Source organism: Papio anubis, chromosome 2, assembly GCF_008728515.1.
Source record: "Papio anubis isolate 15944 chromosome 2, Panubis1.0, whole genome shotgun sequence".
Taxonomy (NCBI): domain Eukaryota; kingdom Metazoa; phylum Chordata; class Mammalia; order Primates; family Cercopithecidae; genus Papio; species Papio anubis.
Window position 1 is genome coordinate 35,541,468 of NC_044977.1, and position 136,474 is coordinate 35,677,941.

General features: G+C 37.7%; 1 long non-coding RNA gene and 1 pseudogene across 7 annotated transcripts; both read right to left on the bottom strand.

Annotated features, from left to right (window-relative positions):
- Positions 1-31,983: 31,983 nt before the first annotated feature.
- Positions 31,984-39,465, bottom strand: LOC101015063 (annotated as a pseudogene).
- Positions 39,466-49,968: 10,503 nt separating this feature from the next.
- Positions 49,969-117,217, bottom strand: LOC116273724. Of its 7 annotated transcripts, none has more exons than XR_004182055.1 (9): positions 113,730-117,217; positions 102,694-102,823; positions 98,423-98,610; positions 74,798-75,243; positions 74,407-74,474; positions 71,000-71,100; positions 66,175-66,304; positions 65,190-65,244; positions 49,969-54,601 (listed from the first exon to the last, which is right to left on the bottom strand). It is a non-coding gene; the product is annotated as an uncharacterized LOC116273724 (long non-coding RNA). The 7 variants fall into 7 exon arrangements; XR_004182061.1 differs by having other exon boundaries at positions 98,423-98,544; positions 113,730-117,216; XR_004182057.1 differs by lacking the exon at positions 71,000-71,100 and having other exon boundaries at positions 113,730-117,216.
- Positions 117,218-136,474: the final 19,257 nt, after the last annotated feature.

Consider the following 136,474-nt stretch of genomic DNA (forward strand, 5'->3'; position numbering starts at 1 on the left):
TAACCAGTTCTATGCCCCAGCTTTCTCAAAATCAAAATGATATGAGAACTATGGAGACAAAGGTTTATATCAGAGACAACAAAGCTACCTGAGGACCCTTTCTGTTTCTCAGGGGACAAAGCTCCTGAGGACCCTCCTATATTAGAGTAGTGTGTTGGCCAGCAGTCAGCATGGGGAAAGGAACCAACAGATCAAAGTATCCAAAACAAGAGTCTCCAAAGATTTTATCTACTGCCATGTAGGAAGGGCCACGTAAGTGCCTAGAAATAACCGATGCTTCCATGTAGGGCAGTAATTATGCTTCTTGGCAAGGAGCATTATACAGACTCATTGCAAGGGTTCTGGGCACCAAAAGTCTTGCTTATGAATTTCCTTTATTTCAGATTGTGCAGCTTTTAAAAAAACGTCTAAACTTGCACTGCAGGAACTAGGGATTTTCTATTTCCATCAATTTAGGGGTTTTTGACGGGCAGTGGTGACCACACTCTACCATACATTTAAAGAAGTCAATTCTTTTGTGACTGTATAATCTTCTGGGCATTGACCAAAAGAAAATAAATAGAAAATTGTCTTTGAAAGAAAGTGATATATGTAAACATATAATAACAATAAAACATGAGAAAGTGACACAATAAAAATATGAACAAATTGTTTTGGTGGAACAGAGAAAAGGGAACTAACTCTCCCTGGGGAAAGTTTTAAGTTGGAAGATAAATGCCAGAACAAATTGGAAAGTCATGCAAACAGAAGTTAAAACATTTAGATCATTGTACAAATAAAACAAAACAGAAAACAAAAACTAAAAATTTCTGAACTGAGACATTTAATGTGGGGGAAGAACTCAGAGTTCACGAAAAAGACTTTCTGTGCCAAGTAACTCATGAAGAACACTGAGGGTAAAGAGTCATTGTTACTGAGTTTGGAGTCACTTGGCATTGCCTCTTTTTCCCCAGATCTTTTTCTATGTTTTATGCTCTATGGGATCAACTTTGAGTGGTGCTTTGTTTACATGTTAGCTTCGGATAGCATTGATCCAAGCAGACACCAACACAGAATTATAGAGGGAGCCACACTGAGTCAGCACTGGGAAGCAAGGACCAACAAAGGCACAACGGAAGTCATCATGCGCAGGAAGTATATGGGCATAGGTGTGTGGTGAAATATATCAACATGGCGCATCAATGCCTGGGGACAGTATGGACACAGAGAAGGTGGGTATATGCACAGAGAAGACAGAGGAAAAGGGACCAGTGTGAAAATGAATGGAAGAGAGACAAACTGAAGTGCAGATGCTAAGTTACAGAATACAGAAGGAGAAAGAGCAATAAACAGAATTCAAGAAGTAGATGTTAGCAGAGGCTCAAAAACAGAGAAAGAGGTAAAGGATACCAGGCAGAGATTAACAGATTACTCACAATGCCAGCTCAGTAGAGTAGAACTTCACTGTTTGCCCTTGAGTTTCACAAGACTGTCCATTCAGTATATTCTACGGAATGCCATGCCCTAGAAATATTTTTTCAGGCAAAGAAAAAACTGCTATCTTTCCTTCTACCTCACCTTTCCAATGTGAGGCTTCAGCAATACTCCTCTGTATCTTGAAAGTATATACATAATAAGTAACCTATTATGATCATTCCAATATATTTTAAGAATTTCATGATTTTCTGACAAGGAAATTGAGAATTGTAGAGGAAAATACTTAGCCAATTATTTAAAGGCAACAAGCCAAATGGTAAGACAGGCACATTAATTATACTCCTGTGATCAAGCAATGATCCCTATTAAAATAGCCAAGAGCTGGGCAGGCAGTATCCGTGGCTACATTTAGCTAATAGCCCATTTCTACTTTACATTTCCAGCCCAGTCTCTAAAGCCAACAAGCAATGTAACAGTAGCAGCAGCAGGACTCCTGAAAGCTGCCACAGCATACTGCCGTGGTCAAACCTAAGAGTCCTTTCTGGTCTTTGAAGACCTGCCACCAGGGAGGTGGAGACCAAGCAGCATGCCTTCTTGCTAACAAGAAGAAACTTACTCCAGTATAAAGAGAGAGGGACAACAGAAAAATAACATTTTCCCCTTCTTATTGCGATTTCTGTAGTCACCTCCTCTCCCAAGCCCTTATTGGGAAAGTGTGTCTGCTTTCTCCAAATATTATAAAGTCATAGTCTTCCAGTTATATGAACCTATCTACAAGGGCAGTTTGGCCTCAGATCCTATGTACAGTGAAAGCTAATCAAATAGAAAAGAAAAATACGCCCATTGACATAAAGAAAAAAATGACATTCCTTCATTTGGTCATTAGATTTATGATAACATATATGCTAATTCTTCCAGATGAGTGGTTTTACTCTGGGCGAGTAAAACAGACCCAAGAGATCTCTGAAAAAAATCACATCCCATGGTGAAACTAAAGCTTACAGCCAAACAAAACCTTAATCTCAAGGAGGTAGGAAGAGAGGCATACATAAGAGAGGAAGCAACAGGAAAAAGAAAGTAGGGTCCATCCTAGGATACTTCCTGGGTACAAGAGGGGGATTCAGGGCCTTCCTGCAGAGCTCATCGTCCTCATCCACCTGAGCAGAGGGAGATCTAAGAGCAAGGCTATGTGGCACCACATCCCTGACTAGTAATTTTCTAGACATTGCTGAAGTTCTTACAATGGTCAAAACATCACAACTTTACTAGGCAACCCATTTCAGTGCTGGACATCTTCAGATACCAGGAAAGATGATCACAAGACCTGATTCAGGAAGTTCTACCTTCTCTCTGTCACTCCGCTAATCTTTCTGCCGCAGCAGACCTCACCTGTACTTTATATTCTTCTTCCTTTGGCCCAAGCCCTTTGTATTATTCTTGGTTTCACTTTTTTAAGTGCACTCCTGCTGGACTTTTGCTGTCCTTGACTCTTTTTCCAGGTGCCTGACATTCTTTTTATATTCATTTTTGATGCTCTTCTTGCTATCTTCAGTGTGGTTCTATTAAAAAACTGAGTTTTTGGGTTCTCCCTGTGCAGCCACTTTAGTTTCCAACTAGATCCCTATTTTCCTTCTTTTCTAATTGTGAATTGCATTTGGAATTATATTTATTTTTCAAATGTTCCAACTTTTTGAGCTACAGAATAGCATTTTATTAGAGTGTTTATTGTGGAAGCAAGGATAACATTATATCACAGTGAAAAGATACACTATAGATCCTGAGGTGCACAGAGGGAGTGGATTGATGGCCAAATGAGTACTACAATAGACATCCCCTTCTAGGTACCCCTTCAGGAGAGTTATTGCATAAAACAGGAGAACAACGGCACCACATGAGAAGCGGATGCGGAGCTGGGCCCACTCACTGGCTAAGTGGTTTGTTTCTGCTGACCAGGCTTTCAAGATGAGTGATTCTAATTATTGCTCAACAAAAATGACAAATCTCAATGAGTCACGGATATCTGGGTGGCTTTAGAGTACTTAAAATCACAGATGTCAAATTCACAAATGTTAAAAACCAACAGCAGGGATGAAAACACAAATGTTTATGGGAGCCAGGCAGGAAATGAGTAACTCAAGATGGATGCAAGACAATAGAGAGTTGTGAAGACTACATTTAATTGGGACGAGATAATTATCACTAGCAGAGCAAACATTGATATAGCACCTATTTTGTACCAGGCCTGGTTTGAGGAGATTTAGAGATATTTATTTATTTAATCCACACAAAAAAAGTATGACACAGTTCCCTTATTATCCTCTAATTTAAAAGTAGAAAAACTGAAACACAATGAATTCAAACTATGAGCATATCCCTCATATAAATGAGGCATCTACTACTCAAGTCCAACTAACTGTTGCCATTAAGATCAGGGATCCAATGTTGTCAAATCTTCTGATTTTACAGAGAAGCTAGGAATTCAAATTTGTGTTTTAAATCTTAGTTTAAGATTATGACTTGTAATCTTTAAATACATTAGCCATATGTAGTCAAACATTTCCTATACTAAGCCCAGGACACTAGTTTGTGTTTCTGGTATACAGTTCACTTTTATAGGGATCTTCCACAAGAATATCTTTGCAGTTAACACTTTCTGCATATCCTTTCTGGAAAACTCAGGAATAACAAGATAAAGGGTTCCTTAGGGATAAAAAAACAAATTAATGGAATTTCTGGCCCATAAGTCCTTTGAGTAGATGCACACACCCCACTGTTGCTATATGTGACCACAGTTTCTGAATTCCAGAATGGCAGAAAAAAACTATGTGTAGAGCAGGTAAAAGTAAATCAATAGATTAAAAGCATCCTCTACAACTAAGCTTTTCAAATTCCTTTCTGAATCACCTACAACCCAAGTCATTACAACCATCTCTACCTTCTTTCCCTCCTCTGATCAACTCCCAAATAAGTGGTGCTGAAGCCACAGAACTGCATTTGAAGGTACCTACAGTTCCAGTCCACTCAATTACCACACACCAAAAAACTCTCCAACTATCCCAGGATTACAGTTACACTCCAAAAACCCCTTCTGGATATCTCCACATTTCCAGAGAAGTGATTATTCCTCTTAGAAAGAGCATACAATGCAAGCACAGAAAAGGTCATAGAGTTCAGATCCTTTCTTTTAAGGTTAAGATAATTAAGGCTTAGTAAGATAAAGCAATTTGTGGAAGGGTTTATTCTACCAAGCAATCTGTGAGCCTCATTCCAGTGTTCTATCAGTTGACTAGTTGGTTTACTATTTTGGACACTTCAAAGAGAATTTTAGTGTACCACAAAGGCAAATAAATGCAAAATCCAGGTAGTTTTTAGTTTATTGACTCAATGCTTTTCTCCAATAGTGATTTCCTCCTTTTTTTTTTCTCCTGACTAACCACTACAGATTATTCAAAGACAAACCGCTGCTCCTTCCATGAAGCCTTGCAAGACACTCTTTCTTCACATTATGTTCAACTGAGATGTATTTCCTTTGTGCATTCTACACCTACTTTTATCATCTGTCTCATCATACTGTACTACAATGACCCTCTAGCTGTTGGCTCTGGTCCCCTCAACTCCTGCCTTTTAAAGACAATGAATGGACCTTCTTATTGTAACCTAGGGCCCAGCAAGTTACTGACAGATACATAGCAAGCTGTCATAAAAAAAAAAAAAAAGTTAGTTTAATGAATAAATGAGTACATCACTCTCTGTCCTATTTGGAAGACAGAAGAGACAGCTGATATCTCTAACAAGATGCAGAATATCTGAGACTGAACACTGCCACATAGGAAAGAAAGGTAAAAGTAATCAATAGATTAAAGAAGGTCACTTCCTAAGTGACCTTATTCTTTGAGGGTTGTAGAAAGTGACTCTCTGTTCCCAGACAATTTCTTTCTATGATGATAGACTCTCAATGGAAGTGCAATTGTTTTACCAAGAGTGGCTCATCAAACATCTGCAATACTCATTGTTTTTTATAGATAATCTCTTTTGTTTGGAGGTGAACTCTGGTACAAGAGGCGTAAGAGGAAAGAGAGAAAAAAAGAATTTCCTGGGTTTGACCCTTGTATAGGGTAGGCCCTTGTACTGGGCTTACTTGCCTGCTAAGAATTAGTTATTCTGACAGGGGGTCAGAAACTTGTAATATGTTTGACCAATAGTGTTTTGAGGCATTTTGTGCATGCTTTATTTTCTTATTTCTCTTTTGTTTTTCTCTAGGTTCTTTAGCAAAGTTTACTTTCTAAACTTCACCTGGTTTCAGCTTTATAAAGGGCAAAGAGAATAATTTCCCTAATACTTGTGTCATAAAGAAAGGGAGAGCAGCAGCACCAAAAGAAATAAAAATAAAAGAACCTCAAGGCCTGTATACCTATCCTTTGAAAACCAAGAAAAGACAGGTTAAAGAATATAGAAACAAGATGTATCACATACCTCCTCAATATGTTTTGTATTTGGTACTTTCTTTAAGTCTTCATGCTCACAACCTCAATTCAGAACCTTATCTTTTCCAATTTGAGTCATTTCATTATCTCCTCACTGGTCTCCCAGACTCCACGTCTCACCTGCATTTTCTAATCCATTCACCATGCTTTGGAATGATCTCGCTGAAAAATTATTTTACCGCTGACCAAGTTAAGCTTCAGCAGCATTGTCTTACTTAAAATACTTAATGTTAAAACAGCAACTCAAACACTATCAAAACAATCTTTTAACATTTTCTATGAGGCCAATATTACCCTGATATCAAAATCAGGCAAATATATCACAAGAAATGAAAGCACAGATCAATATCCCTTATAAATATAGATGCAAACATCACCTGTAACAAAATATTACTAGCCAACTGAGTCCAACAACATGTAAACAGGATTATACACCACAATATGGGTTTACCCCAGAAGAAAGGTTGCTTCCACATATAAAAAGCAATCAATACAGCACATGAATCAAATAATGGACAAAAACCATAAAGGCAAAGAGAATAATTTCCCTAATACTTGTGTCATAAAGAAAGGGAGAGCAGCAGCACCAAAAGAAATAAAAATAAAAGAACCTCAAGGACCTATATATCTATCCTTTGAAAGCCAAGAAAAGACAGGTTAAAGAAGATAGGAATAAGATGTGTCATATACCTCCTCAATATGTTTTGTACTTAGTACTTTCTTTAAGTCTTCACGCACAGTAGAGCATGTCTATTATCTCAATAGACAACAAAAAAGCATGTGTCAAAGTTCAACAACTTTGCATAATAAAAACACTTAAACTAGGAATAGAAGAGAACTTTAACTTGATAAAGGACACCTATGAAACACTCACAGCTAATATCATACCTGATGGTGAAAGACTGAATGTCTTACTCTAATATAAGGAAGACAGGGTTACGCACTCTTGCTACTCCTATTCAACATTGTATTGGAGATTTTAGCTAGGGAAACTAGGCATGAAAAGGAAGAGGCATCCAGATTGGAAAGAAAGAAGTTAAACCATGTTTTTAGATGACATGTTCTTATATATAGAACATTCTAAGGAATCCATCAAAAACTATATAAGATAAATATGTAAAAATTAAGTGTATATTCATACACTAGCAATGAGAAATCTGAAAAGAAATAAGAGAACCAGTTTTGAAATGGCATCAAAAAATAAAATACTTGGGAATAAATTTAACAAAAGAAGTACAGGACTTCTACACTGAAAACTACACAACATTGTGAAAAAAATTAAAGAAAAACTAAATATATGTGTAGATAGCCAATGGATCAAAAGACTTGATATTGTTAAAATGGCAATAAAGTTTCCAAACTGATCCACAGATTCAACATAATACCAATAAAAATTCAGCTGTCTTTTATGCATAAATTGACACATGGATCCTAAAATTCATATTGAAATGCAAGTAACAATTTTTAAAATGAACAATTAGAGGACTCACACTTCCAATTTCAAAACTTACTGTAAAGTTATAATAAACAAGACAATGTGCTATTGAAATAATGTGAGATATATAGATCAATGGAATTGAATTCAGATTTCATATTAGAAAGCCTTTAATTTATGGCCAAATGATTTTTTAATAAGGGTGCAAAGATCATTCAATAGCAGAAGAATAGCCTTCAACAAATAGTATTGGAACAACTGAATATCTAATTACAAAAGAATGAAGTTGAAACCCTACCTCGTTCCATCTACAAAATCAATTCAAAATGAGTGAAAGACCTAAATGTAAAATCTAAAACTACTCAGAAGAAAACATAGGAGTAACTCTTTGTGACCTTGGGTTAGGCAATGATTTCATGGATATGACACTTAAAGTACAAATGGTAAAAGAAAAAACAGATAAATTGGACTTCATCAGAATTTAAGTCTTTTCTGTTTCAAAGGACACCCTCAAGAAAGCAAAAGATCAACTCATGAAATGGGAGAAAATATTTGTAAATTCATACATCTGATAAGGGACTTGCATCCAGAATAAGTAATTATTCTACAACTCTGGAATTAAAATGACATATAAGCCAGGCATGGTGGCTCACGCCTGTAATCCCAGCACTTTGGGAGGTCAAGGTGGACAGAACGCGTGAGCTCAGGAATTTAAGAGCATCCTGGGCAATATAGAAAAACCCCATCTCTATAAAAAATACAAAATTAACTGGGTATGTGGTGGCTCACACCTGTAGTCCCAGCTACTTGGTAGACTGAGGTGGGAGGATTGTCTGAGCTCAGGGAGGTCAAGGCTGCAGTGAGCCATGATCACATCACTGCACTCCAGCCACTGCAGCCTGCGTGACAGAGTGAGACTTTGCCTCAAAAAAAAAAAAAAAAAAAAAAAAAAAAAGACATATAACTCCATTAAAAATTTTGTTATGGACCAAATTGTGTACCCCCCAATTTTATATTCGGAAGCCTTAATGTCTTATGTCATTTTATTTGGAGATATGTAGCATAATTAGATAATTAAGGGTAAATGATCTCACAAGGGTGGAGTCCTAATCCAATATGGTTTCCTTACAGGAAGAGTTTTGAGGTGCATGCACAGAGGCTAAATGAGGGCCCGTGGTGACACACAGTTATCCACAAGCCAAAGAGAAAGGTCTCAGGAGAAACAAAACCTGCCAACACCTCAATCTTGGACTTCCAGCATCCAGAACAGTGAGAAGATAAATTTCTGTTATTTAAGCCACCCAGTCTGTGTTTTTTTATGATGTATCTCGCTGACTAACACAAATGAATTTGAATAAACATACAAATGACATACAAATGACCAATAAGTATGTAAAAATCTCAAGATCAGTAATCAGGGGAGCACAAATCACAACCACAATAAAATACCACTTCACACTCACTGGGATGGTTGAAATAAAAAATAGACACTAACGTGTGTTTCTAAAAATATGGAGAAATTGGAACCCTCATGTATTGCTGGTGGAAACATAAAATAGTGCAGCCTCTTTGAAAACCAGTGTGGCAGTTCCTCAAAAATTAAACATAAAGTTATCCATAAAACCTAGTAATTCCTCTTCTAGCTATATACCCAAAAGAAATATAAACATAGGCTCACACAAAACTTGTACACAGATGTTCATAATAGCAGAATTCATAATAACCAAAAAGCCAAACTCAAATATCCAGCAATTGATAAAATTTAAAAGATGTAGTACATCCATAAAATGTAATATTATTCAGCCATAAAAGAAATGAAGTGCTGATACATGCTACAACATGGATGAACCTTGAAAACATTATGTTGAGTAAAAGAAGCTAGTCACAAAATCTCATATATTGTGAAATTCCATTTACATAAAACATAGTGAATATGTTCCATACAGATAGAAGTAGATTGGTGATGGCTAGGGGATGGGGAGGGGGTAAATGATTGGCAACTATTAATGGGTACAGAGTGTTTTGGGGGGGAATAATAAAAATATTCTGAAATCACATTATGGTGACCATTGCATAACTCTGTGAGTACAGTAAAAACCACTGAATGAGCACTGAAGATTAATTATTAATAAATCGCAATTTACTTTTAAAAGATGAAGCATCTCCCTTTTGCATGCAGAGTTAAGTCCAGGCTTCTTACTTGGATCTCTTCCTCACCACTTCGATATTCTCATCTATTTTCTTTTAATAGAAGGTACTCCTTTTCTTATCTTCCTGGAAGTTCATGCTCGTTCTTTCATACCAAGCTCAGGGGTCAATTCCTGTCGACTTCCCCAATCAGCACTTTTGATTATTCTCCAATTTGTGCGCCTGGTGTATATTTCACATATTTCTGAGCACTTACGTTATTTCTAAGAATACTAGGAAATGTTACCCGTGGTAGTAAAACAAATATTGGGATTAAAAAAAGTGTATTTGAAGTCCACCATTTAAAAACTAATGACGTGTTTAAAACGAAATGAAATGCCACAGTGTTTGGCATTTATTGATGGTGGCTACAGATGATCATTTCATGATACAATGGTACCTTACCTCCATAATAAGAACAGGGAGAATGAGCTTTAATGGAGGGATTGGACACAAATTTGTCAGAGACTACTTGATTTTATGAAAACATCATACACTCCATGGAGAAAGTGCATATGCCACTGAGCAGAGAGAACTGTGTATATGCTGAAAGAAGTGCTGGAAAGCTAGGACACAAAACACTGGCAAATGACATGTATTTTCAAAAGATTTGTTCCATCACTCTCTTTTGGTTCCTGCAGATGCTGATGGAACAACTCCTGATCACATGTTGCTCTGCCATAACCTTAAGTTCAAATAAATGGGTATTTCTATGCTTCCATATCATACAAAATTTAATGCACTTCTTTAGTGTTGCATTAAGCTTGCTGCATCTTTCAGGAAAAGAATGTACACTACATACATTTTTGACATGACAGCTGATAATGTAAAACTCATTGCTTTTGTGTCACTGCATTTTTATATTTATATGTCATTTTTTCCCAATTTTAGGTAAATGATGACGGATAACATATTAACACATATTTCAACTGACTTAAATGAAAATCTTTCAAGATATAAATAATAAAGTCTTCATGAGTGGTTGGGTATATGGAAAATAAGGTTTTGATTAATATAGGAGAAATCAAAATTAAGAATAGTAATGACCTTAATTTTTCTTGTTTTTATTTTAAAATAAGAATTTGATAATTGTTTTTTATACCAACTATTAAAAAGAATGGATATAAGGAAACTCAATTACTCCTTCTCTTCACAAGTCATTTCGGCAGTGGGAATATAACTAAGCCATGACAGGGACATTGTGAATTCTGTATACTAGGCCCAAAGGCAGGTACAATTTATAAGGTCTGATAATGTCAAGGTAAGCACTATGATGATAACACATTTATATTGAACTTGCAAGTTAAGAAGTCATTTTCACATACATTACCTCATTTCATTCTCATAACATTCTCTGGAGTAATGAAGTGAGGTTTTATCCCCACTCTACAGGTGAAAAAGCTAAAACCAGAGAGATTAGATAAATTTTACAAGATTAAAAACTCACTCACAGAACCGGAACTCAAGTTTCCTCACTCTTTCCTTGGAGCTTTTTTTAGTTTTTCTTTTCCATTGTTAAGCTGCAGAACTGTGTAAAATGGAAGGGACGCCAAACTGCTCAGAACATTAGGATTGAAAAACAAAACCTAGAGATTACATTCAGGTACAGGATATAGAGTCCCTGTGATTCATTAGGCTCTGTGCTGGGTGCTAGGAAAACCACAAAAATATGCTTTTAGATTTTCTTATACAACTTAATATGTGTTATGACAGAAGTAAGGAGGCCGTGGACTCAATGACAAGTGGCATTAACATATACAGAATATTCAAAGAGTAGTTAAGAAACAAAAGATAAGCCAATGAAATATGTGTAGAAAGACTATTTTTGTGCAAGACAGAGAGAGATAAAGTACCTTACACCTAACCCCTTTGTGGAAGGACAGAATTTCCATTCCTGACCTACCACTACAAAAAGAACTGTAAAATTTAAACTCTATTGACGTTCTACCTACTAACAACGTATGACTTTGTTTTTCATGGTCTACTATTAAACTTGCTTCTTTTTAATTCGAACTCTGCTTTCTTGGACTTTTGAGTTTTATAATATTGCTACACTTTCTATGACATATTAGAAGCTATTATTTATTTAAATTTACCATTTTAAGTTTAAAAGATACTGTCTTAGTCTGCAAGGGTTGTCATAACAAAATACCACAGACAGGATGGCTTAAACAACAGAAATTTATTTTCTCATAGTTCTGGAGGCTAGAAGTCCATGGTCAAGAGTCCAGCAAATTCAGCGGCTGGTGGTGGTGCTTTTCCTGGTTTGAAAAAGCTAGGTAGCTTTTCTCTTTGTCCTCACATGGTCTTTCCTTGGTTCATGCATTGAGGGAGAGAGGGAGGGATGACAGAGTGCATGGGAGAGCACACTCTGGTGTCTCCTCTTATAAGGATACTAATCCTGTCAGATCAAGGCCCCACCCTTATAACCTCTTTTAACCTTAATTATTTCCTTAGAGGCCCCATCTCCAAATACAGCCACCCTGGGAGTTAGGGCTTCAAGACATGGATTTTGGTGGGACACAAACATTCAGCTCATAACACACATTTCCTCTTAAAATATTAAATCTTGGAGAGAAAGTATATGTACATCTACTTCTGTTCTTCAAATTTTAAAGCCTTTTATCTTATTTCAGATTTATCATCTTTCCAAGTAGAAGTCCCAAGATTTATCATCATCCCAAGTCCTTTTCATCAATTCAGCATCCCATCTCTAGACTTAGAGTTTTTTAAAGTCAACTTCATTAAGATACAATTTGCATATAATAAAATGCATCTATTTTAAGTGTCTAGTCATGAATGTCATCAAATACAACAACCACCACAATCAAGAAATAGAACACTTCTATGACCCAGAAAATTCCTTGTGCCCTTTAATGTGAATTACCACACTCATGGTACCAGAGAGCCATTGATCTGCTTTCGCTATGAATGAGATATGCCTACTCTAAGTTATCCCACAAATGAAATAATACAGTATGTGCTTTTCTACCCAACCTCTTTCATGAAATGTTTTTGAGATTGACCCACATTGGTGTGTACATCAGTAGCTCCATCCATTTCGTTACTGCATAGTAGTGTTCCATTGTTTGTGTGCATATGTGTACCATTAACTTATCTATTGACATCTTCATAAATGTTGAATTGTTTCCAGCTTTGTGCCATTACAAATAAGGCTACTCTGTGTATAAATCTGTGCGAATGTTTGTATATAAATCTTTGTGTGGACATATGTTTTCATTCTCTTGGGTAAACATCTAGGAGTAGAATTGCTAAGTTGCATTGTAAATGTATCCACAAATTTATAAGAAACTAGCACATTGTTTTTGCAAGTTGGTTGTAGCATTTTATATTCCCACTAACATCAATTTGAGTTCCAATTGCTACATTCCCCACAGCACTTGTTACTGCCACTCTTAAAATTTTTGGCCATGCTAATGTATGTGTAGTGGTTTCAATTTGCGTTTCCTGATGGCAAATGATATTAAACATTTCACATGTTTAAAGATTCACATATCTTCTTCTGTGAAATATCTGTGGAACTCATTCTTAATATATATTATGCACATTTAATTTATGTAAATATTTTCTGCCACTCTGTGGCTTGACTCTAATTTTTTATTAAAAGCAGGAATTTTTAATTTTGGTTATGTCCAATTATCACTCTTTTGGTTCATGCTGTCATGCCCTAAGAAGTCTTTGTACACTGTCATGTCATGAAGATTTTCTTTTATATTTTAGTAGTGTTACAGATTTATGTGTTCTAGAAGTTTTATGGGTTTGTCTTTATATTTAGATCCCTGATCAATTTGTATTATTTTTTGTATATTGTCTGAGGTGAGAATCAATTTTATTTCCAAATGAATATCCAGTTTTTCCAGCACAATCTGTTTAGAAGTGTCCTTTCTTCAAGTGAACTGCTTCACCATCTTTGTGGAAAATCTATTGAGCATATATATGTGAGTCTATTTCTAGTCTTCTAATCTGTATATTTAGCTGCACACAATACCACACAGTGTTAATTACTGTTGCTTGATCTTAAGTTTTTTATTGAAATCAAAAAGGAAAGCCCTGTCACTGTGTCTCTTTTTTTTAAGACTTTTTCCCAGTTTAATTAGGGTTTTTAAAAAACCATGTCTACATGTTGAATTTTTTCAGATTATTTTTCTGTAACTATTATAAAAATGTGTTTTTCTAATTTATTTAGTTTATAGGGTGAATTACATTGATGGATTTTTCAAATGCTAAACAAATTTGCATTCCTGAGATAAACTCTCTCTGGTCATCAAGTATATTATACTTGCATATGTGACATTTTCTGCATCTGCAATCATGAGAAATATTGTCATGTAATTATTTTCTTATAATATGATGATGGTGTCAGAAAAGTGTTCTCTATTTTCTGAATTTTATTTTGGAATTGGCATTATTTCTTTCTTAAATTTTTGGTAGAATGTACCAGCAAATCCATTTGGATTTGTGTTTTCTGTATGGGAAGGTTTTTAACTATAAATTCAATTTATGTAAAAGACATATCTTGATTTAGTTCATTTATTCTTGAGTGAGTTTTCACAGCTTGTATCTTACATGGAATTTGTCTACTTCATCTAAAATGTAGAATTTTTGGCATAAATTTGTTCATATTATTCCCTTGTTATTGTTTTACTCTCTAAAGAATCCAAGTGATATTCCTTCACTCATTCTCAATACTGGTGGTTTTGCTTCAGTCTGACTCAAAGTTAATTAATTTTTTTTTTTTTTTTCAGATGGAGTCTCGCTCTGTCGCCCAGGCTGGAGTGCAGTGGCACAATCTGGGCTCACTGCAAGCTCTGTCTCCCAGGTTCACACCATTCTCCTGCCTCAGCCTCCCAAGTAGCTGGGACTACAGGAGCCCACCACCACGCCCGGCTAATTTTTTGTATTTTCAGTAGAGACAGGGTTTCACTATGTTAGCCAGGATGGTCTCGATCTCCTGACCTCATGATCTGCCTGCCTCAGCCTCCTAGAGTGCTGGGATTACCGTGTCTGGCCTCAAAGTTTATTAATTTTTAAATAGTTTCAAGGAATAAGCTTTTGGTCTCATTGATTTTCAACTGTCTTCCATTTTATTTATTTCTTTATCGTTTATTATTGTCTTCCTTCTGCTTGCTTTGGGCTTAATTTGTTCTCTTTTTTCTTGTACCTAAAGGTGGAGCTTTAGATGACTGATTTAAAACATTTCTTCTAATACAAATATTTCATACTCTAAGTACCTCAATAAATTCTCTTTACTTGCCTTTCACACATTTTTTCGTTCAGAGACAGTCTCTCTTTGTCACTCAGGCTGGAATGCAGTGGTGTTATCACTGCTCACTGCAATCTCCAACTCCTGGGCTCAAGCAGTCCTCCACCTCAACCTCCCAAGCTACTGGTGTACACCACCACTCCTGGCTAATTTTTTTTTTTTTTAGAGATGGGGTCTTGCTATGTTGCCCAGATTCTAGATCTCAAGTGATCCTCTTACCTTGGCCTTCCAAAGTTCTGGGATTAGAGGAGTCAGCCACCATGATCCACCCCATTCACACATTTCTATTTGCTGTTTTAATTTTTATTTCTTTAAAATTAGTTTCTAATTCGCCTTAAGGTTTATTGTATAACCCACAGATTATTTAGAAAACGATTGCTTAATTTCCAAGTATTTGAGAATTTTCTAGGTACCTTCCTGTTGTCGAATGTTATGGTCCAGAAATATGTCTTGTATAATGTGAAGCCTTTTAAATTTGTTCAGATTTGTTTTACGGCCTCAAATATGATTTATCTTGGCAAATGTTCCAGGTGCACATGAAAACATTGTGATTCTGCTACTGTTATTCCATAAATGTCATTTAGTTCAAATTGGTTGACAGTGTTGTCCTGGTCTTTCACATCCTTATTGATTTTCTGTCTACATGCTCTATCGTTGTGAATTTATACATTTCTTCTTTCAGTTCTATCAGTTTTCCCCTGAAGCATTTTGAAGCATGGTTGCTTATACATACACATTTAGAATCGTTTTTATGAATTAATTACTTTATTATTGTGGAGTGTCCATTTTTATCCCTGGTAATATTTCTTGTTCCAAAGTGCACTTTGTTTTTTATTAATACAGCCACTCCACCCTCTTTTCATTAGGGTTTCCATGGTATATATTTTTTCATCTTTTTACTTTTAACCTAATCATGGCTGTATATTTAAAGCAGATTCTTTGCATACAACCTATAATAGTGTCTTGCTTTTTTATTGGAGTTTTTAAACCATTTTCATTTAATGTAATTATTGATATGTTGTATTTGAATCTATAATCTTTCTGTTTTCCACTTGTTCCATCTACTCCTCCTTTCTTTATTCCTCTTTCATTGCCTTCTTTTGGATCAATTATGTATTCTTTTTATAGCATATTATCTCCTCTATTGACTTATCTTTTGACCAACCTGCAGAAATATGATGGACACCCAACCAAAAGTTGTTTCAGATGTCAAGACTAACAGTGGCACACAGACACCAAAAAGGTAAGAAAAGATTATTATTCATATTTAAGGCTATCTGCAGAGAGCAGGGAAGCTCCCCCAGAAAGTCTGAAAGTGGCATTAAAGAGCAGAGAAAGGAGATTAGCTTGGAGTTTTTGTGGTGGTTAGGTGGTGGTGTTGGGGTAATGGTTCCTGCACAGTGGGCAGGGCTTGTGTGGTTTGAACTTCGCAAAGTGCCAAAGGAAGGAGCACCTAGAATTTCTTATTAGCTTGCCCAAAGGTGGGCAGAAGAGGAAGATGAGGGAATGAGGCTTAAAATCTGTCAACAAATATTTTAAAATGGAGTTAGATGCTTTATTTCAGCTTAACTTCTCTGTTAACCTTTTGTGGTTGCTCTAAGATTTACATAACACTTCTTTTATTTATCATAATCTACTTTCAAATACTATGATAACATTTCATGTATAGAGTAAGAAACTTAAAACAATATAACTCCATTTCCTCTCCTCCAGACTTTATATTATTGCTGTCATTCAATTCATTTCTACATCATAGAAGCCTCAGAATACATTGTTACTATTTTTATTTAGACATTCATCTTTTAAAGTTCTTACAAACTAAGGAACATTTTCTTTTGTTTATTATCAGCTTTACAATTTCCAGGGCTCTTCTATTTTTGTACAGATTCAGCTTTCCATCTCGTATCATACTTTTTCTGTATAAAGAAATTTCTCTAATATTTCTTGGTGCACAGGTCTGCTGACAATAAATTTTCACTTTTTTTTTGTTTTTACTCTAAACATATTTTTATTTAACATTATTTTTTAAACATGTATTCTCTGGGGCCAGGCACAGTGACTAACGCCTGTAATCTCAACACTTTGAGAGGCCAAGGTAGGAGGAGCCTGGGCAACATGGCAAGACCCTGCCTCTACAAAAAATTTAAAAATTGGCCAGGCACAGTGGCACACACCTGTAGTCCCAGCTACTGATGTGGGTGAGGTGGGAGGATCGCCGCAGCCCAGTCTGCAGTGAGCTGTGATCATGCCACTGCATTCCAGCCTGGGCAACAGAGTGAAACCTCAACTCAAAAAAAAAAAATTTTTTTTCCCTCTGGACATAGAACTCTATTGATCAGTTTTTTCCTTTTGGTACTTCTATTATACCTCTCCATTGTCTTTTGGTTTGCATATTTGTTATGAGAAGTGTGTTGAAATTCTTGTCTTTGTTCCTCTGAATGCACTGTTAGTGGCTTCTCTGCCTGTCTTTAAGATTTCTCTTTATGTTTCATTCTCATTATTTTTACTGTGATGAGTCTAGGTGTAGGGGTGTGTGTGTGTGTGTGTGAGAGAGAGAGAGAGAGAGAGAGAGAGAGAAAGAAAGATTTGTTGTTGTATTTATCCTTATTGGTATTCACTGAGCCCCTTCATCTGTAATATATTGCGTTTCATTATTTTGGGAAAATTCTCAGCCATTATTATTTTCTCCTTCTTTACTCTTTCTCTCCTCTCTGTGGAAATCAGATCACATGAACATTAGACCATTTGATATTATCTAATTCTTGGATAATCTATTCTTTCTTTTCACATTTTTTTCTGTTTATGCTTCACTTCAGATAATTTTAGTTGTCCTATTTTTAAGTTTACCAGTTACTTTATCTTCTGTGTCAACTCTTTTGATAAACTTCTGTAATAAAGAATGTTGGGCCAGGAGCAGTGGCTCACACCTGTAATCCCAGCACCTTGGGAAGCTGAGGCAGGTGGATTGCTTGAGCCCAGGAGTGCAAGACCAGCCTGGGCAAAAGAAAAATTAATAATTAATCAGGCATGGTGGTACTTGCCTGTAGTCCCAGGTACTCGGGAGGCTGAGGTAGGAAGATCATCTGAGCCTGGGAGGCCAAGGCTGCAATGAGCCATGATCACATCACTGTACTCCAGTGTGAGTGACAGAGAGAGACCCCCATCTCGAAAACAAAAACAAAAACAACATACTCTATTTTTTTGATGTTTGATTGTTGACAACTTTTGAGCTTCATACCTTCCTTTTCCTTCTGCCCCACATCTGTGCAGGCTGAGAGGAAAGCACAAGCGCTCTTTCCTTCGGTGCTGATGGGAGGTTCATGTATAACACACAAAGCACAGCCCAAGGGCAGAAACCATCACGTTGCTCCTGCCACTTATCCAACATAAAATAAACTTATTGTTACAAAGTAAAAACTACTATAAAATAAAATCCATCAGGAAAACTTACTCACCATAAATCCTTCTCATTGTGTAAGTAATAAACATTTTATGCTCTCTTTGCATGTGCATCGTATCATCATCAGTCAGGACATCCAAACAAAATTTTGGATAGAGATCCATGGGCCTCTAATACTAATCCTTTTTATCTGATTTTTTTTTTTTTTATTTCAAGCATCTTATTTAACTCCTTTTAGTACTTTCTGTCTCTCTGCTGAAATTCCCCATCATGCATGTTGCTTACCTTTTCTACTATATCTTTTAATATATTAGTTATAGTTATTTAAGTTGCTATATAATAACAGAAACATCTGAGCCATCTCTGAGTCTGGTTCTGTTGATTGCCTTATGTATTGACAGTTGTGTTTATTTCATAATTTGAATGGCATCCATGACATGTAGGAGAAAAACAGACTGCGTAAATTAGTATTTAACCTGGAAATGGGCGTGTCTCTTTTTTGTCAGGCATTTAGTCTGGGGTTAATCAGGCACTGGGCTGAACTTTCAATTCTTTCTCATTGTTGGAGACACCTTCAGTAAAACACAGACTTCAAATTCCTCCAACAAAGAGTGATATTACTTAGTGCTTAATGTGGGATCTAAGGTGCTCAAGGGTTTTTCTCAGTGTTCCTGCTTCATATCAACTTTTGGTAGTCCCAGTTCACCTGAACAACACAGGGGTCTCTTTCAAAGCCCTTGCTTCAACCCCAGAATTAGAAACCTATTGCTCATTACTCAGTATTGGGCTTGTATTAAAGGCAGGATTTTTTTTCTCCATTATCAGAGTCCAGACTATGTCTTAGGCAGGCTTTGTTTGCCTGGGACTATGATGTCAAACTTTCTCTGCTATCTTCATGCAAACTCTAATTTGTATCTTTAAGAGTGTGTTCTATTGATCCCCCTGTGGTATCAGTGTAGAATCATGTGGCTAGGAAATTTTGTTCCTATGCCTCCTTCACAAGCAGTGTCTCTTTACCTGAGTCCAGGGTGAAAGAATTTTCTACCCTCCCCCAGAGCAGGCAGTCTTGTCATTTACACTCCCCACCAGAAACAGTGGATCTTTACCTGGTCCCTTGGAGAAGGGCAGTTTTCTGCTCCTCACCAAGCAGCCTTTGCTTCATAAAAGAGAAAGGTCCAGGCAAATGGGTGGGTTTTATACATAAAGGATCTCTCTCTGCTCACCTGCCTTGCTCCCAGTGTTTTCCATGAGAATCCAGTGCAGGCCCATGGGAAAGAGCTTGTAAATGTGTATAGACTTCTCTTGTATCTGTGGCTTTCAGTTAATCGAAATTATCATTCTAGCCCAGATTTGACCTTTAATTTTTTTTATTTCAGCATCTTTTTTCTAAATGGTGTGTATGTCCTTTTTTCACCCCCCAATTGTCTGTTTGATTACAGTGTGAGGGCAAGTCTGAAATCAGTTTCTCTGGCATGGCACAGACAGGTGTTTCTTCAATTTGCTATTAATTTTTAAATGTACATAGAGTAATGTGGCATTGACTGATTAATATGGTGAGATGGAACGTCCTTATTAAAAGTCATTCTTTTCTAGATTATACCCAGAACACTTTTGAAATCACTGCCAGATTTAGAAAATCATGAAAATTTCTTCAAGAAACTGTAGTTCGTATTTTACTTTTTAAAGCTAGAATTTATTTCAAATTCTTCACGAAATGGAATGATCCAAAAGGGGTTAAACTGTGACTTTCTTACAATGGGTAAGGAGAAAAAAAAAAAACTTCAAAAATCACTTGTAAAGTCTCCCTTTGAAGGATAAAGCATCTTTGACTCTCTGACAATGGCCACCTTCAGAACCATTGCTATGTTTTGAATGTTTTTCCTCTCCAAAACTCAGGTTGAAACTTAATCTTCAACATGGCAGTAGTGAGATGTAGGGCCTTTAAGAGATGACGAAGTGGTGTGAGGGCTCTGCCCTCATGAATGGATTAATCAGTTCATGGATTAATGGGTTAATGAATTAATGGGTTACCTTAGAGTGGGCTGGTAGCTTTATAAAACGTGGAAGATAGACCTGAGCTAGCATACTCAATCCTTTCACCATGTGATGCCCTATCCCACTTCAAGACTCTCCAGAGTTCCTCCCCGCAAGAAGGACCTCACCAAACGCAGCCACTCAACCTTGGACTTCTCAGCCTATATAACTATAAGAAACACATTTGTTTTCTTTACAAATTATTAGTTTCAGGTATTTTATTATAAGCAACAGCAAAAGGACTAAGACAACCATAGAGTCATTAAGAATAGCCTCACTGAGGACGGTTAAATAACCGTGCCATCAAGTGGAAAATTGATATAAAATCACTTAATTTGAAATATTTAGAAAGAAAAGCATTCTGATCCACTGGTAAGGAACAGAAAGGGAATTCCAGCACCAGGCAATCCCTGGAATATAACTTTAAGCTGAGTGCTAAGGCTGAAGCCTCAGACCCTCAAGCATGGGACTCCCTATTCTGAGCATTGGATAAGTATAGCCAGACAGCCTTCATCTGTGCCTCGATTTAGCAGCAAGAACCCACAATAGATATAAATTAACCGGACTCCAATTCTCTTTCCACAGGAGAATGCTACGCAAATCCCTCTGTGGGACTGTGTAACTAAATTATAACAGTAAGTCTTGTGATTTTTCAGGAAGTCTTGATTTGCTGCTAATAACAGAAGTAGAGGCTCCAGTGGTTAATTCAAAATATTAAAATTATATGGCCATATTTGTGTACCACAACTACAGCACATATCATATTACCTATAGACTTGAGTAGTTTTAATGAGGATGTCATAAGGAAAGAGTTTCTCTAGTGTATTTTTATCTACTTAAAAAAAAAATCACCTGACCGCAGTGGCTCATGCCTGTAATCCCAGCACTTTGGGAGACCAAGGCAGGATGATTGCTTAAAACCAGGAGTTTGAGACATGCCTGGGCAGCATGGCAAGTTAATACAAAAAAATTAGCTGGGCATGATGGTGCAGGCCTGTAGTCCCAGCTGTGGGAGGCTGAAGCAGGAGGACCTCTTAAGGTCAAGAGTTCGAGGCTGCAGTGAGCTAGGGTCATGCCATGGCAATCCAGCCTCAGTGACAGAGTTAGACCTTGCCTCAAAAAAAAAAAAAAAAAAAAATCATTCAGTTAACACACAAATTCTATACTATCTTTAGTAGTTCACTACAGAAAGTTATTAAGAGCTAGCTTTCTGAAATATCTAACTTTCTAAAGTAAAAAATATATATAATTACATGCAGTACAATGATGCTTATCATGGTATTCTATTTTTTAATTTCTGTGGTTATTTTAGCAATGGGTCTGTCTGTACTCCCCGCTCATTTTTTCTTTAAAAACGCTGCTAAAACTTAATGCTCAGATCCCTGTCAACTTTAGTGAGAAAAAGCTACCTAGCGTGGATAGATTTTCTCACATTTCACTTGTGTGTAAATGACTTCATTGAGCATCACAGTTTTTAAAAGATGAATGGAAAAAGGGATTCAATGATGTTTTGTATAATCTTAATTTGGCAAAAGAGTGTTGCAAAAATGGCACAGAACAGTAATACTGTTTTAAAATAAGGCTCTGATCAATAAAATTAGCATCAGTATATTAGATACTCAGAAGAAAAATGTAAATCAGATTTCCAGCATTTACCCTGTTTCAACTCTGTGCGTATTATTTTCAAATGTTTGTCTCCTGTCTCGATATCTTCCCTGAGTTTCAAATTTATATGTTCATATGCCTACTTGGTATGAGTACTTAGGTATCTAACAGAGACCCTGAATTTAACGTGTCCAAAATGAAACTCTCAGTTTCTACTCCTGCTCACACTAACTCAATTGGTTTCTCCAACAGTCTCCTCTATGGCCCCTACTTGCCCAAGCTAAAAATCTAAGAGTAATCTCTCAACTTTATAGCGGACACAATTTAACATAAAACTATTCTCTGCATCATGCTTGGCACTCAGTTGCCTCATTGTTAACCCTAAAAATGTTTTTTAAATCCAATTTGAATTCTTTATTGAATTGGGTAACAACAGAGTGAGTCCTCTTCTAATAACGAGGAGATGATTTCCCATTTTCAAGACCACAGTCAGGTTTAAAGGCTCTTGTCCCCCATTAATTCTATTAAACTCCCTTAGCTAAGTCAAGGCATTACTTTAGTAGCACAAACTTGGTAGCTTAAACAATAGAAATTTACTATTTCACAATTGTATAGCCCAGAAGTCTAAAATAAGTTTTACTCGGCCAAAATCCACATGTCAGCAAGGCCACCCTCTCTTCAGATCCTCTAGCAGGAAACCTGTTTCTTGCCTCCTCCAGCTTCTGGGAGTTGCAGGTGCTCTTTGGCCTGTAAACGCTTCACATTTGGAGTGAATGCTTCACTGTAGTCTCTGCCTCTATTGTTACCATTGCTTTCCCCTCATCTGTCTGTGTCAAATCTCCCACTGGATGGAAGTGTTTCTTTATGCCCTTTTATAAGGATACTTGTGATTGCATCTAGTGCCCACTCAGATAATCCAAAACAATCTCTGCATCTCAAAATCCTTACTTTAATCACACCCACAAAATGCCATATAATGTAACACTTATCTGTTCCAGGTATTAGAATGTGGACATCTTCAGCCTACCAAAATCACAAGTATGTATTTCAGACAATGACTTTAAATGTATCACTGATTGGATGAAGAGACATAGGATCTGATTACAAATCCAACTCCAGTCATTTATTTGCACATCTAGAAGTTGAACTGATGCCATCTTCTCCTAAATAGTAAATAAGAATAAAATCCTTACAATTTTTTTCCCAACCTGTCATCACTATTTATTACTACCTACAAGACAGTTACAAATAATTAGTGGCTATATTAATACCTACAAATAATTTATTCCTTCTGGATTATTCCAAAACTTGGATTATTCCAAGACTTGTCAGCTGCTTGTCACTGAAGGCATGCATTTGACAGTTTCACCCAATGAGTTAAAAATCATATTTGTCTTTTCAAAGGAATGTCTCACAGTTGATCTTTTTTGTTGACTTGTACTCCAGATATGGTTTCTTATACCACCTTTCTTTTATGATATTCAGGGAACTATAGTGATTTATTTTTATTTCTAGTCATTTTGTGACCAGATTTTTCAGATGCCCATATTTGAAAGACAACAGTTGAAAAGAGTCTCTTTTTAAGACCTGATCATTAGGTTTAATGTCATGGATTGAGAAAGTTCAGTTTAGTGAGAAGATCCCAAAATTTGTAATTATAGAACCAGGATTTCTGTTCCGACTCTGCCATTCCCTCAGCTCAAGGCCTTTATCTGCAAAATGGGAGTTGTTATAATAAAACCCACAAAACAAAGTTGTTAATACAATTAAAGTAAATAAGTATATTTTTGGAACTGTAAAATACCATTCAAGTTATAATTACGGCCATCTGAGATGCTCCTCATAGATTTTTTGAAACAGGGTGTTATTTCAAATGTCTCTGTTTATTAATTTATACTTAATCATTCATTTAACATCTACAGAGTAGCTACTAGATATCAGATGCTTTTCTTTGCACTAGGGTAACACAATAATGAATAAAGCAACTAAGTCATTGCCTTAATGGCACCTATATTCTAGTACAGACCATTAAGTGCTAAAGTCCTATCTTTAGAGGCTATTGCTAAGAAACTTACCCTTTCAGATGTCTGTTCTATTCTGGTTTATGGGGAAGTCCTACATGCACTCATTTGTTTAATTCACTCAACAAATCATTGTGCATCTACAATGTGTCAGGATTGTTATAAATGCATTTATCGAAATGACATTCCCTTAAATGGTTTAATCCAGCAGGTGAAACAATAAACTGGCGATGATACCAGAAAGAGAACAGAAAGAGTCCAGCATTCTATAGGAGCTCCTCAAGACAGCATCCAGCCCAAGGCAGGAAGTCTTGTCTTCTCAGAGTTAATAACATCTAAGCTGAGTCTTAATAACTAACAAGATTTGTGAGGGAGAGGTCAGAGAGACATTAGGGCAGATAACTATCAAGATCAGCAGTTAATGTGGGCTTCGGGGCAGTCCCAGGTGAGAACACTGTGGCTTGTGTCTATCAATTGCAGGGCATTCAAATAATATCTGCTACAAATTTTAAAAGGATCCTCTTGCCCATCCTCCCTGACAATAAAAAGTACAATTGTCCCCTCAGTATCCACGGGGTTCCAGGACCCCTGCAGATACCAAATCTGTGGATGCTCATCTTATGTCAAATATATTTGCGTAAAATCTATGCCATTTTCCCATATACTTCAAATTATCTCTAGATTGCTTATAATACCTAATACAATGCCTACACTTCACTTCATTTGCTTGGATTCAAAGTAGTTCTTCACGCACGGCAAATTCAAATTTTGGTTTTTGGAAATTTGTGGAATTTTAAAAAATATTTTTGATACCCAGTTGGTTGAATCCACAGATGCAGAACCCATATCTACAGAGGGCTGACTGTGCTTAGTGGTCTCTTTTTTACATTCCATATTATCAGTATTTGATCACTGTTTGTTGGCATGCTAAGGAAATGCCCTCTTTATATTCTAATTGGAGCACTGAATGAGGAGTAAAAAAAAAAATCTCAATTGGCTAGGTTGGAAAGGCCTTTTTGAAACTATCTTTGCTTGGTAAGATCAGGCAAGTTTTTCACTACAGAACTGGCTTTGACATTTGTCTTGATACATGCTTCTAAGTAACTGGCCTATAGTTTCTTATAATTCCCTTGACTAATAATAGAAACCTAACTAGGGAAGAGCTAAGAATGCTGATGGAGACTAAATAGATTCAGCCATGAGTTTTGGCAGCCATAGGGACTAGGCCTCAAACTGGCTAATTCTGATGCTGTTGGCTGATCAGGTATTTTTTATTTCCAATTTAGCCACTTCATCCTATTACTTGGAAAGCTGCTGACTGGGCTTGTATCCTTGGTGCTATTAATTGAGCTGAATATTTATTTGGGTAAAATATTAATACTACTTTTGTATCTTTGCCCCAAACTTATTTTTGAATACTTTGAAAAAACGATTGGATGATTCTTCAACTTAAACTAGACATACCTTTCATGCTGCAAAAAGCCAGACATTGTTGTAAAATTGTCTGTACAGTGACTAAATTTCTATATAACCAAAGTTTATTTTGCATTATGTCTGGGTTTTATGTTATATGGTGGTCTTCCAAATTAAATATTTTTTTTATGATGGTGTGTGGTTCTATCGCCCTTTCATGAGCAGTTTATGTTGTATTGAGAATTCTCGAGAGTGTGGTGTTGGTAGAAATCTGACAGTTTTATTGCCTTGCTCACAAAGAGGGCATTATCTCCTTTTTTATGGGAATATGGGTGGTGATTACCCACTGGCTTGCTGTCTGAATGTAAAACATGCCTTTATTATGACTTCTGCCTTTTGTGAAGGTGTCATCTTTTGATTCAAACTCGAAGGGCTGGACCAAGGTAGTTAAACTTGACAATGAATTTTTGAATAAATTACTAACCACATAAAGTATTCAATGATGGAGGTGGTTCTACAACAGGACACCCCCCTTTTTTTCTCTGTGGAGATGACTGTTATCCCTTCATTTGAAGTATTAAAAATGGCCTTGGTTGTTTGGGTGATTTATCGTGAAAAGAATTGGTTCTTAGTGTTCCTTCCATTACCTCTCCTCTATCATCCACTGGCTCGACACATCACATTTTACTGGTAAAATTTTCCCCATCCAGACTTACCCTGAAATCACTCTAATTGGGTTTCTTTTTCAACTGAGTGCCTTATTTTCCCAAGGGGATTTAAAATTTTCCTCCTATTGACATAGCGCACCAAGAACTATGGTGCCAGAGCACAGGGCTCTTAGCACAATTTTTTAAAATGTAGAACGTATTTGTACTGGGGAGACAGAGAGCTACAAAACCCTATAGGTAGTTCTAGCATTTGGAGGAAACAAATCCTTTGGCAAAAACCATCTGATGAAATGCCAACACTGAAAAGCTCTATTTCCACCAAGTAAAATTTAGCATAGTGCCAGTAATAAGGGCACTGACGCAAGAATCAGCTATGCCATGGTAGAACAAAACGGAACAAGAGCAACATAAGATATGTAGAGGTGGGTTTAAGCTAGAAGACAGTGCTTTTAGCCCCACTAGTTAATGGTTATCACCTGTTCCCCTCTGAGGAGAAACTGGAAATTTATATCAGCTCTTACCATATGTCCTTTAGTTTTTTGTATATGGGTATGTTCATTTCCATTTGATGCTGTCATAAATTACCACAAGCTGGATTGCTTAAAACAACATAACTTTGTTGTGGAACAGCTCTGGAGATTGAAAGTCCATGGCTTTGTTCCTTCTAGAAACTGTGGGAAGGACTCTCCTTCCTGTTCAATTGCAGCTTCTGGAGGCTGCCCACATTCCCCCAACCTCTGTTTCACTCTCCACATCTTCCTGTCTGATTACGACTCTCCTGGGTCTCTCTTATAAGAATGCTTGAGATTACACTGGGTACACCCAGATAGTGCAGGATAATTTCCCCATCTCAAGGTGCTTAACGTAGTCACATCTGCAAAGTGCCTTTTCCATGTAAGGTAACAAACTCACAGGTTCCAAGGATTCAGATGTAGACATCTTTGAGGGGCTGTTATTCAGCCTAACATGGGGTTAAACTCTCAGCAGTTCTTTTCACCAATTGAGTGTTAGGAATAGTCCACAAATCCTTCATGTCCTCTTTATAGTTTAGTGTGTCTCTACCTGACTCAGACTCATCTGTGGCACCCAGGAGTCAAATCTGAGTAAGCAACATCCTACACAAAATTGTCTAAGGGGGATTTTGTTTTATATATAACCCATGTGAGCTATGTAGTACACAATATATTCCTTCATTCAAGTCACTAGTATAAATTTCGAACTGGATAATGTCAAAGACACAGCCATTTCCTAGTCAAATGAAGACTTCCCTCCTTAAATATTGAATAGCAACTGTTAGACTACAGCTTATTAATTCACTTACTAATCTATGAAGTGTTTTACCATTATACTCTAAATAACATCAAAAAATTATCAAACCCTTCGCTGAAATCAAGAGGTGCTAAGGCAATTACTCTTTTCTGAATTACCACCAGTCAATCATTATTTTAAAGTGATATGAAATCAATATGGCTTCACTAGTTCTTGGTGAATGTATATTGATTGCTAGTGATCATCGCATTCTTTTCCAAAGGTTCACAAGCCTTCTATTTAAAAAATCCAATCCCAAATGCTGATAAGAATTAAAATTGTTTAGTTCACATTTTCTGGCATTACCATCATCTCCCTTAAAGGACTGAAAATATAATCTGTAAGTCTTGTGTTTTCCTGCACCTTTCTTAGAAGCCATAAACCTACAATTTCTTCTTATTCTACATAGTTAAAATAATCATTTTTGTCATCCTTTTTTTTTCTCTATAGCTTACCTCATTCGCCTCACTTGTGCTTTAATCTTCTTGGTGTTTTTCTCATATTCCTGTCACATTTTTATATTTTTCTTTCATTATATGTCGCTCTTTATATCTTTTGTAAAAGTCTTTTATGAACCTGGACTTAGAATGAAATACCTATGCAACCACATTATTTTCTTTAGATGTCTTTCTTTTGCCCTTCTCATTGAACTATTAAAAATGTTTGTACAGTCAGATATATACTTACAGAACTTTCCACCCTTCATCATCTATTTCCCTTCTAGAGTCTCAGGGAAAGTTTTTAGCAACTGACTGCCAAAGTCTATGGCACAAGAATAAACAAACCAGCATTCCCTTTCTTTATATTAGACATTTACTGTTTCCTTAATAATCAGTTTTTCCTTCTTAGTTAAAATCGAGTCCAGGATGGTATTTGCATATGGGGAAATGTTACAAGAAAGAAGGAAACCAACACATTGATTCCAACTATGTGAAATGAATACATATAAATTAACAGCCATTAGAAGATCATTTGGAGAAAGTAAATAGTTGTATCTTCAATAGCAGTTTGAGGTATCAAGAAATCAAGATATTAAAACTGCGACTAAGTAACTAAGTAGTCCTTATTATATTTACATACGTACACAGAGACAACTTTATCCAATTGAAGTCTACTTCAGTGTCATCATTAGCTCAGCCAGATGTAATAGCTGAATCCCTGAGACTCATGTAAAGCAGACTAAGATTAAAGGAAAGGAAAAAGATAATTCATGTGCTATTTTTAGTCTCATCAATATATATCCAGAAATATCAAATATTTTAATTGGGGGTTTTATGAGCTCCTACATTTCTCAAAATGCAACTAAAACTAATCTGCACCTAGCATTTTTGTTAAATATGCATTTTTCTCATCCTCACAAAAGCTTATTCCAATTACAAGAACTAAAGCCTGAAGCCTGACACTCTAAAGGAATCCTAAATTTTAAGAACTATGGCGGGTTGGGCATGGTGACTCAGGCCTGTAATCCCAACATTTTGGGAGGCTGAGGCAGGCGGATCACCCGAGGTCAGGAGTTCGAGACCAGCTTGGCCAACATGGTGAAACCCAGTCTCCACTAAAAATACAAAAATTAGCCGGGCATTGTGGTGCGCCCCTATAGACCTAGCTACTCAGGAGGTTGAGGCAGGAGAATCACTTGAACCTGGGAGGCGGAGGCTGCAGTGAGCCAAGATAGCGCCATTGCACTCCAGGCTGGGTGACAAGAGCAAGACTCCATCTCAGAAAAAAAAAAAAAAAAGAAGAAGAAGAACTATAGCATTCTTATGAAATACTTTAAGAGATCCATGAATCCCCAAATCCTGAATTTATGAGAGTTTTTCTGGGAAAAGCATTCATGGCTGTCATGAGATTCTTCATGGGTTCATGACTCCCAAAAAGTCAATGGAACCAGAAATTTTAAATGGTTCTCCCATGAACATACTTTCCCACCATTGATATAGACAATACAGTAAGTTTTGAATCATCCAACATGCTTTGGTTTATTTGGTTAAAAACTAAACCCCTCTTCTTAACTTTTCTTGAATAGCTAGCTAGCTTTTTAATAGCTAGCTTTCAATGTATACTTAGCAAACAATTCTTTTTTAATTTTTGGCTCAAATAAGATTTATTCATGGAATAAGCTATCTGAAAGAGCTAATTGCCACACCAATTGATCAAATTCACAATTTTATTTGACATTAGCAGGCCTGGGATTTTCTATAATGTAAGCCCTGGGATGTTTAATAATGTAAGATGTGAGTTGTGCCTATAGTCTTTTTACAGCAGATCTAAAAATGTTTCCTTGATAGGTATCTTCAAATATAAAAGTCACCCAGAAAAATCAGTCATACTCTATACAGAAACTAGGCAGTAACTTTTGTCACTGAGGACATCAGAAGAGTTTGTATCTTAAGAATGGCAATTCTTAGATGGCAGATGTCTTTGGTACAACCATATCTATAGCAAAGGGAACAATCAAGTTCTATTCTAAGCTACATTGAGATTGTGGACTTTAAACTTGATCATTGTGCTGTAATGGGAGTAACTCTGCAGCTGGGTGAGAGGACATATTTTGCATTTGAAAACCAGAGAACAGATGGTGATAGACTGAAAAAATTGAACCACAATATTTTACAGTTCTTACCATTAAGTGATAGTTTATTTTCCCCTACCCCTTGGATCTTAGTAGTCTAATAATCTGCTTTGACTGACAGAATGTAGCCAATTCTGGAGTCTGGGCCACAGTTTCCAGATTTATCACCTCTTGGAACACTACTGCTGCCATGTAAAAAAGCAGCTAAACTACTGAATAAGAGGTAACATGGAGAGATAGAGAGAGACCAGGTCAACGGCCAGCATTAAGGACCAAGACATGTAAATAAGGCCATCTTAGACTCTCGATCCATGACTAAGAGGGAGCAGGACTACAACCATATGAATGGTCTCTGGCAAGACCAACAGAAGAATTACTCAGTTGATTGCAGTCAACACAGAAAATCATGAGAAATACTAAATTATTACCACTGTAAGACACTAAATGTTGGAGTGTTTTATTATATAGCAATAAGTAATGCATGTTGAAACTTGGCCAGAGATTTTATAGAAGTAGGAATAAAGACATAGAAATCACTAGACTATATTTTGTAGATAACATCTTATTGTGGTAGACAAGAAGATGTGCTACCTAGACCTCCTTCAAGGAATGACTTGCTTGCCCAGCTATGGAGAATGCAGCTAACACACAGCCTCAACTGTTAGCTCCTTTAGGTTTTATATCTCGGGTGCCAAGAATTGCCTCTCCCAAGATCGTGCCATATTTAGTGACTAAGTGAGGTGAGGATAGAGAGTCCCAGCAATTTCAGTCCAAATGGTGACATGCTTATGTGCAATTCTTGCTCAAGAGCTCTCCACTAGGTTGGTCAAGCCTTCTTAATAAATTAATAGAAATGGTTGTGCTAGGGACAGTTTCCTTGGGGTTGTAGGTTACAATGGGAAGCATTAGCCCATGTAAATAAGCTGTCCTAGGCAATCTTCTAGGTTCATTCTGATGAAGATTCCCATCATTATGTTTCCTGAAGACTGTTACTGTCAGTTATGGGGAAGTAATGAGCTATGTCTGTTATCAGTAGTGACTCTACCATGTTCCTGATGGTCAAGCTAAGTCTGTGCTCACCACTTACCTAGCCTCTCTGGACTTTTTAACTTCTTATAAAAGTACAGGATAGACATAACAAATCAGACCCTGTCTTGACACTTCCATTGATTTGTTTTAAAAACTAGGTTAGTTCATCTTATTATTATAATGATATTAAACTACATACCCAATGTTTTTCAAATAATGTAATGTTCACAATGACTCATCAAGATGAATATAATATCCCAGGTTAAAAAAAAAAAAGCTGAAGTTTAGTTACTCAAGGTCATATAGGTAGTAAATGGATGATTTAATCCTAAATCTTGATGACTCTTAAGTTCATGTTTTTTCTGCGGGTTCACCGTCTCTTATGGAGCTAAGCATTGATTGAAATAGAATGGAATAAAACACAACTGTTTGAAGGGTCATGGTCTAAATTCCTACCATGCATAATTTTGTTTGATGTAACTAAGTAAGAAACAGAGTATGCCAGAAATTAAAGGGAAAAAAAAGAAATAATTAAAATAATCAACTCCACGGAGGAAGAAGGAAGGAGTGGTGACCACATAAAAGGCTGGATAGAAGCCCAGGAAGTCATAAAATTTGAAGAGAATGAACATGAGGTTCTCAAAACTCCGACATGTAAGAATTTGCCTCCACCTCCTGAAACTTCAAAGAGGTTAATTTTAAGAATAAGAATTTTAAAAATAAGAAGTATGATTTTCACAGTATTGAGTGGATTTAAAGAATTCATTATCCCATAGAGATAGTACTCGCTAAAAACACAAAGGGTTATAAGAAATTTGTAAATTGGCCGGGCGCGGTGGCTCAAGCCTGTAATCCCAGCACTTTGGGAGGCCGAGGCGGGCGGATCACAAGGTCAGGAGATCGAGACCATCCTGGCTAACACGGTGAAACCCCGTCTCTACTAAAAACACAAAAAACTAGCCGGGCGAGGTGGCGGGCGCCTGTAGTCCCAGCTACTCCGGAGGCTGAGGCAGGAGAATGGCGTAAACCCAGGAGGCGGAGCTTGCAGTGAGCCGAGATCGCGCCATTGCACTCCAGCCTGGGGGACAGAGCAAGACTCCGTCTCAAAAAAAAAAATTTGTAAATTGTTTCATCAGCACCAGACCCTTAATGGTTTGGTAAGAAAACCAAGAAAATTTGGGATTGGGGTGGAAAGAATAACCCATGATGCTGAGATCCCAAAGCCCTTCTGTGGTCCTCTGCCAGGCGCAGAGTTCTAGGTGGGCTCTCATCCTACCCTAGTTTAACACTTCTTATATGCATTTGCTTGCTTCTCAGAGAAAGAAGATGCTGTGCTGGCAAAATCTGTCTATACAAGGCTTTGGATTCAGTTTCCCAAAACTGAACATAATCCACCTTATTTCTCCCTTAACGACAAAGCTTGTGTCTTTGTCTTGAGGTCACCTGAATGGTGTGGAGTGGGGTAGTGGTATGCCAGGGGCAGCTGAGCCCCTTGTCTCCTGGAGCAGATTTGCTGTAAACCCAGAGGTGCCTCTTACTTGGGCCTAACCCCCAGATTTCTTGAATACAAACCTCATCTCTGCCCCTAAATTGTTCCTGTGGTAAAGAGGGTTAAATTTTTCATTTCCCTCTATCATCGGTAGTTCAATACATTTTTACTCTCTCTTCATCTCCTGCCCGTTCCCTCTAGGGCTAAAGGCTTGAAGTTTAAGTCTCTCTTGAAGAAACGGCCATGCTTCATTTAATCCTGCTGCAGCCAGACTGCTGTGGATGTCATGCTTCTGATGAGACATTAAATCAAGGTAAACATTAATCCCCCAGGCTGGAGCATCTATGAAGAGAAGAAAAATGTGTCTTCACCTCATAGGAAACACTGCAGCCAATCTAGGCCCTCTATGTTGCCTCCAGACCTCACACACTTGGAGTTAATTAGAAAACTCTCCCTCTGGAATATATTATAAGCTGTGTTTAATTTGGTGGAGAAAATATTCTCACAAATCTTGCTGAATAAAAATGCTTCTGAGGAGTAAAAAATAAGAAAACATAAATAAATTTGTGCATCAAAGCAAAGTACTTCTGCTGTCAACAAAGGAGGCAAATATAATCTATATTTCTGCATGACCTAGGTGCAATACATTAAGATGCAGATTACATGAGCAATAATGTAATCCAGTTAAATCACCCCAAAAGAGCAAAGTAATTTGAGAAAAGGTCAAGAAGGCACCAGCTCAGTATCTCCATTTCAGATTATATGCCCCTAAATGTTTTCTTTTTTTTCATTTTTCAGACTTAAATCTAATTCACCTGAAATTTTGATGTTAGGTAAGGATATAATTTCATTTTCTTTTAAACTAATTTTACCAACAAAATTTATTGCATAATTCTTTTTTTAAACACATATATAAAACATATATGTTACCTGCATCTAGGCTGTTCTCGTTGATCCCTGCATCAGGACCACACTGATTTGATTATTGTAGGTTACTTTATGTTTTAATATCTTACAGGACCAGTGTTTTTATTCCTATTAGTTTTTAAAATATTCATGTTATTCTTTCCCATATATTATTCCAGTTACAAATTCACTTTGTTAAGTTCAAGCAAATAAATCACAATGAGGTTTCCATTGAAATTAAATTAACTTGGGGAGGAATTGACATACCCTTTAGAAATACATCTACACTAGGCAGTCCTTTCTTAAAATGTTTCTCATTCAACATATGTGAAGGACTCCATCTATATAAGTCAAAACTCATTGGTTACCAGTAACAGAAACTCAATTTAAATGATCTTTAAAAGAGGGAAGCACTGTGTACAAGAATTAACTCCAAATTGATCATGATTCTACATGTGAAATCTAAAACTATAAAGAAAAAAATTCTAACTCTATGTCCTTGAATTTAGTAAAGATTTTTTAGACAGACAGGATACAAAAACCAAAACCTATAAAATAAGATAAATAGGACTTCAAAATTAAAAACTTCTGCTCTTTGAAAGACACTGCTAAGAAAATGAAAAGACAAGTCACGGACTAAGAGCAAATATTTGCAAAACATAAATTTTATAAAAGACTTGTGTCCAGAATATGTAAAGTATTCTCACAATGTAATAATGGGAAAGAAAACACACAATAAAAAACTAGCAAAAGATTTGATCAGACACATCAGTAAAGATATGTGGATGGCAAATAAGCATATGAAAAGATGTTTAACACCACTTTTCACTGAAACCAAAATAAGATATCATTGCATACCTATTAGAATTATTCATTTTTTAAAAACACGAAACCACCAAATACTGGTGAGAAAGAAGAGCAATGGGAATTACTGCTGGCAGAAATGCAAAACGGTACAGCCACTTTGGGATACAGTTTGGAAGTTTCTTATAACATTAAAAGTATGTTAACTGTATAACCCAGCAATCCTACTCTTAGATATTTACCCAAGGGAAATGGAAATGTGATCACACAAAAATCTGTATGCAATTATTTACTGTGGTTTTCTTCATAACTACCAAAATCTGGAAACAATACAAATGCCCATGAACTGGTGAATGCATAAACACACTGTGGTATAGCCACGCAATGAAATATGACTTAGCAATAAAAAGGAACAAAATACTGATACTAGTAACAACACAGATAGATCTCAGATGCATTATGCTAAGTGATAAAAGTGATATACTCCAAAGGGTATATACTTTGTGTTTCCATTTACAGGACATTCAGTAAAAGGCAAAATTACAGGAACAGAAAAACAGATTAGTGTTTGCCAGTGTATAGAGCAGGAGAAGGGGATAAATAACAGAGGGGCATGAGGGAACTTTCTGGGATGACAGAAGTAACCCATGTCTTGATTAAGGTAGTAGTTACTCAACCTTTATGCACTGATCAAAATTCACAGGACTAGTCACCTTAATGGAGTAAATTTTACTGCATGTAAATAGATCTCAAAAAAAAAAAAAAAAAAAAAAAACCCATCCTACAAGGGGCAGAGGTATATATTGGCTCATCTGTTTGAAAACTTTGGGTATTTTCTGGTTTCAGGCACATCTGAGGCCGAGTGCATAAACACATTCTTAGTCACGTGTTCTACTCTTGCCCTTTTATCCTTCATGTTGGCTTATTCTTTCCAGGTAATGGTGTCCATCATTACTTCCTGCTTGCAATGAGCTCTACAGTTCATAAACTCAGAAAAAGATCCTCTCTTTCTTCATGCAACAATAGCAGTTTCCCTCAAAGGGCATTGATAAACCCTGCTTAGATCTCATACCTCCCTCTACACAATCAATATCCGGGCCCTGGAGAAAGAGATACTCTGACTGGACACCTTGAGTCTTTTGCCCACGCCAGTGGCAGGAGGGACGGCCACATCGGAATCACTTGGTGCAGCAGAGAAGCAAATTCCAAAAGGAAGGAGAGCCAAGCAGACAAAATAACAGATGTCCTGACATCCTCATTCTTGATTACTGCATATCATGGTCTGTCTGCTGCTCTTGTTGCTCAACAATACCCAGCCAGGGCTCTTCCTTCAAGCTGTGTTCCAAGGAATCTTTACAGCATGTTTTCCAGATTTCCATCTTGCAATTTTACGCTTTCACTTAAATATAGCAGCTTCTATGGATACTTCTCTTAACCTCCTGTTTTTTCCACAGGAGCCCAACCCAGTGTGTTTGGGGTGAATCCACTCTCCCATGCTGAGAGACTGGAATGCATTTGACTCTTCAGTGGATGATTTCATCTGCCTCTTTGGTGATACTAGTCCTAGGAAGTAACACTGCTGCCCACATTTGCCTGGTTCTTAGTTGACTCCCTCAGCAGGTGCCCTGACACAGCAGCAAGAGGACAGGACAAACAAGGGAGCTGGACTGACTTGAATTATTAATCTCTACTTACCAGCCTAACCCATGTGCAATGTTGCTATAGCTCTCATTGAATTGCAGAGACTGATCACACTGTCTGAATTTTTTAGTCCCCTCAGGAAGCAAACACTTGTATTTTTTAGATGAATCCTAAGAACCTATCTAGTAAACAGTTTAATTTTACAAATAAAATAACAGAAGCCCTGAGAGCTTTTGGCCCAAGAGCTGAAACTAAAACCTTAGCCTCTTATCTACTTACTGGTGCCCTTGACACTGTTTTCTGATGCTTCTCTTTTTCTCAGATTTCCTTCTGGTTAGTGATTTGTCTATAAATATTTCTACCACTAATGAGTATAAGTGTTTTTGGAATGCAAGTAAGTCAAGGTCACCATCTATTTGGTAGTAGATTGTTGTCAGAGACTATAGAGAGCTTAGTGAGGTTTGGATTCAGAAAGGTTCAAATTTGAGTCCTGGTTTCAAAAGTATTAGCTGGGTGACCTTGGCAACTTACTCAGAATTTCCTCACCTATTAAATGTGGATAATAATAGTATCTCTTTCAGAGGGATATTGTGCAGAATAAATCAGATTTCAAAAACATTTAGCAAAATAGCTAGTAGTCTTTACTCAGCAAAGACAGCTAGTAGTCTTGTCTTAGCTGTTTTATTAGGTTGCCTCTTTGGTCTATACTTTTGCAGTCGTCAAAAGAAAGGATTTAGGAAAGGAAACCAGAACAGAGAACTTTGCAAACAGAAGAACCAGCAGTATTGAAAGAGGGATTTCATTTAATGCTGCTTAAGAAAATATATATATTTTTTTTATGAAAATACCCCATATCGCTGTAAAGGACTTTAAGAACAAGGAAAGGAGGATGGTAGTTTCAGGATAATAAAAGCAACCTTCGAGATTTTGCAAGCTAATGTTGAAATTTGCATCAGTATCTTGATCTCTTAAAACGCTGTGTGGAAAGGAGGTTGAGTTAGATTTGGGGCAGCAAAAGGATAGGGTAGAACAGGAAAGACTAATTAAAATGAGACTGTAGTAGAAGGAATATAAATATACTTAGATAAGGTAAGAAATAGGAATTGTGAAAGCATCCTGGGTTCAGGCAGGGAAAGGATCAAGTTTAGGAGATCAGCTGGGCAGTTGATATAGTTCAAGACAATGGAGGATCCAGTTGCAATAACAAGTAGTAAGGATCAGGAAATACTTTAAGAATCTGAATCCCACTCTAAGGAGATGCGACAATAAGACATTGGATCATAAATGGGAATTACTGGCAAGGGGCTTATCTTCTAAGAAATGAATTCACCATTGCCACTGAGGCAAGGATTTCACACATTTCCTGTACAGGACTAGGACTGAAGCCAGAGTACTGCAAAGTATACAGCAGGACCGTGCGGGGAGATTTTAGGCCAGAATGAGGAAACAGCACCCTGTTTGTGAAGGAGGCTCTTCACAGTATTTACAGGCTTTCACAATCTATATAACTTGAAACATACATAAAAAAAAAAAAGGGAAACATGAATGCAGAATTTACAGAGGTATTTTGGTACATGTGCCCAGAGGCATTTAAAAATCCAGCCTTGGTTTTCAAAATCAAGAAAATAAACAGAATACATTAAAGATAAAGATGGTATCATATTGAAAACCTAGCTGATATATTTGTAATTTTTTTCAAGATTACTCTAATGCCCCTTAGTTGCAGGTTTCATCAAATAGGAAGTATATTTTCAAGTAACTTCAGTTATTCTATGGAATTTAGAGCTAGAAAGTTCTACAGTCAAATACTGTGGAAATTTCAAATTTGTAAGGATGAAAAAGTCTTCTGAAAGGGATGTCTTGGTTTCTTGATACAGCAGAGCATCCATGTGGCGGGCAGGGAGTGGGGAGTAGGGTAGAAGCATGTAGACAATGTTAGGGTGTGGGAACAACTAAAGGAATATTGAGGGACCAAGTTTAATCAGTAAGGCCCATCAGTAGTTACAGAAATCATCTAGTGGTTTCCTAACTGTGATTTATACAGATCCCCAAAACTCTGGAGTCCAAGAAAGCTTAGTCAGAAGCCTCTATATTCATTTCAACCAAAGTGACTCTGCATTTCTTCTCTCTCTCTTTTTTTTTTTTAAATTTAGCACCGTTTATTGAGCAATCTCAGCTGTTGTTGTAGCTGCTCTGTGTCAGCCTGTTCTTAAAACATAAAATGCTCTTTTAATTATCTTGTCCAGGACAGAAGGATCTTCCAGGTAGCACACCAACAGCACAAGAGACTCTAATGACACCAGCTTCAAGGATAGTGCCATCCGGAGAGGGAGAGGGTCATGGCACTTTCAACCACACCTTCCAGAGGCTTTGAAAAGGAGCCCTTCGGGGCCCAGTCTGCCTGGCATTTTGATGCTGTCAGTGTGAGTTTTGTATTTCACAATGGTGTTGGGAGATAGGTTAAGCACTCGCCAAAGTGTATTCCAGATTTGGGCTGTGGTTGCTTGGTCACTGGCAGTCTTTTCCATATTGAAATAATGTCCTCTTGAAAGTGAAGAGAGACCACAGCCCCACACATCTCCTCCCCAACCATGAACTGTTCCCCTATCATGGCCAAATGAGATTCTCCCAGCAATGGGAGATCAAGCCCTCGGCAGCCAAATAATCCTCTTGTCACCATTTTTATTTGCATTATCCTCCCACGTGGGTTTAATTCCTTCTTTGAAGAGATGGAAGTCACTGTGGCCTGTCAGATCCTTTGGACATATCATGTGGCTATAAAACCTCCAGAACTGCTCCACAGAGGCAAAGGCACCAATCTGTTTGATAATTCTGTTCATAACTCTGTGAGCTGGTGGGACAGCCAGAGGTTCTCCTGGAGTACCAGAAAGTGTAGTTGTACTGGAGGGGATGCTCTGCCTGTCCAGGGACAACAGCCTTCCTCTTGTTACTGCTCTTATTCTTGTCCCATTCTGTTTTTTTTCTTTCTCAGTATCTTTCTGTGTGCTGCTTTCTTCATTCTGATCATGGTCCTCATTGTCATCATCTTTCAAAGCATCAAACTTGTTGTTCATCCTCTTGCCACTACTATCGCCACTGCCTCACTTCTGCTTTTCCTACAGGCTATAAATTGAGTTTCCATAGAACATTCTGTTTGAGACAAAGGACTCCAATATTTATGTCAGAAAAACCGAAAAGGATATTGAAATGGACAAAAATAGACTACTTGCCATTCTGTAAAGCACCTCTTTCCATTTATTTCATTCAGAGAAGTCCACACCTTTTATTGCCTTTAAGGTATTTTACAACTCTGTAAGTAATGCAAATGATTCTTGCCCATAGAAAAGCAAATGATTTTTACTTCTGGTAAAATGTTGCCTAATGGATATTGACCAGTTTGCATGTGTCCGTAAACTTACTTCTTATTACCTAGATATGTGTGGTGTTTAAATCATTTTGGGAACTGGTTGTCACATCTTACTGATTTTCTCATTTATTAATTAGTTAAATAAAAGCCTTTTCCAAAAGAATGAAACCGCACACTTATCTCTTGCTATATACAAAGAATGGTGTAGAGACTTAAATCTAAGACCTCAAACTATTAAACTACTAAAAGTAAACACTGGGGAAACTCTCTAGGATATTGCAGTGGGCAAAGATTTCTTGAGTAATACCCTATGATCACAGGCAACCAATGCAAAAGTGGACAAATGGGATCACATCAAGTTAAAAAGCTTCTGCACAGCAAATGAAACAATCAAAGTGAAGAGACAATCTACAGAATGGGGGAAATGGAAGTAAAGAGAAAAGTCACAGAATGGGAGAAAATATTTGCAAACTACCCATCTGACAAGGGATTAATAGCCAGAATATATAAGGACCTCAAACAACTCTATAGGAAAAACAACTAATAATCTGATTTAAAGGGGGCAAAAGACTTGAATAGACATTTGTCAAAAGAAGACAAACAAATGGCAAACAGGTACATGAAAATGTGTTCCATATCAGTGTTCATCAGAGAAATGCAAATTAAAACTACAATGAAGTATCATCTCACTCAAGTTAAAACGGTTTTTATCCAAAAGTCAGGCAATGACAAATGCTGGCGAGGATGTGGAGAAAAGTGAACACTTGTACATTGTTGGTGGGAATATAAATTAATACAGCCACTATGGAGAACAGTTTGGAGGTTCTACAGAAAATTATAAATAGAACTACTATAAGACCCAGCAATCTCACTCCTAGGTATGTACCCAAAAGAAAGAAAATCAGTATATCAAAGAGATATCTGCACTCCCACATTTATTGAAGGACTACTCACAATAGCCAAGATTTAGAAGCAATCTAAATGTCTATCAACAGATGAATGTCTAAAGAAAACGTGGTACATATGCACAATGGAGTACTATTTAGCCATCAAAAAGAATGAGATCCTGTCATTTGCAACAACCTGGATGAAACTGCAGGTCACTATGTTAAGTGAAATAAACCAGGCATAGAAAGACAAACGTTGCATGTTCTCATTTATTTGTGGTAGCTAAAAGTTAAAATAATTGAACTCATGGAGACAACAGGTAGAAAGATGGTTACCAGAGGCTGGGAAGGGTAGTGGGGGTGGGGAGATAGTGGGGATGCTTAATGGGTACAAAAAAATAGAAAGAGTGAATAAGACCTAGTATTTGCTGGCACAACAGGATGACTACAGTCAAAAATAATTTAATTGTCCATTTAAAAATAATTATAAGTGTATAACTGGATTATTTATAACACAAAAGATAAACACTTGAGGGGATGAATACCCCATTTACCCTGATGTGCTTATTATGTATTACATGCCTGTATCAAAATACCTTATGTACCCCATAAATATATACAACTACTAGGTACCAACAAAAATTAAAAATTAAAGCCTGCCTCACAGCCCTTAGAACCAACCCTGCTGACTCTGTGATCTTGAATATCTATAGCCTTCAGAACTATGAGACAATAAATTTCTGCTGTTTATACCTCCCAGTTTGTGGTACTTTGTTACAGCAGCCTTATGAAACAAATATAATTCTGAGGCAGTTGCAGTTGTCCTCAAGGAGATGGGCCCATGTCTGTGTATCAGGTAAGATGGCTCTCTCTGCTAAGAGCCTAAATATTGAAGAGAATTAGGGGTTACAGGGCCAGCATGGAATCAGTAGCTAGACAGCAACGGCCAATTAGTGTCAATTCAATGGAAAAGAAAGGAGGATAATCAGATATTTTATTACGTATATCCAAAGCACATTAAAATAATAAGAGGGTTGCCAACTGCTTCTAGGGTTCAGAATTATATTTCTGACAGTGGGAGGTCATTCAAGGTGGAATATGAGATAAGCCCTAAAAATCAGGCTCATCCAGCAGCCTTGTTCTCTTTAAGTCTAAAATGCTGTCAATAATGTGAGTTCCTGAAGTTTGAATGGTAATTCTCTGTGTACAAGAAAACAAAATTAAAATGCATGTTTTTTTTTAACTGTTCACTCTGAAAATGTGATCAAGTTTAGCTAAGTTTTCACGTGTAATGAAGAGTTACCATGTTTGCTCTCACAGAACCAATGTCCTTTATACACCCATATATGAGTCCTCCTCACACACCTTTCAAACAGAAAGAAGAGACAATGGAATTATTGAAATTATAGATTTTTTAAAAAATCAAGCGTGTATAAAAGTCCATGACATACAAAGAGCATACAATGATTTCTAAAGCTAGAAAATATTAAAAATAAGACAGGAAGACTTCAGATTGAAGCAATGAAAAATGTATTCAATCATCAAAAGTGTATGTATCGAGAAAGTACAAGAACCCTTTTATACATGTGAATAAAATGAATTGGGAAATGTTCCATCAGATTGTTAGCCAGATTGACTACACTGAACTATTATATTGTTATGTGAAAACTTCACACCATCCCTCTGGTCATCCCAGAATCTTGCTTTCCCATAGCAGTTCTCTACTATCAATAAGATGTGGCTACAACTGCCTTACATCAACCATGGTTAGTAGCACTGTGAAGGCAGCCATAAGGAGCATGCTATTCTGCCTTGTAAGTGAATATGAGGTGACTTTCTTGACTGTCCATTGCCATAACTGTGATTGCCAAATCTGTGTCACAATTCTACTATGTGGCATTCTTTTTTCCTTAAAAAAAAAAAAAAGAAGACACTCTAATGTTAACATCCTTTATCCATAGCTGAATAAATAATTGAGGTAGATATGTCTTTTGAAGGCAGGGGGACAAGTTTCTTCTCGGTATCTTTAAACATTCATAGTCCTACCCCCATCTTTAAAAAAATAATTAAACATATTTACTTGCCCATTTCTACCTCCTTTATCTTCCCTTATTCTTACTACTCAGTCAATAATGTTGTCAAAAGAGCATGAGACTGGGAATCAAAAACTCTAGATATAAGTCCAAACTCTTAAATTTTCTTGCTATTTGGAAGGCAAGTCTAAGAAAATTCTTTAACATTTTAGCATTCTTGCCTATGAAATGGAATGATTATCATCAACCCTGACTACCATACAAAGTTATTATGATAGGAGATTGCCAGAAAAAATACCTGATTGGACTTCAGTTAGAAAAACAAATGTATGATTGAGACATTAAATGTTTTACAATCCTGCCTGAGAGGAGTCTGTGAACAGGAGATAGGTGAACTGAATCTATCTAAAAGGATCAGAAGCAGTCCAGGTAAGATTATAATGAGCAGAAAGTGCTGTCAGATTTTGAAATGTTAACATTTATGAGAATAAGATTGTGAGAATAAGATTGTAAGAATAAGATTATCTGAGGATAGTTTGAGGAGCATGCCATTTGCTCAGAACAAATAAAAGCTTTTGCCTATGCCCCTGTCCCTTTCTATTTCCCCAAGTCTCTCCTATTGAGCCAAACTCTATAGCTCTCTCTGATAATTTCAGACAAAACGACCTCACCTTTTCCCAACTGCCCAGAGCACAAACAACCTTATATAGTCCCCTAATTAACAGGTAATCGCATACTGTCTTGATTTCTATGCATTTTTATGTGTTAATGTTCAACGGCTTCTTAGTTAAAGGTGATTTATTCAAATCCATAGAGATAGGCACAGTGTTAGACATGTTAAGTGTTATTTCATCCATCTGCCTTTGCAGCTTATCCTACAATCCTTTCAGATTTACGCTCTTTCCTAAAGGTAGTCTTGTATTTTCTAAGAAAAGTCAATTTCCAGCCAGGCACAGTGGCTCACACCTGTAATCCCAGCACTTTGGGAGCCCAAGGTGGGCAGATCACAAGGTCAGGAGTTCGAGACCAGACTGACCAACATGGTGAAACACCATCTCTACTAAAAATACAAAAATTAGCCAGGCATGGTGGCATGTGCCTGTAATCCCAGCTACTCAGGAGGCTGAGGCAAGAGAATCGCTTGAACCCAGGAGGTGGAGGTTACAGTGAACCGAGATTGTGCCATTGCACTCCAGCCTGGGCAACAGATTGAGACTCTGTCTTTAAAAAAAAAAAAAAAAAAAAAAAAGTCAGTTTTCTAAAATTTTCTTCTGAATGTTACTAAATTATTTTCAAAGGTATGCCTGTCTTTTCTTTTAAGACTTCAAAGTATTGTCATTTCCTTTGTGCTGAATATTCCTTCAGAGTCACCATGTTGCCTCCCACTTCCTGTACTTAAGCACTGGCTGAATCCTCTTCTCAAATATACAACTGATTTGGCTTGATGTCTGCAACTGTTTTACTTGGATTTCTATGAACTTCTACTGTGCTAAAATGGCCCATTCCCGGCTTTCTGACACTCTGAACAGATGGAATTCATATATACTATAGCCAGCACTCTACTCACACTGCCTCTTTTCTCAACCACACTTCACTTGTAGAGACTACACGTACAATTCCCATTCCCACCGCCTCATTACTTCCACCTTCTTTTCTTGTGTTACAAGTTTTTAACCAGGTATAAGTGGAAGCTGAACAACGAGAACACATGGACACAGGGAGAGAAACAATACACACTGGGGCCTGTATGGGGTGGGGTGCGGAGGGAGAGCATTAGGAAAAATAGCTCATGCATGCTGGGCTTAATACCTAGGTGATGGGTTGATAGGTTCAGGAAACTACCATGACACACGTTTACCTCCTTAACAAACCTGCACATCCTGCACATGTACCCCAGAACTTAAAAATAAAAATTAGCACTTTGGGAGGCCGAGGCGGGTAGATCACGAGGTCAGGAGATCGAGACCATCCTGGCTAACATGGTGAAACCCCGTCTCTACTAAAAATACAAAAAACTAGCCGGGCGTGGTGGCGGGCGCCTGTAGTCCCAGCTACTCGGAGGCTGAGGCAGGAGAATGGCGTGAACCTGGGAGGCGGAGCTTGCAGTGAGCCGAGATCGCGCCACTGCACTCCAGCCTGGGTGACACAGCGCGAGACTCCGTCTCAAAAAAAAATAAAAATAAAAATAAAAATAAAAATTAGAAAAAAAGAGAGAAGTCTTCACAACAATGTGAATATACTTAACGCTACTAAAATGTACACTTAAAAGTGTTTGAGATGGTAAATTTACGTGTTTTAAATGACAATTTTTAAAAAAAATATTTTTCAAAAAGAGACTGGTATTGATTGGGAAAAAGGAAAGAGAAAAGAGAAGACAGAATGATGGCTACCATAAAAAAGCAACAAATAGGTGTTGAAGGGGTCACCCAATTTTTTATCTGAAACAGAGCTAGCTTTTATGAATCAAGGGACAGACCATGAGAACTGAAAGTAAAGAAAAGGAAGATCTTCCTGGCCGGGCACGGTGGCTCATGCCTGTAATCCCAGCACTTTGGGAGGCCGAGGCGGGCAGATCACGAGGTCAGGAGATCGAGACCATCCTGGCTGACATGGTGAAACCCCGTCTCTACTAAAAATACAAAAAAATTAGCCGGGCATGGTGGCGGGCGCCTGTAGTCCCAGCTACTTGGGAGGCTGAGGCAGGAGAATGGAGTGAACCCGGGAGGTGGACCTTGCAGTGAGCTGAGATCGCGCCACTGCACTCCAGCCTGGGCGACAGAGCGAGACTCCGTCTCAAAAAAAAAAAAGAAAAAATAAAAAAAAAGAGAAAGAACTGGGTATATATGTAAAATGGTATACAAGCATTCAATCTAGATGACCAAACTCCAACCATTCCAAAAGGACCTTCAAAATGCTTTGTCAGCCATGTGCCTTGTCCTTATAGGGATGCATTAAAGCTAAAACTGTCTACATCTCAATGATTTGGGCCTATTCAGTCATTGACCTTTAGTTTTTTTTGTATTGGCAGTGACATTAAGGATTCTTCAAGATATTCACTTGAGGCTACCTGTGTTATTAGAAACCATCACAGTCAGAAAATTAGAATTCATTATCAGGAAGATAATGTGCTTGCTACTATGATATATGGGACTATATTTATCCTGTACAGTGTAACATATCTGTTTCATCAGTGCAGGAACAGGATGATCTTTCATCCGGATGAAATAGCCTTGAAAGCTTCGTCACCGCAGTGCAGCAAGAAGCTACTAAAATGGTTCTTCCTAGCCTCTTTCTGCTGATTAAAAAAAAAAAAAAAAAAAAAAAAAAAAAAAAGACCGCACCACCTCCCAAGGGCTTCAATGCAGTTGCTATGGCAACACTATATCTGAGTCAGAACTATTAACAATCACCATGGCAACAAGTGTCTCACTTGCCATTTCCAGAAACTCATTGCGTTTGGACTAGAATCATCACACCATGAAAAAAGAGGTGGAGTTTTCCTCTCACTAGGAAACAGAAATACTTTCTCGAAATAACTTATCCCAAAAATGTTCTAAATAAAATTAAATTAAAGGACTTCTAAAGGAATCATGCTGTCATAAGTTGATTAATCCTTTTTCCTGAAATATTAAGTTTGATGAAAAAAATGACACAATGTTAATTGATATGGTAGATTTATTTTTTCCCAATATGATAAAATCTTTGGTATGAATAACATTATCTCCTATTTTATAAATTCCAATAACTGTATGTTTTATCTGTCTTGCCTGGCCCTTTTTTTTCCTCTGCTTAATTTTCCTTCTTTCACTCTGTCAGACACCGTCCTGAATATTTAGCAGAATGGAATTCTTTAGAGATTTGCGAATCACACTTGTCAAGTTAGATGCAACGAAAAGCATCACACATATTTCTGGAATTGTACTAATAATGGGGTGTGTGGTGCTCTGTGGGAAGTAGTCATGGTGGAGCTTGAGGGCCCGTTTTATTTCCCTTCTTCCTTAAATACAAGATGGTAGAAATGGACAGTGTCGATTTTCATCCAGATTGTGACTTCCCCAAAGGACTGTACACTGGAGCAGAATTAAGACACTGCACCACCAGTCTCTAAGACCTACCGGCTCATCTTTGCTCTTGTGTCATCCTCCCTCCCTAGATGTTCCAAAGCACCTCTGCACCCCTTGATTCTAGCGCCCTCATCATACCATGTCTTGTCACACAGTGACATTTTCTTGTGATTTTTCTCCTGGATCAGAGTTTCTAGGACCAAGTAAGTTTGCCTAATAGTTTTCAGAATAGGTTCTCACATGCATTGACAATAAAAAGGTGCAAAAAGAAAACAAACCTTCATGGAACAAAAGCCAAATTAAATCAAACTACAGATTTATCTCTTTTTCTTTTCTTAGTATCTTGTTAGTGAAAACCAAGATTCTGTGTTCTTTAATGTCCTTTCTTCTGCCAGAGCTCACCCCTAGCAGCATGAAGGCAGGCTCCAGAACAAGCAAACTTCAGTGCAGAGAACACCACTTCAGCAGTAATGGGAAAAGGGAAACATAGATGACCTTTCATTTCACTGTGAACCTAGGTTATTGGACTCTTCCTGTTTAGTATTTATTTCAAATAGAAGTAGGTGATGGGGAGAAGTGGACACAAGTAATGTGTCTCACTGATCCAGTGTAAAAAGAAGTCCTTACAGAAAGGCTCTCCAACTTGCTATTGACAGACAAAAATGATTCCAATGTCAGGATGGTATTATACAGAGATCTGGGGGCTCTCCTGTAGGCCAAGGCAAACAGTCATTCAGAAAAAAAGAAAACATGGGAGGGGTCTCATTTTATAAAGAAGCCAAGTCTGAGTCTCCCACAGTGCTGCCCTGTCCCTGAACTACCCAAGAAAATGTGAACTACATTTTCTCCAGAAGCTGGAAGTGACATTGAAATGCTCACATGTACAAAGTTTTCTCTGAAATTCTATAATTTATCTACAAGCTGCTTACTTGTTGACTTTTCAGTAAATGTTTTTCCATGTCTTGAATGAAATCAAACGGATGGATTTCATTTTTCCAGAGGTCCCTCTGGGGAGAAGAAAAACTGGGGGCTTCATGACATGATGTGGATACTCCAGGTAAAGTGTATACCTACTTAGTAACCAGTGTAAAGCACTTCAGCTGAGACCCTCATGCTCTGATGGGCATTTGCCATGGCTATTTGTGTACCAAACTGTAAGTAAATAGCAGCAGCATTAGGTTTGGATTCAAATCCTTCTCCCTCCCTTTACTAGCTGTGAGACAATAAGTAAGTGACTTGATCACACTGTACCACATATTTTCATCTGTGAGATATCACTAACAATAATACTTAGTTCATAGACTTATTTTGATGATTACATCAACTAGTATATATGAAGCACCTAGAACAGTGCCTGACACTCAAAAAACACTATTATTACATTACTGTTGGATTCAATTTGGCTATACGCTTCTTACTTGCAACTCAGAGAAATATAAAAATTTTTTTGTTTTAATGATTGCGTGTTAATTTTATATGTTCATCTCTTCACTCATTTGGCAAACATTTAACTCTGAAAAGCAGAGACAAGGCATAGTCCTTGCCTTGTAGCAGTTATAATTTACTAATGTTAAAAGGACTAGCAAAGAAGGGAAAGCATTGCAAATGATATTTCAGTTTGAAAACCAAAAAAGGGATTTTTCTCAAATGGGTTCAGTGACCAGGCATTTATTTTCTAGCGTGATCTGCTCTCCTTCTCTACCACCACTTTTAATAGGTAAATATACCCAGAGGCTTTTGTATTCCATTTGTGAAGCAATAGTATAGATTGTCCCAATACTGCCATTAAAATTGCCCAGTATAAAGTGTGTGTTACTCTTGGCTATAAAAATAAAAGTTCCCTATAGACTGGAACTCGGCAAACATTGTTTGATTAAGTTGGGCTTTTTATTTTATGCTCAGAGGAAGGCAACATGCCCTAGTGAATCAAGCTGTTTTGAAGCTGGATGAGACTTCCCATTCCAACTCTGACTTTAAGAGATATATGTGGAAGTTTCGTTGGTTTCTCCCCATTTGAAAACAAAGGAGAGTAGTTTGTCTCCTATATTTTATTATGATGAAGGTAGTAAAAGGTTTAAATGTTATCATGAACCCTACCTTTTTCATTTTTTGCTTTCATTTTATTTTTTATTTCCAACTTTGATTTTAAGTGCATGTGCAGGGTGTGCAGGTTTGTTATATAGAAAAATGTGTGTTATGATGGTATGCTGCACAGATCATCCCATCACCTAGGTATTAAGCCCAGCATCCATTAGCTATTCTTCCTGATCCTCTCCTTCCTCCCACACCCCTGACAGTTCCCAGTGTGTGTTGCTCCCCCTCATGTGTCCATGTGTTTGCATCATTTAGCTCCCACTTTTAAGTGAGAATATGCTGTGTTTGGTTTGCTGTTTCTGCATTAGTTTGCTGAGGATAATGGCCTCCAGCTCCATGTTCCCGCAAAGAACATGATCTCCTTCCTTTTTATGGCTGCATAATATTCCATGGTGTATTTGTACCACATTTTTTTAATCCAGTCTGTCATTGATGGGCATTTAGGTTGATACCATGTATTTGCTATTGTGAATAGTGCTGCAATGAACCATACATGTGCATGTGTCTTTATAATAGAATGATATATATTTCTTTGCATATATACCTAGTAATGGGATTTCTGGGTCAAATGGTATTTCTGTCTCTAGGTCTTTGAGAAATCACCACACTGTCTTCCACAATGATTGAACTAATATATACTTCCACTAACAGGGTGAAGGCTTTCCTTGTTCTCCACAACCTTGCCAGCATCTGGAATTTTTTGACTTTTTAATAATTGCCGTTCTGACTTGTGTGACATGGTATCTCACACTGGTTTTATTTCTCTAATGATCAGTAATGTTGAGCTTTTCTCATATATTTCTTGGCCATATGTATGTCTTCTTTTGAGAAATGTCTGTTCATGTCCTTTGTCCACTTTTTAATGTTTTTTTCTTGTAAATGCATTTAAGTTCCTTATAGATGTTGGATATTAGACCTTTGTCAGATGCATAGATTGCAAAAACTTTCTCCCATTCTATATGTTGTCTGTTTACTCTGTTGATAGTTTCTTTTGCTGTGCAGAAGCTTTTTAGTTTAATTAGATCCCATTTGTCAACTTTTACTTTTGTTGCATTTGCTTTCAGCATCTTCATCATGAAATCTTTGCCATGCCTATGTCCTGAATGGTACTGCCTGGATTTCCTTCCAGTGTTTTTACAGTTTTGGGTTTTAAATTTAAGTCTTTGATCTACCTTGAGTTAATTTTTGTATACAGTGTCAGGGAGGGGTCCAGTTTCAGTTTTCTGTGAATGGCTAGCCAGTTCTCCTAGCATCATTTATTAAACAAGGAATCTTTCCCCATTGCTTTTGTCAGGTTTGTTGAAAATCAGATGGTTGTAGGTGTACAGTCTTATTTCTGGGTTCTCTATTCTGAATCCTAATTCTTTCTCATGCTGTCTCAGAATGTTAACCTGGAAAAATACCGGTTTTACTGCTTTCTTATTCCACAGAATAAAAGCAAGCAAATATAATTAATTTAGCTGATTTAGCCACGTGCAGATAGATCTAGTAAATATCAGAGATTAGACTTTTCAGCAAGTGGCCCTTCTAAAAGGATTCAGACATGCTTGGCCACAAGAAAGAACAAGTGAATAGAGAGGAGTGCTCTTCTCCTGAGCTCCAGTTCAAACATTTTGTTTTGTTATTTGTATATCACTATCAATTTTTCACAAATTTCCTCCTCACGGCAATTTACAACTTTAGGAAGGAAATTGCTTTGTGATACACTTGACTTCCATTGCTGCTTTCAAGGAAACTAATAGAAAACAGCACACAGATGTTTCTCTTCTCTTTGCCACTTGCCTGCATGCGCGCGCGCGCACGCACACACACACACACACACACACACACACACACACACACACACACACACCCCTATGGCTAAAGTCAGCCCAAGTCCTCTTTGGCAGAGGCCATCCTGGATAAAATCAGCTGGACCACTGGCCTTAAGAAGCAGTGACACCATCTAGGTCTACCCTGAGCTGTGAAATCAGCTGGTTACTGAAAGTGAAGAGTAATTCTCAAAGAAAACAATTCTATTTTCTCTACAAAGTCTTCTCATCCATCTTCTTTTCTTTTTTTTTTTTTTTAAGAGGATGTCTCGCTCTGTTGCTGAGGCAAGGGTGCAGTGGCACAATCTTGGCTTACTACAGCCTCAACTTCCTGTGCTCAAGTGATCTCCCCACCTCAGCCTCCCAGGTAGCTGGGAGATAGCACTGTGAGCTATCCACAAGCATGTTCCACCATACCAGGAAATTTTTTGTAGAGATGGGTCTTGCTATGTTGCCCAGGCTGGTACCGAACTCCTAGGCTCAAGTGACCCTCTCACCTTGGCCTCCCAAAGTGCTGGATTACAGGCATGAGCCACCACATCCAGCCCCCATCTTCTTTCTCATAGAACTTTCTAGTTAGTCTGGCAATCTCTTCAAAGAAGTTATGTGCTTCTGTAGGCAGAAACAGTACCTTATGTTTGATTCCCTATAGCAGCTAAGACAAAAAATTTGTAAACCTAATTAAGAAATATTTTGATATTAGAGTTCTGGAAAGACAAAAAAAATTTAAAAACACAATTACTTTTGCACCAGCCTAACTCCCTGGTTGCTGCTTGGATATTGACAAGGAAAACCATTCTCCCTGGGCACAGTAGGTGCAGTTTTCTTTGCAAACTTCCCTGATTATACATTACATTTTGGGTATACATTAAATCAAGATTCCATTAGTGAGTTTATCTTATGTATTGGACCTTGTTTAGGCCAAAAAGTACAGATGGTTCAACTCCATCCTAATTAATCAAACTGTGAGAAGATGAAGTAGAGAAAGACCTAGAAACATGGGCAGAAACTATTTTGAGATCTTAAGATTACCCATATAACTTACACAGTCTGAATATTATAATTCTATATTCCAATTGACCTTCTTACCACCAAAGATCTACCCCAAACATGGTGGTTTCTCTGACCCTCTGCTCTGGTGATAAGTAGTTATTTGCAGCATTTTAGGTAGAAGTTAAAAACTGTATTAATTAAGGTTCTTTGGTTGCTAGCAACAGAAGCAAGCCTACTTAATTTGAGCAAGAATCATATTATTAGGAAGCTACGGGACAATGTACATGATCATAGAGAAGACTGAAGAAACCATCAAAAACCAGGTAGCTTCCAAAGTCTCAGCAGTATCTCCATGGACATCCTCTTTTAGAATGATTGGACTCTGCCTTTTGTTTTGTTTGTTTTTTAGGAGAGTGATTAGCTAAGTTTAGGGCACATGCTCATTGCTTGCCTGTCATGGAGCAGTAAGAAAGATAATCTGACGGAAAGAAACTCAGGGAAGCCCATACTTCCAAAGAGATGAGACAGGTACCTGAATTTGCCAAAACCAAGACTGTACTCAATGCAGGGAGAAGATCCACTCCCTCCTACCCACAAAATAGCAAAAAGCTTCAAGAAATTTGGAAAAGGATATTGAGTGCCTACAAAAAATAAATATTTACTACCACCATCACTCTCCTTTACCTTCTACTATAGAGGCATTATTGATTTATTCTCTCCAAGTCTGTTAAGCCTTAATTTTAAAAGTGGGGAAATTATGTGTGTCTGCTGTTTAGAATCTTGCTAATAAACTTATCGCATCAGTTAGCCTAATTTTCCCAGGATATTGCACCCATAAAAGTTTCTAAAATAAAATTTCTGCCTATTCTTCTCTGTCTCTGTGCAGCACAGCATGTAGTCCAGGTACTCAGTTTAGCAACATTTTGCAACATTGATACTATCCCCACCTGATTTGCTGAGAAGATGAATATAAGCAAAATGACATTGGTGGCTTTTCATATTTTCCCAGCTTAACAAAGGAAGGATTCTGTAAAATTAACATACAGTTGGATTGGAATAAGCAGCTAAAGCAACTGGCTGTGCAAGGTTTATAATGTCTGAACTCCCACCAAGCTGCTTCATCTCTCCATATGTCTCCTGGTCATTGGGAGCCAAATTTAGGATTTATAAAAACTCAGGGCAATGCCTTTTCTGGTCATGGTACCTGTAAGTGAGCAAATGATTAAGATGACCTACTACTTACTAAATCAACATGTTTAGTAGCTGTCATCCAGAAAACATGCCAGAGCCAAGATAGTACTTGTGTTCATACAAGGCCTTAAAAGAAAGATTCTGCATGTCCATGTTCTGCTATTCCTCTCCAATATTTACACATTATACTATGACAACATAATGTATATTTACTCTGATTACTAGGTCATTTTCACTTCCCAGCTATTTGGCTGATAATTGCTATTCACTGTGTTCCTAAATGCTAAATGACGAACACGCTGGTGCTGATGGAAGTTGTATGTGCCATTTTAGCACTGTGCCAGGAAAAGAAGCTGGGCATAGGGTGCCAACTGCAAAGCCTTACATTGTACTGACCAAAGCATAGGCCCTCATTTATCCATTCAACATTTCAGAAGTTGTAGCTGCAGTTATCTATTTAAGTCATTGAAATAATAATTTTTGTGATTTATTATACTGTTGGTTAGCCAATAAAGTCCAAAAGATACTGAATTATCTATGTTTTAATTGCTCCCCTACAATGAATATGGAATCCTGATCATTGCCCACTCCTTCTTCTTGGTTTTAAATTTATAAGCCAAAAATGTGGTTATCATTCATGTTGGTTTTAAATTACTTCAGATGTCTGTACCAGCTATAGGAACACACTGCTACCCTTTAGGATATGGCATTTCCTGCCCAGTAAAAACCCTTTGAAAAACTATGCCTCCTAAACTCCAATTTTAGATGCATCCTATCTGCAACTTTCAGGCCTAAGCAAAAAAAGGAAGAACATAAAAGCTGAGGATATCATGCCTGGCTTTGTTTCCTGAGGTTTGAGGTGAAGATCAGTAAGAGCGCTGGCATTACCTAATGAGTTTCATCCGTTCCGGTTTCAGGAGAATGTAAGTTCAGACATAGGTTTGCAGAGTCATGTGGAATAAAGAAGTCAGAGACTAAGGAGTTGAAGCAGAGAGATGAAATCAGGTTCTCTGTTAATAAGGCTCTATGCTCACTTGGTTTGCTATAGCCTTAATTTCCATTCAGAGTGTTTTATGGACAAGAGGACCAGCACATAAAGGCAGGCAGGAGAGAGAGGACCACAGCCAGGCTTGGTGTTCTGAAAGTTTGTTCAAAGTAGGCTACAGAATGAAAAATTAGACCCAGAGCTTGTCCCAGGGGTTTATAATTTAAATTAGGCAATCATTGCTGGGAGTTAATTACAGGTGTCCCATCAAAACCTACAGCAAAGTTTGGGAGTTTCTGATTACGGATATAGAGACACCTTGGAAGCAAGGAAAATATAAAATTTTTTAAAGGCACAAGAGAAATGAGAGACAGTAAATAATTGTTTTAAAAGAATGTGACGAATTCAAGAATAAGTGTTATGTTACCCATATATTTCGAAAAGTCAAAAAACAAGGAATGCCACTACTAGTGACAACAACAACAAAAGCTATTGTATAGCACCATTTTTTACAACTTCCTCATTTTGCCCATGCTTTCCACTTTCAAGTTAATTCTTTCAACAGGATTGTCTTATTTTGACATACAGATTACAATTACAAGATAGCATCCACCACCATTCACTCTGTTTTGGACTCCAAATATTTCTGGTGAGTTTGAGTTTAACCCTTTGTTCATCTTTCTTGTTATTGGTTTGACAGTTTAAAACATCGTGGAGAGATAACTGGGCTTGAGTAAGTACACAGGATTTCCACTCTTTTCTTAAAAACTAAGCGTGACATTAACCCCCTTGGGCCTTAGCATCTTCATTTGTAGGATAACATCCACCATACCTAGTTTAGGATTATTTCAGGAATCAAAATAGATGAATATCAAATATACTTTTGCAAAGCATAGGTTCAATGGGAGTTGATACTTTTTAATATATTTTTCTGATTTTATACAATTTGGACTGGCAGCTGTAAGTCATGGCTAAAAAGCCCAATTCCTCATTTCTGTGTAGCTGTTTGCTTGAGACAACTTCCCTCCACTAAGGTGCCAGCACCTCCCACATTCTTCTCTTGATTTATGATTTCCTAAATCTAGAAAATACATGGGAAATCGCTGAGTATATTCCTAGCATATACTGCTACCAAGATTCTTTCTATCTTCCTATAAGGATTACATTTTCCAAGATGGAATGTGCCACATTAGTCTATAGACACAAATACTTCCTATTCTGAAGTTTCATTGATTTCTCGATGCTATCTCAGAATAGCTGTGGAAGGACTGCTAAGAAATTGTGACGTCAATCAAAACACCACAAAAAGCAGCATGCTGTCATGGATACAATACCTTTGATGTATGGCAGGCACAGATTCTGGTAATTGATAAGTATTTTTCTTCAGGACTTCTCTTGTCTGGTTCAGCCATCATGCTGTTCGTTGGTTGGTTGGTTGGTTGGTTGGTTGGTTGGTTGGTTTTTCTCAATCTGGCTCCATCTGCATTATAAGTCATAGAGAGTGTTCCCAGACATAAGCATTAGTTTATTAGTCTCAGTGTGTGTTTGTGTCTTCATCCTTTCCTGTGCACTCAGTATTTTATCATCAAATTAGGAGATGTGATATTTTAATTAACAAGCAAAAGTCTTGCGTATTGACCCAGAAGTGTATTTTATCCATTGATTTTCATTCTAACATAATTGGATCTGTAATGCCACAGCCTCTTTGTCCATGAACATCCTACATGATACCTGGACAGTATAGCTAAAGACACACTTGGAGTGGTAGATAAAAGAGTAGAACAAACATGGGATTCTTAGCAACTGCCCAAAAACCCCTAATGCAGCAACCTGTGCTAAACTCCTGGCTCATATTCCAGAATGAGCCAGTCAGAGTGCCCTCTGACTGTAATACCTGGCTCCATTTTTCACATGTATCTCATCTACCAGATTTTCTGGTTTGAAAGAGGAATTTCAGAGTAATAAAAGCAGTGAATGGTGAAAGGCCTAATAATTATGGAGAAGACAGGATGGATGGTGGCAGAGAGCCAGCACAGGATGAGCCCTTGTGAGCACTTCTATCTTTCCTTGAGTAGCGGAAAGAGTTCAATCGCATTCATCAAAGATTAAAGTGCTTTGAGCTGCCCCTCCAGAGCACTTGGAAAGAGTCGTTGCCTTCTTCTCTCTCATCTAGAAACAGATTAAGTTTTTCCATCCATCTATTAATTTTCTACATCTGGTACAGTTTTTACAACTTTCCACCAGAGTTTCCTCTTCAAAAAGCATTGGTCATTCTGAGACAACCATTTCTCTTTCTCTGAAGAAGCTTTGGGAGGCTTTAGGGTGAGAAAGAGGAGAGGATAGAGTCCATGTGTGAAAAATGTGAAGATAAGTTTTGTTTTCATAATCCCTATTTCCTGTTCATATATCTGTAGAACTGTTCTGAAAATTAAATAGAATGAGTTGTGGGAGCAAACCTGAGTCATTCAACCCTGAGAGAAAGTGTGAGTCTGGATCAAGTTCAACTCAATTCAACAACTATTGATTGACTGCCCATGATGTGCTATCACAGGGTTATCAGGCTGAAAAGCAGAAAACCTACAGAGAGGAAACTGATAAAGCCTTTTTTGTCTGTTGTACTTGGTGTTAGCTGTTATACCTGAATCTTGACTAACAACTTAACTCATGAATTAGAGGAAGTTTTTGTGAGTTTTACTTTACAGTATGCATTCCCCCATCCCTTCTAATAGGATACTGCTTTTCCTCAAGAAACATCCCCTCACGTTCCATCCATGACATCCAGATAAAATGGATTCCATCTCCAGTAACAAAGGAAGGTGTGTACCCAGGCTAAGGTGATCAATGTAACATCCTCCTCTCGCTACAGTGAATGGTTCCAGGAAGAACACATAATGATACTAGAGTTGATCTAAGCTAATCCTGAGAATACATTCCAGAGTCACCACAAGAGAGACACGCAGTCTATGCTAGAGTTTCTGAAAGTATAGATTAAGGGCCTGAAGCTGCTGGCAACCATATTGACACCAAAAGGAAGAGTCTCCCTGAGAAAAGACTTACTGCAGAGACAAGCAAAGTCAAGTACCAAAAGACAAAATTGTAAAGACAGTTTTAGCCCCCAACTTTTCTTTTTGTATTTTTTTTTTTTGGAAGGCAGAAAGAGGCTTTTAAAAATTATTTATTTATTTATTTATTTATTTAATGTTACTTTAAGTTCCAGGATACATATGCAGAATGTGCAGGTTGGTTACATAGGTATGTGTGTGCCATGGTGTTTTGTTGCATCTATTGACCCATCCTCTAAGTTCCCTCCCCTCACCACCTCACCTCCAACAGGCCCTGGAGTGTGTTATTCCCCTTCCCGTGTCCATGTGTTCTCATTGTTCAACTCCCAATTATGAGTGAGAACATGCAGTATTTGGTTTTCTGTTCCTTTGTTAGTTTGTTGAGAATGATGGCTTCCAGCTTCATCCATGTCCCTGCAAAGGACATGATCTCATTCCTTTTTATGACTGTATAGCATTCCATGGTATCTATGTACCACATTTTCTTTATCCAGTCTATCACTGATGGGCATTTGGGTTGGTTCAATTACTTTGCTGTTATAAATAGTGTTGCAGTAGACATATGTATGCATGTGTCTTTATAATAGAATGATTTATATTCATTTGGGTATATAGCCAGTAATGGAATTGCTGGGTCAAATGGTATTTCTGGTTCTAGATCCTTGAGGAATTACCACACTGTCTTCCACAATGGTTGAACTAATTTACATTCCCACCAACAGTGTAAAAGCATTCATATTTCTACACAGCCTTGCCAGCATCTATTGTTTCTTGACTTTTTAATAATTGCCATTCTGACTGGCATGAGATGGTATCTCATTGTTATTTTGATTTGCATTTCTCTAATGATCAGTAATGTTGAGCTTTTTTTCATATGTTTGTTGGTCACATGTAAGTTTTCTTTTGAGAAGTGTCTGTTCATATCCTTCACCCACTTTTTGATGGGGTTGCTTTTTTCTTGTAAATTTGTTTAAGGTCCTTGTAAATTCTGGATATCAGACCTTTGTCAGATGGGTAGATTGCAAAAAGTTTCTCCCATTCTGTAGGTTGCCTGTTCACTCTGATGATAGTTTCTTTTGCTGTGCAGAAGCTCTTTAGTTTAATTAGCTCCCATTTCTCAATTTTGTCTATCATTGCAATTACTTTTGGCATTTTCTTCATGAAGTCTTTGCCCATGCCTGTGTCCTGAATGGTATTCTCTAGGTTTTCTTCTAGGGTTTTTATGGTTTTAGGTTTCACATTTAAGTTTTTATTCCACCTTGAGTTACTTTTGCATAAGATGTAAGGAAAGGGTCCAGTTTCAGTTTTCTGCATATTGCTAGTCAGTTTTCCCAGCACCATGTGTTAAATAGGAGATCCATTCCCCACTGCTTGTTTTTGTCAGGTTTGTCAAATATCAGATGGTTGTGGATGGTGCTGTTATTTTTGAGATCTCTGTTCTGTTCCATTGGTCTATATGTCTGTTTTGGTACCAGTAACATGCTGCTTTTGCTACTGTAGCCTTGTAGTGTAGTTTGAAGTCAGGTAGCATGATGCCTCCAGTTTTGTTCTTTTTGCTTAGGAGTGTCTTGGCTATCCAGGGTCTTCTTTGATTCCATATGAAATTTAAAGTAGTTATTTTCTAATTCCGTGAAGAATATCAATGGTAACTTGATGGAAATAGCATTGAATCTATAAATTACTTTGGGCAGTATGGCCATTTTCACGATATTGATTCTTCGTACCCATGAGGATGGAATGTTTTTCCATTTGTTTGTGTCCTCTCTTATTTCCTTGAGCAGTGATTTGTAATTCTCCTTGAAGAGGTCCTTCACATCCCTTGTTAGCTGTATTTCTAGGTATTTTATTCTCTTTATAGCAATTGTGAATGGGAGTTCATTCATGATTTGGCTCTCTGCTTGTCTATTGTTGGTGTAAAGGAATGCTTGTGATTTTTGCACATTGACTTTGTATCCTGAGACTTTGCTGAAGTTGCTTATCAGCTTAAGATGTTTTGGGGCTGAGATGATGGAATTTTCTAAATATAAAATCATGTCATCGGCAAACAGAGGCAATTTAATTTCCTCTTTTCCTATTTGAATACCCTTTATTTCTTTCTCAGGCCTGATTGCCTTGGACAGAACTTCCAATACTATGTTAAACAGGAGTGGTTAAAGGGCATTCTTGTCTTGTACTGGTTTACTAGGGGAATGTTTCTGCCTTTTGCCCATTCAATATGATACTGGCTATGGGTTTGTCATAAATAGCTCCTATTATTTTGAGATATGTTCCAGCAATACTTAGTTTATTGAGAGGGTTTGTTTTCTGTTTGTTTGTTTTTTGAAATGGAGTATCATTCTGTGGCCCAGGCTGGAGTACAGTGGCGCAATCTCAGCTCACTGCAGCCTCCACCTCCTGGGTTCAAGCAATTCTCCTGCCTCAGCTCCAGAGTAGCTGGGGTTACAGGCGTGCACCACCACACCTAGATAATTTTTGTATTTTTAGTAGAGACAGGGTTTCACTACATTTGCCAAGCTGGTGTCAAAATCCTGACCTCAAGTTATCCACCAGTTTCAGCCTCCCAAAGTGCTGTAATTACAGGTGTGAGCCACCACACCTGCCCAATTGAGAGTTTTTAACATGAAGCGATGTTGAATTTTATCAAAGGCCTTTTCTGCATCTATTGAGATAATCACGTGGTTTTTGTCTTTGGTTCTATTTATGTGATTGATTACATTTATTGATTTGCGTATGTTGAACCAGCCTTGTATCACAGGGATGAAGCCGACTCGATTGTGCTGGATAAGTTTTTTTGCTGTGCTGCTGGATTCGGTTTGCCAGTATTTTATTGAAGATTTTTGCATTGATGTTCATCAGGGATACTGGCCTGAAGATTTCTTTTTTTGTTATGTCTCTGCCCAGTTGTGGTATCAGGATAATGTCGGCTTCATAAAATAAGCTAGGGATGAGACCCTCCTCTTCATTTGTTTGGAACAGTTTCAGAGGAAGGAACTCCTCTTTGTACCTCTGTAGAATCTGGCTGTCCATCCATCTGGTCCTGGACTTTTTTTGGTTGGAATTTATCCATTTCTTCTAGATTTTCTAGTTTATTTGCATAGAGGTATTTACAGTATTCTCTGATGGTAGTTTGTATTTCATTGGGGTCAGTGGTGATATCCCATTTATCATTTCTGATTGCATCTATTTGAATCTTCTCTCTTTTCTTCTTTATTAGTCTAGCTAGTGGTATGTTTATTCTGTTAAGTTTTTCAAAAAACCAGCTCTTGGATTCACTGATTTTTTGGAGGGGTTTTTGTGTCTCTACCTCCTTCAGTTCTGCTCTGATCTTAGTTATATCTTGTCTTCTGCTAGTTTTTGGATTAGTTTGCTCTTGCCTGTCTAGCTCTTTTAATTGTGATGTTAGGTTGTCAATTTGAGATCTTTCTAGCTTTCTGGTGTGGGCATTTAGTGCTGTAAATTTCCCTTTTAACATTGCTTTAGCTGTGTCCCAGAAATTCTGGTACATTGTGTATTTGTTCTCATTGGTTTCAAAGAACTTCTTGATTTCTGCCTTAATTTCATTATTTACCTCGGAGTCATTCAGGAGCAGGTTGTTCAAGTTTCATGTAATTGTGTGGTTTTGAGTGAGTTTCTTAATCCTGAGTACTAATTTGATTGCACTGTAGTCTAAGAGACTGTTTGTTATGATTTCAGTTTTTTTGCATTTGCTGAGGAGTGTTTTACTTCCAATTATGTGGTCAATTTTAGAATAAATGCCAGATGGCACTGAGAAGAATGTATATTCTGTTGATTTAGGGTGGAGAGTTCTGTAGATGTTTATCAGGTCCATTTGATCCAGAGCTGAGTTCAAGTTCTGAATGTCCTTGTTAATTTTCTGTCTCATTGATTTGTCTAATATTGACAGTGAGGTGTTAAAGTCTTCCACTATATTATTGTGTGAGAGTTTAAGTCTCCTTGTAGGTCTCTAAGAACTTGTCTTATGAATCTGGGTGCTCCTGTATTGGGTGCATATATATTTAGAATAGTTAATTCTTTTTGTTGCATTGATGCCTTTACCATTATGTAATGCCCTTCTTTGTCTTTATGATCTCTGTTGGTTTAAAGTCTGTTTTGTCAGAGACTAGGATTGCAACTCCTGCTTTTTTTTTTCTTTGCATTTGCTTGGTAAATATTTTATTTTGAGCCTATGTGTGTCTTTGCAGGTTATATGGGTCTCCTGAATACAGCCCACTGATGGGTCTTGACTCTGTCCAATTAGCCAGACTGCATCTTTTAATTGAGACATTTAGTCCATATACATTTAAGGTCAGTATTGTTATGTGTGAATTTGATCCTGTCATCATGATGGTAGCTGGTTATTTTGCACACTAGTTGATGCAGTTTCTTCATAGTGTCATTGGTCTTTACATTTTGGTGTATTTTTGCAGTGGCTGGTACTGTTGTTTTTGTTTGGTTTTGTTTATTCGGTTTTGTTTTTTTGTTTTTTTGTTTTCTATATTTAGTGCTTCCTTCAGGAGCTCTTACAAGGCAGGTCTGGTGGTAACAAAATCCCTCAGCATTTGCTTGTCTGGAAATAATTTTATTTCTCCTTTGCTAATGAAGCTTAGTTTAGCTGGATATGAAACCCTGGGTTGAAAATTATTTTCTTTAAGAATGCTGAATATTGGCCCCCAATCTCTTCTGGCATGTAGATTTTCTGCTGAGAGGTCCTCTGTTAGTCTGATGGGCTTCCCTTTGTAGGTGACCAGGCCTTTCTCTCCGGCTGCCCTTAACATTTTTTTCCTTCATTTGGACCTTGGAGAATCTGAAAATTATGTGTCTTGGGGTCAATCTTCTTGTGGAGTATCTTAGTGGTGGTCTCTGTATTTCCTGAATTTGCACGTTGGCCTGTCTTGATAGGTTGGAGAAGTTCTCCTGGATAATATCCTGAAGTGTGGTTTTCAGCTTGTTTCTATTCTCCCCACCTCCTTCAGTTACTCCAGTCAATCACAGATTCAGTCTTTTTATGAAGTCCCATATTTCTTTGAGGATTTGTTCGTTCCTTTTCATTCCTTTGTCTCTAATCTTGTCTGCGTGCCTTATTTCAGAAAGGTGGTCTTCAAACTCTGACATCCTTTCTCCTGCTTGGTCTATTTGGCTGTTGATAGTTGTGTGCGCTTCACAAAGTTTTTGTACTGTGTTTTTCAGCACCATCAGTTTATTCATGTTCCTCTCTAAGCTGGTTATTCTAGTTAGCAGCTTCTCTAACCTTTTATCAAGGTTCTTAGCTTCTTTGCTGAACATGCTCCTTTAGCTCAGCAGTTTTTTATTGCCCATCTTCCGAAGACTACTTCTGTCAGTTTGTCCATCTCATCCTCCGTCCAGTTCTGCGCCCTTGCTGGCGAGGCGTTGGGATCATTTGGAGGAGAAGAGGCATTCTGGCCTTTTGGGTTTTCCGCATTTTTTCGTTGATTCTTTCTCATCTTTGTGAGTTTGTCTAATTTCGATCTTTGAGCCTGCTGACCCTTAGACGGAGTTTTTGGGAGCATTTTTTTTGTTGTTGATGCTGTTGCTGTTGTTGCTTTCTGTTTCTTTGTTTGTTTTCCTTTCAATGGTCAGGTCCCTCTTCTGTAGGGCTGCTGAGGTTTGCCGAGGGTTCACTTCAGGCCTTATTCATCTGTTTTGCTCCTGAGCCTGGAGATGTCAGTAAAGGAGGCTGGAGAACGGCAAAGATGGGTAGTGTGGTCCTTTTTCTCGGACCTGTGACCTCGAGGGGCACCAACCTGATGCCAGTATAATCGCTCCTGTATAGCGTGTCTGACAACCCCTGTGGGAGAGGAGAGTCTCACCGAGTTGGGTGGCATGGGGAATGGGACCTTTTTAAGGAAGTACTTTGTCCCTTGATGGAGGGGGTGTGCTTCACTGGGGGGAAACCCACTCATCTGGTCTGCCCTGATTCCTCAGAACTGCCAAGAGGAAAGGCTAAGTCTGCTGGTCTGCAGAGACTATGGCCACTCCTCCCCCTAGAGGCTCTGGCCCAGGGAGATCTGCATCCTGTCCCTGAGCCTCTGGCTGGAGTTGCTGGAGTTCCTGCAGGGAAGCCCCACCCAGGGAGGAAGGATGTGTCAGGGTCAGGCCTGAAGAGGCGCTCTGCCCCTCTGCAGCAGTCTGCCACAGCCAGCGTGTTGAGCTGTGGAGGACACCTCTTGGGGACCAAGTAGTCCAGCCTCCCTGGCTCCAGCAGGGGAAAAGCGCAGCCTGGAACCATAGAGATGGATACCGCCCCTCCCCACCAATCCCCCTGCGTGTTAGGCAGTTATGAGTTCCAGTGCTGGCTGCTGCCCCTCCCACAAGGAGCTCAAAGAGTTTATACAGCAGGCAGCTGCAGCTGTGGTACTGGTCGCCCCCCGCCCTGGGGGCTCCGCAGAGTTAGGCAGATTCTAGCTGAGAGGCTGTTGAGAATCTGCACGGCTCTGGGGTTGGGACCCCAGGCCCCGGTGGCATGGGTTCGCGAGTGGGATCTTTCGCTCTGTGGGTTGCACCGCTCCCTGGAAAAAGCACGGTTTCCCCTGCTGGGTAGCACGCCTACCTTGGCTGGGGGGTGGGGACTCCTCTACCCCGTGTGGCTCTCAGGAGGGCCGCCACATCACATTGCTCTTCCTTTCTCTCCATGGATCACGTCACCCGCCTAGTCGGTTCTGACGAGAGAACCTGGATACCTTGTTGCAGGTGAAGGATTCAGATGCTAATTATGGTTCTTTTCGATTCCCACTGACCACTGCTGTTTCTAGTTGGCCATCTTGGCCCCACCCCTCCAGATCCAGCTTTTCCTGAAGTCATTTCCCTTGGAATTCCCAGTTGAGCCAGTAAGTTCCCCATTCTGAAACTGAATTTATTGTCTCTTGCAACTCAAAGATTCCTGGAAAACTTATCCTATTTGGTGAATTATCCCAAAGGATACTAACTTTCCTTTTTAACCTTAACTGACAGAAATTGTAATAATTAAGAAATCACATTTATGACTTTTATATGTGATTTTATGAGCATATAATTTATCTCAATAAGCTTTACTATTGGGAAGAAACCCACAAGTAGATAATGTGTGGATTCATTTGTTAATTTAGAGTGAAAGGAACACTATATGTAAAACTGTTGATAAGAGTTCATGGAGAATAAGAATGAACATTAAGGTGTGTTTATTAATTAGCACATTTGCCAATGGTTTTTTTCAACCCCTTTTACCTGACATCTCCTTAGAATACAAACACATGTGAGTACTCACCTCCCCCCAGGTGTATGCAGTAAGGGATTAATCAGATTCCAAAGGAGATCAGTAATTCTACTCATCTGGTCTAAAAGATCCTGGGACACTATCAATCTCCTTTTGTAGTAGCATAAAGCCCACCATCTCAATAAATCTACTGTTCATTACAGAGTGTTTTCTATGTGCCAGCCACTATGCTGAGAGCTTGATATGCCAAACATTTCATTGAAACCTCACAAGACCCTATTATGAATCTTATTTATTACAGGTTAGGCAACTGAGCTTCCTGCAAATTAAGCATTTCGCCAAGGTCAGCTAGAAATAGAGACCTGGATTTTTAATCATGCCCGTATGACTTCAAAATCCGTGACCTTAGCCACTATATTATTTTTCAGTTCATCATTTTCTCACAATCCCATCCCTTGTCCACCATCATGATTACCAATTGAGCTCAACAGACTTTGGAGCCAACTAACTCAATTCAATTTCCTGAGGTTCTGGCCCTGTTCTTCCCCACACTGCCCTCTTTCCTCACCTCAGTGCCAGGATTCCCCAACTTCCCAGGTCTCCAGGATTCATCTCAGGAAGCAACTACCCAGGGAGATTAAACCTCAGTGCGGGAAAAGGAAAAGAGAGCATACAAGGAATCCTCAAGTTCTTTTTAAATGATATGTCCTAAAACACATTCTTTAAACCATCTTCCTCTTTAAACCAACTTCTCCTCCAAAATAGGTAGCGAATCTCAAGTTACTGGGACAGCTTCCTCAAATGTGGTATCCAATGAATTGCTAACTTCTTCAGATTCCTCCTGCAAGATTATTCCTTTCTAATTCTACTTACAATATTTATTGTATTACCTTCTCTCCTTATTGTAAGTTCTTCCTACCCTGTTTCTCTGTATCTGATTTCTCACTCTCTGATTCCCCTTGGAGAGTAAGCTCAAAGCTCCTTTTTATCCCATTACTTACCAGCTCAGAAATTTTATCTGCTCCTATTATTTGCTGAGTAGGCTCAAAAATTTTAACATAGCTTATAAGGACTTGCATAAACTGGTCTCTGCCTACATTTCCCTCCCTTTATCCTTCCACTTTCTACATGTGCTATTCTAAAGTATCCTGGTTGCTGGTCCCTGAACTCAGCTTGCTTTCTCAACTTCATGATCCTGTTCACATTGCTTCCTCAGCGTGAGATGTATTTTCACTTGTCTTTGCCCACAGTGATCCTATTTTATTCTTAGAGACCCAGATCACGTTCCATTTGTTCTGAAACCCCAAGGAGAAATTGCTCCTCTTCTTCTGAACACCTGAGGAGCTTACTGACATCACTGTATCCTTGATATTTATCCTATATTGCCTTGTACTGCAGCTGTGGGGTGGGTGTTTAATTCCTTTCACCAGGTATTAAATTTTAAAGAGCAGGACTTATAACTTACATATCTTTATGCCCCACACAACACCTGGCCTAGTGCATTGGGTTTAAGTGATACTGACAGATGTACTAACTGAGTAAATGAAATATATAAATAGGTAAAAATGCTATGGTAGTAAGCATCTAAGATGGCCCCAAGGATTCTAGCCTCCTGATATTCATGTTTTTATATAGTCTCCTTCCACACTGAATAACCAATAAAATATTGCAAAAATGATAGAATGTGACTTCCAAGGTGAAGTCATTAAAGATACTGTGGCACTCCAATCTTATGGAGTGGTTCACATGGTGGGAAACTGAGGCCTCCCACCAACAGCCAGCACCAACTTGGTTACCTGAAGGAGCCATCGTAGAAGTGAATCCTTCAGTCTCAGGCAAATCTTCAGATGGCTGCAACAACAGGTGACATCTTTATTACAGTCTTTTGAGAGACCCTAAGCCAGAATCACTCAGCTACAAGTTGCCAGAGATAATGTATGTCTGTTATTATTTTAAGAATCTAAATTTTAGGGTAATTTGTTACACAGCAGTCAACAACTAATACAGAAGCCCATTGTAATAGCTATAACCACAAGCATTAAAAAGTCCAGAAAACTACCATTGGGTTTCAGGGAAAAAAATATAAACAAAAATGAGACGTTATAAAGAAATAAAACACTTCAAAAAATTGAATGCCTGAGTTGTGCATTTAAGGTATTCCTGTTGCTAGAAGACTACGAAAGATTGTTTTCAGTCTTCAGGTCTCTGCATGTTTCTGATGTGTGAGTCAGAATCTCTAGGTATGTTTGTAATTTTAATGATCAAGCATACAATAAGTATTAATAATTATCATTTCCTTAGCATTCCTATGTGCTAGAAACTGTTCTAAGACCTTTCCAACAACCCTACAACACTGGTACTCCTATTACTCCCATTTTACAGAAAAGGTTACTGAGGCCTACAGCAATTAATTAACTTGCTCAAGGTTTCAGAGGTGGTAGTTGGTGGACTGATTTTGCATGCACACAGCCTGGATTTACAGCCCACACTCTGAATCACTATGCTACATGAAACATCAGGCTTCCTTTAAGAATTGGCATTATAGCCAACATTTCAAAGAAATCATTTAAAGTATCAAAAAATAAAATCATTGTAATAGCTATTTAAAATCAGTGAATATAACTAATTCATAGATTGGCCCCAGCAACACTTACTTGGTCAAAAGATGTTTTTACCTTACTTCTTTTGATGGTTAAAACCGTGAAGTAACACTGAAAGCTGAGAAGCTGTCTTATTCTGTACACTGTCAAGAGACACTCTTAAAATCTTGAGTATATTTACCTCCAGCCTAGTGGGATTTGAAGCATCTTTTTGACTCAAGTTGGGTGCATCAAACAGTGATGCTTGAATCCAGACTGCAATTGTTGGTTTTCCAAGTATGATAAAATCCATTTTACTTTTTTGTTGAAGTCTAGAAGGAACATGGCAAATAAAAAGAAAAGTATAAATTAAGAGATATTTTCATTCAGACTGTTTTCAAGAGATGCTGTTCAAAATCTTGAGGAAGACATGAAAATATATAAGACCCTGTCCCCAAGAGAGTATACTTCCCTCCCCTTCCCTCCATCCCTACTCTCCTAAGCTAACCAGTTTATGTCTCTTTCCATATTTTCCCTATGTCCACACAAATATTTGCAAACAGAAGTACTATATATATATACACACACATATATATATACACACACACACACACAGAGTGTTTTGTGGTGACTGTCATTATTTGTTTTATAAAAATGAGATCTCAAACACTATATATTACCTTTCAACTGAATATTTATCCTTACTAATATATTTTATAGATATTCCATTAGATCAATAGATAAAAGAGTTAACTCAGTCCTGATAAAAACTGCGGAATGGTACACAACTATATGTTAGTTTATTCTACCATTATTCTATTAATGATCATTCAACTTCTCTGTAGAAACTTTTGCCACTACAAAAAGCACCAGAGTTAAACATACATATGACCTACATTCTACTTTTCTTTCTGCAGGATGAATCTTGCTAATAGAGTCATTGGGTCATGGATATGTGTTTTTAAATTGTAATAGAAATTTATAGATTATTTTTTATAGCAAGATTATAATACTCCACATTGTCAAACACCAAAGCAATCCATGAGGATGTCAGCTTCCCTACATCCTTGCTAGGACTAGATCTTCAATTCTGTAGTTTTTGCTACTCTGATGAATAAAACATTATATCTTCTTGTTTTAATTTTATTTTCCTATTAATATGGCAAAGCATTTTTGTGCATGTTTACAGACCACTTAGATTTTTATCTCCTCATAATTACTTAATAATATCATTGCTCCATTTTTCTTTCTTTTAGGCCTTTTTCTATCAATATATACAATGAAATTAAATTAGCTTTCTGTCTGTCATTTGGGCTGCAAATAATTATGTCCAGTTAATCTTTTGGTTTTTATTTAGCTTATGTTGTCTATCTAATACCAGCCAAACACTTTTATTTTTATGAGTCAAATGTATCCATTTTTTTCACTTATGGTTTCTGAGTTTGATTTCTGAGAGAAGGTCCTGCAAACTCAAGATTATACAATAGTTTTCTAAATATTTCATCATTTTGCTTGGGTCACATTCCTTCTTTTTTCAGTATGATGGAGAGAAATATTGTTCTACTATATTTTGGAATCCAGCATTGGGGATGAGAAGTTTCATGCTAGTTTTATTTTTCTTTACAAATAAACTAGAAGTGCGTTTGTTTGTTTGTTTGTTTGTGTGGAGGCGATTGCTTTTTAACTACACTGCCTGAAAATGTGAAAATTTTTCTATTTATTTTTGTAATTCAATAATTCCACCAATGTATATCTAGGTTTATATATATTTTCATTAATCCTACCTGGCCTTCAATGCCTTTTAAATTTATAGACTTTATTTTTAAAATGTATTAATTTTAAAATTTTCAATTCTCCTTCATGAGTTTGTTCTCCTTCTCCTTCCCATTGGTTACATGTTGACCTTCTGGTTGTTCGCTCCACGTTTCTGAGCTTTGCATTCATGATTTCTCTCTGTTTTCACTCTGTTGAGAGAGATGTCCTTCATTGGCTCTTCCAAGTCACAAATTCGCTTTTAATAAGTAACTATTTTCTTTTTTTGTCAACAATTTTTTAAATATTTTAATTTCATAAAGCATTATTTGTAACCTTGTCACATCTCTTTGAGTTTTATTATCTTTGTTTTCAAAAGCATCTGTGAACTCTTTCATCCACTTTAGTGGAAGTCATCTGTCACAGAGCTTACCTAGGAATCTTTCTGTGAGTGACTTCTAGTGAAGATTATTTTTGTTTTTGTTTTTTCTTGCTTAACGGTTTCATGCCTCTTTAGCAGCCACACAGATCTAGCTATCCATGTGTCTTAACCAGGGACAGACCACCAAGTGGGAGCTTGATTTAGATTCGGAGGCAAACAAACACCACTCATTACAGTATCATTTAAAAGATAACCTCTTCTGGCTTGTTTTCTTTCCAAAAAGAAGTATATTACAAATAATTTTAAGGTTTAAAGGCAATTTATCATTATTTCAATGTGGTTTGGGGACTCATGAGTTCTAAAATGATATAAATGTTGATAAGAGAGTTACATTTAGTATCTACCTATTACTCAGTAGAAGGTAGTAAGACTAGTTGAGTCACTATGGCTCATGTACACAATGAATTAATGTCACTAGCTCAGGATATTGCTCAAACTGACCCTTTTCACTTATAAAATACTTCTAACCAAATGAGAAAAAAGTTAAAAGCAACCTGATGACATTTTTAAAAAAGGAAAAGGAATTATCAACTTTTATCTTCACTGTGTGTTTTTAGAGAAGAATTTTATTTGTTTTTTAAAGTGCCCTCTAACCCTGTCTCTACTAAAAATACAAAAAATTAGCCAGGCATGGTGACGTGCGCCTCTAGTCCCAGCTACTTGGGAGGCTGAGGCAGGGGAATTGCTTGAACCCGGGAGGTGGAGGTTGCAGTGAGCTGAGATCACGCCACTACACTCCAGCCTGGGTGACAGAGCAAGACTCCATCTCAAACAATAAATAAATAAATAAATAAATAAATAAATAAGTGCCCTCTAATAGCTAATGATAGATTGGTATTCAAAAGAAAAGGAAACAATGAAGAAAAATATCTCAACCTGGAAAAATTTGCCAGTCCCTGCCATAGAGGAAATCGTAGCCTGGCATTGGTCTGTGTCATCATTCCAGTTCCAAATTGGAGCACTAGACTGTATTGTGCCTTATCTCCCAGTATGCTAAGAAACCAATTATAGTAAATAATATTGCCTTAAGGGATTTTTCAGAGCCCCTGAAAAAAGATCAGTGCAATAACCTAGGACCTTAAAGGTCAATATTTAGTTGTAGGAAATATACAATGTTCAAAAACATAGTTTTATTTAATATTACTTTTTCAAAACATATTAAACAATTAACATTTTACAACATTTTTTTGTGATCCTTTGGTGACCAGCAGTTGAAGAATACAGCAGGATAAGCAATAAAATAAAAATACCAAATATTTACTAAAATAATATTTCAAGAAAAACATAATGCTCTTATATCAATCCAAATAGACTTATTTAACCGACAACCTTTAATGTAACTATCAATCAGATGTGTTGGATATTCAGTTCTTCCATTTCCCACACACTGCAAAAAGCTACACGTTTCTCTGACTCACATAAATAATAAATGGTCCTTTGTACAGAGATGAACCTTTATTGTTCGATCCCTCAATCAAAATGGAAAACCATATCCCCAGGCAAGAGGCGCGTTTCAGGAGATATGGGATTTAAAACAAAATTAATGTTGCAAAATAAGAAAGACAAGATTGAAATATATATCAGGACAATAATATCTAAATAACTTTAGCAAGGGATCCTGTAAAAAAAAAAAAAAAAAAAAACAAGAAACAAAAACAAAAGCTATTTAAAGCATATGTGCAGAATTTCCTCAAAGAAAGGGGAAAAGCTTGATCTAGACAGGGCACTAACCCTAAAGGTGAAAGCTCTGGACTCTGTTTCACATTATGCCACTGAAATTGCTGTGAAGATCTGAGCCACACACTGTGTCTGTTGTTGGGTCCTAAATATTTGTCCTTCAAGCCTTCTCAATATTCATCCATAGAATCTATGTCATAATGAGCCCAGAAGCATAAACACTTCAATAGGAGAGTTACCAATAGAGGATATCCAACAGATAGAGCCTATTTCTTAAATTTTCATTATGCCAAGAACAACAGGAGGTTTCTGGAAAGCATGAGGTAACTATTGGCCTATTTAAGAAGCTCTCGGTTGATGGAAACATGGATAGTCCTTCTTGGCTTGTCTTCTTTGTTGCCTGCTTTCCTCTGCAGCTTAAATAGGAAATGGGCTGAAAAAATTGGTAAATCAGAGGACACGCATGGCTTCATTTCCAAGAGTTGAACATTTTGGAAGCAATTAGGAAAGGCCTTCAGGTTTGCTCTTGGACAGGTATTGTTCCAGGATTTTGAAGATATAAGATAACAACTCAAATATCCACACCCTCATCCATTTTACTTTGGCATCGAGACAAAGGTCTTATGACATTGCATTTCCTCTAATTCTCAATGGTGTGTAAGGCCAAAGTTGTGATATCCAAGCCCAGGTTTCAGTTGGAAGGTGAAAATGAAGTGAGTGAGCTTTTTAGCCTCTTTGGTTTTAGGCCATTCAATATACTTTGTTGAACTGAAAAACTTCTCTTAAATTTATAAGACAAGTTATCCAGCCAAATCTGTCTTTGGAGTTTGTGTTCAAAGCTCCAGCAATAACAATATGTTACTTATCCTTGATTTGTCTCCTCTGTGGAAGTTTTTGGGGACTTTCTAGGTGACAATGGCCAGTAAAGATCTGGATGTAGAAAATCTTGGTCTCTTGTCCAAATACTGTCATAATGCTGGTTTTAGTAGCATAAAGGCATAGCCACTTGCTTATCATTTTGATCTGACTCTGCTGCCACAAAAAGTACAAACTACACTGTCAACATTTGAGCAATACAAATCCTCTATGAGTTGTGGGTTGAGTCTACTATTGTCTTTGCAGTGAAACTAGTGGGTATGTATTAAGTAGTTTCTACCTGGATGAAGAATCACTCTGTCTCTATACCTTTTGCAGAGTGGGTAGACTTCCAGGGGTGATGTTTTTCGGCTAAGTCAATGAGGCTTAAAACCTTGAAACCTTAAAAAAAAACATTCCAGCATTCAGTTTAGAAAAGGGCCAGGCTCAAGAGGTCAATATTAGTGTCAAAGTCAGAATTCACTCCTCACAAGTTCTGGAGAGCCAATGTCCTCTACCAACCTAAGTTGATTCCAATATGATCTTGTAAGATCTAGTTAGAATAAGGATTTTCAGATCCTCAAAGTAATGTGAACTCCTTAAGGTAACCTCCAACCTTTCTTTATCTTTTGAGGATGAGTGACTCATGGACAACTTGAGCCAGGAGAATCTTCCGGATTAATTGTGGGTTCTATGTGCATTACCCATACCCAGCCCTGCCAACTACCACCACCAACTCTGCAGACCATGTCTTATGTCTGGAGCCATGAAATTTTATCTTCCGGGGGTTAGTGAAGCCTCTGTAACTTTTGCATCACAGTATATTTTTAACTAAAACTACAGTGGCAAATCCTGCACCTTTTTAAGTTGTACAGAATATATGATAGCCTTCTTATTTATTTATTTATTATTATTGTTATTTTTGTTTGTTTGTTTATTTATTTATTTATTGAGACAGAGTTCCACTCTGTTGCCCAGGCTGGAGTACAGTGGTGCAATCTCGGCTCATTGCAACCTGTGCTCCCTAGGTTCAAGCAATTCCCCTGCCTCAGCTTCCCAAGTAGCTGGGATTACAGGCAACTGCCACCATGCCTAACTAATTTTTTCTATTTTTAGTAGAGATGGGGTTTCATCAGTTAGCCAGGCTGGTCACAAACTCCTAACATCAGGTGATCCACCCACCTCGACCTCCCAAAGTGCTGGGATTACAGGCGTGAGCCACCGTGCCTGACCATATAATAGCCTTCTTGACAACAGTAGGACCCCCTAAGAAAATGGTCACATTAGCTAACAATATTCCCACAATCAACTTAACCTTTTCTAGAAAATCATATAATTGCCGGTATCTTTCTCGTACCACTTTCTCCACCTGTAAATTTTTTTTTTTTTAATTTTAGATGCAGTGGATACATGTGCAGTCTTCTTATATGGGTATATTTTGTGATGCTGAAGTTTGGGCTTCTATTGATCCCATCAACCAAATAATGAACATAGTGCCCCATAGATGCTTTCTAAACCATTGTGTCTCCCCGCTTTGGTAGTCCCTACCATCTGTGATTTCCATCTTTACGCCCATGTGTACCTACTATTTAGCTTCCACTTATACATTAGAGCATGCAGTATTTGGCTGTTTCTGCATTAATTCACTTAGGATAACAACCTCCAGCTGCACCCATGTTGCTGCAAAGAATCCAATTTCATTATTTTTCATGGCTGCATAATGTTCCTTGGTATACATGTACCATATTTTATTTTCCCAATCCACTGTTGATGGGCATCTAGATTGCTTTTTACATTTGCTTTTTACAATAGTTTTTACATTTGCTTTTTACAATAGCAATAGTCTTTGCTTTATAACCCTCTGTGGTCAACAGAGACACAGCCAACACTGCTTTTAACTATCTTTATCTCTACTCTGCATTTCAAACTCAAGAGGTTTTTAAGAACCCCATATTCTCCTTTTACATCTTATCAAATTTAATATCTATTCTATGGCAACAGAACTATCTAGGAGTTTTCTTCACTAGATGTGATTATCTGAAGAAAAATAACTATGGCTCCATTAAAAGAAATGTAGGCATGACTCCCAGTCATCCCCAAACAAAATATCAGAAGAATAATTTACCAAACAGTTATGAAAATCATCCCCACATAGCTTCTAAATTATTCCTTTGTATCTCAGGCTGGGTAGTCAGGTTGACCCCCAAAGGGAGAAAGCGGCAGTGTTGTTCTCTCCATTGGTGATAAGGGATGATATTTTCTCTCTATGGGTTAATAAAACAGTGCTAACCACATACTCTCAACCAAAGTAATAATCTGTCTCAAGAAAAATTAGTTCATGCCTCTTTATCCTTTCTACTTCCTTCCTAGAGAGTCCTGTAGCAGCATATCATGTCAAATAAGTCATCTCAAAAGGGACCCATAACAACTTTTGGGCAGGTCCTTCTGGAAGTGAAAGAAGAAAATATGAGGGGACTTTTATAGCAGTCATGACCCAGGGACTATTATGATGGCAACTCTTCAGGTACACATACATATTCCCCTGAAATATTCTAGAGGACTCTAAAAGCCAGTTTGAGGATCACTAGTCTAGGATCTACAGATTATCACTTTCGTCAACATCATCATCATCACCATTATCATCAATCAAACATCACCATTAAACATTGTGTGAATCTCAATCTCTCTGTATTAGGAATTGTGACTGAAGACAGAGAGATAGAATAATTCCTTACCACGTAATTTCAAAGCAAAGAAAATGAAATGAAAATTTGTTCTACATATCTCAACATCTGCCTTCAAAATTTAAGATGCCTTCTAGGAACATTCTAACATCCTTTCATCTCTCTTATCAACTTACTTATTATCTCATAGCAAGAACTTATGTCATTCCACATATAATTCTATAGTCACCCCTCTCTTTTCATGTTCTTCCCTCCTATTTCATCCAACACCATCTGTATTGTACAAGTAGTATCCTATAGATTGATCTGAAACACACCTTTCTGTTTCTGTGCTGTTCAAGCTATACCAATAACAACCAATACACATAGATTCCAATATGCTTCACAATCTGTCATACATATGCCATTTTACTAAGCATGCAGAGTAAATTGAAGTATAAGAGGTACTTTTTAGCACTGAGTACAGGGTAACAACAATTTTTGTCCTTTTGTTCCTTGTGTTATGGCTGACACAAGACATAGATAAATTAGTACTTCTCAGAGTGACAAGACACGTTGGGGTCATTTTGGAGAGAATACAAGCATGTCAGTTCACTGTACCTCTTTCATTGCTATTAAACACTAAGTCTTTGGAAGCAGAAGGGTTTTGTTTTGTTTTGTTTACTGTTTTGATGTACACTCCTTTCTGATTTAATTGTCCTAGCCTAATCATTCTAATAAGATGTTTCAATGGATAAGAGACTTATGAAATCAGTAACTTCACTAACATCACAATTGTTATTGTATCCAGTCTTTTACCCATTATCCCTTAAAGTCAATTGATAAATAATCAATTCCATAAAATACAGGAGAATCTATATATTAATGCTCATTCTTACAAATGTACAGGGTTTTTGTATTATTCACCCAAGGAGGAATTATTGAGCATTTATCATGCACCCCTTCTCTCGTACCAAGCAATATACTCTGCTAGAATACAGAAATGCTATATTTATTTGGTAATACCAAAGCAGTCTCATCAGACCTATACCAGGCTCTTTTGTTCAGCTCCTTTTCAATTCAGTTACATCTGACCAGTTCAGTAGATGATACCTGAAGAGAAAATAAAGAACATAAAATTTCTTTGTTTGAATTGTTCTCCTAGTCGGGTTTATGTAACATAAAAAGTAATGATCCTAAATCATGTGTATTTTAATATACTATGATGTTGAAAGGCTCAATTCTATGCTGAGACACATAGGACTAGAATATAAAGTGTTTCCGGTAGAAAAATGAAGAGAGAGACAGAACATTGTTTTGCTGCTTTTAAATAAGCCACACAAATAGCTCAGTCTAAAGGCTATGTGTGTGTCAGTGTGAGATAATCCTGCCCTCTCCCTTCCTCTCTCCCGCTTCTCCAGGGAAATGAGTCACACCTGCTCACTGCCCTTGATATGATGTTTGATATTCTGAATTCCCATCAGCCCTGCACAGCTAGGATGATGTCAGCACAGTTGACATTGTTAGATCCCTGCTCTGCGTACATCAACTCCCTGTCGCTCAGGCGTCAGCTGAGTGTGGTGAAGGGGAGGAGGCATCATCATCTTAGCAACCAAGCCCACGTATCCAGGATCCAGAAATGGCATCTGGCACTTTGCTTTGGGGATTTCCAGCACTTCCCAGAATTTCAGCCAGATCAGAACACTTGCTCTGAATTAAAAAGAAATTACTCATCCTCTTCTCATCAGGATGTGTGTGTGCTTTTACAAAATTTTATATCAAAATGTTTGTCACCAAAGTATGCTTTATCGAAGTCCTCATCTCATTTTTCCTCAATTCCTCTGGGATATCCTTTATTGACTTTTTAGAAATAATCTTGCTTCTATTTAAAAACAGAAAAGGTTAAATGAGACCCTTTTGTCATCCTTCTACCTCAAGTCAAAAATATGTGTAATATGAACAATCAAATTGTATGGAAAGTAGATAATTATGCTGATAATAATAATCTTCTAAGATGACTCCAGATAAAGTATGGCAGTATTTCTAGGTCTTGTTTTCTTATACCCATTTAACAAAAAATACAATAACAAAATGAACTCAGTTGCAATTCACATAGACATTTAATCATCTATTGATTATTTGGGAAAAAGGAAAGAGGGAGAATTTAGGGAAAAAAACCTAAAAGAGTATTTTGGAAAGTGTTAGAGTAGAAGAACTGTGGTAGTACCATGCCACCATGCCACAGCTGTCAGAAGCCCCAACAATGCAACAATGGAGACTTAATGTCTACTTTTCCAGAGCCGTTTCTCCAAGTTATTGTGAGTATCTTGGCTGCTTCATATAAATGGTCCCAGTTGTTTTATAGCTGTCTTACTGCTCCACTTACTTATTCCCAGAAATATTTCTGAGTAGGATCCCTGCCTCCATTACACATAGAGTGAAGTGGGAGATTTAGGTATGTGCTGTGGTCAGAATATGTCCTCCAAAATTCATGTGTTGGAAGTTTAATTTCCAATGCAACAGTGTTGGGAAGTTGGCCTTTTGGGAGGTGTTTAGGTGGTGAGGGCTTCTCCATCATGAATAGATCAAAGCCCTTATAAAAGAGACTTCAGAAGGTGTTCAGCTAACTTGCTTTCTTGCCCTTTTGCTTTCTGCTGTGGGAGGACGCAGCAAGAAGGCCCTCACCAGACACCAGTTGTTGGTGCCTTGATCTTGAACTTATCAGGCTCCAGACCTGTGAGAAAATAATTTTCTGTTCTATATAAATTACCCAGTCTCAGGTATTCTGTTATAACAGCACAAAACAGACTGACACAGTAAGTAACCAGACAATGACAGTACGGGGTGATAAGTGCTTCTGTAAGAAATGAACCTAGGGTGCTGAGAGCACGGAGAACCAGAGCCCAACTCAGCCTGGAGTTCAGACATGAGAAGTTCTCAGGGATGGCTTCCTTGAGTTTTCATAATTCTTTTCTCAATTATAATGCAAATGCTTTTTATAAATCCTGACACTTTGTCCATCAAACACTACTAAAAATTTAAATAAGCAGCTCTACTCAGTCCAGGCAGTTTATTTCTTTCCTGACATGCCTAAGGTACCCTGAACATCCACATCCCACAAAATGAGAAACAGATATTCCATTTGGCTTCTTGTAACAGTGAAAATGAGAAGAGTTCAGAGAGCTCTGTCTTTCAATCTCAAGATCGAAATAGGTGAGGGCTGGTGGCTATATACAACACTTTGTGGTTCCCCTTCCCCCAATGAATTACTTTCCATGCTGTACTGTAACTGCTTATTTGCTTGTCCTTGAAGGTGAAGCTTCAAGAAACCAAGCTTTTTGAAAGTATAATTATTTATCTTATTTACCCCACAGTATCTGCCAGCTATCCCCAGTCAGACCTAGATCCTAGAACAGAGTAACCATTCATTAGATTTTTCTGTTGAATAAATATTTTATGCTTTTGCATCTCTTACAGATTTTAATCCTAACTTTGCCCCTATAGTTTAGAGCAGCATTTCCTAGCCTTTTTCATATATTAGCCCATATGGAAAATGAAAGTATTTGTAAGGCACACTTGGGTATATGGGGGAGGCTGCTCCAGGCTGCAAGCTGTAAGCCCCAGTCCCTGCCTGATCCCCTCACCTCAGAGCCCACCTTCCATACCACACTCATACCTTCCACAAAACATAGGGGATCCATAGAAGGACATATCTGAAAAATCATTCAGTACTCATCACTTGAGAAGCTCTTCTGGTTTAGATAAATAAAAAGGTAAGAATGAAACAAGTTAACTTTCTTCCACTTAGGTTTTTGTAACCTAGCTCTCCTTCCCAATATTTTGCAGTGGTTTTACTGTTAACTTTCAGTTTTTAAAATATCTTTTTTGGAACGCTCGTGCATTGCTAATGGGAATGTAAAATAGAGTAGCCCATGTGGAAAACAGCATGGCAGTTCCTTAAAATATTAAACATAGAATTATCATGTGATCCAACAATTCCACTACTAGATATACACCCAAAAGAAGTAAACATGGAGACTTGAGCAAATATTTGTATACCTATGTTCTTAGCAGTATTATTCACAACAGCCAAAAGGTGGAAGTAACCCAAATGTCTATCGATGAATAAATAGATAAATAAAATGTAGCAAATATGTACAGTGGAATAGTATTCAGCCTTAACAAAAAGAAATTTTGATACATGCTACAATATAAATAAAACTTGAAGAAATTATGCTAAATGAAATAAGCCAGTTACCAAAGGACAAATTTTGTATTATTCTGTTTACCTGAGATGGCTAGTTAAATAGTGGTTTCCAGGGACTGGAAGGAATGGGCAATTAGAAAGTTATTGTGTAGTAATATGAAGTTTCAGTTCAGGAAGATGTAAGAATTCTGAAGATGGATAGTGGTGATGGTAGCAGAACAATGTGAATATACTTAATGTCACATCTGCACATATAAAAATGGTTAAAATGATAAATTTTATCTTATATGTTCGTTACCACAATAAAAGAAATATATCTTTTAAATGGCATTACTAAAACATTTAAATGATAATAATTATTACTATATCTATTTGTGGAATGATTAATGGAAAGCTGGGATGCACTGTTACACGGCCAGACATCATGGAGACACTTTGTTTCTCATCTTGCAAAGCAGAGATTTGTCAATAAATGTTCATTTGTCCCACCCCAAACCCCGGCTCATCATTACCATGACCAGTGTCTGTTGTCCAGATGGCTCTCTGACATTTCACACATTATGCAATTCTCAAGTCATTTCAAAATGGATCTCAACTTGACTTTTTTCATAAGCACAGACTTATACACTTTTTTCCATTCTCACTGTTGCCTTAAATTTTTAATAAATTGTGATTGATTAACATTTGAATGCAAATGCAAAAGCCTTGATCGACTTGCACTTACACTGATCAATGCTTCCAAGAAATGCAAAGCTCTAGTCTCTTGAAGATGGAGCATAGTTTTGAACTGACAGATTTTCATAGTATGCCTAGCATTAGATTAGCACTTTTCTCATGATGTGTTTACACAGCACAGCACAGAATTTCACATGACTTGATTGGCCTGTTCTTTTGCTCATTTCACGCCCAGCCTTTCCAATGTAAAAATTACACATTGTTTTTTTCTCACCCAGTTTCTATGCTTTCTTTCTCACCTTCATCTTAGATGCTTGATTTAGAGCCCCATTTCTCATTCTTTGATAAGAATATCATATTGCTGACAAATTAAAAATGTAGTCTTGTTGGGAGTGAACAGAGGCAATTTTACAGTCAAAAAGAATGGTACAGTCAACCCATGAGAAACTGTCAGGAGCATGAGTATCGTAAGCCTAAAACCTATGTTTAGCACTATAATCTTTCTAAGACAACATACAAAATTGTAGCAAGGTAATTTGGAGCTTATATGTACTTCAATTCTCTCACCATTGTAGCTTCAACCCCTGTCAAACTGCCTGGCACACAGTAGGCCTTCAATTCCACTCCACAGCACTATCGTCTAAATCAGTAAATGATGAGGTGCTTAGCACCCAGAAATAAGGTGCTTAGTAGAAAGGAATGTAAATAAGTAAGAAGTTGATTACAATACTTTCTACTTCACTGAGACCTGGCCCTCAGGTGTTAGGAACAGTCCTAGGAAGAATTAACATCCACATTGAAAAACAGTAATAATGATAAGTGGAAGAGGATAAAGAAAGTTTGAGCTTTGTCCTGGGGTAATGAGAAGCTATTAAAAGATTTTAAGTAGGAAAGAGATATGATCATATTTGTATGGAAAGATCTCAGATTGGAGATGAGATCAGACCAGAGAGAGGGAGAAATTTTTGAATCTAGCTGTTTTTTTGAGTAAAGTTTTGGAGGATAAAATTTTGGCTATAGAGAATTCCTAAAGGTTCACTGCATTCTGAATTGAATTGTGATCTATCTCTGACCATAAATGACTTTAAACTATAAATGACACCAAACTAGACTTGGCTGCATCTAATGTATTGAATCAGTTCTTAGAGGGACTCTGCTTTCTAGCTCCTCCTGGGAATTCCTTCCTGTATGTTCCACAGATGCCTCAAACTCAACATGCCCAAAACCCACAGCCTTTTTCTGTCCCCTTTCCCTCCTTGGCCACTGCTATGCATCCTATATTCTTTAGTTTTAGTAAATGGCATTTCTTCTCTACCATGCCTTAAAAGCTAGGACATTTTACTCTCATGGATTTCTCTTTTTCCTTTACCATCTACATGAATGCACCATACCATTTCACCTCCTATATACCTCCTAAAATCCTTCCCTCTTCTCTGACCTCATTGATTATGCCATAGTCCAGGCCCTGTCATCCTTTACTTTGACTATTATAATAGCTGCTGCCAGGCCTCATTCTGTCCAGTCTCTCCACTTGAAATTCCTTGCCATTTACTGTTGCTCCATTGAACTTTCTCCTATGAAAATCTGATCATATCATTGCCCAGTTTAAAGCCCTGCAAAAATTGGAGCAAATTAAAACAAATTTCTTCATGTGGCTCTTGACCTCTTACCAATATCTCTTCTCACACCCATCTTTGGCATGCAGCCCTAATCACCATCGCTGATTGAAAATCTCTTAAGCAAAATGTCCAACACCATTTTCAATGTCATTTTCCCTGTTACTGGGCAAAATTAGCCACTGTCTGGATGTATGTTTGGCTCTAACAATATTGCTTTGGATGGTAATTATTTACACACCTGCTTTTCCTCCAAATCCTGGGTCTTAACTCTGGTTGTATTGGCCTCAGGATGAATTTTGTGGGTTTCAGAACTCACATTGCATGCAAAATTCTGTGTGCAAGTGTGGGTGTGCACATGCAGGCAGTTTTCATCCACACTCAAAGGGGTCCATGACCCCAAAAAAGTTAAGTGCCACTACTGCCCTAGACTGTGAACTTTTTAGGGCATAGAACATGTTGTGTTCTTCTTTGTATAGCCAGCTTATTGAAGAGTCTGATCTCAGTAGGCCATAAACATGAAACAGTTTTATTTTTCTCTAATCCTTACTTTGAACTAGATTCTGTCAAATCTGCCTTTCCTGCTCTTTAATGACATCACAGACAGATCTTATAACTTTCTAGCCTCTTTCAGTTATTAAAAAGACCAGTTCACATGTTTGGCTCCTGATTCAAACAAACCAATTCTAAGAAGACACTTTGAAACAATCAGGGCATTTGAACATGGACTAGTATGAAAGAATATCATGAAATTAGTGTTAATGTTATTTGGTATAATAATGAAACTGTGGTTATATCTTTTTTAAGTGCCAAAGCATTAGAGATGTGTGCTTAAGTATTTTAAGATAAAAATTAGAAAATATTTGAAGTTCAGTTTACAATACTTCAAAAAACCAGTGGGAGCAACAGATTAAGCAAGATTGGCAAAACGTTAATGAGTATTGAAGTTGAGGAAACAGTACATAGGTATCATTAATGAAATTATTTCTATTTTGTGTATATTTGAATTTCTGATAAGCATTTTTTTCTAAACTCAGTTCAGTCAAATTTAAAACTCCACTCTTATTCATATTCAGTGGTGTGCTAGTAAATGTTTATCAACCAGCTCTATAGAAAAAAAGCAAAAGAAAGTCCTGATTTGTAGCATTTGCCAATTTCTGTGGCTTTAATACTTCTACCATGGTCAATTTCAAGCTGCCAGTATAATGCCACTGAATGAAGAGTTGGAAGGAGAGGAGCAGTAGCATGCTATTTTGCAGTATTTCCACCACCTATAGCAACAGTAGATATAAATAATAGCATAAAGTAAAATGTAGTAAAAAATTAAGAAATGATGAGCTTTGAGTATGTATTGCCTTTGTTTTAATATTATTTATTTAAGTGTATATGAATGTAAGTTATTTTATTTTATTTTTGTTTTTGTAGAGACAGGGTCTCACTATGTTGCCCAGGCTGGTCTCAAACTCCTGTCATCAAAGCAATACTCCTGCCTTAGCCTCCCAAAGTGCTGGCACTGCAGGCATGAGCTTCTGTACCCATCCTATTTTTTAATAATGACTGTTTAATAACTGACTCACAAGATTCCTGAAAATTTAACCATCTGCTCTCAGGAACCGGTACAAGCCAGATTCAGAACATCTCTGTAGCATCCTTCCCTTTCTCAATGCTGAATGCATAAAATATTGAGGACCACTGCTCTAATGTTAATTGACACAGTCCCATTCCTTACTCATTACTGTGAGCATGCTCAGCTCCTCTTAGTCAGGCATAACCAGCCAGGAAAAGGGAGAAGCAAATGAATTACCCCCTTTCCTTCTACCCCTCTCCACTCATGCTTCTTTGAATCCTTGCTTCAGGATTGCCCCTGGAATTACACATCAATGTATTTCCTATCATTTTACTCTGTGTTTGCTTCAAAATAGTTATGCACATAACTCTACAATGTTTCATAAGTGCTTCCATCTCTCTTAAAAGAATCACTTGATTTTTCATGGATTATATTGTAAAGCAAGAGGGTGAGAGGAACTTTTTTATTCCTAATAAATACTGTTAGAGTATTGATGCCTTAAACCACTGAGTGAGCACCCTCTTGGCTTAAGCTTAAGTACAATATATCCATCCATTATTTATAACCATTTAAAATTTTTAAGTAGTCCAATCCATGGTGTTACTTACACTTATCTTTTCTGTATTCTAAATCATGTGGCTTCAGTTTAATAATGAGAAATATAATATGTATTTTCATATCCCGGTTGAGAACACTAAATTTTTACCACTTTTACATACACTTTACATAGAAGGAACAATCACAACAGAGTAATTCCAGCACAGAATTTTATCATAATCAAAAAAAAAGTATTGCTTAACAATATATACTGTACTTCCTCTAATCTTTACTCAACCTAAAAGCACAAATTTACATGGATTTTCAAGGTACAGATCAATTCTGAGACTGCACCCCTAAGCCACTTGACTTATATAACAGATGACTCCTTTCTGTAAATAATAGGTTATACTGCCATAGTCACAGAATAATAATGCTGGAAGGAAATTAGACAGTATATTATCTAGCCTACCTCTTAATGCCCAGAGAATTTGAAAGTTGACACATGCATGCACGTGCACACTCACACACACACACAATCACCCAGCTAGTTAATAACCAAAAAATTAACTAGGCTGAGTGCAGTGGCTCATGCCTGTAATCCCAGCACTTTGGGAGGCCGAGGTAGCAAATCACTTGAGGTAAGAAGTTTGAGACCAGCTTGGCCATAATGGTGGGTGAAACTTTGTCTCTACTAAAAATACAGAAATTAGCCAGGTGTGGTCCCACACGCCTGTAATCCCAGGTACTTGGGAAGCTGAGCCACGAGAATAACTTGAACTTGGGAGGTGGAGGTTGCAGTGAGCCGAGATCACGCCACTGCGCTCCAGCCTGGGTGACAGAGCAAGACTCCATCTCAAAAAAAAAAAAAAAAAAAAGAAAAAGAAAAAGAAAAAAACCACTCTAATATTTATTGTACTAATATAGCACTTAAGTACTAGACCTATTTGTAGAAATCTCATTTAATTTATACTTAATAGAATTATAAATTCTACCAATACTTGTTTTGCAGATGAGGAAATCAAAATTCAGAATGTTTAAGAAATGTGGTCATCCAGCTAGGAAGTCAGAAAGCCTGGATACAAATAGAATCTGTCTGATCCCAAAGCCTGTGGTCTTGGGCCAAAATCATTTACTCTTCCAAATCTGGAACTCTACTCTTCTCCGCTGACCCTAATGATCTTTCCACCACAGCCTAGCCCCATCTCAAAATCCACAGTTAAACTACATTTTAAAATTTATTGGTGCATATCCTCAAGGAGAAAGAAATAAGCCCTGATGCCCATAAAAATATGATGCCAATAAAATCTGAATCTTTTCCTTCTCCTAGGCTCTCTCTCATATACCAATGTAAAATTGGAGACAAAAAAAAAAAAAAAAGCAACAAGATGTTTTGATTCTGGGGTGTCCTGCCTGTAAATGTTACCACATGACTAAATGTATCTTTATACTTATCTATGCAATATAGGGGTAGGGGAGGAGAAAAATCTTTTCCTCAACTATCCTATGTTCATGCCTAAGGCCCCTATAACAAAAGACAGATTAATAAAAGCACACAGGCTGGGCACGGTAGCTCACCCCTGTAATCCCAGCGCTTTGGGAGGCCGAGGAAGGTGGATCACCTGAGGTTGGGAGTTCGAGACCAGCCTGGCCAACATGGCAAAACCCTGTCTCTTCTAAAAATACAAAAAATTAGCCAGTGGTGGTGGCACACACTTGTAATCCTAGCTACTCAGGTGGCTGAGGCAGCAGAATTGCTTGAAGCCGGGAGGCAGAGGTTGCAGTGAGCCAAGATCACTCCCCTGCACAAAGTCAGAGTCTGTCTCAATAAAATAAAAATAAAAGCACACAAATTTATTTGACGTAAGTTTTACATGAGAACCTTTGTAAGAAAAAAAGACCCAAAGAAATGAGTAAACCTTTGTTTTTGTTGTGCTAGGTTTGATGAAGAACGGACAGTTTGGGAGAACTATTATTGGACAAAGGGAATATGATCTAATGGTGATAAACTGGGAGAAACTTAACAAAGCCTATTTGTTCAGATTCTTTCCTGTGTCCCTGTGTCTCCGGTTCATTTCCTTCAAATATAGGGAGGGAACTGTTCACATAAGGATTTTTGTTTTGCTTAGGGAAATTCAGAAAATACTTCCCAGATCAAGACCATCCTGGCTAACACAGCGAAACCCCATCTCTACTAAAAATACAAAAAAAAAAGTAGCCAGGCGTGGTGGTGGGCACCTGTAGTTCCAGCTACTTGGGAGGCTGAGGCAGGAGAATGGCGTGAACCCAGGAGGCGGAGCTTGCAGTGAGCGGAGATCGCGCCACTGCACTCCAGCCTGGGTGACAGAGCGAGACTCCGTCTCAAAAAAAAAAAAAAACAAAAAGAAAAGAAAATACGTCCTATGTTTCGTAACCTGCTTCAAAGGAGAAGGGCAGAAAGGAAGGCGAAAGTGACTTTCCTGCTTCTGCTGCTTTCTCAACTGCCAAAGTACCATATTTTGGGGTAGCATATCCTGACCCTATCACAGGTTACGATAATCTGTTAGCCTTTCCAGCCACCATGCTTTCTCTCTCTCATTCGCTGCTGAAGATCCAGCACCTATAACAGTGTCCAGACCATAGTAGGAGCTCAAGAAATATGTTGACTCTGTAGAGCTACTTCAGATGGATGGGATTTCGAACAGGGCAAGCCATGAAATATGATTTGGCAATGTCCCCACCCAAATCTCATCTTCAATTCCCACATGTTGTGGGAGGTTCCTGTGGGAGGTAATTGAATCACGAGGGCAAGTCTTTCTGTGCTGTTCTTATGACAGTGAATAAGTCTTGCGAGATCCAATGGTTTTAGAAAGTTTCCCTGCACGAGTTCTCTTCTCTTGTCTACCACCTTGTGAGATATGCCTTTCACCTTCCTCCATGATTGTGAGGCCTCCCCAGCCACATGGAATTGTAAGGCCATTAAACTTCTTCCTTTTGTAAATTGCCCAGTCTCGGGTGTATCTTTATCAGCAACGTGAAAGCAGACTTATACAGTAAATAGTACCAGTAGAGTGGGGCACGTCCAAAAAGACACCTGATAATGTGGAAGCGACTTTGGAACTGGGTAACACGCAGAGGTTGGAACAGCTGGAGGGCTCAGAAGAAGACAGGAAAATGTGGGAAAGTTAGGAACTCCCTAGAAACTTGTTGAATGGCTTTGAGTAAAATGCTGATAATGATATGGACAATGAAATCCAGGCTGAGGTGGTCTCAGATGGAGATGAGGAACTTGTTGGGAACTGGAGCAAATGTGACTCTTGTTATGTTTTGGCAAAGAAGCTGGTGGCATTTTATCCCTGCCCTAGAGATTTGTGGAATTTGAACTTGAGAGAGATGATTTCGGGTATCTGGCAGAAGAAATTTCCAAGCAAAGCATTCAAGAGGTGACTTGGGTGCTGTTAAAGGCATTCAGTTTTAAAAGGGAAACAGCATAAAAGTTTGGAAAATTTGCAGCTTGACAATGCAATAGAAAAGAAAATCCCATTTTCTGAGGAGAAATTCAAGCCAGCTGCAGAAATTTGCATAAGTAATGAGGAGCCAAATATTAATCACCAAGACAAAGGGAAAAATGTCTCCAGGGCATGTCAGAGACCTTTGTGGCAGCCCCTCCCCTCATGAGTCTGGAGATTTAGGAGAAAAAAAATGGTTTCATGGGCCGGGCCCAGGGTCCCTCTGCTGTGTGAAGTCTAGGGACTTAGTGCCCTGTGTCCCAGCCACTCCAGCCATGACTAAAAGGGGCCAAGGTACAGCTTGGGCTGCTGTTTCAGAGGGTGGAAGCCCCAAGCCTTGGCAGCTACAAAGTGGTGTTGAGCCTGTGGATGCACAGAATTCAAGAATTTAGGTTTGGGAACCTCTGCCAAGATTTCAGAGATGTATAGAAACGCCTGGATGCCCAGGCAGAATTTTGCTGCAGTGGGGGGCCCTTAGGGAGAACCTCTGCTAGGGCAGTGAGGAAGGGAAATGTGGGGGTCAGAGCCCCTACACAAAGTCCCTACTGGAGCACCACCTGGTGGTGCTGTGAGAAGAGGGCCACTGTCCTCCAGACCCCAGAATGGTAGCTCTACCGACAGCTTGCACCATGCACCTGGAAAAGCCACAGACATTCAATGCCAGCCCGTGAAGGCAGCCAGGAGGGTCACTATACCCTGCATAGTCACAAGGGCAGAGCTGCCCAAAACTATGGGAACCTACCTCTTGCATCAGTATGACCCGGATGTGAGACATGGAGTCAAAGATCATTTTGGAGCTTTAAGATTTGACTGCCGCACTGGATTCTGAACTTGCATGCATCCTGTAGCCCCTTTGTTTTGACCAATTTCTCCCACTTAGAATGGTTGTATTTACCCAACACCTGTACCCGCATTGTATCTAGGAAATAACTAACTTGCTTTTCATTTTACAGTCTCATAAGCAGAAGGAACTTGCCTTGTCTCAGACAAGACTTTGGACTATGGACTTTTGAGTTAATTCTGAAATGAGTTAAGACTTTAGGAGACTGTTGGGAAGGCATGATTGGTTTTGAAATGTGAAGACATGAGATTTGGGAGGGTCCAGGGCAGACTGATATGGTTTGGCTGTGTCCCTACCCAAATCTCATCTTGAATTCCTATATGTTGTGAGAGGGACCCAGTAGGAGGTAATTGAATCATGGGGGCAAGTCTTTCCTGTGCTGTTCTCATAATCATTAATAAGTCTCATGAGAGCTGATGGTTTTATAAAGAGGAGTTTCCCTGCACAAGCTCTCTTCTCTTGTCTGCTGTCATGTGAGATGTGCCTTTCACCTTTTTCCATGATTGTGAGGCCTCCACAGCCACTTGGAACTGTATCCATTAAATCTCTTTGTTTTGTAAGTTGCCCAGTCTCAGGTAGGTTTTTATTAGCAGTGTGAAAACAGAGTAATACACCATCTTAGAGCAAGATCCACAACTCCTCTTTGATTCTCCCTTGTACTGATTTTAAAAATAATAAAAGAAACATTCCTTCACAAAAGAGAGAGCAGACACGCACTAAATGGATGCACTGCATTACAGAAGTGAAGGCTCAGAGTTTTAATTGAAAAATACACCGAAGTAGAAATGGCTTTCCTTCTTACAATTGTTTCTTTTGCGGAGGACATTTAGGCTGAGACTATTTAAAATATTACTGAAGAATGCAGCTAGGCTTCTATGAGATAGACATACATTCATTGAGAATTCCCCAGAGGCTTCTAAACAAGCATGTACAGCAAGTTTTTTTTTATTTTGTTAGCTGTTTATTTTTGATGGAGGCTTTCAAAATGTGTGCCTTTTCCTCAGTTTTTTAATTAGCATATCTGTTACATCTGAGTAGGACAATTGCTACAGCTGTTTTTTATGGCTGCCTCATTGACACAAAAGATCTCAGAGACATTGAGCTTAAGAGAGAACCTGTACAGCCTCTAGGAAAATAAATGACCCTGACTGAATGCCAGGTTGTGGGTTGTGGGCAGTTCTGCCACAGAAGGTGGTGGTGTGAATCAAGAAAAATATACCTAGGAAAATACTCTGGCGACTGGGAAATGACTCAAAAAAGGAGAAATTGTTATTGAGGTTTAATAATGGTGTCAAATTAATGCATTTGCCACCATCATTTGTATCATTAAAATAACAACAACAAAAAAATCACAGACTAAAATGAAAACTTGGGCTAATGGTCCAAGGAAAGGGATACTAGGCTCATCTCCAAGTTGGTACATGAAACTGTGCATGGAGCAGCAGGCAGCTGTTCACCTTTACAGGATGGCCATGATGTTGCTAATAAATGGATAATCACAGTGCAATTTGTCTCTTCCTGTTTCAATAGCACCTCACTTATCAGGAGCATGCTATCAGTTAATTTTCACCTAATTGAAACAAGATTGGTGTGCACAGGGGTAAGAAGAGTAGCCAAAGTCAGAGTCACCAAATCCTGTGAGCTAGGGCACTCATTTATCTACCTACCTGTGATGGTTAATACCGAGTATCAACTTGATTGGATTGAAGGACACAAAGTGTTGATCCTGGTGTGTCTGTAAGGGTGTTGCCAAAGGGGAGTAACATTTGAGTGAGTGTGCTGGGAAAGGCAGACCCACCCTTAATCTGGTGAGCACCATCTCATCAGCTACCAGCGAATATAAAGTAGACAGAAAAACGTGAAAAGGTGAGACTGGCCTAGCCTCCCAGCCTACATCTTTCTCCCATGCTGCATGCTTCCTGCCCTGGAACATTGGACTCCAAGTTCTTCAGTTTTGAGACTTGGACTGGTTCTCCTTGCTCCTCAAGGTTGCAGACAACCTATTATGAGACCTAGTGATCATATAAGTTAATACTTAATAAACTCCCATATATATGGATCATTTTGGAGCTTTATCACTTATTTTAGTTCTGAATCACTGAAACTTATACAAGTTCTACATCTTCTACATCTAACTCCCATATGTATATGGGAGTTTATTAAATATATATATATATATATCTTCTATTAGTTCTGTCCCTCTAATACACTACCCAGTCAGAGAACCCTGACTAATACATTACCCAATCAGAACTTAATCACTCTCACTTTATATACACTTCTAACACCTTGTCTTTATGGGTTCCAAGACCACAGCAGACTATAAGCAACATAATTTTATTAGGGAGAGGACCTACTTAAATCAATACACTATACATTGATAGTATAAAAATGAAAAAAGTTATTGTGTATAGAATGCCTGCAATATGAAAGACAATTAATGGCGGATACAAACACAAGAATCATAGCAGTATAGGATAAATCATATAGAAGTAAGCAGCCTTGTATGTCCTGATGGCTCTTGAGTGCATCATTGCTTTACAAAATAATCATCAATGTGCATAATGATGACCTTGAGTCATCAAAAACAGGTTAGATGTTTGGCTGTCTCTAATTAAGAGGGCAGCAAAGTGTGCAATCAATTTTAGAAATATTTCCTTATTTCTAAATGCCTAAAATCTTCAATAAATTTTAAGCAAACCATCTGTTATCTAAAATTACTTATTTTAGTTCTGAATCACTGTAACTTATACAAATTCTCCATCTTATTCTTCAATCTCCCTTACTCTATTTATATAAAGCCATAAGGGTGAGGTCCTCATGATTGGATTACTTCCCTGTAATAAGAGACCAGAGATCTTCCTTCCCTCTCCCAGCCCACCATTGGAGGATATAGCAAGAAGGTTGCCATCTGCAATCCATGAAAAGAGCCCTCACTAAAACCCAAACATGCTGACAATCTGATCTTGAACTTCCAAGCCTCCAGAGCCATGTGAAATAATGTACTGTTATTTAAATCACCCAGTATGATATTTTTTAATGGAAGCCTGAGTAGACTAAGACACAGATATTTCCCAGTACCACCCCCAGCAACTATTGTTCACCATTTTCTGTTATTCCCTTAGGAAAGGGTTTCAAGTTTTCACCTTTCTACCCTTAGGACAGCATGAGAAGAAAACCATCTCCCCTGGGAGGAAGAAGGACATAAGAATGAATTATGAAGTTGGTCATTCCATATTTATTTTATTTTCATCAACTCCTTGCTCCAGAAGTATTTTGCTCTGCTATGACATTTTCTCTGCAGACACTATCACTAGCAGCCTGAGCCTCTGCAGTAAAAAGGCTGGTAATAATTATTTCTAAATATCTTAAGAAAGAGGAAAGAACAAAACTTAAATCATAGACAGAGATAGACAAATACTAGTGTTGTTGATAATAAGGCAAATTTCCACCAAGGATATCAGTTTTTTCAAATATAATCAGATAATCCTAAAAAGGGTTTTTTACTCCTAGAAGGAAAAACAAGTTAACATTGGAAGAGCACAATGAAAAGAAACCAAAGTTCAACCCAAAATGTGACTTAGCTCAGAATTAGGTCATACAGCACTCAGGGGGAGGCTCTAAGGGTCACAAGGGAATGGCTGTGTCCAAGTCAAAACTGAAAATTAAGGAGTCCTCATTTTGATTGGATCTCACTGGGGCCCAAGACTGTTGAATGCTGGCTCTGAAAAATATCCAAAATATTACCAAAACAATCTGTTGATAAGAAAACTCAACTGTGGTAAAGGAGGACACTGTCTCTCTTTAGAGACACTGTCTCTTGACAGTTCTAGTAGCATCTCAGAAGGGAAAGGAAAAAGTTGGGATATCTATTGAGATTTTAGAGTCTGGTTTAGAGTGGATCTTTCAATGTAAGGACTTGGTTACAATTCAGAGAGAGGCTTCATGTGATCATTAAGGATTGGTAACCACAGCAAAACAGGTATTTTGAAGTGAGTAGTTCTGAGGATCTTGGGGTACAAACTGTCTTTAATACTTTCCATTATAGAGTTGACATGTGATATAGTTTGGATGCTTGCTCCCTCCAAATCTCATGTTGAAATTAATCCCCAATGTTGGAGATGGAGGGCCTGGTGGGGAGTGTTTGGGTCACAGGGACAGATCCCGCAGGAATGGCTTGGTGTTGTCCTCACGATAGTGAGTTCTTGCACGATCTAGTTGTTTAAAGGAGTATGGCATTTCCTCTTCTTCCTTCCACTCTCCTGTGACACCTGCTCCCCCTTCACCTTCTGCTATGATTGTAAGATTCCTGAGGCCCTTACCAGAAGCAGATGCTTATACAGCCATGCTTGCACAGCCTGCAGAGCTCTGAGCCAATTATTTTCTTTGTAAATTACCCAGTCCCAGGTATTTCTTTATTGCAACACAAAAACAGCCTAATACAATGGGTCTTCCAGAAAGTTTCTTAAATGAACAATAAAGTTATTTGTAACTTTTATCTTCTAGGACAAGAGCATTCTGGAATGGTAATGTTATATTGATGACAACGGTGAATAGTTGTATTAGTTTGTTTTCCCACTGCTATAAAGAACTACCGGAGACTGGGTAATTTAGAAGAAAAGAGGTTTAATTGACTCACAGTTCCCCAGGCGTAACAGGAAGCATGGCTGCGGCAGAGCAGGAGAGCGAGAGAGAGCACGAGGGGAGGAAATGACACACTTTAAAACCATCAGATCTTGTGAGAATTCACTCACTATCATGAGAACAGCAAGAGGAAAATTCACCCCCATGATTCAATTACCTCCCACCAAGCCCCTCCTCTGACATGTGGGTATTACAGTTCCAGAGGGATTTGGGTGGGGACACAGAATCAAACCATATCAGTAGTAAAATAGGCATAAGCCATGTAGATGGTTTTCATTCTCCTTCCATGATGCCCTTGATTGTATTCAGGTATACATAAGTCTATCCTTTTCACCCCCACCTTCCCCAGTAATGCGTAAACGCTTTCACAGCAGAGCTTATATCTGCTCCTGAAATATTGCTTGTTGTCTTTTCTGTCCTACACATTGTCTAGTTTCAAAATCACCATCACCTCTAAGATAATCTTCTATAAGTTTCTATTATAATTTTCAACACTTCTATAGATAAAAAGCTGCTAAACCAGGTAATGAGGAACACCAGTTGTGGGTTTTTCTACATGAAAAATTAAGAAAACTAAAATCGTTTTAGAGTTCCAGAGTCTTTTCAATGTAATTCATTCTGAGCATGCATGTTTTGAACTAATTTTAACATGGATTGATTGTTAAGCCTTTTCAATGGTTTGCAAAACAGTGCGAAAATAAGATAGCTTGGGTATGTAAACCAATATTAAGTTTTTTAAGAATCACAATTGTAAAAATTCCATTTCAGTGTGTCTTTGTTTTTATTACACCAGTTTGTCATCAACAAAACACAGTGAAGTTTCCTGAGGAGAGAAGAGTTCCTCAGCATTTGAAAGGTCTCAGAAAGAAATGTTTTTAATTATTACTGGTATTATTTCAGATCCTATGTTAGTCACTAATGCCACCATTGATGACCTTCCCCATGAAACTGCTTTTATGTCTTATAAAACACTTTTCTCTTTTAGAAGCCATGTTGCTCTTCTTTTACTCACTTTCCTTGCATTTTATGTGTCATTTCATTAAATATTATAAGGAAGGGAATTTGAGGTAAATTATAACTTAAAAAAAAGCTTCTTAGAGACATTACTTGAAGCTACAATAAGAAAGCTCTATGAAGACACAGATGACACAACAGTGGTCATATCTTTTGACTGCTGTATTTACCACACCCAGCATTGTACTGGGCATACTGGGCATTTTTTCAATTATTTTCAAAGTTCGTTTCACATTCCAGATTCAAAAATGAGACTCCTGGGTGACTGTGCAGATGAGAATGTGAATTCTTCTACTTCACATTATCATTCAGTGACCCCTCATTTCCTTAGGTAATATGTTTGGGTCTCTTTTGTGGGGAGTCTCAGGCACAGTGGTAAGCCAAATGAGAAACTGTGCTCTCCACAGCTGTCAGGTGATGGATTCTAGTGTCTCTGGAAGGCAGCAGAATACTGTTGTATGGAAACGTGTAAATCCAAATTGACCAACACATGCCCCTGGCTCTTAACATTTTCTTTTGTTTTCAGATCGTGATCTGCACCTTTGTAAGTGTTCAGGGAAAAGACTAAGAAATGCAACCTCAAGAGATACTAGAGACAAGGGTGCCTTTTATCCTGCTATTAAAATCTTGAATGGTTTAACTATAGTTAGGCAGATAAATGCCTACAACTGTATTTGCCAAAATGTGGTAGATACTAGTCAATACATGTGTAAAAAGAGTAACTTCTTTACATACATTTGAGAAAGCTGGATTAAACAAAACTAAATAGATTTCTTGACTGCAGGATTTCTAGTCCCTTTACTAAGTTCTGAGATAATACAGTATACAATGCTTTCCCAGTTAATGCATAAAACAGAACACTTTTTCACAGAGTATTTATCAGGATGAATATTCAAGGAAAATTCATTGGGAAATTCAGGGCTGTAGAATTAATCTCAACTAACAAATGATTCCAGCCAGTTTTCATCCATTTCTTATCAAAAGCAGATACAATTTATCTTCTTATTGATAATTCCCACCAAATTCATGGGACTAAATCCAAATGTATAAAATGAGCTATATACCTGTCCCTCACCATTTGCTAACCAAGGGAAAAAAAGGATACGCATGTTAGACAGCCCAGGACACATGCTTATCCTTAATATCACCACCTCTGGTAGGGTGGGAAAGGCAGTGGGGTCAGCCCCTCCACATGGACTAAGTGGAAAATAATTGGCTACTACATTGACATAATAATACCTACTTTATATGATTGTCAGGATTAAATAAGATAATGTATTTGAAGTACTTTAGTACAATGCCTGGCTCATAAGGAGTGGGGAAAGTGGTAACTGCTATAATCATAACAGCATCAATATCATTACACCCTTTCTGTCTGTGTAGGGCATAGTCATCTGCAGACCTTCTAATCTAATGTAACAGATTCCCAACTGACCTATTTCAAGAAGCCTCTCTGATAATTCCTCGGATTACATTGAAAATGTCTTTCAGAAATTCTTATCTGAGTATGCCACTCCCCTGCTATTTATAAAACTCTTTATGAAATGAAGTTAAAATGTTGAGCACAGAAAGGATCTCTCTACTGTCTGGTAAAAGTCTACCTTTCTAAGTTCATCTTCCACCACTTACCTGGTTTGATGGTCTCTTCACTTTTTAGGTCCACTGCACCTCTTATCCCTGAAGACATCACATACTGTCATCCACGCATCCATTTATTCCTGTCCTCTGCAATGTGCTCTCAAATGTGTTTTCTCAAGCTGGGATATGCTTCCCCAGACTCTAGTGCAGAAAGTCTCTGAGGCCAACTCAATTACTGCCTAGATCCCAGTCAGACTTAATCACATTCAGCTGTCTGCTTCCATATCATTTTTATTGCTCTTATAGCACTTCTCACACAACCGTGTATACAGTTACTTGTGCAAGTGTCTATTTCCATGCATTACTCAGGACTGTCACAGGTGATAGAAACATTATTTGAACTTGCATGGGGAAAAGTATAGAGATTACATTTAAAAGATCCTGAATCACTCAGGTAATGGCATAGAATATATCCAGGTAGCCCTCTTCCATGGTTTATCAAAAGCAGATAAAATTATCATTTTTTAAATAACTAAACTCCAAAAGTTCAGAGAGAAACCCGGATTTCCGGAAAAAAAATCACAACCACAGGCAAAAACACCACCAGAATTTCATTTCAAAGACAAACCCACATTGGTTTCTCTTTAAGTGGGATTTTCTTTTCTTTCTGAGGCATATCAAGGGTAATCTACATATAGGAAAATAGATCCTTTCTCATGTACCAATCTATTAGTTATATGGCAAACACATATAGTCATGTAACCATCATAAACAAGATATAAAAATAATAAACACATATAGTCATGTAACCATCATAAACAAGATATAAAATAATTCTATCACCCTTCAAAACCCTCCTATGCCCTTTTATAGCAAAACTCTACCTGCAGCTCCAGGCCCTGGCAACCACTAATCTACTTTCTTTCCCCATAGTTTTAACTTTTTCAGAATGTCATATGCAGTCATACAGTGTGCATCCTGTTGAGTCTGACGTCTTTCACTGAGCATAATACATTTGAGATTTATTCACTCTATTCCATGCATCCAGAATTTATTGTTTTTGTCTTACTCTACTAATCAGGATCTCTTGTATAATGTTGAATGGGAGTGATGCAAGTGGACATCATTGCTTTTGTCCCAATCCCAGGAAAACAGTATTCACTATTCATTATTAAGTATGATATTAGCTGTAATGCTTTTCATAAATGACCTTTATCAGGTTGATGAAGTCTCACTGTATTCATAGTTCACTGAGAATTTTTGCTAATGTTGCTATTGTTTTAAGCCATGAATGAAAATTGAATTTTGTAAAATGCTTTTTTAAAATCCATTGTGAAAATTATATGATTTTTCTGCATTAGTCTGCTGATTTGATGAATTACACTGATGGATTTTTAAATGTTATAACAGTTTTGCATTTCCAGGATAAACCCCACTTGGTCATAACATATTATCCTTTTTACATATTGTTGGATTCTATTTTCTAATATTTTCTTGATTATTTGAGCATCTGTTCATGAGGGATATTGACTTTTGGTTTTATTTATTTGTTATATTTTTGTCTGGTGTTGTTATCAAGTTAAAATAAGTTAAGTGTTCTCTCTTCTATTTTCTGGAAGAGTTTGTGTAGACTTGCTATTTCTTTTCTAAATGCTTAATAGAAAGGTTTTTAACTCTAAATTATGTTTCTCTAATAGGTACGGGACTACTAAGGTTATCTATTTTTGTGTTAGCTTCAATAGTTTCTGTCGTTCAAGGAGCTTACCCATATCATCTAAATTATCAAATACGTGGGAATATATGGAGTTGTTTGTAATAATCCCTTATCCTTTTAATGTTTATAGAATTAATAGTAATGTTCCTTCCTTCATTTCTGATATTCGTAATTTTGTGTTTTCTTTTTTTGCCCCGTGCCCATTCTGGGAAGAGGTTTATCAATTTCATTGATCTTAAGAAATAATCTATTTTCGGTTTCATTGATTTTCTCTATTTTTCTCTGGTTTTTAATTTTTTCGATTTCTACTTTTATCTTTATTTTTTTTCTTTTCTTTGTTTACTTTGAGACTTAATTTAATCCTCTTTTACTAGATTCTTAACATCTACATCATGGATTTCATATCTTTCTTCTTTCCTAATGTAAGTGTTTAATTCTATAAATTACACATGTAGTACTTCATTAGATGCATCCCACGTTTGATACATTGGGTTCTTGTTTTCATTCAACTTAAAATATTTCTTAAGCTGAGCACAGTGTCACATGCCTGTAGTCCCCGCTACTCAGTAGGCTGAAGTGGGAGGGTCACTTGAGCCTAGGAGTTCAAGACCAGCCTGGACAACCTGAGAAGATGCCATTTCTTTAACAACAACAACAACAAAAAGTATATCTACTTACACATATATTTTTCTCTCTAATTGCCCTTGTGACTTCCTCTTTAACCTATGGATTATTTAGAGATGTATTGTTTACCTTCCAAAATATGTGTTGATTTTCTACATATCTTTCGGTTATGGATTTTTTTTTTTTTTTTTTTTTTTTTTTTTTGCTTAATTCCATTATGGTCAGAGAATATACTCTGTATGATTTCAAATCTTTTAAATCTCTTTAAATTTTTTATAGCCAAGAATATGATATACCTTTATGAATGTTCCATGTGTATTTAAACAGTATATATATTCTTCTATTGTTGGGTGAAGCATTCTATAAATGTCAATTCATTTAAGTTGGTTGATAGTGTTGTTCATGTCTTTTATATCTTTACTAATTTTATATCTCTTTGTTCTCTCAATTATTGAGAGAGTATTGAGTTCTCCAGCTATGATTGTGGATTTATATATTTCTGCTTCTATTTCTATCAATTTTGCTTCATGTAATTTGAAACTCTATTATTTAGAGTTTATCAGGCATATATACATTTGGAATTGCTATGACTCCTTAGTTATTGAATTCCCTTTTCAGTTTGTAATGTGCATAGGTAGGTTTTGAGTTCCATCAAGGCCTCCTCACTCACAGAGATAATAAGCAATGCCAGATCCTGACTTTCACATTTTGGCTTCTATCAACAGATTGACTGTCTTTCCCAGGGAAATTTAAAAACTGATTCAAACTGACCATTTATGTTTTTACTCAACCCTGGAGCAATATTGTGACAAGGTATTAGGTTGGTGCAAAAGTAACTGTGGTTTTTGCCAATAGTAAAGCCTATAAGAACACAGCATCTACCCTATAAATGGCACCGTTTGAATGAAGGAAGGAGCAATTCACAGGGGAGGGACACTGGGAAGATAGTACATAGTTTTCCACCATACTCTCTGTTAAATTATAACATGCTGAAATAATTACAGTTATCATGTTAGTCATGTTTATCCTAAAAACAATCTAGCAAAATATTCAACATAGAAAGTTTGGCTGATTGCTTACAGCCAACTTCTCTCTTTGCCCAATCCTGTTTCTTCTTTCTCTTCTCCAATAGATGTTAACCCTAAGAGTATTTTATTCTGTGTAATGTATACTTCCTGCACATTAATTTCCATCTCAGAGTCTGCTTCCCAGTAACCTGACTTGCAATTCAATCCCTTTCAAGAACCTAATAAAAGATATGGCTAGAAAAAATTACCATATAAACATTCAATTTTATATAAATTTAGGACATCCACCACACCCTTTTTCTCACGATGGATCATAAGAGGACAGTTTAGCTATCTCATTTTGTAAATAAAGAAAGTAATTCCCAGAGATACTTGTAATTTGCCTAACATCACACAATGACTCAATAGAACAACTAAGACTACATTCTATTCTCTAGTCACATACATTTTTCACCATCTTGAGAAGTTTGGGGCATTTGACTATTTCTAAATTTTTAATTATTCAAATTAACCTAATAATTGTGGAAAATATATCATGTTCCAGATATCATGCTTAATGTCCATCCTCGTTATTTCACTAAATTTCAGAGGAAAATTTTGAAGCTGACACAATACCATTTTGTAAATGGCAAAACTGAGGCTTACAGGTGTAACTTTTCGAGATAGTATAAGAGCCAAGATTTGGATTCAGTAGTCTTTTTATAGAACTGGTTCTCCTAACAGAATACCGTACACACACGGAAATGTTTTGGGGTATAATACATTTTATTGATTTTGCCATATATCACAGATCTATACAACAGAATCTGAAAACTTGAACTCATTTCAAATGATTGGTTCATTAGTTCAACAAACAACACTTATCAAGTGCTTACTATGTACCAGGAGCTTCAACAATGACCAAAAAAGGCATGGTCTCTGACTGTAAGAAATTTATAGTGGCTGGGCATGGTGGCTCACGCCTGTAAAATCAGCACTTTGGGAGGCTAAGGCGGGCAGATCACGAGGTCAGGAGATGTAGACCATCCTGGCTAACACGGTGAAACCCCATCTCAACTAAAAAATACAAAAATTAGCCAGGCGTGGTGGCGGGCATCTGTAGTCCCAGCTACTCAGGAGACTGAGGCAGGAGAATGGCGTGAACCAGGGAGGTGAAGCTTGCAGTGAGCCGAGATCGCACCACTGCACTCCAGCCTGGGCGATAGAGTGAGACTCTGCCTCAAAAAAATAAATAAATTTATAGTCTAGCAGGGATACAGACATTAAATTATTATAAGTGTAATTTAGTTTAATTCATGCCAAGTTTCATTTTTGTATCACATTATGATAAAGTATACAGTGTTTTAAAGACATTTAATAGGGCGACCTAAAATAGAATCAGGAGGTTAGAGAAGACTTTCCTTAGGGAACAGCATTCAGGCTGAGAATTAAAGATGAATTCAGTGGATTGAGATAGGATAATACATTCAGTAGACAAAATAGGAATAACAGAGATAGGTCTATTTTTTAATGAAGAATAACCACATACCTGGGTTCTTAGTAGTTTTGACGACTCTTGCCTCCATCTGTTCTGCTTTGAGTATGTTTTATCTTGTTTGTACTATGTTTTTACCGTGTTTGCTCTCTCTTCTTCAGTTCTGTAATTATTCTCTTTGATGAATAAAAATGAAGTATTATTAGTAGTTCTCATTTTCTTTCTGGTATAAGCAACCATCTCTGTGGAATAATTTGAGGAAAACACTGAAAGCAGTCTATATAGTACTTCACCATCTAACTCTTCCTTCAGTGCCCTGCCCACCTCAACACACGCAGCTATAAAATACCTCTCACTCAGCCTCTTCATTCATTTAAGTACTTATTACTTTCCATGGTCCTTATTTGGAAAGGCAAATCCTTCTAGGTGTCATTACAAATAAAGCCCCAAAATCAGGCTGAATTATTTAATCACGTTTTCTGTTTTCCTTAGGACCCAGAAGAACAGGTGTCAGCAACCTGCCCACACATTTGAAACGCTGTGAATCCCTGACATGCTCAAGTCTCAGAACCCAGTTGCTATGATCTGCACATTTGTGTCCCCCTGAAATTCATAAGTTAAAACCTAACTCCTAAGTTGATGATATTAGGAGGTGAGGCCATTGGGAGGTGATTAGGATATGATGGCAGAGCCCTCAATGAATGGGATTAGTGCCCTTATAAAAGAGTGCTAGCTAGTTCCTTCCACAATTTGAGGACATGTAGAAGGTGCCATCCATGAACCAGCATGGGGACCCTCACCTGAGTCAGCAGATGTCCTGATCTGAACTTCTCAGCCTCAGAACTGTGAGGAATAAATTTCTGTTATTTATAAGCCACCCAGTATATGGTATTTTGTTATAGCTGCCAGAGCAGACTGAGACGCCCATTTTCCCCCTGTGTGGCTTCTATCTTTGGTACTTTGCAGTGTCACTCAGAAAGTTGCATAACAGTGTTCAAACTATTGATAGAGGCATTCTCTGCTCTCCTGGAAGACAGTCAGGCATTCCCACAGTCAGCCAAGTGACCTTCAGATCTGAGAAGGACAGCCACTCTTGGAGTCCCTTAACCCCCCATGCTCACCCCCTAGGCCCACCTAATAAGGGCCATTTGCATGATCCTGTGGTCTAAGTTTAATACATGACCTGAGAAACTAGGAAAAGAAAAGACATTGACAAGAATTAGGGAGAAAAACAATCCTGCTGGGATCTTATGATTTCCATAATCTTCATTTTCTTCAGCTGCAAGATAAGATAATTGGACAACATGGCCAAAAAGATCTCTTCCAGCTAGGGTGACCAATTTGTTCCAGTTTGCCTAAGATAGTCACAATTTTAAAATTGAAAGTGTCACATCCTGGAGAACTTCTCAGTCCCTAGCAACCCAGGATAGTTGGCCATCCAATTTTCCTCTCCAGTCCATGACAAAGTCCTAACTCATCATTTGATTGATATACACATATTTAGATTCATTGTTTGGTTTTAAAAATAATAAGTTTCTACTTCATCATTCTTAATTTCAGCAGAAATGTAAATAATTCTGTCTTATCTCTCACATGGGCTTTAGATTTTATATGTTGCACAATGTTGGTTAATTCAGGCAAATGAATGCTAAAAGGTAGAAAGTTGACATTTCTTTACTTTGTGAATGTTTTGCCTATGCCCCACTGTGTGTTTTGAGCCAGTGTGTGGCATGGCAGCTGTGTTGTGGCCTCAGAGGACAGTGACATGATGTCATCAGAGGTCTCCTGGAGAGCTGCCCTCACAGCATCATGTACGTGACAGAGAAAAACACTGCACAAGATCTAAAACCAAGGGTCACAGTATCTGTAAACACTACACAAATTATCACTTGTTATTTGCTATTCATATTAATGTAATTATTTCTGTGATTGTTCCAAATTATTTCATTTTACAGTTTCTGTTTAGAAAGAAAGCAATGACTTCATCTTTACTACTATTCTGAAATCAGCCATAGTGACTACAATCCCTTGTTTTCTTCACAAAAGGAAGATATCAGATGACCTTTGCTCTGACCTTTGACTTGCTATTTACAAAACCTAATTACAGGGTGGGCCAACTTCCCTTTATCATTCAGAGACATTTGGTAAAGCTCTACTCCTCAATTTTTTTTTAAATCGCTTAGAGGGCAATTTAGGGCTGTATACAGTATGATTAAATCTAGAAAGAAATAATTAATTTGGAATTTTGGCCATCAACATTGATTTTCTCAAAACCAATCAAGTATAACATGGAAGCTGTATAAGTCAGCAATTAAAATCAGTGTTTCACTAACAAAATGAAATCAGTTATCTGCTGGTCTGGTGGTTAGAGGTCATAGACATAGAGATACACAGTCTGAGACCTTCAGCATTAAACCTCTCTCAGTTTTCACCACCACTCCCTCTACTACTGCGTCAGCAAGAAAAGGACTGCAGCAACTGTGTAGTACTTAAACTGTAAAGGTTACTTGGCTAATAAAGAGATGAATGGCCCCAAGATAGAGCACAGTCATGCATCCCTGTAGTGCATGTAACTTATTTACCTTTCACATAATTGTTATGCTTATAAATGGAAGTTTAAAAAGTATAAAAATTTAGAAGAGAAAAAAAGCATTAGGTAGTCAAAACAAGGACGCAACCACTCAGCATTGCACTTTCTCCCCAAGCTTCCCCTGGCAATCTTTTTCTCAGGCTAAGAGTAAAGGTCTGATTCCTTTTGTTCATTTCAGCCACCGCCCTTTAGCAATGTGAGTCTGAGCAAGACTGCCACGCCCAATCAAGGGACAAAGGCAGAAATAAGGGAAACTCCGGGCACAGAGACAGCCTGACTTCATTTATACCTGTGCAATATGTTGGGCTCAGTGACATGAAGGTGGAAATCAGTTGCTATCTCTATAAACAAACAATTAAAACAGGGGGCTTAAAATTTATATCTATGTTCTGAAACGCTGTCTGGTAAAAGTATTCTTTTCCTAGAAAGAAAGAGATGTGGCCAAAGTGGTCTCTGATTTTCAGAAAAAGGGTGAATGCTGCCCCCTTTTGACTGAGCGCAATATATGCTGTGTATCCATAAACCTGAAACATAATGCAATGCACAGTGAGAATAAAGATGCTATTTCTGTAATGAGAAATCTGATTAAACATTGGAAAATGGGAAGTATAAAGGGGTTCAAAGTTTATCTAGTAAAAGTCTCAAGGGGCCTTTTCTAGCTTCCTGGAAGATTGGTCATCCTTCATCCAGGCTTCTATATCATTTTAGTTGTGTCTCTTTTGTAGATTCTCAATTTTGTCTGGAATGATCACATAAGTTTACTGCACTTTTTCTCCCACTAACGAGACTCCTTGAAAGACTGAGCTACATCTTTTTATTTTGCCTGTGTAACTGTCACAGTACCTACGAAGACTTGTGCATAGTGGGTTCTCATAAATAAATGTTTATTAAATACAAATATCTAGATGAGGTCATCATAGTCTGTAGTTGTGAATAGTTATCTCTTTAAAAAGCTAATGAGTCTATCTGGGGTTTAAAGTTGACATTCACACAAATGGTGCCATACTTTAACCCAATAACTGCAAACTTTTATGCACACATCCCTGGCTTATTTATAAATTATATGCATCTATTACTGAACTTTTATGTAAGTTAAAACATAAAAATTAAACAAGAAGAAAAAAACTTAGTCACACTATGTGAAGACATAACATTGAGTGAAAGCAACTAGGCACAAAAGAGAACATACTGTATGATTCCATTGACATAACACTCAAAAACAAGCAAAACTAATGCATAGGCATACCTCAGAAATATTGTGGGCTTAATTCCAAACCACCATAATAAATAAAATTTAAAAGATGAATATTGCAATAAAGCAATCACATGAATTTTTTTGTTTCCCAGTGCATATAAAAGTTCATATTTACACTGCCGGGCATGGTGGCTCACTCCTATATTCCCAGAACTTTGGAAGGCCAAGGTGAGCAGATTGCTTGAGCCCAGGAATTCAAGACCAGATTGAGCAATATAACAAAACCCCGTCTCTACAAAAAATACAAAAATTAGCTGGGCATGGTGGTGTGCACCTGTGGTCCTCGCTACTCAGGAGGCTAAGGTAGGAGGATGGCATGAGCCTAGGAGGCAAAGGTTGCTGTGAGCCAAGATCATGCCACCACACTCCAGGGCTGGGTAGCAGAGTGAGACCCCATCTCAAAAAAAACAGTTTAGTTTACAATATGCTACAGCCTATTAAGTGTACAATGGAATTACATCTAAAAAACAATCTACATACCTTAACCAAAAAATGCCAGTGATCATCTGAGTTGTAGTCTTTTTGCTGGTGGGGGATCTTGTCCTGATGTTAATGACTGCTGACTGATCAGGGTGGTGGTTGTTGAGGGTTGGGGTGGCTGTGGTAATTTCTTAAAATAAGACAACAGTGGTGGGAGTATAAATTAGTTCAAACATTGTGGAAGACAGTGTGGTGATTCCTCAAGGATCTAGAAATAGAAACACCATTTGACCCAGTGATGCCATTACTGGGTATATACCCAAAAGATTATAAATCATGCTACTATAAAGACACATGCACAGGTATGTTTATTGCAGCACTATTCACAATAGCAAAGACTTGGAACCAACCCAAATGTCCATCAATGATAGAATGATTAAGAAAATGTGGCACATACACAACATAGAATACTATGCAGCTATAAAAAAGGATGAATTCATGTCCTTTGCAGGGACATGGATGAAGCTGGAAACATCATTCTCAGCAAACCATCACATGGACAGAAAACCAAGCACCCCATGTTCTCACTCATAGGTGGGAATTGGACAATGAGAACACATGGACACAGGGCGAGGAACATCACACACTGGGGCCTCTCATGGGGTGGGGGCCTGGGGGAAGGGCAGCATTAGGAGAAATACCTAATGTAAATGACAAGTTGATGGGTGCAGCAAACCAACATGGCACATGTATACCTGTGTAACAAACCTGCATGTTGTGCACATGTACCCTAAAACTTAAAGTGTAATACAAAAAAAAAAAAAAAAGACAACAATGACATTTGCCACACTGATTAACTCTTCCTTTCACAAAAGATTTCTCTACAGCATGAGATAAGGTTTCATAGCATTTGACCCACAGTAGAACTTCTTTGAAAAATTGGAGTTAATCCTTTAAAACCCTACCACTTGTTGATTGATTAAGTAGATGTAATATTCTAAGTCTTCTATTGTCATTTCAACAGTGTTCACAGCATCATCACCAGGAGTAGATTTTATCTCAGGAAACCACTTTCTCTATTCATCCATAAGAAGCAATTGCTCATACATTCAAGTTTGATCATGAGATTACAGCAAATCTGGCTGAAATATCTTCAGGTTCTACTTTTAATTCTATTTTTTCTTGCTGTTTCTGCCACATCTGCAGCTACTTCCTCCACTGAAGTCTTGAACTCCTCAAAATCATCCATGAGGACAGGAATCAACTTCTTCCAAACTCCTGTTAATGTTGATATTTTGACCTCTTCCCACGAATCATGAAGGTTCTTAATGACATCTAGAATGGTAAATCCTTTCCAGAAGGTTTTCAGTGTAGTTCACCCATATTCATCAATAGAATCACTATCTGTGGTAGTGATATCCTTAAAACTGTGTTTCTTAGGTAATTAAGACTTGAAAGTCAAAATCGCTATTTTACCCATGGGCTGCAGAAAGCATGCTGTTTTAGCCAGCATTAAAAGAACATTAATCTCCTTCTACATCTCCATCAGGGCTCTTGGGTCTGAGTTAGGTGCCTTGTCAGTGAACAGTAATATTTTAAAAGAATTTCTTTTTCCTGAACAGTAGGCTTCAATGGTATGCTTAAGATACTCAGTAAACCATGGTATAAACAGATGTGCCATCATCCAGGCTTTGTTGTTCCATTTGTAGAGCACAGACATAGTAGATCTGGCATAATTATTAAGGGTCTTAGGATTTTCAGAACAATAAATGAACAGTGACTTCAACTTAAAGTCATCAGTTGCATTAGCCTCTAACCAGAGAGTCAGCCTGTTCTTTGAAGCTTTGAAGTCAGGCATTAATTTCTCCTCTCTAGTTATGAAATCCTAGATGGCTCATCCACTATAAGTCTGTTTCATCTACACTGAAAATCTGTTGTTTAGTGTAGCCACCATCATCAATTATCTTAGCTAGATATTCTGGATAACATGCTGTAGGTTCTTTATCAGCTTTTACATTATGGGGACAGCTTCTTTCCTTAAACTTCATGAACCAACTCCTACTAGTTTCAAACTTTTTTTCTGCAGCTTCTTCACCTCTCTCAACCTTCAGAGAATTGAATCCAGGGCCTTGCTCTAGATTATGCTTTGGCTTACAGGAATGTTATGGCTGGTTTGATCTTTGATACAGACCACTCAAACTTTCTCCATATCAGCAATAAGGCTGTTTCACTCCTTTCTTTCTTTTTTTTTAATCATTTGTATGTTCACTGGTGTAGCACTTTTAATTCCTTCAAATAATTTTCTTTGCATGCACATCTTTGTTGACTGTTTGGCTCAAGAGGCCTACCGTTGGGTCTGTCTCAACTTTCAACATGACTCCCTCATTAAGTCTAATCATCTCTAGCATTTGATTTAAAATCAGAGTTGTACAACTCTTCCTTCCTTTTTTTAATTTTTTTGGTTGGACACTTAGAGGCCACTGTAGACACTGTAGGGTTATTACTGATTTAATTTCAACATTGTTGTGTATCAGGGAATGGGAAGGTTCGAAGAGAGGGAGAGAGACAAGAATGACTTGTTGGTGGAGCAGTCAGAACACACACAATATTTATTAATTAACTTGACGTCTGATATGGGCATGGTTTGTGGTGCCTCAAAACAATTACAATAGTGTTAGTTTGGTGCAAAAGTAATTGGGGTCTTTGCCATTAAAAGTAATGGTGAAACCATTACTACTTTTGCTCCAACCTAGTAACATCAAAGATCACTGATCACAGATCACCACAATAGATATAATAATGGAAAAGTCTGAAATATTGCCAGAATTACCAAAGTGTGACATAGAGACACAAAGTGAGCACAGCACATGTTGTTAGATAAATGGTTCCAATAGACTTGCTCTATGTAGGGTTACCACAAACCTTCAATTGGTAAAAAACACATTATCTGTGATGTGTGATAAAGTGAAGTGTAATAAAACAAGGTATGCCTGTGTAGAGTTAGGAGTCAGGACAGTGATTAACTTTGAGAATATTGATTAGAAAGAACAAGCATGACTTCTATAATGCTACTAAGGTTTTATTTCTTGATATTGATGTTGGCTGCACAGGTATGTTCAGTTTGTGAAAACTTATTAAGCTATACACTTATGTGCACTTGTCTGTATACATTATACTTCTTTAAAAATGTGGGCCAGGCGCGGTGGCTCACACCTGTAATCCTAGCACTTAGGGAAGCTGAGGCCTCAGGCGATCACCTGAGGTCAGGAATCCGAGACCAATCTGAGACCAATCTGGCCAACATCGTGAAACCCCACCTCTACTAAAAATAGAAAAATTAGCCAGGCATGGTGATATGAGCCCGTAGTCCCAGCTACTCGAGAGGCTGAGGCACGAGAATTGCTTGAACCCAGGAGGTTGAGGTTGCAGTGAGCCGAGTGGCACCACTGCCCTCCAACCTGGGTGACAGAACAAGGCTCTGTTTCCAAAAAAAAAAAAATTACACAATTTTTTTTTTCAGTGTAGGGGACAAAGAACAGGCAACCTAGAAGACTGAACTGCATATTTCCTGGGGTGCAAGCTTCCCATTTTAGATACCTCTGCTTTAATTAACAAAGCTAACCAAACTCAGCTTCTGGTCAGACAGGAAGACACCTTCAATACGTGAAAATGTTCTAGCAGGAATGCCTTACATCAGTTCCCAGTTGCTATAGCAACTACAGGGCACCTATTCTTCTTGAAAAGAAGTATGTTCCTCTTTCTGCCCCTCTCAGGTCCCTAATACATTAATGCTTACTTTGGAAAGTGATTTCATGCATGTGAACCTAACTTTTGGGATAAAAGAGAGCACTTTCACAATGAGGAACTTAATGTTTGCGTCCCTCAGCCTCAGATTTCTTATCTGTAGAATGGCCTTGTAAAGTCTTGTGAGGAAGATTTGCCACATTAAAATTTGATAAAGACAGGGTCTGACAACTGTTGATCTTTAAGAAATTTCAATTCTTAGAGAAAATGTCCTGCTCTCAGAGTCAGAAGATCCACATTTTAGCCCAGATTCAGCCAGTAACTATGGTGAAAACTTAAGAATGTCACTAAATATTTTTGCGTCTTCATTACCGCAACTGTAAAATGACCAGGTGGCTTTCAAGTTACAAAGGTATGCACTTAGATGTAAATAAAGACAAAAAGAACAATACAAAACTCTGCCAGCTGGTGAGTAAAGGTTCAATTTATCCCAGCTGCATGATTAGAATTTTATGACTTGCTGGACACTTGCTTCCTTGGCTTTTCACTTTATTACAACAATTTCCTGTAATAGTATAATTTCCTGTTTTGTTCCTTGCCTTCCTTTTACCTTGCTTTACCACATTGTGTTGTGGGACCATGAAGTTTTTTTTTTAAAAAAAGGACTCGAAGGAGACCCTAAGTCCTTTGTGGCCTGTTAGCTCTGCTAACAGGACATATCCTCTGACACACTGAATGAAAATTATGGGAGTAAGAGCAAACAAAAATGGGTTGGCCTGTGTTGAAAGGTGCAGCATGGAGAGAATATTTTAGAAAAAAGGACGTCAGTTATTACATTTGCAGAAGCAAAGTAGAACAATACAAACCAATTGCTATTAAAAAATGAAGTGGAGATGATGCTATTTAAGAAAAATTTGGAATAGTTTAAGCAGAAAAAGGCTAGTCAGAACAGCAGGAGATTAGACCTTAAATATAAATCTCCCTTTAGAGAATACTTAAGACTTCAAAGTGAGGAGGAACACTGTTAGAGATAGATGGGCACAACTCCAAAAAAATATATTGATGCCTATACTTAAATATTTAGTAATAATGCATATACGAAAAGACTTACATAAAAGGTATTGGAAGATATATAAAGATTCTATGCACTTTTCAAGACTCTGGGATGATTGAATAGAACTAAAGAAACAAAAGACTATGAAATTGTTGATATGCAGCCTTTCATACTTATCTCATTAATATTATTGAGACAAGAGCTGAGATTAGACTATGTTATAGACAGAGTGATGGATGAATATAATTGCAAAGAAGAAATATGAGACAGAGAAGAAAATGGGAAATTAGAGTTAGCTTTCAAAGACAATAAAAGTAACAAAGAGAAGCAGCCCAAGATAAGTGTCCTTGTGGAGAATAGGTAACAAAAACGCAGTTATCTTCATCTGGGGAAGGCCGAAAGGTCAATGCAAATGTTAGAACTGTCCACAGAAAAAATCAGGGGTGGGATGAGCTGGCCTAATTCACAGTCTTAGAGTTGTTGTTTTAAGCTTATTTTGGATAATCCACCATATGAATACTACCCAATTCAGGTGCAGAAGTTGCTTTAACAAATGATAAAGATTATTGTCAGAGAAATTAACTTTGTCATGTAAAGCAAGGATTTTGGGGCTGGTGAGAAAAGCTTATGAACTCTTAAAGCTGTATACTCCACCAAAGTACACATGTGAGACACTGGCACGGGGTTTCTGAATGTCCTGAATGCAATAGAACTATTAGATGAAATAGTTCCCAGATCCACGCTTCTCAAACTGTATTGGAAATATGAATCAGCTTGGGGTTTTTTCTTAAATGCAGATTCTGATTTACTATGTCTAAGAGCCCGAGATTCTGCATTTGTAAGAAGCTCTTAGGTGACACCCATACCCAGGTAATGCCTATATCTGGATGATAACACACTTTTTGTATCAAAGTAAACATGCACATTTTAAAAGGGAAAAGAAACATAAACAGCATGAAACATATACCAAATCATCATTAATTTTAGTTAGAGATTGAATTGTTCATTTAATTAAAAAAAATAACTAAATATAATTCCAGACCTCCAGAATTTCACCATCTACTTGAAGACACATTACATTGTAGCTGTCCACATGACTGAGCACTACAATAGACGTATGATTATGGTGCTCTGGAGCACAGAGACGGGGTGAGCCAGCAATATAGGGGAAGAAAAAAGAAATAGCACAGAGGCCAGGGAAATAGTTTAGTATTGCTTAAGTGCAGAATTTATTTAGAAGAGGCAAGAAGATGAGGTTGGAGAGGTAGATAGAGGCCACTAAAGTTCTGGTTCTCTATCCTAGAGGCATTTGAACATTATCTTATCAGCAATGTTAAGCCATTGAAGTGAACAAAGATGACATAATTGGATTTGTGCGTATAAACAGCCATTCTTACCTATGGGGTGTAGGGTACGAGCTATGAGTGTGGTTGGGCCCAGAGATGAGTAAAGTATTTTACTAGTCCTATCAAAAAATAAGAAGGTTTGAAGTAAATGAGTGGCCATCAAAATAGAGAGAGAGGTGAGACTAAGGAATATGTGTTTAAGCCAGCTGCTAGAGTACAAACCAAGGGTCCAAATGAAGTACTCCACAAAGAAACCTCCAAATAAAGAAAGGAGATTGTTTCCATGCTTATTCTCCAGAAATCAAGTTAACAGAAGTTCATATATTTTAACTTAAGTCTATAATATAATGATCTGTTTCGAGCAAGAGGGTGATAATAACAGAAAAATACATAAAATGAACTAGAATTTTAACATAAAAGAGCTAGAAATATCACATGCTATCTTGGCATTTGAAATGAAGGGATGGAAAGAAGCCTCCATTTTTTATTCTGCAGTCTAAACCAAAAAAAGCTTTGTCCTAAATATGCAAAGTAGGTGAAAGCCTACTTAAGCACTAACTATGGCACTTGGAGAAATAGTGAAAGCCTGAATTAACCATCAAACAATGAACAATTTGGAGATGGATTTAGAAAAAAGTATTACTACATAACAGATGTTGCCCCAGGCTCCATTGATCTGAAAAGATATTTTTTAAAAAACTTAAGGTCATGGCAGCAAACAAAAACTATTTTCTGTATCAGGCCCTTATTAATATCATCCCATGGAAGAGGCTCTTACCATTTGTGGATATGGGCCATGCAGCTTCATGTCCTGGCCTCTCCTGTTACTGGCTGCTTACCTCTCTGTTAATACTATCTCACTCGGTATTAACTTGCAGTTACATTCATCCCTCCACTGGCATCCCAGTTACTCTCCCAGAAGTCAACCCTTCTTCCAATCGCTTTTAGACATTGCTGTTCTCCCTGCCATTCCTTTGAGATCCCAGAACAGACCTACTAGCCTCCACTAGGTAAAAGGTGGGCGGATTCCCTGCCTTCTAGCACATGTGGGCCTTTGCATACTCTTCTGACACAGGACTTTGCTCCCGTTTGCATAGTCTTCATTTGCTTCCCATCCTGACTCCCACAGAAGATTTGCCTCTACTTTTATCTATGTTTTCCTACCCTCTATTACCAGATTCCGTTCCGACTCCTACCTTGGAACCTTACCTGCATAGCAAAATCCCATTCAAAACTCTTCTTATTAGAACTGATAGTGCTACTTTCGATTGAGAAAAGACTCAGTACTCAACTGAAATTATTTAAATGTATTGGAAAAGATAAATGCTATATATAAGAAATGAGTAATGTCAGGCTAAGTTTGCTGAGTATCGTACTTCAAATGCAAGCTGTATAAGCCATACGGCTACTAGAAGAAGCCCTAGTCCTAAGCACCTTACTCATTAAGAAGGAGGAACTACTTTATCAAAAGGCAATGATGATGGGACATGGTGGCTCACTCCTGTAATCCCAGCACAATGGGAGGCCAACGCAAAATGATTGCTTGGTCCCAGGAGTTTGAGACCAACCTGGACAACATAGTGAGACCTTGTCTCTACAAAAAATAAAAAATTAGCAGGGCATGATGGTGCATGCATGCCTGTAGTCCCAGCTACTTGGGATGTTGAGGGTGGGAAGAGTGCTTGAAACCAGGAGGTGGAGACAGCAGTGAGGCATGATTGCACCACTGCTCTATGGTCTGGGTGACAGAATGAGACCCTGTCTCATTAAAAAAAAAAAAAAGTAAATGACGTCTTAACTGAAAAGTACGAAGTACATCTTTTCTTTCTGCCTTGGCTTTTGTGATACTAGGCTCTTACAGTTTTATTTCTGTGTGTTAGTTTTCTATTGCTGCCATAACAAATTATCACAAATTTAGAAGGCTAAACACCCAGTTAGTATCTCACCATGAGTGGGTCAGAAGTCTAGGAATAGAATAGCTCAGCTGGATCCTCTGCTAAGGGCCTCACAAGGCAGGAATCAGGGCATCAGCTTAGCTCTTAATTGGGGTTCTGGGGAAGATTCTGCTTCCAAACCCATTACAGTGTTGATAGAATTCAGTTCCTTGTGATTGTAGGAACTCATTTTCCTGTTTCTTTGACATATGATTCCCTTAGTCTCTAAGTCAAGGAGGACAGTTCTAATCTTTCTTAGGCTTCAAATATCTGACTTCTCTTTTACCATCAGGCAGAAAATGAGCTCTGCTTTCCAGAGCTTATATGAGTAGATTAGGTCCACCTAGACAATCTCGAGAAGCTCCCTATTTTAAAATCAGCTGATTAGCAACCTAAATTACATCTTCAAAGACCTTTTGACATACTCATAGGAGTAACCCCAGGAATGAAGACCATGAAGGCCAACATTTTGCCTAACAGATTCTATATCACTGCAAGTCTTCCTTGGACTCCATTGTTAGCCCATCTCTCTCTGTGCTAAGGTTTTCAACCCTGACTGCTTATTATGATTATCTGGAGAGTAATTAAAAAAATGGATGCCCAGTCCTCGAGATCAACTAAAGCAGAATCTTTTGGGTGGGGCTGCCTCAGTGGTTTTCAAAAACTCTCCAGGTGATCCTAATGGTAGCCTAAACTGAGAACCATTGATCATCACTGTTTTCCTGAATCAGCTTATCAATTGATGGACATGATTTTAATCATCATCTCTGTAATAATAATTCTCCAGTCTGCATCTCTATCTCTGACCTCTCTTGCTATATTCCAGACTCAAATTTCCAAAATGCCTACTGATGAGGAAATCAGTCCTTCCATGGTCATTAGATAGATCTTCGTGTCATATGTTCTAAAAATTTAAATCACAGCTAAAAAAATCTTTAATATTTTACTCTCCTAGGAAACTACTGCAACTCCTTTATATAAACAAAATATTTATTATTTATATGTGACCACTTTTGAATGTTTGCTAAAAGTCTTTTCAAAAAGACTTTTGAACTTTGTTCACCCATAGCAAAATCCTTTTCCCCTTCCTTGTTGAGTTGTCACTTGTTTTCCTATTTCCCACCTAAATATGAGTCACTAGGCCTTTCCTGCCTCTGGCCACAAAGCAATTCTCAGAGAAGTTTTAGGATATACTTTGTATATTAAAAAAAAATGTAAGTGTGATGTTCTAAGGGACTAGGATATGCTAGTCCCCAGGTATGGCTATGAATACCCCATTCCTTCTTTGCTATAATGCCAGCCTTATGAACAATAATAATTTCATTTTAATCCTGAATATGTGTTTTCCACCATAACAACCTAGAACAATTCAATATAGATGTCCTGTAATGGCTTCAAATTCGACATATCCGAAACAAATTCACCAACTAATGATGGATTGCTCAATTGTCAATGCAGCCTTAATGACTAAAAGTTTTCGCCAGAGTGTAACCTTGCACAGAGCCCTCAGCTGAGCCAAATGTTATTTGGAAAAACATATATATACACATATATATATACACACACACATATATACACATATAATATACGTGTGTGTATATATATGTGTTTGTGTGTATATACATATGAACTACAAATATGTATATTTGGAAAGTACTTACTCTGTAGCCAAAAATAATGAGTTTCCTAGAAGGAAGCCAAGAAAAGGCAAGATAGAATATGGCGCATTGGTCTATGTAGTTCTTTAGTCTACAATTCAATAAAATCATCCCATTTAAAATTAATCTGCTTTTTATTTTTGGCACCACCTGTGGTAGAAAGATAATGTCTATATGATTCCTCATGCACATATCAGACTTTCATTTTTAGCTTTTGATTATGCTTAAAACATAAACTTCTTACCACAACCACAAGGCTCTGCAAAGATAGGGTCCCTGCCTACCTCTGCAACTGTATTTAGAGCCATTATCACCCTAACACTCTGTCCTAACTATATGAACCTTCAGTTCCCCAAACATGCTAACTTCTCTCTCCACCTCAGAGCTTTCACCTAGGCTGCTCTTTCTGCCTGTATTCCTTATGCTGCTTTCTCTTTGTCCTGTTAACATAGTATCCCTCAGGTCCTTGCTTAAATAACTATTTTTCTTCAAAGAAGTTTTCATTGGCTCCCTCTACTCATAAAATCAAGTTAAGAGTATCACATTGCTTTTCAAATAGACTCTATTGTCTTGACCCTTATAGCACTAGTCACAGTTTTAATTATTATAATTATTATTTTATTGTGTGTTCTATGCACCACTAGATTATAATCAGTAAACTGTCAGGAACCATTTTGTTTTCCTCTGTGTATAGTGCCTTACACAATTTCTAGTATTAGGTACTCTACTTGTTGACTGAATAAATACATGAATGGAAGAACACACTTCTTAAAACATTTTTTGACTATCGAAGGTCATGTAGCTTGATAGCGTATCATTCTTTTTGTGCTCATGTCTACTTTCTGATAATGCAGGGAGAAAATCTTAGTCATAGTACAGTGTACCTTTTGACCTAAATACCATAAAATGTTATTATCCAATCTATATAAATACAATATTCTAGGGATAGATACTCTTCTGGTCAGTAACCAGATTACATATTTCCATCTTTTCTGTTTTGTAACTAACACTTCTGTAAAGTGTTGGTCATAGTCACCTGATCAGAACTGTGGGAACTCTTGTGGAAAAAAATCTATTATATACTAATCTATGATTCCTTTTCCTCATCTCCCACTTGTTCTTATTCCAAAGAGTACACATAACCTTCAAATCTGCTCTTAATTCTTTCAAGAGCAGTGATAGATACTTCCTGATGACAGTGATTTCTTGAAATCCAGTATTAAAATATCATTTCCTCTATGAAGAACATTGTACTCGTTCTATCAAAATTGGAGAAGCGCATTCCCTAGAACCAAACAACTCCCCTGAGGAATACTGTAATGTCTTAACCAATTATTTTCATTGGTGTTATTAAACTTACCTGTTGCTGATGTCCTAATGCATGTCTCATAAGAATTCTGGAATTGCCTATGTGGGAATTCAATCTGCAGTCTGTTTCTACAAAAAATTAAAATTAAAAATTAAAAATGGCCTAGCCTTATCCTTATCCTTGCCCTCTCTATCAGTTCATGTTTGCTAATGTTGACAGTAAATTAGTCAGGCTGGGTTCACTGCAAGAGGATTCCATTCCTACCATCTCCAAGAGAGAAAAGTCTTAAATAGAGGACATAAAGAATTTACTAGATTCAAAGTTTTTTATTAATCCTAAACTGGATATTAATAGTAATCATCCGTCTATGAATACCAGAGTTTTTAACTCCAAGAGACAAAAAATGGTTTTATTTCAACTACAGAATTTATAGCCCTTCCATAAATCAGCATTACTATTCTACACATTTGAGAATGGAGATCCAACTCTATTGTGACTGTCCTAGTTGTAGGAAACCAACAGCAAATATCGTGGACTCATGAGTCCTCAACAGAGCCATATGTAACTTTTACTTCCATCAATGTTCTGCCTTCTTCCCAGGACACAGGATTGTGTAACAAGTTAAACCCCATGACACAGTGGAATTCACAACTATCCTCATTATTTCCTGCTCTCGGACCTCCAGGAATGTGTCCCAACACGTGTGGACCCTGTACTCGGACATGTTATGCTGTCAATAGTAGAAAAGGAATGGAAGAGTCAGCCAGAACCAGCAAAATTGGGGCTAAGGAAATTAACTTGGCAGTCGGTCTGGTCTTCAAAGAGGAGTATAAATAGTCCAGACTTATGCTGATATTCAGGGGATTCTACCTAAGAAAGCAGAGCACTATAGGAAGAGTCTCTGGATAGTAGCTAAACTTCTTACTGGGCACACTTTTGTCTGCAATTAAGTTAGTCCAGTTTGAAAGTGGCCCAAAAGAAAGTTCAGTCCCCAGAGAAAGCAGATTTACAGAAAAAAAGAAAGAGGATTAGAGTATTACGTCAATGATGAGGAGGTTAAATCAAGGGTATGGTCAGAGCAGGAAGTTAGATTGCACACCAGACAGGAAGCAGAAACCATGCACGTGGACTAGTTACATACGTTGAATATTGCTGGGCAGATTGCCCCTTACTGCAGAAGCAGGTGGCAAAGGGCTTTGCCCAGGACACTAAAATCCAGCGTGGAGGCCACAGACCATTTCCAGACTCTATTCACTTACAAATTTGAACAATTAAAGTACTGACAAGTTTGGTTTCCACTGGTTCAGGGAGTTGCAGAATTTAACCTATAGGAGAAAGGTTGTTGGTGCTGGTGTTTGGATAAGATTGGGAAAAAGCAAGAACTAAGTAACATATATCTGTAAGAAAATGAGGGCTAAAGAACTAGCAGACACTTGAATGGCTTTAGAATAGGAATAATCATAGACACTGTTCCATAGGAAGTGGAATACCTTCTTTCTGTGGCACAGGTGTGTTGAGTGATCTTTTAAATCTCTACTTATTGTTTATTCCTTTGTCCTTGTGAGCACAGTCATATCATTATTTTTAGTCATAAGATTTCCAAGCCACAATTATCTTATACGAAGCTTTTGTGAATATTCTGTGCCATTTTCTTTCTGGGAGAGCAGGCTTAAGAATGAATAGCAATCAATTTATTTGGTTAATCGATATATTGCAAGATATCTACTTTATTTTCTTCCTAAAGCTACAGAAACTATCCATAGCAACTCTCTACAGTAACAGCAACATATCACCTGCTTTGCTGCCTACCTTAGCATCTCTCTACTACTCCCAGCTAGGGTCATTTGAAGGCCATTTACATGCTATATTCTTCTGGTTGGGAAAAATGAGAAGCTTAGATGACGGCCATTTTACCCAATCTACCTTACTGCTAGCCTTGCTCTAAGTTTATTGGAACAAGCCTTGAACTTCAAAATTAAAGGTAATATCACATATGGGTGATCTGTGATATAAATGGTTAGTAGTATAAACAGTTAGTAGTAAAAACCTAGGTCTCGTCTCCTGTGACCAATCCCCACTTCCTGCCAGAGTCCCAGTGACTGGGTCTGTCTATTTACTGTTGCCTAATTGATTGCACATTCTTCATTCAATCATTTAAGAACTATTAATCGACCTCTATTTTGTGACAGGCATTATTCTAGGTAGGAGGAATACAACAGTAAGTAACAGACAAAAATCTCTGCCCTTAGGACTTTCATTCCAGTTGAAGAGGGAGGCCAGCATAGCTGGAGCAGGGAGTGCCAGGGGGAGAGCAGCATAAGATGGTATATTTCTTTACAAGAAGTAAAGAGGTTTAGTAAAGCAATGATTACATAAGCTCTGCAAACCATGGTAGGGAGTTTGGATTGTATTTTCAGTGGGGTAAGAAGCTACTCAACAGCTTTGAGCATAAAAGTAATATGATCTTGTTTACATTTTAAAAGAATTTCTTAGGCTGCCATGTGGAAAAGCTAGAGTGGGAGCGAAAAGCAGAACTAGAAGGCTTTTGTAGTTGTGTAAGGTAGACATGAATATAGTTTAGACTAGGACAAGCAGTTGAGATGGCAAGTGGTTGATTTTTGCTAGATGTTTACAGCAGAACTGATAGAACTTGCTAATGGATTGAACTTAGGGAGGGGAAAGTAGAAATCAAGCATGATTCTTAGGTTTTTACTTGAGCAACTGTGTAAAAAGAGTGTCATTTGCTATGGAAACATCAACTTTGGAAGGTTCAATTTTGGATTTGGGATATGTTAAGTCTGAGATGACTATTAGATATTCAAACAGAAGTATCAAATTGGAAGTTGGATAGAGCCAGGAAGATGAGGAAGAAGATCATGCTGGAGAAAGGCATTTGTGAGTCACCAGTGGATTTGTGTAAGCTTTTAAGGAAATACATTTATGTGCTATGTTCTGAGGAAAGAAGAATTTATTCCCTTGTGATGCAACTATAGTATATTTCTTTGCCATGTAAGTCCCAAAACATACCCTGTATAGGTTATATTATGCTGACTGCAAGCAACAGAAACCATGTCTGAATAACTCAGGTAAAAAAAAAAAAAAAGGAAAAAAGAAAAATAACATTTATTAAAAGTAATCTTTCAGTTCTCACACTGAATGAAATAAAAAGTTGAAAACCTCAACTCAGGAAAGGTAGCAACCAAGGCCTCACCAGAGACTTCAGTGGTAAGAGTTTGAGAAACTGACATTAATAACATTCAGTTCCAATGACTTCAAGTCTCCCCAAGTCATGATGATGCCCTAAAAAACCAGGTGAAGCATGGACTGTCCCTCATCTATTAAGCAAAGGAGTAGAAATAAATCCTTGCTGCTCAACATGTGGTCCTTGGGTGGACCAATAGCTTGTTTGGAATGTAGAATCTCAGATTGTACACTCTGGACCATCAATCAGAATTTTCATTTTAACAAGATCCCTAAGTGATTTATATGCACATTAAAGTTTGAGAAACATGGCCAGGTGCAGTGGCTCACACCTGTAATCCCAGTACTTTGGGAAACTGAAGCAAAAGGATCAATTGACCCCAGGAATTCAAAACCCCAGGAATTCACCAGCCTGGGCAACATGGCAAGACCCAGTCTCTATAAAACAATTGAAATATTAGCCAGGCTTGGTGGTTTATGCCTGTGGTCCCAGATAGGAGACTGAGGCAGGAGGATTGCTTAAGCCCAGGTGGTGGAGGCTGCCAACAAGCCAAGATTGTGCCACTGCACTCCAACCCAAGTGACAGAAAGGGCAAGACCCTGTCTCAAAAATAAACAAATATATTGAAAAAAAAGCTTGAGATATTCATAACTAAATGATTTTCCAGCCAAAAAAAACACTCTGATTATCTGAATTGAGCAGATATTTTCATGCCTCAATAAATCAACTACAAATACGGAAGGCTGTTTGGATTTCTTCCCATAAACTTTATTTAAATCAGAATTATAAGCAGTTTTTAAATCAAATGATCACAAAATGTTAAATTGTTTAGTGTATACTTTGGTTATAACAATATACTATGGCAACATATAGATTTCTTGCACCTCTGATGACCTGTTTTTCAAGAAAGTTCAGAGTTGTTTTTGCAGCATACCTACTCTGGTAACTGACAGATTTATTGTAATTCATTTAGTCACTTAAGATTCATAGATTTGATAGTCTGATTATGTCAAATTGCTCTAAAGTAGTCTCTGATTTATACTACATAGCTGCTTTCATTGATCAGAATTCTACATTTGCAGCGCTCTCTTTTTCATATTCTTTTCCTCACTTTTATGGCCAGGTTCTTGGGAATTCACACTATCTACCCAATACTATAAAATTATAAGTATGAGAGAACATCTATAAATATTAATGCCATTGTTTGAGGAAAAGGAGTGCCAATTTTTATTTGATGGAAGTAAACACTGGCAGCTCATTAAAATTTTGGCTCAGAATTGTGGTCCAGAAAACCAATCGGTCTTGAAATGGAATGTAGACCCGCCTATGAACTCATAATCCCCCTACAAAATTTCCATGATTTCTTAAATAAGCTTGTCTAAAGAATCCTCCTAGAAATGTATCCAGTAGATGTGCTTTAAGGGAAATCTGTCAAATTCTTAAAGTAGATTAGCTATTATAATTACCCATTAACATCATTTCGTGAAACGTAGCCCTTAAACCTCTTCTATTAGAATCACCTTGGAAGCTTATTAAAATATAGATTCTATGCCCATCCCAGCCTACCAAATTCGAGCCTCAGGGGGTGAGGTCCAGGAATCTGCATTTAAAAATAGTTCTTTAGGTAAGTCTTATACACATTAAAGTTATAGAATCACTGTACTAAACATTACATTTTCAAGTTTAGTTTTCCACTGACATTAGCATCAATTTCCAACGACTGAGCAAAGCGTTCACCTTTATTGTTTCACGTTGTATTTACTCAGACTCTCTGAGCTTCATACGGGAATGACATTTTGACAAGTACATGGCTTAATTTTTTTTCTATTTTTCCAAAGGCTTTAAACAAATATTGTTTCTTGACAACTCATTAAGACAATATGTACCAAGGCATAACATTTCCAGAACACCTAAGAAAATTGCCTTGGTCAGGATGGGGAATCAATTTTTACAGAGCATCACAGATCCCTCACATGTGGGGGAGGGGGGAATAGAAAAGGAAAACCATGAAAAGTGATCAATTTAATTTAATATTTCAAAATAAAAAATACATCTGCTTTAAAATTTAAGAACAGAAAACTTTCCAAAATTGATGCAACTGTATTATTTTTCATAATACTTGCTTATTAACTCCATAACAGAGAGAAGGTGGAAGTTCTTTCATTATCTTACACCCCATATAAAACAATATGGATATCTCTATAGCGGCTCTAGTGTACTTACCACATAGTACATGTAGAAAATACATATTATTTGAATGAATAAATGGCATATACAATATGTGCATTGTACACACCTTTTGTAATCTGATTTTTTTCCTTTATCAATAGACCACAGAACTTTTCTATAACAATAGATTATAATATTCTATTATATAGATGTACCATCATTCATTTAACCTATCCTCTGTTGGTGGACATTTACTTTCAATTTTATACTACAAAGGTAATTCTGAAATAAACAGTTGTACAATTATCTGGTTATTTGGGGGAAAATTCCTAAAGAAGAATTGCTGAGTCAAAGCTAATGTATATTTAAAGTTTTGATTCATGTTGTCCTCTTGAAATGTTGTTCAATGCCATTATAATGTATAATTCACTATTTTCCCACACATATATTTTTATCAATCTAATAGTCAACAAATGTAACTTTGTTATTTTACTCACCTGTATTTAACTTCTATTAAGATCATGTCTGTTTTTTAATATTTATGACCACACTTACAATTTTTCTATGAATTGCCTTTTATGATTTTAACTCATTTTTCTAATGAAATAAAACAGGAAACTTTATTTTCAAATTTTTTTCAGAACTGACTTATTTCTTATTTATTTTTTAATTAATAAGTAGAAATTGTATATGTTTATGATGTACAACACAGTGTTTTGATACATAAAACAGGAAACTTTAAATTTTAATTAGTAACTATAACACTACAGCAAAACTTCAATGTTATAACCACAAAATAAGGAAGACATACACAGAGAACTGAAATCAAATAAAAATTGAGAAAGACTATATATAATGAGACAGAGATAGTGAAAGATGGTGAGGGAGGCCAGAACAAAGTCACATAAGCAGAGGGATACATCAAAATGGACACAGAAATAGAGAACACAAAGCACATATACATCTACACAGGAAGAGAGAGAGACAGACACAAAGACACACAGGAATATTCACTGATAAAGGCATAGACAGAGATCAAAATAAACAGAGACACCCAAATAAAAATAGATTGAGCACAGTTGAAAAAGCACACATACAAGAAGAATACAGGAAATGACACATAATCAGATGTATATACACAGTTTTATAGAGTGAGAAAGTCACATTTTTAAAATACAGCACAAACACATAAAGAAAAATATACCAAAGAGAGAGATGCAAGAAAAGATGTGCAGAAAGACTTAGCAACATGGGATAAAAAACTCAGAGAGAAGACACCTTTCATAAATTAAAATTCTTAAAATATGGTTTTTAAACATACATGTACTAACGATTTTTAAATTATGTAGCATTGCCACCCCCAGAAGCAAAAGTTAAGGTAATATTTCTTGCTCTTCCTCTGCAGATCAGATAAGCCAAAATCAAGACCCATATATAATCACAGACCTAAATTTATCTCTTTATTCTGGAAAAAATACTAAAATTTGAGCCCTACTAATAAAACGCTCACTGCTCCCCCGCACTATGCCCCCCGTCCCCGGCCAAAAAAAGTACAAAGTTTGATTTGGCTAGTCAACATACATGCACCAACAATTTATCTATTGTCTTTTTTTTATTTAGACATAGTCGTGGAGTATGAAAAATAACTTTAAATAAGGTGTAAGCCCTATATAGAGAACCACAGGTCTCACTAAAGCTACATCTATCACCAAATACTAATGCCAAAATGATACCAACAACTGTTAATTTCTGAATTACCACTGAGAAGGAGAAAAAGGAAAAAGTGACACAACAGCTAAATTAACTTACATTCCCATCAATAGTGTATATGTGTTTCCTTTTCTCTTCTGTTTCATCAGCATGTGTTGTTTCTTGACTTTTTAACAATAGCCATTCCAACTGGTATGAGATGGTTGGAAAGCAGTCTGGAGATTTTTCAAAGAATTTAAAACAGAGCTATCTTAGACCCAACAATCCTATTACTAGGTATATACACAAAAGAAAGTAAATCATTCTACCAAAAAGACACATGCACTCATCTGTTCATTGATGTGCTATTCCCAATAGCAGAGACAAGGAATCAACCTGAGTGCCCATCAATGGTAGATTGGATAAAGAAAATATGATGTATATACATCAAAAAGTACCATGCAGCCATAAAAAAAGTATGAAATCGTGTCTTCTGTAGCAACATGGATAGAGCTGGAGGCCATATCCTAAGCAAATAAACGCAGGAATAGAAAACCAAATACCACATGTTCTCACTTATAAGTCGGACATAATATGGGAACAATAGAAGCTGTGTGCTACTAGAGGGTGGGCAAGGAGGTTAAAAAACTACCTAAAGTCGGACATAATATGGGAACAATAGAAGCTGTGTGCTACTAGAGGGTGGGCAAGGAGGTTAAAAAACTACCTATCAGGCACTATGCTCACTACCAAGGTGACAGGATATGTACTCCAAACCTCAGCATCACACAATATTACCATATACCAAATCTGCACATATATCCCCTGTATCTAACATAAAAGCTGAAAATTTTTTGAAAAAGTGAATACTAAAAAAAAGAAGCAAAATAGCAACTGAAAATCAAGCATCTGACAGGATTACAGTAAAGTTCATCTAATTTGTTTCAGTTCAAGTCTCTGAGAAGAAAGTTCAAAAACCTCTGGTTGTTATAACCACCTTATTACTGAGTTTATTAACAGTGTGGAAATTCTATCAAACACTCATCGATCAACTATTATGAATGGCCAAAAACAAGCAAACAAAAAGAGGTAACTAGAAAATCATCAATTCAGCCTTACCATACAAGATGCCGCCAAAGTATTGCAAGGATGCGTAAATATTTTGAAATATGTTTAAATAATGTGTCCTGACTGCCAGTAAAATTTTTTTTTCCAAGAAAATGTTATTAAAAAATGTTTGGGCTATCCATGAATGTTTTCACAAGCATTCCTACCAGGCAACTACTGAAACCTCAGAAAAAACCCTGGCCGACAGAAGAACTCTTAAGAAAGAAGCACTGGATAGAAGGTGATCTAAGGAAATGTAGACAGGAATATTTGAGCTATTAAGATGGGCCAGAAGTAAATGCATGTTTCATGAAAGTATTTGAAACAAATAATTCTGGCCAAAAAAAACCAAACACATTTAGACAGTGAGGACACACCCAACAAAAATGTTTGTTTGTTGATGCTAACATTTTATTTTGTGTGTACTTGCCAGAGCAGGAATTGACCAAAATAAGATAAATACAAACATCTCACAGAAGTAAAAATTATAGTAAATTTTTAAGTGTAAAAAAGATGAGAAAATTTGCTTCCTGAACATAGAGCAAAAATCAGATATTTATTACTTATTTAAAGTAATAACAACTTTACTAGCATAAGACCAGAAGCACAAAAAGTACTTAAATATCAATTATATTATACATTACTATAGATTTTACATTCATAAAATGCTATATCATTCCTTCAGTTAACTCATATAACACTTCTCTGAGACAAGCTGGTAAGAAATATTATTATCCCCATTTTACAGATGAAATTATATTTGCTGGATAAGCCTGCTCTTAGTCTCTTACATCATGTTTGCCTCTTGGCATTATAAAATATACTTTCAAAACATGATTTTTGTTATTTTAGAAAAAAAGCTTTATGGCATACAATATTGACAAGTATTAAGAAAATAACTTTTAGGAAAATATGAAAGCTTATTTATTAATGCATTTCTTTAATTACAATTGTTAGAATACCTGCCGTCCACACTTTATTTCTTTTGAAATGGAGTCTCGTTCTGTCACCAGGCTGGAGTGCAGTGGCATGATCTCAGCTCACTGCAACCTCCGCCTCCCAGGTTCAATTCTTCTGCCTCAGCCTCTGAGTAGCTGGGACTACAGGCCTGTGCCACTACGCCCAGCTACTTTTCGTATTTTTAGTAGAGGTGGGTTTCACCATGTTGGCCAGGATGATTTAGATCTCTTGACCTGTGATCCGCCGCCTCGGCCTCCTGAAGTGGTCGGATTACAGGCATGAGCCACTGCTCCCGGCCCACACTTTATTTTCATCCTATATCATAATCATCATCATAAGCCCTAAAACACATAAAGCCCTATTTATTTTTCCAATTTTCTTTCTTAATTTCTTGATATAAGCTGGACTTAAATCATAAATGTCATATAAGGAAGTTCACACTTGAAAGAATTTTCTCTTATTTGGCTTGCCTAAGTTTCCTGATCTCCTTTCACATTTGCTTTTTCTTTTTTCCCTCCCACCCCTTAAATGCTGTCAGTTCATAGGTTCTGGCATCAGTTTGTCCTTCCACACTATTTTGCTAACTCCAGGCACTTACTTGCAGGGCTTCCACTGATCCCACTAAAAGGCCATGGTGGGTTGACAGCAGAAGGAGCATACCTTTATTTCTGGCCCCACTTGTCTCCCAGCTCCAGTCCTAAATTTCCAAGTGTATGATGGAGGTCTCCACCTGTTCCTCATTAGTACATCAAACTCAAAATATCTAGAAGAATATTCAGCAACTTTTCACCAATAAACCTAACTTTCTAATTTCCATGATGACAATATTCTTCTTCTAATCACCTCTTTTAAAAAATCTCCCCAACTCCTGTGTCTCTAGGTCCAATTGCTAAATCCTATTGATTTTTACCTACTCAATATCTATAACACTTGTATTAGTCCATTCTTGCACTGCTATAAAGCAATACCTGAGGCTGGGTAATTTGTAAATAAAAGAAGTTTAATTGGCTCACAGTTCCACAGGTTGTGCAGGAAGCATGATTCTGGCATCTGCTTGGCTTCTGGAGAGGCCTTAGGAAACTTACAATCATGGTGGAAGGCAAAAGAGAAGCAGACACGTTTTACGTGACCACAGCAGGAAGAAGAGAGACAGGTAGGAGGTGCCATACACTTTTAAACAACCATATCTTGTGAGAACTCATTCACTACACAGTACCAAGGGGGTATGAACCCCAAATATCTAAGACAGGTCTCAGTCAATTCAGAAAGTTTATTTTGCCAAATTTAAGGACACATGCCCATACAGCCTCACAAGGTCCTGGTCCTGACAACATGTGCCCAAGGGGGTTGGGGGCACAGCTTTGTTTTATACATTTTATGGAGACATGAGACATCAATCAATGCATGTAAGATGTACATTGGTTTAGTCCAGAAAGGCAGGACAACTTGAAGCGGGAAGGGTGCTTCCAGGTCGTAGGCAGATAAGAGAAAAACCAAATGGTCGCATTCTTCTGAGTTTCTGATTAGCCTTTCCAAAGGAAGCAGTCAGATATGCATTTATCTTAGTGAGAAGAAGGATGACTTTGGAAAGAATGGGAGGCAGGTTTGCCCTAAGCAGTTCGATCTTGACTTTTCCCTTTAGCTTAGTGATTTGGGGGTCCCAAGATTTATTTTCCTTTCACATTTTACCCCTTTTATTTTTAAAATCATTCTGAGAAATCATTTTAGAAGAAAATGAGTCTCTGGTCTCAGGTTTCATCTGATCTCTCATGGCTAGGATGGTTTATTTCTACAAGAGTAGGTCCTGCATTATTAGAAAAGCTCGTTTTTAGAAGGTTGTGATGTCTCATGTCCTATGAAGAGAAAATAGGGGGAGGAAGGGAGAAAAAACAACAACAAAAAAGAACAATCCTAGAAAATCAATGTAGGTCATATTACTCTGAAGTCCATATATCAGTAGGCAGTTGTGAAAGTGGCTTATGTATGTAAATAGGTTGCTGTTATTTTCTTCTGAAGTTTAAGTTGTCTACCTTTAGTTCACAGGACTTTAAGAAAAGCACAGCTTAGTTTCCAGTTATTTCAAATTAGGAAAAATAGGAGAAAAAAGAAAAATAAAGAAAAAAATTGAAAACAACATTTTGGAGACTTACCACCAGGAAAAATTTTAGAATTCAGTCCAACTGTAGAAAATAATAAAAATTGAAAAACGTTAGGCAAGTCTAAAATCTAATGACAGGTGCACTATACTTTTTGAAACATAATTTTTTTCTCTTCAGGTTCCTATTTTTACTAAAGCAAATCATGGTAGGACTGATTTACTTTTTTTTACACTTGGCCTATTTGTATAAAATACGGCAAGAATGATTATTTTTCACATAGGCTTTTTTAATGGAACTTTGTTTCATAGAAGGAATCTCAGATAAGACTTTTTTAAAGTCAAGCTCAGCCATGGCTTTGTACCATCAAATGCCTGTGAGCTGGGTAAATTCCTCTCCTCTTGAGATCCCAAGATAATTTGGGTCTCCTGGACCTATCAGAAAGTGACATTCTTTACTTACCACAGGTCAGGAACCCTACACAGGGACTGTGTAGACAAGGTATGAGACCATTGTTCCCAAGGGGCTTTTATTGGCTCTATTTAAGTCAAGTTTGATTCTATAAAGGAAGTCACACCATTCCAGTAAAATCACCAGTTTCTCCAATAGTGTCCTGTTGCAAAATAAAACATTCTTATTGCACTTATGCAAATAACCATATTGCCATAAGTTAAGAATATTCACAAATAGTTTCCACATTCTAGAGAAATCAGGTTGAGAGACAGAAATCCAAATTTGTCCACAGGAGCATACTTTACTCAATCGCGACAAGCTGTAAATAACTCAAAAACAAAGTTTTCTTGATTCTGGAAAAGAAAACAAAGAATAATCAATGTTTCAAGCTTTTTTTAAATGATTACTTCACTCTTCTGAAGTATTCGGTCTTTACATCTCTCTTTACGTCAGTCTGTGATTATATTTGGGTCTTGATTTTGGTTTATCTTGATTTGGAAAATAAATAAGGCTTCAGTCTTCTATTAGTTTAGTCCATGCAGTTAACTCCTGTTCTGCTTGACATTCATGAATATTCCATCTTTCCATGAGAGTCCTGAAAGTTTTCCTACATTCTAATGTCACAGTCTCCAAGAACCCTGCATTAAAGAACAACTTTTAGAGCTATAAAAGCTGATTATAAAACCACCTTCTAAAGAGGACCAAAACAAGAAAACAATTGTCCATGGATGACAAAAAGCTTTAGTGCACCCACAGTCAAAGACACAACTGACAAGGAAATTTATTACTTCCGTGGCACACAATAACTTAACATAACAATTGTAATTATTACTAATAACATACACTAAGTCGTATCAGAAATATGAGTTTCCCACAACTTTAAAACACATACCAATAACATATTTATATGAATACACTCTAAAGAAAGCCAAACACCATCATTTCATATTTGACAGTACTTCCTGTAGGATTTTTATATCAAATAAATCATATATGTCATTTTTGGATTTTAGGGAACCTAATATCTTAAAGGAATAATTAGGTCAGAAAAAGACATAATTTATAATTTGATTTTAGACAGTTTGTCAAATATCAAAGGTTTAAAATGCTTGATATCACAAAATAGGGTCGCAGGTCATTGTAAAATAAGTCATTAACTTAACCAAAGTGATAATTCAAAGATTACAAAAACAAGGTGAAAACTGTTATTCTTTGAGACAGGAGACTTAATTTTCCAAATAATAATCCCAAACAAAAACAGCATGAGTCCAATTAAATTTATTTTTCAAACTTTTATAAACAATCTATAAAATTTTAATCATCTTGACCATAAGATATAATTTCTATAAGCCTTTTATAACCTTTATAACCTTTATTAAGGAGTGGATTAATGCTTCAAGGAAACTTTGTTAATATGACATAGGGGCCCATATACTGGTCTTGCATCAGTGTGCCTTTGACGTTAATGGTTAATTTATAGAGAAACTGAACTTATTTTATGTTTCAAAATTAGCCCTTACAATATCACCCACCTCTTCCACAATAGTCCCTGATCCTTAGGAGTTTAATATCTTTAATTTCTGGCCTTGTGTCTCACAAACCAGATTTATTTTATTGGCATCTTCTACTGGGTCTGAAGATGACACTTTAACTACTGTCAGTGTTAAGATTTAGAAGGACTCGGTGTCCTTTTTAGACCCAGGAGTCAAAGCTCTGTAACTTAATGGCACAAGGACTTTAAAACCACATACAGAAAGTTACGCAGATGTAATAATCTTAATTTTAAGAAAAGTTTTTAATCTCAGTTTTTTCTAAGCAAACCAAACTTAGTAATAATGGCATAGGAATTATTTTGATAAAGTGTAAGATCTAATTATTAGGAAAGTTACTCAAGGGCAAAATAAAAGACCTTCTGCAGTGCAACTGCTGCTCCCTATGGAGAATATTATGTTGGAAGAAAACATTTCCTTTAGACTTCTAAGATAAAACTTTTTCTTTTTTCTTTCTTTCTTTCTTTCTTTCTTTCTTTCTTTCTTTCTTTCTTTCTTTCTCTCTCTCTCTCTCTCTCTTTCTTTCTTTTGCATCAAGTCCTGTAGTTAGAACTAGGAAGGAAAAAAGCACAGGAACTGGAAATAAGTTAAAATATAGAGTTTGATTTCAGGTCTCTTAAAAAGGAGAAACCTGAAAACAACAAGATGCAATAAATGTTAAAATTTGCATTAAAATTATAATGTCTTTTTTAATTTATTAAAATTAGAAGGCAATACTAGCAAGAAATGTCATGGATTTAGACAATCCTTTCATGTATAAGTGTGTTTTTAGCAATCAAAACTCAATCTCTAGAAGACCATTATAACTTTCCTCTAATTATAGACAGCTTAGTCCGCATAAAGTTTTTCTTTTTTAATAAATCCTCTTATTCGACCCACACTGACCATTCATGACATGTGGATATTCTGGTTTATCCTGAACATCCCTCATTTTTTAAAACAACCAGTTATTTTATTCTAGGACAAATTCTTACCATATAAGCTTCTTTAGCATATAAAGTTATTTTTCTTTAAAACTTTTTACCAAAAATACCTTTTTAATTATATTAATATAACTTTCTTTACACCTCTCTTATTTCCTGGTTTTTCTTTTCGTTGTTGTATACATAACCTTTAAAGGGGAAACTTTGGATTGGACAACAATTATTCACCCTTTTAAAAGGGGCACTTTTGGAAGAATGTTTGCCTACAATTTTTTAAGAAAATACCCAATTGATAAAATATCTATTTACTTAATTTAGACTCCTAAATTATGGTAAGTTTGTCTAAAATATTTATCCCATTACATTTACCTAATTATTTTAATAGTTTGCCTATAGATTATTTATGAAATCTACCCAATAGTCACCATTTAAAGTTATGAAACTATCACTGCAAAATTATAACTGGGACAATGAAAAGATCTGACACAACCTACTCCATCTGGCTTTTAACCCCCAAACTGTCCTTGTTCCTTTCTGGGCATTGGATGAACTAACTTTAGAATGCTTAGTTTATAGTTTAGTTTTGAAACCAAAGATGATAACAGTCCTTCACTAAACAGAGCCCCCTTCCTGCCTGGGACTTGACTGCCCTAAAGCTATAGATTAGAAGTTATCGGCTATTTCACTAAATAATTCAATGTTAAGCTATTTTCATTAAATCCAATATCAGCCTCTTATTTATCAAAAATTATCAAGCAGAGGCAGTTCAAGATGGCTGAATGGGAGAGCTCCAGTCTACAGCTCAGCATAGGCTACACAGAGATGGGTGATTTCTGCATTTCCAACTGAAGCACTGGGATCATCTCACTGGGGCTTGTTGGACAGTGAAGTGGGAACAGGGTGCAGCACATCGAGGAGCCAGGCCAAAGCAGAGTGAGGCATCACCTCACCTAGAGAACACAAAGTCAGGGAATTCCCTTTCCTAGCCAAGCCAAGAAGCTGTGACAGACCCAAGCACCTGGAGAGCTTACTAGGTCACTCCCACCCCACAATGCTTTTCCAGTGGTCTTAGCAAACTACATTTCAGGGAGATTATGTCCACACCCATGAGTCCTCCTCATTGCTAGCACAGCAGTCTGAGATCGAACTGCAAGTCCCAGCTGAGGCTTGAGTAGGTAAACAAAGCAGCTGGGATGCTCAGACTGAGAAGCCACTGCAGCTCAAGAGACCTGCCTGCCTCTATAGATTCCATCTCTGAGGGACAGGAATAGCCAAACAAAGTAGCAGAAACTTTTGCAGACTTAAATGTCCTATATGACAGCTTTGAAAGAGAGTAGGTGGCTCTCAGCATGGAGTTTGAGATCTGAGAATGGACAGACTGCATCCTCCAAGAGTGGGTCCCTGACCCCGAGTAGCCCTAACTAGGAGGCACCCTCAGTAGGGCAGACTGACACCCCTCACATGGCCGGGAGTACCCCTCACTGAGACAAAACTTCCAGAGGAGCGATCAGGCAGCAACATTTGCTGTTCAGCAATGTCAGCTGTTCCTGCAGCCTCTGCTGCTGATACCAGGCAAACAGGGTGTAGAATGGACTTCCAGGAAGCGTAGCAGACCTGCAGCTTAGGATCACAGAGTGTTAGAAGGAAAACTAACAAACAGAAAGGACATCACACCCAAAACCCCATCTATACATCACTATCATCAAAGACAAAGATAGGCAAACCACAAAGATGGGAAAAACAGAGCAGAGAAAAGCTGAAAATTCTAAAATCATAGTGTCTCTCCCCCCTCCCAAAGGAGCGCCCAGCTCCTCACCAGAGAAATGGAACAAAGCTAGGCCGGAGATTGGCTTTTGATGAGTTGAGAGAAGAAAGGCTTCAGACAATCAAACTTCTCCGGCCGAGAAAAGAGGAGGAAGTTTGAACCCGAAAATTACCAAAAGAAATAAACACCTTAGAAAAAGATTAGATGAATGACTAACTAGAATAACTAATTGTAGAGATGTCAGCAAATGCCCTGATGGAGCTACCAGGCATACCTGAGAACTATATGTGACAAATGCACAAGCTTCAGTAGCCAATTTGATCAGCTGGAAGAAAAGAGGTATAAGAGTGATTGAAAGTCACATGAATAAAATGAAGGGAGAAGAGTTTAGAGAAAAAGTGTAAAAAGAAACAAAATGAAGCCTCCAACAAATATGGAACTATGTGAAAGAGACAAATCTACATCACATTGTTGTACCTATGAAAGTGACAAGGAAGGGAATGGAACCAAGTTGGAAAACACACTCCTGCAGGATATTTATCAGGAGAACTTCCCCAACCTAGCAAAGGCAGGCCAGAAAAAGCATTCAAATTCAGGAAATACAGATAATGTCACCAAAGATACTCTCCTTGAGGAAAGAGCAACTCAAGACACATAATTGTCAGATTCACCAAAGAGTTGGAAATGAAGGAAAAATCTTAAGGGCAGCCAGAGAGAGAAAGAGTTGGGTTACCCACAAGGGAAGCCCATCAAGACTAACAACAGCTCTCTCAGCAGAAACTCTACAAGCCAGAAGAGTGGGGCCAACATTCCAACATTCTTAAAAGAAAAATTTTCAACCAGAATTTCATATCAGTCAAACAAAGCTTCATAAGTGAAAGTGAAATAAAATCCTTTACAGACAAGCAAATGCTTAGAGATTTTGTCACCATCAGGTTTTCCCTATAAGAGCTCCTGAAGGAAGCACTAAACATGGAAAGGAAAAACCAGTAGCAGCCACTGCAAAAACATGCCAAATTGTAAAGACCATTGATGCTAGGAAGAAACTGTATCAACTAACAAGCAAAATAACCAGCTAACATCATAATGACAGGATCAAATTCACACGTAACAATATTAACCTTAAATGTAAATGGGCCAAATGCTCCAATAAAAAGACACAGACTGGCAAATTGGATAAAGAGTCAAGACCCATCAGTGTATTGTATTCAGGAGACCCATCTCACATGCAGAGACACACATAGGCTCAAAATAAAGGAATGGAGGAAGACCTACTAAGCAAATGGAAAACAAAAAAAAGGCAAGGGTTGCAATCTTAGTGTCTGATAAAATAGACTTTAAACCAACAAAGATCAAAAGAGACAAAGAAGGCCATTACATAATGGTAAAGTGATCAATTCAACAAGAAGAACCAACTATCCTAAATATATATGCACCCAATCAGGAGCACCCAGATTCAAAAAGCAAGTCTTTAAAGACCTACAAAGAGACTTAGACTCACACACAATAATAATGGGAGACTTTAACACTCCACTGTCAACTTTAGAAAGATCAATGAGACAGAAAGTTAACAAGGATATCCAGGAATTGAACTTAGTTCTGCACCAAGCAGATCTACTAGATATCTACAGAACTCTCCACCCCAAATCAACAGAATATATACATTTTTCTCAGCACCACATCTCACTTCCTCCAAAATTGACCACATAGTTGAAAGTAAAGCACTCCTCAGCAAATGTACAAGAACAGAAATTATAACAAACTCTCTCAGACCATAGTGCAATCAAACTAGAACTCAGGATAAAGAAACTCACTCAAAACCACTCAACTACATGGAAACTGAACAACCTGCTCCTGAATGACTACTGGGTACAAAATGAAATGAAGGCAGAAATAAAGATGTTCTTTGAAACCAATGAGAACAAAGACACAACATACCAGAATCTCTGGGACACATTTAAAGCAGTGTGTAGAGGGAAATTTGTAGCACTGAATGCCCACAAGAGAAAGCTGGAAAGATCTGAAATTGACACTCTAACATCACAATTAAAAGAACTAGAGAAGCAAGAGCAATCGCATTCAAAAGCTAGCAGAAGGCAAGAAATAACTAAGATCAGAGCAGAACTGAAGGAGATAGAGACATAAAATGCCCTTCAAAAAATCAATGAATCCAGGAGCCAGTGTTTTGAAAAGATCAACAAAATTGATAGACTGCTAGCAAGACTAATACAGAAGAAAACAGAGAAGAATCATTAGACACAATAAAAAATGATAAAGGGGATATCACCACTGATCTCACAGAAATGCAAATTACCATCAGAGAATACTATAAACACCTCTACACAAATAAATTAGAAAATCTAGAAGAAATGGATAATTTCCTGGACATATACACCCTCCCAAGACTAAACCAGGAAGAAGTTGAATCCCTGAATAGACCAATAACAGGCTCTGAAACTGAGGCAATAATTAATACCCTACCAACTAAAAAAAGTCCAGGACCAGACAGATTCATAGCCGAATTCCACCAGAGGTACAAACAGGAGCTGGTACCATTCCTTCTGAAACTATTCCAATCAATAGAAAAAGAGGGAATCCTCCCTAACTCATTTTATGAGGCCAACATCATCCTGATACCAAAGCCTGGCAGAGACACAACAAAAAAAGAGGATTTCAGGGCAATATCCCTGATGAACATTGATGCAAAAATCCTCAATAAAATACTGGCAAACCAAATCCAGCAGCACATCGAAAAGCTTCTCCACCATGATCAAGTGGGCTTCATCCCTGAGATGCAAGGATGGTTCAACGTATGCAAATCAATAAACGTAATCCAGCACAGAAACAGAACCAAAACCAAAAACCACATGATTATCTCAATAGATGCAGAAAAGGCCTTTGACAAAATTCAACAGCTTTCATGCTGAAAACTCTCAATAAATTAGGTAGGGATGGGACATATATCAAAATAATAAGAGCTATTTATGACAAACCCACAGCCAATATCATACTGAATGGGCAAAAACTGGAAAAATTCCCTTTGAAAACTGGCACAAGACAGGGATGCCCTCTCTCACCACTCCTATTCAACATATTGTTGGAAGTTCTGGCCAGGGCAATCAGGCAGGAGAAAGAAATAAAGGGCATTCAATTAGGAAAAGAGGAAGTCAAACTGTCCCTGTTTGCAGATGACATGATTGTATATCTAGAAAACCCAATCGTCTCAGCCCAAAATCTCCTTAAGCTGATAAGCAACTTCAGGAAAATCTCAGGATACAAAATCAATGTGCAAAAGTCACAAGCATTCTTATACACCAATAACAGACAAACAGAAAGTGAAATCATCTGTGAACTTCCATTCACAATTGCTTCAAAGAGAATCAAATACCTAGGAATCCAACTTACAAGGGATGTGAAGAACCTCTTCAAGGAGAACTACAAACTGCTGCTCAACAAAATAAAAGAGGACACAAACAAATGGAAGAACATACCATGCTCATGGATCGGAAGAACCAATATCGTGAAAATGGCCATACTGCCCAAGGTAATTTATAGATTCAATGCCATCCCCATCAAGCTACCAATGACTTTCTTCACAGAATTGGAAAAAACTACCTTAAAGTTCATATGGAACCAAAAAAGAGCCCGCATTGCCAAGACAATCCTAAACCAACAGAACAAAGCTGGAGGCATCACACCACCCGACTTCAAACTATACTACAAGCCTACAGTAACCAAAACAGCATGGTACTAGTACCAAAACAGAGATATAGACCAGTGGGACAGAGCAGAGCCCTCAGAAATAATACCACACATCTACAACCATCTGATCTTTGACAAACCTGACAAAAACAAGAAATGGGGAAAGGATTCCCTATTTAAAAAATGGTGCTGGGAAAATTAGCTAGCCATAAGTAGAAAGCTGAAACTGGATCCTTTCCTTACATCTTATACAAAAATTAATTCAAGATAGATTAAAGACTTAAATGTTAGCCCTAAAACCATAAAATACCCTAGAAGAAAACCTAGGCAATACCATTCAGGACACAGGCATGGGCAAGGAGTTCATGTCTAAAACACCAAAAGCAATGGCAACAAAAGCCAAAATTGATAAATGAGATTTAATTAAACTAAAGAGCTTCTGCACAGCAAAAGAAACTACCATCAGAGTGAAAAGGCAACCTACAGAATGGGAGAAAATTTCTGCAATCTACTCATCTGGCAAACGGCTAATATCCAGAATCTACAAATAACTTAAACAAATTTACAAGAAAAAACAAACAACCCCATCAAAAAGTGGGCAAAGACACTTCTCAGAAGAAGACATTTATGCAGCCAACAGAAACATGAAAAAATGCTCATCATCACTGGCTGTCTGAGAAATGCAAATCAAAACCACAATGAGACACGATCTCACACCAGTTAGAATGGCAGTCATTAAAAAATCAGGAAACAGGGGGGCGGAGCAAGATGGCCAAATAGGAACAGCTCCAGTCTCCAACTCCCAGTGCGAGCGACACAGAAGACAGGTGATTTCTGCATTTTCAACTGAGGTACTGGGTTCATCTCACTAGGGAGTGCGGGACAATCGGTGCTGGTCAGCTGCTGCAGCCCGACCAGCGAGAACTGAAGCAAGGCAAGGCATCCCCTCACCTGGGAAGTGCAAGGGGGAAGGGAATCCCTTTTCCTAGCCAGGGGAACGGAGACACATAACACCTGGAAAATCGGGTAACTCGCACCCCAATACTGCACTCTACCAAGGATCTTAGTAAACGGGTACACCAGGAGATTGTATCCCACACCTGGCCAGGAGGGTCCCACGCCCACAGAGACTCCCTCATTGCTAGCAAAGCACTCTGCGATCTCGAGGCAAGGCAGCAGCGAGGCTGGGGGAGGGGCGCCCGCCATTGCTGAGGCTTAAGTAGATAAACAAAGTGGCTGGGAAGCCCGAACTGGGTGGAGCTCACAGCAGCTCAAGGAGTCCTGCCTGTCTCTGTAGACTCCACCTCTGGGGACAAGGCACAGCTAAACAACAACAACAACAACAACAAAAGCAGCTGAAACCTCTGCAGACGCAAACGACTCTGTCTGACAGCTTTGAAGAGAGCAGTGGACTCCCAACACGGAGGCTGAGATCTGAGAACGGACAGACTGCCTGCTCAAGTGGGTCCCTGACCCCTGAGTAGCCTAACTGGGAGACATCCCCCACTAGGGGCAGACCAACACCCCACACTTCACACGGTGGAGTACACCCCAGAGAGGAAGCTTCCAAAGCAAGAATCAGACAGGTACACTCGCTGTTCAGCAATATTCTATCTTCTGCAGCCTCTGCTGCTGATACCCAGGCAAACAGGGTCTGGAGTGGACTTCAAGCAATCTCCAACAGACCTACAGCTGAGGGTCCTGACTGCTAGAAGGAAAACTAACAAACAGGAAGGACACCCACACCAAAACCCCATGAGTATGTCACTATCATCAAAGACTAGAGGCAGATAAAACCACAAAGATGGGGAAAAAGCAGGGCAGAAAACCTGGAAATTCAAAAAATAAGAGCGCATCGCCCCCTGCAAAGAAACGCAGCTCATCGCCAGCAACGGATCAAAGCAGGATGGAGAATGACTTTGACGAGATGAGAGAAGAAGGTTCCAGTCCATCAAACTTCTCAGAGCTAAAGGAGGAATTATGTACCCAGTGCAAAGAAACTAAAAATCTTGAAGAAAGAGTGGAAGAATGGATTACCTAGAATAATTAATGCAGAGAAGGCCATAAACGAATTGACAGAGATGAAAACCATGGCACGAGAAATACGTGACAAATGCACAAGCTTCAGTAACCGACTTGATCAACTGGAAGAAAGAGTATCAGCGATTGAGGATCAAATGAAGGAAATGAAGCGAGAAGACAAACCTAAAGAAAAAAGAAGAAAAAGAAATGAACAAAGCCTGCAAGAAGTATGGGATTATGTAAAAAGACCAAATCTACGTCTGATTGGGGTGCCTGAAAGTGAGGGGGAAAATGGAACCAAGTTGGAAAACACTCTTCAGGATATCATCCAGGAGAACTTCCCCAACCTAGTAGGGCAGGCCAACATTCAAATTCAGGACCTACAGAGAACGCCACAAATATACTCCTCAAGAAGAGCAACTCCAAGACACATAATTGCCAGATTCACCAAAGTTGAAATGAAGGAAAAAATCTTAAGGGCAGCCAGAGAGAAAGGTCGGGTTACCCACAAAGGGAAGCCCATCAGACTAACAGCAGATCTCTCGGCAGAAACTCTACAAGCCAGAAGAGAGTCGGGGCCAACATTCAACATTCTTAAAGAAAAGAATTTTCAACCCAGAATTTCATATCCAGCCAAACTAAGTTTCATAAGTGAAGGAGAAATAAATTCCTTTACAGACAAGCAAATGCTTAGAGATTTTGTCACCACCAGGCCTGCCTTACAAGAGACCCTGAAGGAAGCATTAAACATGGAAAGGAACAACCGGTACCAGCCACTGCAAAAACATGCCAAAATGTAAAGACCATCGAGGCTAGGAAGAAACTGCATCAACTAACGAGCAAAATAACAAGATAATATCATAATGGCAGGATCAAGTTCACACATAACAATCTTAACCTTAAATGTAAATGGACTAAATGCTCCAATTAAAAGACACAGACTGGCAAACTGGATAAAGAGTCAAGACCCATCAGTTTGCTGTATTCAGGAGACCCATCTCACATGCAGAGACATACATAGACTGAAAATAAAGGGATAGAGGAAGATCTACCAAGCAAATGGAGAATAAAAAAAAGCAGGGGTTGCAATACTAGTCTCTGATAAAACAGACTTTAAACCATCAAAGACCAAAAGAGACAAAGAAGGCCATTACATAA